At 39.7% G+C, this 144,179-nt stretch overlaps 1 protein-coding gene and 1 pseudogene across 2 annotated transcripts; one reads left to right on the top strand and one right to left on the bottom strand.

The window, feature by feature from the left end:
- Nucleotides 1-67,825: 67,825 nt before the first annotated feature.
- Nucleotides 67,826-143,923, top strand: RALBP1 (ralA binding protein 1). Of its 2 annotated transcripts, none has more exons than XM_036244348.1 (10): nucleotides 67,826-67,890; nucleotides 112,711-113,006; nucleotides 115,563-116,021; nucleotides 120,501-120,850; nucleotides 122,247-122,408; nucleotides 124,158-124,289; nucleotides 129,912-130,019; nucleotides 139,167-139,288; nucleotides 139,548-139,671; nucleotides 141,485-143,923. In XM_036244348.1, exons 2-10 carry the CDS (start codon nucleotides 112,763-112,765, stop codon nucleotides 141,749-141,751), a joined length of 1,968 nt encoding a protein of 655 aa, XP_036100241.1. In that variant the 5' UTR covers nucleotides 67,826-67,890; nucleotides 112,711-112,762; the 3' UTR covers nucleotides 141,752-143,923. The 2 variants fall into 2 exon arrangements, with proteins under 2 accessions (XP_036100241.1, XP_036100242.1); XM_036244349.1 differs by having other exon boundaries at nucleotides 67,827-67,890; nucleotides 142,090-143,920.
- LOC118618236 lies at nucleotides 80,811-80,985 on the bottom strand (annotated as a pseudogene).
- Nucleotides 143,924-144,179: the final 256 nt, after the last annotated feature.

The raw sequence follows: 144,179 nt of genomic DNA, 5'->3' as shown, positions 1-144,179 counted from the left end.
GAGTAGGACTTACTTCATTGGGGCTCTGGTGCCCTCTGTGTCCATCCTTTGAGTGTGTCACTTATGGAGGTGGTTAGGCTGGTGCTTTGATGTGGTCTGAAGCTATCCACCAGGTGCGCTGGCTCTGGGCCTCCTAAGAGGTGCAGGCCAAGGTCAACCACCTGGCATGAGCTACAAAGCAATCTTCAGATGGCTACTACTTGTGCTGAGCTTAGAGGTGCCCAGGAGAGTCCAAGCTGTAAACCAAGGCTGCCTTCAGCTAGTGCTGGACCTGGGGTCATATAGCAAGAGGTACAGCGCACACCGAGGCCAGATGCTGCTTGTCTGAGAGATTTTAGGAAAATTTGAAGCATGAGCCAAGACAGACCATTTATATGGAAAAGCCACTGGAAACAGCTTGGGTGGGACTGCATGTTTGGTGGGGCAAACGGTGATAGTTATGTTGATGAAGACTCAGATATGGCACCCACCTGCCAGCTCTGTTGGGGAGAAGGGGGAGGACTCAGCAAAGGAACAATGGCCTCTGCCAGAACTTCTATCCGGGAGAAAGCTGCCTCTCCTTCTCTCACTCTAGTGCCAGATAATTAAGTTCCCCCATATGTCCCTGGTGTCTTTCAAGCTGCTTCTCCAGAGCTGGAACTCAGAGAGAGCAACCTGAGTAAGTTCATGTGTGGACCCTTCAAGAGGAACTGCCTGAGACTCCAGAGACTCTCAACTCACTCAGCCATAATCTTTGCTGGTTTTTACAGCCAGGAGTTATGGGGACTTCTCTTCCTTGTACTATAACCCTGGGATGGGGGCACCTATTTTGTGGCTGGGACCTTACTCCTCAGGGTCAATCTCCACAGCCAAGATATCCGTCCTAATTATTATTTATTATTATTTTTTTATATTTATCTAATCAATCCCATATATATGTTAATTAATTTGTGTTACAGATGTTTCTCTTTTTCCCCACTAGACATCCTCCTCCCAATCCCCCCTCCAAATCAGCATTGTTGTCTATGTCCATTGGTTATGTATATATGCATATAAATTCTTTGGTTTATTTCTTCCCTCTCGCCCATCCCCCTCCTCTGAGGTTAGTCAATCTAAACCCTCCTCCTTTCAATGTCTCTGGGTCTATTTTGTACCACAGCTTTTTTTATCCACTCATCTATTGATGGTATATGGACTGCTTCCAGATCTTAGCAATTATAAATAGTGCTGCTATTAACATGGGGGTACATATATTCTTTCTGATTGATGTTTCAGGCTTCTTATGTTATATTCCTGGAAGAGGGATCATTGGGTCAAATGGCAGTTCAATTTTTAATTTTTTGAGAAAACACCATATTGCTTTCCATAGTAGCTGCACCAGTCTGCATTCCCACTAGCAGTGTACTAGAATCCCCTTTACCATACACCCTCACCAGCACTTGTTGTTTGATGATTTGTTGATGGTGGCCATTCTGACAGGTGTGAGGTGATACCTCATAGTCATTTTAATTTGCATCTCTCATGATTAGTGACATTGAGGATTTTTTCATATGTCTCTTAGCCATTCGTATGTCCTTTTTGGAGAGGTGTCTATTTTGGTCCTCTGCCCATTTTAAATTGGATTATTTGTCTTCCTTTTGTTGAGTTATATGAGTACTCTATATATTTTGGAGATTAATCCTTTATCTGATGTATCATTGGCAATTATGCTCTCCCATATACTGGGTTCCCTCTCCATTCTGATGCTTCTTTCTTTTTTTTCTTTTCTTTTTTTTTAATGTATCTTCATTGTTGAATACATTACAGATGTTCCCATTGACCCCTCCTCCCCAATCCTGCCCCATTCCTGCCTTCCCCACACTATTGTCTGTGTCCCTTGGTTATGCATATATGCATAGAAGTTCTTTGGTTTATTTCATCCCCCCTTCCCTTTGAGGTTCATCAGCCTAACAACCAATTTGTACTTCTTAATACCATCATCTTTTTCATCCATCCTCCAACCCCCTCCCATCAGGCATGCAACAAAAAGTTCTCTGTATCTAGGAGTCTGTTTCTGTTCTGTTTACTCATTTTTTTTTATAGATTCAGTTGTTGATAGATATGTATTAATTGCAATTTTATTGTTCATATTTTTGTTATTCTCCTTCAAGAAGACTCGTCAGTGTTTCATATAATACTGGTTTGGAGGTGATGAACTTTTTTAGCTTTTTCTTGTCTGGGAACTCTTTATGTCCATCTATTCTAAATGACAACTTTGCAGCATAGAGTAATCTTGGTTGTAGGTCATTGCTTGTCATCACCTTGAATATCTCTTTCTACTCCTTTCTGGCCTGCAAAGTTTCTTTTTCAGAAATCATCTGACAGTCTTATGGGAGCTCCCTTGTAGGTAATGAACTGCTTTTCTCTTGCTGCTTTTAAGATTCTCTCTTTATTGCCCTGGCTAGTTTGGCTCAGTGGTTGGAGTGTTGGCCTGCAGACCAGAGAGTCCTGGGTTCAGTTGCCACTAGGGGCATGTACCAAAAAAAAAATAAAAAATAAAAAAAAGATTCTCTCTTTTTCTTTAACCTTTGGCATTTTGATGATGATGTGTCTCGGTGTGGGCCTCTTTGGGTTCTTCTTACTTGGGGCTCTCTGTGCTTCTTGAACTTGTATACCTTTTTCCTTTACCAAATTAGGAAAGTTTTCTGTCACTATTTCTTCAAATACATTCTCTAACTCTTGCTCATTTTCTTTTCCTTCTGGAACTCCTGTGATGCGGAGGTTTCATGTTGTCCCACAGTTCTCTTAAGCTATCTTTCTGGGGTTTTTTTTATTGTTTTTTCTTTTTGATTCTCTGATTGAGTAATTTTTTTTTTCTTTTCTGTCTTCTAATTCACTGGTCCAATCCTTGGCTTCCTCTACTCTGCTGGTTATTTTTTCCAATGTGTTTTATTTCTGCTATGTTATTCTTCATTTCTGCTTGGTGGTGTTTTATTTCTAATTGTTTGATTTTCAGTGTTTCTATATCTTTACTCATGCTGTTGAGCTCTTTTTTCATACTCTTGAGCTTCCTCATTATCATTACTCTGATCTCTAACTCTGATAACTTGCTTAATTGCATTTCATGTGCATCTTCTCCTGAAGAATTCTCTTGTTCTTTCATTTGGAATTTGTTTATTTGTTTCACCATTTTGGCTGTCAGTGAATTTTGGAGCCTGCCAAATTTTCCCTGTGGGTGTTGGTGTTCTGCTAATAGTAGCTCCCTCTACTGGGTTTAGATGAGTATGGGAGAACTCACGTTAAACACCACTGTGAAATCTTACTTTCCTGGGTGGATTTGCTGACCAATCAAAGGTTTAGTTTTCCTCTAGCTTTTGCCTACTGGCTATGAGTCTCAGTTACTTGATGAGTCTTGGATTGTAGCTCTCAGCTGAATGAAAAAATCCCTCAGGTGTTCATGGTAAGAGGATTTCCAACAGGTGGAGCAGTTACCTGCTGCCCATCTCTAGCTGTTAATGAGCCTCCATTTGCATTTCTCCGGACTGGCCTGGTAGTGTTACATTCCTGAAGGAGGGGCTGTGGTTTCTCCACAATCTGAGTAAGATGGCTACTCTCCTATGAGGCAGCAAATCAGCATAAAACTCCTGGTGTCCTCCCAGCTCTTCAAGCTCCCGAGTCTCTGCACACAGTTCCAGTCCAGTCCATCCTTCCTCTGCCAGAGCCGAAGGTGAGTGGCTGTAGCTAATTTAATGCTCTGTCCTGGCACTCTGCCCTGTGGAGCTAGCATGGGATTTTAACCCAGAGAGAACTGTTTACAGCTAAAACAGCTCTCAGTTGCTGTCTGTGGGTTCCCAGCCTTCCCTCTTGTACCTCTGCAGTTCCTACCAGGCTCGATTTGGTGTCCTTATTCCATGCCTGGTTATACAGGTTCTCTCCAGCTGCTTTTCTGTTCGTTTTTCACAATGATTTGTCTTTATTTTAGTTGTAATTCCAGTTTGGTCCTGGGAGAATGTCTGTGTACCTTCTATTCACTCTGCCACCATTTTCAACCTCCTCCTGATTTTTAAAAAAATTTGTTTTTTAATCCTCACCAAAGGATATTTTTTCATTTATCTTCAGATAGAGTAGGAGGGGGAAACAGAGAGAAACATCAATGTGAGAGAGACACATCTATTGGACACCTCCTGCATACCCCCCACTGGGGATTTGGCCCACAACCTGGGCATGTGCCCTGACTGGGAATCAAACCAGTGACCTCTTTGGTGCATGAGTCAATGCTCAGACACAGAGCTATACTGGCCGTGCTCTCTTTTTTTATCCTTAGTTGTAGGACTTTTGTTCAGCTTGATTTCAGGCAGCTCTGAATTACAGTTTTTCTGTAGTTTAGTTGTATTTTTTATGTCTAGAGGCATCTCATCTTACATCCTTACAAGAATAAGGATGAGTATAGTAAAATAAAATCTTTTCAAAGAGCTTCATTTTTTTTTTTTTTTTTTCAGTATGGCAGCCAAATAGGTGAAACTTTCTTGCACCTCTTCCCAGAACCAAATTGGAAATAAAACTAAATTGAGCCTGGCCAGTGTGCTCAGTGGTGGAGCGTTGATCCATGCACCGAGAGGTCACAAGTTTGATTCCTGGTAAAGGAACATGCCCAGGTTGTGGGCCCAATCCCCAATGGGGGGCATGAAAGAGGTGGCCAATCGATGTTCTCTCTCATTGATGTTTCTATCTCTCTCTCTCTCCCTCTTCCTTCCTCTCTCCCTAAAATCAATAAAGAATAAAAAACTAAATTGGAAAAAAATATACCCTGAACACTAGTTGAAGAGGAGACTTTTAAACAAGGCAGGGTAGAAACCACCTACAGACTAATAGGAAGGGTGAGATTTTTAGAGAGGCTGGCCCCACTCCCACAGCAGGCCCAGGTTGCACATGGACATCTATGCTGGTGGAGGGTTCTCCCTGAGAAAATTGAGGCCTGGACCCAGGCTGGGCTCCCCAGCCAGGACCAGGAAACAGCTTCCAATGTAGCATCCAGCAGTGAAAGGCTCTGAGGCTTCTATCTGCCAGGGAGAGATGGAGCCAAATGGACACAAGGCTGTTTTTTTGTTTGTTTTTTAATTAATTTTTTTTATTTTTGTTACAGATGTTTCTCCTTTTCCCCCCACTGATTCCCCCCCTCCCCCACCCTCCCCACCCAGTCCCCAGCTTTGTTGTCCATGTTCATTGTTCATGCATACATGCATATAAGTTCTGTGGTTTATCTCTCCCCCACCACCCCCTCTTCTGGGGATTGTCAGTCTATACCCCACTTCCACGTCTCTGGGACTACTCCATTCCTCAGACTGTTATGTTCATTATATTACACAGATAAGTGAGATCATATAATACTTGTCTTTCTCTGTTTGGGTTGTTGCGCTTAGGATAATATTCTGCAGGTCCCTCCATGTTGTCTCAAACGATAAGAGATCTTTCTTTCTTATAGCTGCATAGTACTCCATTGTATATATATGTACCACCACTTTTTATCCATTCGTCTACTGATGGACATATGGGCTGTTTCCAGATCTTAGCTATTGTAAATAGTGCTGCTATGACCATGAGGGTACATATATTCTTTCTAATTGGTGTCTCAGTCTTCTTAGGGTATATTCCTAGAAGTGGGATCACTGGGTCAAATGGCAATTCAATTTTTAATTTTTTTGAGAAAACACCATATTGTTTTCCATAGTGGCTGCACCAGTCTGCATTCCCACCAGCAGTGTACTAGAGTCTTCTTTTCTCCACATCCTCGTCAACATTTGTTTGATGATTTTTTGATGGCAGCCATTCTGACAGGTGTGAGGTGATACTTCATTGTTGTTTTAATTTACATCTCTCTCATGATTAGTGATGTTGAGCATTTCTTCATATGTCTCTTGGCCATTGTATGTCCTCTTTGGAGAGGTGTCTATTCAGTTCCTCTGCCCATTTTTTAATTGGGTTCTTTGTCTTCCTTTTGTGGAGTTGTATGAGCACTCTATATATATTGGAAATTAACCCCTTATCTGATATATCATTGGCAATAATGCTCTCCCATACAGTGGGTTGCCTTTCTATTTTGATGATTGTATCTTTTGCTGTGCAGAAGCTTTTGAGTTTGATGTAGTACCATGTGTTCATTTTCTCCTTTGTTTCTGTTACCTTAGGTGATGTGTCAGTGAAAATTCTGCTGCATATGATGTCTGAAATTTTGTTGCCTACAGTTTCTTCTAGGATTTTTATGAATTCATGTGTCACATTTAAGTCTTGTATTCATTTTGAGTTTATTCTTGTGTAGGGTGTAAGTTGATGGTCTAGTTTCATTTTTTTTTTTTTTGCATGTAGCTGTCCAATTTTCCCAACACCATTTATTAAAGAGGCTGTCTTTACTCCACTGTATGCTCTTGCCACCTTTGTCAAATATTAATTGAGCATAATGTCTTGGGTCCATTTCTTAATTCTCTGTTCTGTTCCACTGGTCTATATGCCTGTTCTTGTGCCAGTACCAGGCTGTTTTGGTTACAGTGGTTTTGTAGTATAACCTGAAATCTGGTAATGTGATCCCTCCTACTTTGTTCTTCTTTCTCAAGATTGCTGTGGCTATTCAAGTTCTTTTTTGTTCTATATGAACTTTTGAAATATTTGTTCTAGTTCTGTGAAGTATGTCGTTGGTATTTTGATGAGGATTGCATTGAATCTATAGATTGCTTTGGGTAATATGGACATTTTAATGATGTCAATTCTTCCAATCCATGACCAAGGTATGTGCTTCCACTTTTTCATATCTTCCTCTATTTCTTTTTTCAATGACCTATAGTTTTCTGAGAATAGATCCTTTATTTCTTTGGTTAAGTTTATTCCTAGGTTTCTTCATTGTTTTGCCACAATGGTAAATGGGATTGTTTTATAGTTTCTCTTTCTTTGAGTTCATCATTGGTGTATAAGAATGCCATCGACTTCTTGACGTTAATTTTGTATCCTGCTACTTTGCCAAATTCATTTATTAAGTCTAGTAAATTTTTGATGGAGTCTTTGGCGTTTTCTACGTATAGTATCATGTCATCTGCGAATAATGACAGTTTCACTTCCTCCTTTCCAATTTGGATCCCTTTTATTTTTTCTTCATGTCTGATTGCTGTGGCTAAGACTTCCAGGACTATGTTAAATAAGAGTGGCGAAAGTGGGCATCCTTGTCTTTTTCCTGTTCTTAAGGGAAATGCTTTTAATTTTTGCCCATTGAGTATGATGTTGGCTGTAGGTCTTTCATATATGGCCTTTTTTTATGTGAAGATATGATCCCTCTATTCCCAGATTGCTGAGAATTTTTATCAGAAGTGGGTGCTGGATTTGTCAAATGCTTTTTCAGTGTCTATTGATATGATCATATGATTTTTTTTGTTTTTCATTTATGTGGTGTATCACATTTATTGATTTGCGAATATTGTACCAGCCTTGCATCCCTGGAATGAATCCCACTTGGTCATGGTGAATAATTTTTTTGATGTATTGCTGGATCCGATTTGCTAGTATTTTGTTCAGGAATTTGGCATCTATGTTCATCACGGATATTGGCCTGTAGTTTTCTTTCTTTGTAGTGTCTTTTTCTGGTTTTGGAATTAGAATTATGCTGGCCTCATAAAACCAGTTTGGAAGTCTTTCTTCTTGCATATTTTGAAATCGTTTGAGGAGAATGGGTGTTAGTTTTTTCTTGAATGTTCGGTAAAACTCCCCCGTGAAGCCATCTAGGCCTGTACTTTTGTTTGCTGGGAGAGTCTTGATTACCTCTTCAGTTTGTTAGTTGTTATTGGTCTGTTCAAGTTTTCTATCTCTTCATCTCTTCCGGGTCCAGTTTTGGGAGACTATGTGTTTCTAGAAATTTGTCCATTTCGCTTAGATTGTCAAATTTGTTGCCATATAGTTGTTCATAGTAGCTGTTAACGATCTTTTGTATTTCTGTGGTGTTGGTTGTTACTTCTCCTCTTTCATTTCTGATTTTGTGTATTTGGATTCTCTCTCTTTGTTTCTTGGTAAGTCTAGCTAAGGGTCCATCTATCTTGTTTATCTTTACAAAGAACCAGCTCTTTGTTTCATTGATCCTTTTAATTGTTTTTTTTTTGGTCTTCATGTCATTTATTTCTGCTCTGATCTTTACTATTTCCTTCCTTCTACTTGCTCTGAGGTTTCCTTTCTGTTTGCTTTCTAGTTCTTTAAGTTGTGAGGTTAAATAGTCTATTAAAAATTTTTCTTGTTTCTTGAGGTAGGCCTGCAGTGCTATGAACTTCCCTCTCAGAACTGCTTTTGCTGCATCCCATAGATTTTGCGTTGTTGTGTGTTCATTTTCATTGGTTTCCAAGAAATTTTTAATTTCTTCCTTGATCTCCATGATAACCCATTTATTGTTCAATAACATGCTATTTAGCCTCATGTTTTCAAATGTCTTTCCATGTTCTTATTGTAATTGATTTCTAGTTGCATGCCATTGTGATCTGAGAGGATGCTTGATATGATTTCAATCTTCTTGAACTTGTAGAGACTTAGTTGGTGCCCTAACATGTGGTCTGTCTTTGAGAATGTCCCATGTGCACTTGAGAAGAATGTGAATTCTGTGGTTTTGGGATGTAATTCTCTGTAGATATCTATTAAATCCATTTGATCTAGTGCTTCATTTAGAGTCTGTGTTTCCTTGTTAATTTTTTGTTTAGAAGATCTATCCAGTGATATCCGTGGGCTAGTGAATTCCCCTACTATGATTGTATTGCTGTTCATTTCTCCTTTGAAGTCCTCCAAAAGATTTTTAATATATGTTGGTGCTCTTAAATTGGGTGCATATATGTTTACCAAGGTTATATCTTCCTGTTGGATAGATCCTTTCAATATTATGTAGTGGCCTTCTTTGTCTCTAGTTATTGCCTTCATTTTGAAATCTACTTTATCAGATATGAGTATTGCTACCCCAGCTTTTTATTCCTTTCTGTTTGCTTGGAAGATTTTTTTCCATTTCTTCACTTTCAACCTATGTGAGTCTTTTGTGTGAGGTGGCTCTCTTGTAAACAACATATATGTGATTCATGTTTTTTTTATCCAGTCAGCTACTCTGTGTCCTTTTATCAGAGCATTCAAACCATTCACATAAGGTGATAATTGGTATGTACTTTTATTGCCATTTTTGTTTAGTGTGGTTATATTTTTCTTCCTATTTTTTCTACTAATTACAGCAGTCCTTTTAGGATAAATTGCAGTACTGGTTTGTTGTTAATGTATTCCCTTAGCCTCTTTTCATCTGGAAAGCTCTTTATTTGACCTTCTATTTTGTTTATTTTTTTATCCACACCCGAGGACATTTTTCTATATTTTGATCATATAGAGTGGGAGGGAAAGAGAGAGAGAGAGAGAGAAATATCAACGTGAAAGGGACACATCAAGTGGTTGCCACCTGGATAACCCAGCCTGGGCTGGGGACAAACTGCAACCGAGATACATGCCTTTAGTGGGAACAAAACCCGGGTCTCTCTGGACCACAGGCCGACGCTTTAACCGCTGAGCCAAACCGGCCAGAGCTGACCTATTTTGAATGATAGCCTTGCTGGATAGAGTAGTCTTGGATTAAGATTCTTGTTTTTCATGATCTTGATTAGTTCATGCTACTCCCTTCTGGCCTGTAGTGTTTCTGTTGAGAAGTCAGGTGAGAGCCTTATGGGGTTTCCTTTGTAGGTAGCCTGTTGCTTATCTCTTGCTAAGGCCTTCTTATTTAGGAGACAAAGAACAGAGTTTTGTTCCCTGCCACTAACCCTGGGCTTTAGTGTAAGGAGGGTGGTATGGACTGGAGTCACCTGAAGGGTGTCTGGGGTGCAAGGCATTGAGGAGAGACATGGGAGAACAGCTGCCAGGATCCCTGTCCTGGGTTATCTCTCAACCTCATACCACAGCAGCCTTTTTTCCTGAAATGCTCAAGTCCATCCCAGCAGCAGGATCCTAGGAAAGGCAATTACCCTGCCCTCTGTGATACAGCTCACTCCAATCTTAGGAATCCCTTTCACCCTACCCTGCATCTCACCCTCTGCTGAGAAGGCAGCAGGGCAGGCTGGCACTGCTGGTCTGGGCAGACTCAGGGGGCTTTATTGACTGGCTTTGGGGAAGGGCCATTCCTTCCACTTTCCCTGGAACCTGACTGGCATTTCTCCCTCACAAGAAAGCTGATAGAAACTCTTGGTTTCTTGCAGACCCCACTGACCTGCCTACGAGGGGCTCTACCTTGCTGAGGTCAGGGAAATATTCTGAGAAACATTCAGACAAGTGGCTCTGGGAATGGAGAACACACCCACCATCTTCCCTGAAATCTGAATGGCACCTCCCCCTCACTGGAGATCCAAAGGTCCCATCCTCCTGATTCTGCCAAAATCCCTTTCAGAAATAGCCTTTTCAGTGACTAAGTCTGACTGGCAGCCAGCAAGCAGATCTGGGCAGAGGCCAATCCTGAGGTGCTTGGGATGTTTGCTGACCCACCCCTGGGCCCTGTGCTGCTAAAAGGCTGGCTTTGGAACATATCTTGGCACCTCCTGTGTGTAGCCAAGCCCAACGAAGACAGCCACAAACTTTGGGTTGCCTGAAGCTTTGAATAGGTTGCCGAGAGCCAAAGATGGACAGCATTTGACATTGGCTAGCACAAAAGTACTTCCTAGGAGGCTCAGAAACGGCACACAAGACAGTCAGCCTCAGACAACATAAGAGCAGGATCCAAAGGAAGATCCCAGCAAGCACTAAACTCTACCAAGGCAAACTCCAGTTTTCTCTTTTTCATTATTTTCTTTTTTTATTATTTTTTCTCTTTTTTTCATCTCTCTTATTTTTTTTTATTTTATTACTCTATTTTTCCTTTTCATTTCTTTTTTTTCTGCTTTCTCTTTTCTTTTCTTTTCTTCTTCTTCTTTTTTTTTATTTTATTTTTTTTACCATTTTTGTTTTCTATTTTTTATTCTTATGTATTTATTTTCCTTCTTCCCTTCATATTATTTTTTCTTCCCCACTTTTTCATCTTGTAGTCTGTTTTTTGTTTGTTTGTTTGTTTGTTTTAATTCTGGTCCTCTTTTCTTTTTCCCAATTCTTTTTTGTTTTGTGGGTTTTTTTTTCTTATTGTTGTGTTTTCTTATATGTCTCTGTTTTGCTTTGTTCTGTCAGCAACTGTACAACAGCTTGCATGACGTGGTGGGGGTTTAGCCTCATAGTCAGCCAGCCTGAGGGGAGATCCCGTCCACAAACAGGATAACAACAATCAAGACTTAATTATAACAAGAAAGTACAAATAACCCACACAAGAGACATTCCTAGAGCATCAAGCTCAGGGGATCAAGGAGACTGCACCACTGAGTCCCATAGGACACTTACTACATAAGGCCACCCCATGAAGACTGGGAGTTATAGCAGTTCTATCTAATACATAGAAACAAGCAGAAAGAGACAGCTAATATGAGGAGACAAAGAAACAACCCCAAAATGAAAGAAAAGAAAGGATTTCCAGAAAAAAGAGCTAAATGAAATGGAGGCAAGCAATTTATGAGACATAGAGTTCAAAGTAATGATTACAAGAATGCTCAAGCAACTTAGAGATAACTACAAGGAACTTAATGGGAACTTCCTATAGCATATACCATGTTCATGGATTGGAAGAAGCAACATCATTAAAATGTCTATACTACCCAAAGCAATCTATAGATTCAATGCAATTCCTATTAAGATGCCAATAACATATTTCACAGTTCTAGAACAAATATTCCAAATATTTTTTATGGAACTAAAAAAGACCCCAAATTGCCTCAGCAATCTTGAGAAAGAAGAACAAAGTTTGAGCTATCACAATACCAGATATCAAACTATGCTACAAAGTCACTGTAATCAAAACAGCCTGGTACTGGCACAAGGAGAAGCATATAGATCAATGGAACATAGCAGAGAGTCCAGAAATCAACCCATGCCTTTACGAACAATTAATATTTGACAAGGTGGCAAGAGCATGCAATAGAGTAAAAACAGCCTCTTCAATAAATGGTATTGGGAAAATTGGACAGGTACATGCAAAAAAAAAAAAAAATGACACTAGACTACCAACTTACACCATACACAAGAATAAACTAAAAATGGATAAAAGACTTAAATGTAAGTCACAAAATCATAAAAATCCTAGAAGAAAACATCATAAAAATCCTAGAAGAAAAAATATATATTGCCCCCAAGAGATGTCTGAGATTTTTTTAATCCTCACCCGAAGATATTTTTCCTTTTATTTTCAGACAGAGTGGGAGGGTGGGAGAAAGAGAGAGAGACATCAGCATGAAAGAGACACATCCACTGGTTGCTTCCTGCACAACCCCAACCAGGGCCAGGGACCAAACCACAACTGAGGTACCTGACCTTGATAGGAATCGAATTGCGACTCTTCGGTCCATGGGCCAATGCTCTAACTGATGAGCCAAACTGGTCAGGGCTTGGAGCAATATTTTTGACAATAGGTCTCTGAGGGCAAGGAAACACTGGAAAAAATAAACAAATGGGACTACAGCAAACTAAAAAAGCTTCTGCAAAAGAAACCAACAACCAAATGAAAAGGGAACCCACTGTATGGGAGAACATATTTGCTATTCATTTATCTGATATCTGATAAGGAGTCAATCTCCAAAATATATAAAGAACTTATAAAACTCAACACCAGGAAGAAAAAAAGGGCAAAAGACCTGAATAGACACTTCTCCAAAGAAGACACACAGGTGGCCAATAGACATATGAAAAAAATGCTTAAGGTCACTAATCATCAGAGAGATGCAAATTAAAACTAAAATGTGGTATCACCTCACAGCCCTCAGAGTGGCTACTATTAATAAGTCAGCAAACGAGTTCTGGCTAGGATGTGAAGATGAGGGAATCCTAGTGCACCATTGGTGGTAACGCAGACTTGTGTAGCCACACATAAAACAGTATAGAGTTTCCTCAAGAAATCTGCCTTTTGACCCAGCGATCCCACTTCTGAGTATATATCCTAAGAATCCCAAAACACCAGTCAGAAACAATATATATACCCCAATGTTTATAGCATCATTATTTACAATAGCCAAGATTTGGAAACAGCCCAAGTGCTGATCAGTAGATGAGTAGATAAAAACCTGTGGTACTTTACACATGAAATATTCTGTGGTTGCAAAATAGAAGGAACTTTTACCCTTAGCAACAGCATGGATGGACTTGGAGGTTATTATGTTAAGCAAAATAAGCCAGTCAGAGAAAGACAAATACTGTATGATCTTACTAATATGTGGAATCTAATGAACAAAATAAACTGAGGAACACAATAGAACCACAGGTTTGGCTACATGGAATAGGCTGACAAATAACAGAGGGCATGGGAGTGAGAGGAACTTAATAAAGGAAGGTGAAAGAATTAACTAAAGAACACATGTATAGCCCAAAGACACAGACAAAATGTGGTGAGGTCCAAGGGTGAGGCAGGGCCTGGGAGGAGGTTGGCAATGGGGGAGGAGAGATGGGGGACATCTGCAATAGTGTCAACAGTACAAATTTTAAATTAAAAAATAGATATTTTGAGAGAGACCACATTCACATAACTTTTATTATAGTATATTGTTTTTCTGTTTTATTATTATTGTTGTTAATCTCTTACTGTTCCTAATTTATACATTAATTTTTTCATATGTATGTATATATTGGGAAAAACAATCTGTACAGAGTTTAGTACTATCTTCAGTTTCAGGCATTCACTGGGAGTCTTGGAACACATCCTCTGTGGATAATGGGGTACCTACTATAGTTAGAAATTGGTTGTAATCATTGCCTCAGCTGGGCTTGACTGGAGGGGAACAAGAAAGATCATGACTTATTTCCTATATTTTTTACCTTTGAATTTTGTGCTTTCTATTTATGTTAGCTATTCTTTGAAATAATCGCTTAAATATTTACTGATGAAAAGATGTAGTGTCTGGGATTTGACTTCAAATACTCTAGTGGTGGGTGGGAGATGAAATAGGATCAGCCATGTACTGATAATTGTTGAAGGTGGGTGATTGCTATGTGAGGGCTCCTTATATTGTTTTCTCTACTTTGGATATATTTGAAATGTCCCATAATGAAAATTTTAAATAATAAACATTTTAATTTGTTGAAAAGCACACACAAAATAAAATCATATATTGCAAAATTTTGCTTTATTTCACCTTTTTCTTGAAAATGTTGTTGCTATAATTAAAACAAAAAGACATTTCCCTAAGATGAAACAGTTAAATTATTTCAAGAGGAATTAGGGTGAGAAACCAGGAAGGAGGCTGGAGTCAGAGGTTGGTGCTTGCTATAGATCAGCAGTTCTCAACCTGTGGGTTGCGACCCTTTCACAGGGGTCGCCTAAGACCATCAGAACACACATATTTCCGATGACAATTCATAACATTAGCAAAATTACAGTTATGAAGTAACAACAAAAATAATTTTATGGTTGGGGGTCACCACAACATGAGGAACTGTATTAAAGGGTCGCGGCATTAAGAAGGTTGAGAATCACTGCTATAGATGGAAAGTTTGTGTTTGTGTATATGTATATGTTAAAATCCTAATGCCTGATGTGATCATGGGGCCTTTGGGAGGTAATTAGATTTAGATAAGATCATGAGGGTGGAGCCGCTATGATGGCACTAGTATTCTTATAAGAAGAGGAAGAGACCAGATCTCTCTCTCTCTCTCTCTCTCTCCCTCTCTCTTTTTGCCATGTCAGAATACAGCAAGAAGGTGACTGTCTGCAAGCCAGGAAGAAGGAACTCACCAGGCACTCACCAGACACAGAATCTACTGGCACCTTGATCTTGAACTTCCAGCCTCCAGAACTGTGAGAAATAAATACTTGTTGTTTAAGCCACCCAATCTATTACTTTGTTATAGCAACCGAGCTAAGGCAAACAGAATTCTGATGGGACAAATGTTTACATGTTACAGGCATTTATATGAAAAAGCAATTAGTAGTCCTTATTTGAAAACAATGGGTCTGATTTTCCTTTAGAAGACCATGTCTTTCAAAATTTGAGATACTTGAGGAAGTAAGAAATCTAGATTCTGGGCCTCCTCTTACCCTCCCTTCTCCTCTCCAGATGTTTCTAGATTTCTTTTGCTACTCTCTAAAGCAGCAATCCTAAACTAGGAGAGCAAGATTCTCTTTCTGGAATGAGATCTGTCAGATTCCTTTGGAAAACAAACATGTAGCCCTGGCCGGTTTGGCTCAGCGGTCAGAGCATTGGCCTGTGGCCCAGAGAGTCCCGGGTTCGGTTCCCGCTAAGGGTGCGTACCTTGGTTGCAGTTTGTCCCCAGCCCTGGTTGGTCGTGCGGGTGGCAACCACTCGATGTGTCCCTTTCACATTGATGTTTCTCTCTCTGTCTCTTCCTCTCTCTCCCTCCCACTCTATCTGAACAAAAAATGGGGACAAAAAATGTCCTCAGGTGAGGATAAAAAAAATTTAAAAAAACAAACAAACAAACATGTAAAAATGTAGACCATACTGTGACAGCATAAATCACAAATGGAGACCAGCCTTAGCCAGTGTGGACCACTTCCCATCGTGCAGGGATTCCTGGATGTATTGATTATTTGCCTGTTATTTTTTAATCCATCATGACTAGAACCAGTGGGTCATGGAGCCTAGAGAACTATGTGGCCTGATGAACCTTGTGCACCAGAGAATTGAGCAGGGGTGCGCTGTTTTTATCCAGCTGGGTGGTCAAGGCTGAATTTGCCTGTCCTGTCCACTTGGCGTTGCAACACTTGGATGTCATAGCTGTGTTTGAATTCAGTAAACTTCTGACTCTTAGCACTTTGGGAATATTTTACTCCATCAAAAAGATTCCACATATCTCCAGGCAGGACTTGTACCTTTTTGTATGCCAAATGAAAGACACCCAGAATAGTGACTCTGGTTATTATAGGTAGCCAAAGATGTGCAAGGCCTAGTACCAAATTGTGTAGGGGAGGGGACAAATTGTTATTATCCTATAGCAGTCTCAAACCATGGAAGCTTGAGAAACTATTTGGTCTAGCATCCTTTCAAGTTGCACATTTGTGGGTCAAGAAAAAAAGAAAATCACATGGATGCTGACAAATGGCAAAAAAAAAAAAAAAAAATGTCGGAAGTAGTAGTACTAAAGAGATTTTCACAAGCACCCTTGTTTAATAGCATGACCCATTTCAGAATTCATGAGGTTCTCAAAACTAGGTTTGCAAGATGAACAAAGCATCTGTGAAGCAACAAACACATTGAAATCATGTTCAAAGTAAAACCACATTTGCATGACAAAAGCTGGACATTGCTCTAAACAAAGGCCAGTTCCTGGAACTTAATGAAAACCCAGGAATGCAGAACATTTGGGTACTTAGAGCAAATGGGCCTAATGACAAGATGGTAAATAACTTCAAGAAAGCAGATCTTCCTTTTAAAATGCTTCCACTTCTAAATACACTGTGTGCATTTTGCATTCTCAGCCCAGAGAATCTGGCTGTCCCTATTATAACTGTCATGAACCACTATTAGAAACAGAAGTTCCAGCCTGGCTGGTTTGGCTCAGTGGACTGAACATCATCCCATGGATTGGAGGTCCTGGTTCAATTCCTGGTCAGGGCACATGCCTCTGTTGTGGGCTAGATCCCAGTAGGGGGCATGCAGGAGGCAGCCAATCAATGTTTCTCTCTCACATCTATGTTTCTATCTCTCTCCTTTCCCTTCTTTCTAAACAAATATCTTCTTCCATTCAGCAGATTGTCTTTTTGTTTTGTTGATAGTTTCCTTTGCTTTGTAAAAACTTTAGTCCGATGTAGTTCCATTTGTATATTTTTGTTTGTTTTTCTTGCCAGAGGAGATATAGCAGAAAAAAATTTACTAAGAGAAATGTCAAAGAGCTTACTGCCATGTTTTTTTCTAGGAGTTTTATGATTTTGGGTCTTATATTTAAGTATTTAACCCATTTTGAGTTTATTCTTGTTTATGGTGTAAGAAGGTGGCCTAGATTTACTTTTTTTTGTTTTTTGCATGTATCTGTTCAATTTTGAGTAGACTGTTTTTACCTCATTGTGTGTTCTTGACTCCTTTGTCATATATTTATTGACCATATAGGCATGGGTTTATTTCTGGGCTCTCTAGTCTTCTCTCTATTCTATATTGATTTATGTGTCTGTTTTTATTCCAGTACCATGCTGATTTGATGACTGCAGCCTTATAGTATAGTTTGATATCAGTAGCATGATACCTCTAACTTTGTTCTTCTTTCTCAAGATTGCTGTGTATTTAGGGTCTTGTGTAGTTTCATATAAATTTTGGATTATTTGTTCTAGTTCTGTAAAAAGAAAAACCAAAAAAAAAAAACCACTATTGATATTTTTATAGGGATTGCATTGAATTCATAGATTGCTTTGGGTATTACAGACATTTTAGACTGCTCTACCATCCTGACACCAGGATCAGCCCTGCTATATTATGGACATTTTAACAATGTTAATTCTTCCTATTCATGATCACAATATATGCTTCCATTTATTTGTATCTTTTCTCAATGTCTTTTTTCTTTTTTAAACATTTTTTTTCTCTATTGATTTTAGAGAGAGAGAAAGGGAGCGGGAGAGAGAAATAGAAACATCAATGAGAGAGAACATTGATTGGCAGCCTCCTGCATGCCCCCAACTGGGATCGGGCCCACAACTTGGGCATGTGCCCTGACTGTGAATTGAACTGGTGACCTCTTGGTGCATAGGTCGATGCTCAACCACTGAGCCACACCAGCTGGGCATCTCAATGTCATATAATTTGCTAAGTACAGGTCTTTTACTGCTTTGTTAAATTTATTCATAGGTATATTTCTTGATGCAATAGTATATGAAATTTTTTTACTGGTATTTCACTATTGGTGTATAAAAATGCAGCTGAATATTTATTTTGTATCCTGTCACTTTACTGAATTAATTTATCAGTTCTAGTAGTTTTGGGTAGAATCTTTAGGGTTATCTCTATACAGTATTATATCATCTGCAAATAATGACAGTTTTACTTTTTCCTCTCCAATTTGGATGCCTTTTATTTCTTCTTCTTGTCTGATTACTGTGGCTAGGACCTCCAATGCTATATGGAATAAAAGCGATGAAAGTGAACATCCTTGTCTTATTCCTGATTTAAGGAAAACACTTTAGCTTATCCCTAAATATGATGTTAGCTGTTGGTTTGTCATATATGGCCTTTATTATGTTGAGGTATGTTCCCTCTATTCCCACTTAATTGAAGTTTTTACCATAAATGGGTGCTTGATTTTTGTCAAATGGTTTTTCTGCATTTATTGATATGATCATATGATTTGTATCCTTCATTTTGTTTTATGTGGTGTATCACATTAATTGATTTATGGATATTGTACCAACCTTGCCTTCTAGGAATAAATCCCACTTGATCATGGTGTATGACTTTTTTAATGTATTGCTGAATTTGGTTTACTAATATTTTGTTTAGGAATGGCTGATCTTGGCCTGCACCTCCCAGGAGGTCCCAGTGCCAGTGCACCCAGTGGATAGCTTCACATTACATGGAAGCATCACCACGCTATCACCTCCACAAGTGACACATTCAAGGGGCTGATTCAGCAGGCACTAGAGCCTCACTGAAGTAAGTCCTGCTCTATAAGGTAGGTTCCTGCATAGCTGATCCTCTACAGTGGCTGGAGGTTGTTGTTTGGTGGTTGCAGCCTGTCCTTGAATGTGCCAACAGAAATCAAGGCTCAACTACAGCAGGAGGGTGTACACAGCCCACCTGGTGGAGGGTGCACCTGGAGTGCCCAGCTCAGGTGAATGGGGGAGGCTGTGCCACTGGATTCTAGAGGACATCTACTACATAAGGCCACTCTACCAAGCCTGGGATATGTAGTAGCTCTACCTAATACTATATAGATACAAATACAGGGAGGCTGCCAAAATGAGGAAACAAGAGACATCCAAGATGAAAGAACAGAACAAAACTCCAGAAAAAAAACCTAAAACAATGGAGACAAGCAATCTACTAGATGCAGAGTTCAAAACACTGATTATGAAGATGCTCAAGGAACATAGTGAGCACATCAACAGCATAAAAAAGAACCAGTCAGAAATGAATGATACACTACCTGAAATGAAGAATAATTTACAGGGAATGAACAGTAGAGTAGAAGAAGCCATGAATCAAATCAGCAATTTGGAATATAAGAAAGCAAAAACACCCAAATCAGACCAGCAAAAAAAATCCAAAAAAGTAAGAATAGTGTAAGGAGCCTCTGGGACAACTTCAGGTAGACCAACATTTGCACCATGGACACTCCAAAAGATGAGAGAGATAAAAAAAATTGAAAACCGCCTGGCTGGTGTGGCTCAGAGGTTGAGTGTCGACCCATGCACCAGGAGGTCACCAGTTCAATTCCTGGTCAGGGCACATGCCCAGGTTGTGGGCCCAATCCCCAGTGTGGGGCATGCAGGAGATGGCCAATTGATGTTCTCTCTCATCTATGTTTCTATCTCTCCCTCTCCCTTCCTCTCTCTCAAATCAATAAAAAAAAAATGAAAACCTACTAGAAAAATTAATGGCAGAAAAATTTCCTTACCTGGTGAAGGAAATAGACATACAAGCGCAGCAAGTGCAGAGAGTCCCAAACAAGGTGAACTCAAATAGACTCACATCAAGACACATCATAATTAAAATACAAAAGGTTAAAGACAAAGAGAGAATCTTAAAAGCAGCAAGAGAAAAGCAGTTAGTTACCTACAAGGGAGTTCCCATAAGACTGTCAGCTGATTTCTCAAAAGAAACTTTGCAGGCCAGAAGGGAGTGGCAAGAAATATTCAGTGATGCAAAGCAAGGACCTACAACCAAAATTAGTTTACCCAGCAGAACTATCATTTAGAATCAAAGGACATATAAAGAGCTTCCCAGACCAAATAAAAGCTAAAGGAGTTCATCACCACCAAACCAGTATTATATGAATTGTTAAAAGGTCTTCTTTAAGAAGAAGAAGAAAAAATAAAGATAAAAAGTGTGAACAGCCCTGCCAGTGTGGCTGTTGGTTGGGTGTCATCAAAAGGTTGCACCAAAGGTTGCTGGTTCGATTTCTGGTCAAGAGCACCTTCCTGGGTTGCAGGCTCAATACCCTATATGGGCATTCAGGAAGCAGCCAATCGATTTTACAATCTCACATCAATGTTTCTACCTCTCCTTCTCCCTTTCTCTCTCTCTCAAAATCAAAGTACTTTTTAAAAAGTTTTTAAATGTTAACAATAAAATTGTAATAAATGCATATCTATCAACAATTGAATCTGAAATACAAAATAAATGAAAAAGCAGGGCAGAAACAGACTCATAGATACAGAGAACATTTTTACAGTTGCCAGATGGGAGTGGGGTTGGAAGAATGGGTGGAAAAGGTGAGGGGATTAAGAAGTACAAATTGGCCCTGGCTGGTTTGACTCAGCGGTTAGAGCACTGGCCTGCGGTCCAGAGAGACCTGGGTTCTGTTCCCACTAAGGGCATGTACCTCGGTTGCAGTTTGCCCCCGGCCCTGGTTGGGTCATGCGGGTGGCAGCCACTCGATGTGTCCCTTTCACGTTGATGTCTCTCTCTCTCTGTCTCTTCCTCTCTCTCCCTCCCACTCTATCGGAACAAAAAATGGAAAAGTGTCCTCGGGTGATTAAAAAAAAAAAAAGAAGTACAAATTGATTGTTACAGAATAGTCATGAGGATATACAGTACAACACAGGGAATATAGTTACTAATATTTAAATAACTATGCATGATGTCAGTGGTTATGTATGTCTAATCATTGTGGTGTACACCTGAAACTAATATAATAATGTATGTCAACTATAATTGGAAAACAATAATGATTTTTAAAAATAAAAAATTTAAAAAATGCAACAATAACAAAATATATGAAGTGAAAGTGAAAGCTTCACACACACACTCATCTCATCTTATTCACCTCCCACAGAGCCTTCCAGGCTTTTCTCAGAGTATTTATAACTTAGACAGATAACCACCCACCCTAGCCCCACTTCTACACTGCTAGAAAAACTGGTCCTTCCTTCTCCTCCTCACTCACCAACAATTACAAAACCAAAAAGAATTTCATTCCTGGTGTGGAAATGGAGGTGCAAATTTTCAAAGTGAAGAGGTCCAGCAGATACCTCAGAAAGAAAAGGGGCAAACCTTAAATAAACATTGCTGTGCGGGGAGGGGGGGGGGCAGTTTAGAAAATGTGTGTGGAGGTGGTTGTCATGGGGGCTAGAAGTGGGAAACTTTTGGGCAAATGATAAGATTCTGAGGGGAGTCAGCTAAGACAAAGGTAAGGAAACCCACAGATCACACCCTGCCAGGGAACAGACCCCCTCTTAGGATCAACCTTTTTGAATTCAGGAAAAGTTGCAAGTTAGCAAAAATGAACTCTTCTATACCTTAATTTTCTTCTTTTTAAATTCTCACCCAAGTATACACTTTTCATTGATTTGAGAGAGAGAGAGAAAAAAAAAGAGAGAGAGAGAGAGAGAGAGAGAGAGAAACATCGATCAGTTGTGTACAGTATATGCCCTGACCAGAAATCAAACCTGCACCCTGGGTACGTGCCCTAACCAAAATTGAACCCACCACCTTTTGGTGTAGGAGACAACACTCGAACCAACTAAGCCACACTGGCCAGGGCACCTTAATTTCCTCTGTAACTGTGTCCATCCTATTCTATCTTGGGTGGTAGGTAGGCTTAGGGACATCCAAGATGATCCTCTCTAACTGGGTCCTCTGGCAGATTGCAGGAGACAGCCTCATGGCAACACTGGGAGCACAGGGAGAACCGTGCTAAGCTGAGATCAAGGCATGCTCAGGGGACAGTGTGGAGACCTCAGCTCCCCTTGAGGTTGAGGTTGGGAGGAATCACACACACGTGCGCGCGCACACACGTATATGATTCCATTAATTATTTATTTACTTATTTATTTTTAATCCTCACTCAAGGATATTTTTTCCATTGATTTTTCAGAGAGAGTGGAAGGGAGAGTAGGAGGGGAGAGAGAGAGAAAAAAACATCATGTGAGAGAGACACATTGATTGGTTGACTCCTGAACATGCCCAGTGGGAATCAAACCTGAGACCCTTAGGTATTCAGGCTAATGCTCTAACCACTGAACCACACTGGCCATGGCTCCATTTATTTATGTAAAGCCATGCATACACATACATTTTTTTAAAATCATGAATAAAATCATATTGAATTTATTTTCCTGTCACTTACTGTTTTCACTTATACTACAGTATTCCATGTCATTACGTGTAGACCATCTCATTCTTTTTAACACATATTGCCTATTTTTTAAAATATATTTTTATTTTTTATCCTCAACTGAGGACATCTTTGCATTTATTTTCAGATACACTGGGAGGGAGAGAGAGGGGAAGAGAGAGAGAGAAACATCAATGTGAGAGAGACATATTGAGTGACTGCCACCCACACGAACCCAACTGGGGCTGAGAACAAACTGCAACCGAGGTACCTGCCCTTAGCGGGAACCGAACCCGGGACTCTTTGGTCTGCGGGCCAATGCTCTAACTGCTGAGCCAAACCAGCCAGGGCCATATTGCCTATTTTTAAAATTAAAAGGTGGTTGTTTGTACTATTTCTATTTTTTTGTTGTTGATTTAAGATTAGGAGGCTGGTGCGCTGGCCAGTTTGGCTCAGCGGTTAGAGCATCGGCCCGTGGACCAGAGAGTCCCCAGTTCGGTTCCCGCTAAGGGCATGTACCTCAATTGTAGTTTGTCCTTGGCCTCGGTTGGGGTCGTGTGGGTGGTAGCCTGTCGATGTGTCTCTCTCACATCAATGTTTCTCTCTCTCTCTTCCCCCTCTCTCCCTCCCCACTGAAGATAAATGAAAAATGTCCTCAGGTGAGGATTAAAAAAAAGAGATTAGGATGAGAGAACGACCAGGAGAGGGCTGGAGAGAGACTGGTAAGGGCACTTGTCCAGAAGAGGCCTTGCTATTAACCAAGATTTGTCCTAAGGGGGTTGGGGGAGGCACCAAATACTGCTTGGCCTCAGGCCCTACATCTCTGCAAAGGAAGAGTGGGAAAAGTTGGAGAGAATCCCCCAATTCAAACCTTTGGAAAGTGTTTCCATTTCATCTTAGGCTTTCATAGCACAAGCCTATCATACCTTCAAAGAAACTTTAATGATATTAAATGGTTTTTTCTTCCTTTTATTTCTTTTCCTTTTTTTGAAAGAATCAAAGGCAAACTTCAAATCTTTAGAATGTCAGATTTTTTCGGTTTTAAGCTTTTATATGTGTTCCAGAGAAAGAAATTCTCAGAAGCAAATGTCAAAATGATCATTGTGAAAAGGGAAAAAATTTTAAATCTTATTTCAAATGTCAGTGGTCAGCAATATTCTTGAAATATAATTATAGTCTTTGAAAATCATGTTTCTTAAAATTAATTGTCCCAAAAATCACAGTTGGATTTTGTTTCACAGAATGTGCAAATAACCTGAAATTTAATATTAACTTGTAATTTATTTTTCATAAGAATGGCACTGAATCTCCTTAGTAGTCAGTTTGCATAAATTAATGAAATGGGGCGATACCATAACCACTGGGGCAGTACTCAGGGCAGGTGGCCAGGCAAACATGCCTTTTGTGGTCTTGCCTCCCAGCTTGGAGTGTCTCCAGGGCAGTTTTGTTTTGCTGGCCTCAGAATTTATTTGTTTTAACAACTGCCAAGGCAACAGAGGAAACCTATGAGCCTAGACTGAGTGCTGAGACTTGAATCTTTCTTGTTAGTGCAAAGGGGATTTCTTTTGGCGAAAATGCAGATTTTAAATTTTAAAACTGTATTTCCAAATTCTCCTCACCAATATGGGTGTAAGAAAGGACCTGTGTCAATGGCTCAGCCCATAGAGTCTGAGAGAGGAAATGATTTGAAGAAGTAAGAGGCCTGGAATTTAGAGCAGCATCTCCCACTCCCGATGAGGTAGCCCCTAATGAGTCCCAGATGATCTCAAAGCAGGGACTTCATAAATCAGAGGGTTAAAGGGCTTTGTTAGAAGATAGAATTTTAAAAAATAATACAGTAGTTAATTTTTTTTTAAAGTTCAGCCTTAAAACAGAAAATTTGAGACACAAAAAATACCTGTTCAATGAGCAGATCAAATGAACCAGCTCACATATCAGTTACTTAGGCAGGTCATCACTCAGTAGATACAGTAGGCTCAGTGGATGGAGGGGACCATTCGTTTATCCTTCATTTTTTCCTTCATTCTTTTATCTTTCATTCTTTTCCTTCATTCTTTTTATCCTTAGTTCTATAGTATTTAATTTAGTCTACACAGTGTGTGGAAGCAGAGTGAAAAGGAAATTCACTGAATGGGAGAAAATATTTGTAAATCATATATCTGATAAAGGCTTAATATCTAGAACATATAAAGAACTCCTAAAACTCAATAATAAAAACAACCAGATTAAAGCAGGAAAAGGTCTTGAATAAACATTTCTCCAAAGAACATATTCAAATGTTTTCCACTGGATCTGTAACATGTATTTATCTGAGCACAATTCTTACATAGCACATCAAACTATTTCTGGTTCTTCAAAAATCAATGTAAAAAAAGAAAATGTAGTAAAAATAATCCAACTTTGTTTTTCACTTATGGAGAAAAAAAAGGTCTTCTATTCACAATGTATAATTTCTGAACAAATAATGCCAAATAGCAGTTTGAAATCTTCTCGATCTCCTCATTTAAAAACCAAACAGAAAAATTATAAAAGTAACCCAACTGGTGTTTTCTAACCAAAAGCTGCATGCATTTAAGACAGCTGCTTTGGTCTATTTTTGATGCCATAGAGCAGAAACATTTCAATCTAAATTTTTTTCTCATTTAAACATTTGTTCACATAATAGATGTAAATTACTTTTTTTTTTTTTAAATCCTCACCTGAGGACATTTTTGCATTTATCTTCAGATAGAGCAGGAGGAAGAGAGGGGGGAAGAGAGAGAGCGAGAGAAACATAGATGTGAGAGAGATACATTGACTGGCTGCCACCCACACAACCCCAACCAGGGCCGAGGACAAACTGCAACCGAGGTACATGCCCCTAGTGGTAACCGAACCCGGGACTCTCCGGTCCACGGGCCGAAGCTCTAACTGCTGAGCCAAACCGACCAGGGCTGTAAATTACTTTTTAAAAAAAAATCACTGAGTACAGCAGGGTTTGTGGAGAAAATCATCACATGTCTCACAACCCAGGTCTGCTCTCATAGGCACTTTTCCATCTTTTTTTCCTCTGGTAGTTGCATTCATAATTCTTTTTTTTTCCCATTTAAAATTGATTTTAGTGAGAGAGGAAGGAAGAGAGAGAGAGAAACATCGATGAGAGAGAACATCGATTTGAACATCAATTGGCCACTTCCTACATGTTCCCCACTGGGAATTTGACCCAGAACCTGGGCATGTGCCCTGACCAGGAATCGAACCGATGACCTCTTGGTGCATGGGTTGACACTCAACCATGGAGCCACACCAGCTGGGCGGCCTTCATAATTCTAAATAATATGTTCATATCACTACTTCTAGATTAGAAAGCTATTATCTAACAACTCCTTGCTTCAAAAGATGACTTTAATCCACACTATTGCCCTTCTCTTCTCAGTTTTTTTTTTTTTTTTATATTATGATGAAAAATATTTAAATACTTCATGGAAGGTTAATTTCTTTCTTATTCAAATTTATTGGGGTAACACTAGTTAATAGGATCGTGTAGGTTACAGGTACGGATTTCTATTTTACAAGATCCTTATATTGCACTGTGTGTCCACCACCCAAGTCAAGTCATCTTTTATCACCATACATTAAGACTCTTTTACCCCCCACCCACATTCCCACCCCCTTTATTCTGGCAACCACCACACTGCTGTTTGTGTTCATAAATTTCAGTTTTATTTATTTATTTATTTTTATCTTTATTGTTGAATGTATTACAGATGTTCCTCATTTTCCCCCATTGACCCCCTCCTCCTGACTCCCGCCCCCCTCCTGCCTTTTACCACACTGTTGTCTGTGTCCATTGGTTATGCATATAAGTTCTTTGGTTTATTTCTTCCCATCTCCCAACCCTCTTCCCTTTGAGGTTTCTCTAGCAACCAATTTGTACTTCTTAATCCCTTCACCTTTTTCACCCATTCCCCCATCCCCCTCCCATCTGACAACCAACAAAATGTTCTCTATATGAGAATATTTCTGTTCTGCCTGTTCATTTTGTTTGTAGATTCCATTGCCGATAGATATGTATTCATTGCCATTTTGTTTGTTCATATATTTTATCTTTTTCTTCAAGAAGACCCTTCATCATTTCATATAATAACGGTTTGATGGTGGTGAACTCCTTTAACTTTTTCTTGTCTGGGAATCTCTTTATATGACCATCAATGCTAAATGACAGCTTTGAAGGATAGAGTAATCTTGGTTGTAGGTTATTCCTTTTCATCACTCTGAATATTTCTTCCCACTGCCTTCTGGCCTGCAAAGTTTCTTTTGAGAAATCATCTGACAATCTTATGGGAACTCCCTTGTGGTTTACTAACTGCTTTTCTCTTGCTGCTTTTAAGATTCTCTCTTTGTCTTGAAACTTTTGCATTTTGATGATGATGTGTCTTGGTGTGGGCCTCTTGAGGTTCATCTTGTTTGGGACTCTCTGTGCTTCCTGGACTTGTATGTCTGTTTCCTTCACCAAGTTAGGGAAGTTTTCTGCCATTATTGTTTCAAATAGGTTTTCAATTTCTTGTTCTCGCTCTTCTCCTCTGGCACCCCCAAGAAGCAAATGTTGGCACACTTGAAGTTGTCCCAGAGGCTCCTTACACTAGTCTCATTTTTTTGGATTCTTTTTTTCTTTTGCTGTTCTGATTGGGTGTTTTTTGCTTCCTTGGATTCCAAAGCGATAGTTTGCTTCTTGGCTTTACCTACTCTACTACTGAATCTGTGTAAATTATTCTTTATTTCAGTTAGTGCCTCCTTCATTTTTGACTGGTCTTTGTTAATGCTCTTGAGGTCCTCACTAAGTTTATTGAGCATCCTTATAAGCAGTATTTTGAACTCAGCATCTGTTAGGTTGCTTATCTCCATTTCACTTAGTTCTTTTCTTGGGGTTTTGTTCTGTTCTTTCATTTGAGACCTGTTTCTTTGTCTCCTCATTTTGGCTGCCTCCCTGTGTTTGTTTCTGTATATTACTTAAGGAGAGGTATGGGGCTAGCTAAGACCAGATGCTGCTTGTTTGAAAGAATTTAGGAAAACCTGAAGCAGGATCCAAGATAGGCCAATCCTATGGGTAAGCAACTGGCAACAGCGTGGGTGGGCTTGAAAGTTGGGTGGGGTGGGGCCTCAGGGAATCACTAGGGCGAGGCAACCAGTTTAAGCCAGGTTGCTGGAGTCCCAGATATGGCAGCTGTCTGCTGCCCCAGGGAAGGGCTCACCAAAGGAACAAAGACCTCTGATAGCACGTCCATTCCCAGAGAAAGCCCACTCTCCAGCCCTCACTTCAATGCCAAACAGCTCAGTTCTTCCCTGTATGTCTCTGGCACTTCTCGTGCTCCTTCCTCTCCAAGCTTAGAGGGAGTTTGATAAGTTCGTGTGCGGGCCCTTCAAGAGGAGCTGCCTGGGGCTCCAGCCACCTCAGCCTCCCTGAGCCTCAGTTCCCACTGGTTTTTCCAGCCAGAAGTGATGGGGACTTCTCTTCCTGGCACTGGAACACTGAGCAGGGCGCCTGGTGTGGGACAGGCACCCCTCTGTCCTCAGGGAGGACCTTCCCAGCGGAGGTGTCTTCCTAATTTTTATCCACCACATGTGGGTGTGGGACCAGCCCGTCGCACCTCCACCCGTCTTACCAGTCTCGGTGCAGCTGCTTCTTTAATTCTGTAGTTATAGATGAATTTCAGTTTTATATCCCACTTATGAGTTCTTAGTTTTTTCTGACTGACTTGTTTCACTTAGCATAATATTTTCAGTTTTGGATAGTTATTTTATTTTTAGTTATTCTTTTTTTAAACCTTTGTAACCTGATATAATATACTTAGACCTTTGTTTCTTGTCCAACTAATTTTATACAATATTCTTTTCCTCTCCAGGATGTAACATTAGATTTCTTCAACCTTCACCTCTCATCTTAGGTTTTTTAGTCTTCTGTGTATAGTCTGTAGATTTGTTTAAAATTTTTATTTTATTTTTTATTTTTATTAATTTATTTCTGTTACAGATGTTTCTCATTTTTTCCCCCCATTGATACCCTCCACCCCATCCCTACCCCTACCCCGTCCCCAGCTTTGTTGTTTATGACCATAGGTTATGCATACATGCATATAAGTTCTGTAGTTTATCCCTTCCCTCCACCCACCTCCTTCTGAGGATTGTCTGTCTGTACCCTACTTCTGTGACTCTGGGTTTTGTTCATCAGTTTGTTTAGTTCATTATATTACAGAAATAAGTGAGATCATGTGATATTTGTCTTTCTCTGCTTGGCTTGTTTCGCTGAGGATAATACTTTCTGGGTCCTTCCATGTCATCTCAAAAGATAAGACTTCGTTTTTTCTTACAGGTGCATAGTACTTCATTGTTTTATGTACCACAACTTTTTTATCTACTCGTCTACTGATGGACACTTGGCTGTTTCCAGATCTTAGCTACTGTAAATTGTGCTGCTATGAACATGGGGGTACATATATTCTTTCTGATTGGTGTTTCGGGCTTCTTAGGGTATATTCCTAGAAGTGGGATCAGTAGGTCAAATGGCAATTTAATTTTTAATTTTTTGAGGTAACACCATAGTGTTTTCCATAGTGGCTGCACCAGTCTGCATTCCCACTAGCAATGTACTAGGGACCCCTTTTCTCCACACCCTCACCAGCACTTGTTTGATGATTTGTTGATGGCAGCCATTCTGACAGGTGTGAGGTGATGCCTCATTGTTGTTTTAATTTGCATGATGATTAGTGATGTGGAGGGGATTCATTTTTTTTTAGAAAAATATATGTTTTCATTGATTTTTTAGAAAAAGAGGAAAGAAAAGAGAAATAGAAACATTCATGTGAGAGAGAAACATCAATGGGCTGACGGGCAATGGAATCAGGATGTCTCAGTCCATGGGATGACACTCAATCCACTAGGCTACACTGGCCATGCTGTAGATTCTTTTTTTTTTTTTAATTTGTTTTCCTTTATTGATTTGAGAGGGACAGGAAAGGAGAGGGAGAGAGAGAGAGAGAAAAATATCCATGAGAGAGAACATCGATTGGCCGCCTCTTGCATGCTCCCCACTCGGGACTGGGCCCACAACCTGGGCATGTGCCCCACACCAGCAACCTCTTGGTGCATGGGTCAACGCTCAACCACTGAGCCATACTGGCCAGGCTTTTTTTTAAATCCTCACCCAAGGATACTTTTCTATACATCCTCAGATAGAGTGGGAGGGAGGGAAGGAGGGAGAAAGAGAGAGAGAGAGAGAAAGAGAGACATCAATGCAAGAGAAACACTTCTATTGGTCACCTTCCAACTAGTTTGAGGGACCAAACTGCGACCAAGGCACATGCTCCTGACCTTAATTGAACCCGAGACTCTTTGGTCCATGGGCCGATGCTCCAACTGCTGAGCCAAATCAGCCAAAGCTGTAGATTCTTTTTCTTTCTTTTTAAATTTTTTTTTTATCCTCATCCGAGGACATTTTTGTATTTATCTTCAGATAGATTGGGAGGGAGAGAAGTAGGAAGAGAAAGAGAAACATCAATGTGAGAGAGACACATTGAGTGGTTTCCACCTACACGACCCCAACTGCAACCAAGGTACATGCCCTTAGCAGGAACCGAAACTGGGACTCTCTGGTCCACAGGCCAACACTCTAACCGCTGAGCCAAATCGCCCAGGGCTGTAGATTCTTTTTTTTTTTTTATCCTCACCAGAGGATATTTTTCCATTTTTTTTGTACAGATAGAGTGGGAGGGAGAGAGAGGAAGGGAGAGAGAGAGAGAAACACCTGTGAAGGGACACATCGAGTGGCTGCCACCCGCACGACCAACCAGGGCCGGGGACAAACTGCAACCGAAGTACGTGCCCTTAGTGGGAACTGAACCCGGGTCTCTCCGGACCGCAGGCTGACGCTCTAACCGCTGAGCCAAACTGGCCAGGGCTGTAGATTCATTTTTAAAGTTCAAACCATTAAACAGTATGTACATTATTATCACTATGTAGGTATTATTAACTGCATATATATTTTTTATTTTTATTTTTTTGTTACAGATGTTTCTCCTTTTTTACCCCATTGACACCCTCCTTCCCATCCCCCTGCCCCATCCCCTTTTAAATGCTCAGATTCTGTCTTTCTGTGCATGGTTAATGTCAGTACTCCAGTGTCACCTGAAAGAAGTATTCCTAGAATCTTAAGCAAAAAGAAATTATTTTTTCTAATACTCTACCAATTGCTCAAAATATGTGTCTTCTAGATTGCTTCCTGTTTGAACCACGACTATCTTTTACAACTTTCTGTTTTTCCTGAAGTTTCTGAGTGCCTTTCTTTTATCTTGTCAAGGAAAAAAAGAAAAGATAAAGAAAAGAAAAAAGAATTAGGCCTTCTTGATAATAGGCTTCTGGGTAAGTTTTCTTTCTTGTATCCAATGTCTTCCCTTTCCTTGGCTTTCTACTCATCTCTCTGAAATGTATCCCCAAGGTCTTCCTTAAAAAGAATATTGTGTGGGGTTACATATACAAATGTTTTGTATGTGTGCAAATATTTTTATTTTGCTTTCTCATTTAATTGATGACAGATTATATATAGCATTTTAAATTAAAAATCATTTAAAATTAGTAAGTCAGGATACCTTGACTTACCACTTCTTTTTTTTTTTTTTAATTTTTTTTATTGGTTTTTAGAGAGAGAGGAAAGAAGAAGGAGAGATAGAAACATTGATGCAAGAGAACATTGATTGGCCATTTCCTGTGTGCCCCCCACTGGGGATTTGGCCCACAACCTGGGCATGTGCCCTGACTGGGAATTGAACCGGCGACCTCTTGGTGCATAGGTTGATGCTCAACCACTGAACCACACTGGCTGGGTGACTTACCGCTTCTTGCTTCAAAATAAATTTGCCTGTTTATTTTGGCATTTTTCTTTTTTGCTGCTTATTTTATAGATCTGGGAATTCTTAGTTGTTCATATTCACTCTTGACAAACTACTATTCATGAAATTACCCTTCATGAATGGTTTCCATGGATTACAAGAGAGCAGCAGAGACTTTTTGTTAGTCAAGAAAATTTTTTATTAATAAGTTTCTCAGAGAGAAAAGATAATACTAAACCTATTGTACTAGAAGCTTCACTGTCAAGTGGTCACAACTTCTTACCTCTGTATGTCAAACATTATGTAGGTAGTAAAAGTGATAAGCTCATCAGTGCATCAAAATTCCCAGAAATTTTTAAGATATAAAATGAGTTTCATAAGTACATAAATTTTATTCAATAATAAGATAAATATAGTAACTAAGAAGTCTGCTATTTCAAAGCTGCTATTAGGTAAATGAATTGTTTTCATGATAGAAATTTTAAAGTGAAAGGGTAAAAATATATTAAGCAACTTTAGAAAAAAACAAATATTAAAATAGTATGAAATGATTTATATTGGCATTGTATATCCTAATTTTTGTGTCTAAATCAGCTTCTTTTTTTTTTTTTTTTTTTATCCTCACCCGAGGATATTTTTCCATTTTTTGTACAGATAGAGTGGGAGGGAGAGAGAGGAATGAGAGAGAGAGAGAGAAACATCGATACGAAGGGACACATCGAGTGGCTGCCACCCGCACGACCAATCAGGGCCGGGGACAAACTGCAACCGAAGTACGTGCCCTCAGCGGGAACCGAACCTGGGTCTCTCCGGACCGCAGGCCGACGCTCTAACCGCTGAGCCAAACTGGCCAGGGCAGCTTCTTTTTTTTTTTTTATTCCTCACCTAAGGATATTTTTTCTGTTTATTATCAGATATAGTGGGAGGAAGGGAGAGACAGAGAGAAACATCAACATGATAGAGCCACATTGACTGGTTGCCTCCTGCCGACCCGACAATCGCAACCAAGATATGTGCCCATGACTGGAATCAAACCTGCAATTCATTGGTCCTTAAGCCGAAGCTCTAACCACTGAACAAACTGGCCAAGGCTAGATCAACTTCTTGGTAAGACAACTTAATTGTTTGTATATTTGATATTAATTATAGGTTTTCAATAATTGCCCATTAAATCTTTCATGAATATCAGATATTTCAACTGTTAAATTTTCAAAAGTACATGTTTAACTCCTAATAATTCTTCAAAGTTTTTCATAATTTTACTTTTCTATGTTTGCTTACTAATGAACATAATCTTTAATTAGAAATGCTACTTAAATAGGAGATTCAAATATATATTTAATAATTAGGTGAGCATCAACGATGTAAAGACTACTTTAATTTTTTTATTGTTAATCTTGCTGGGAGGATTCCAAAATGGCGGCGGAGTGAACGGAAGCTACACAGACCGTCTCCCAGAACCAAACTGGAATTACAACTATAACACAGACAAATTGATGGGAAAAAGCAACAGAAAAGCAGCTTGCGAGGACCATATAATGAGGGACACTGACTCGATCCTGGTAGGCTTGCGAAGGCGCAAGATGGGGGCTGGGAGCCCACGGTCAGCAGCTCGGCAGCGGCCTTAGCTGGGAGCAGCGCCCTCGGGTTACTCCCAGGCAGCTCCACAGTGCAGAGCCGGGACAGAGGCTAAAACAGCCACAGCCACTCACCTTGGGCTCAGGCCGAGGGAGGGCAGACTGGAACTGTGTCAGGACACTCGGGATTTGGAGGGTGCTCAGAGCTTTTGCTGAGTGCAGCCACGCAGGACGGTGGTCATATTGCTCCTTCCCAGGGCTCTGAGGAGAGGCAGCAGCCCTCCCTCCGAGATCCAACCCAACCCTGTGGGCCATTGAAGTGCTAATTGAAGCTCATTAACAACCAGCATCTGCCCCACCCTCGTGAAAGCCCCTTGTGCTGAGCACCTGAGGATGTTTTTCAATCAACTGACAACCCAAAACCCATCAAGTAACCTCGACTGCTAGCCTCCAGGCAAAAAGCTAGAGGATAACAGTACCTTTCCTGGGCTGGCAACTTTAACCAGGAAAGTAAGACTTGACAGTGGTGTTTAACGTGGGTCCTCCCTCGCTCATCTAAACACAGGAGAGGGAGCCACAAACAGCAGAACACCAACACCCACAGAAAAAACTTGACAGGCTCCAAAGCCTACAGTGATAGCCAAAATGGTGAAACACAGAAACAGAAGCCAAATGAAAGAGCAACAGACCTCCACCGAAGATGAGATCAATGTGGAGCAATTAGGCATGTTAACAGAGCTAGATTTCAGAGCCATGATCTTGAGGAAGCTGAACAGAATGAGTAAGGACATAGAGACACTAAAAATAAGCCAACTGGAAATTAAAAACCATCAAGAAGAGATAAAAAATGACATATCAGAAATGAAAAAACACATTGGAAGGTTTAAAAAGCAGAGTAGAGGAAGCTGAGGACCGGATCAGTGAATTAGAAGACAGGGTAGAAAAAAATCAACCAATCAGAAAAACTAAAGGAAAATACTATTAAAAAACATGTAGACAGCTTAAGAGAACTGTGGGACAACTGGAAACGTAATAATATTCGCATCATAGGAGTCCCAGAAGAAGAAGAAAATGAGCAAGGGATAGAGAATATATTCAAAAAAATAGTGAGAGAAAACTTCCCTAATTTGGTGAAGGAAGAAGGCATTCAAGTTCAAGAAGCACAGAGAGTCCCAAGTAAGAAGAACGCAAACAGGCCCACACCAAGACACATAGTAATTAAAATGCCACAAATTAAAGACAAAGAGAGAATCCTAAAAGCAGCAAGAGATAAGCAACAGGTTATCTCCAAAGGAAACCCCATAAGGCTCTCAGCTGACTTCTCACAAGAAACACTACAGGCTAGGAGGGAATGGCATGAAGTAATCAAAGTCATGAAAAACAAGAATCTGAATCCAACACTACTCTACCCAGCAAGGCTATCATTCAAAATAGAAGGTCAAATAAAGACCTTCCCAGACAAAAAAAAAGGCTAAGGGAATACATTAGCACCAAACCAACACTGCAAGAAATGTTAAAAGGACTGCTATAATTAGCAATAGAAATTGGAAGAAAAATAGAACCACACTAAACAAAAATGGCAATAAATAAGTACATATCAATAATCACCTTAAATGTAAATGGATTGAATGCTCCCATAAAAAGACACAGAGTAGCTGATTGGATAAGAAAGCATGACTCATCTATATGTTGCTTACAAGAGACCCACCTCACAAAAAAAGACTCACATAGGTTGAAAGTGAAGGGATGGAAAAAAATTTTCCAAGCAAATGGAAAGCAAAAAAAGCTGGGGTAGCAATTCTCATATCTGATAAAATAGATTTCAAAATTAAGACCATAACTAGAGACAAAGACGGCCACTACATAATATTGACAGGATCTATCCAACAGGAAGATATAACCTTGATAAACATATATGCACCCAATATAGGAGCACCAAAATATATTAAAAATCTTCTGGAGGACTTCCAAGGAGAAATCAACAACAATACAATCATAGCAAGGGACTTCAACACCCCGTTGACAGCACTGGATAGATCCTCTAGGCAAAAAATTAGCAAGGAAACAGAGACTCTAAATGAAGCAGTAGACCAAATGGATTTAATAGATATCTACAGAGAATTACACCCCAAAACTATAGAATACACATTCTTCTCAAGTGCACATGGGACATTCTCAAAGACAGACCACATGATAAGACACAAACTAAATCTCTACAAGTTCAAGAAGATTGAAATCATATCAAGCATCTTCTCAGATCACAATGGCATGAAACTAGAAATCAATTGCAACAAGAATATGCATAGACATTTCAACACATGAAGGCAAAATAGCATGTTATTAAACAATGAATGGGTCACTGAGGAGATCAAGGAGGAAATTAAAAACTTCCTGGAAACCAATGAAAATGAACACACAACAACACAAAATCTATGGGATGCAGCGAAAGCAGTTCTGAAAGGGAAGTTCATAGCACTACAGGCCTACCTAAAAAAAAAAGAAAAATTTCTAATTGACTGTCTAACCTCACAACTTAAAGAATTAGAAAGCAAACAAAAAGAAAACCCCAGAGCAAGTAGAAGGAAGAAAATAGTAAAGATCAGAGCAGAAATAAATGACATAGAGAACAAAAAAACAATTCAAAAGATCAATGAAACAAAGAGCTGGCTTTTCGAAAAGATAAACAAGATTGATGGACCCTTAGCTAGACTCACGAAGAAACAAAGAGAGAGAACCCAAATACACAAAATCAGAAATGAAATACAAAAGATCGTTAACAGCTACTATGAACAACTATATGGCAACAAATTTGACAATCTAAGTGTAATGGACAAATTTCTAGAAACACACAGTCTCCCAAAACTGGACCTGGAAGAGATAGAAAACTTGAACAGACCAATAACAACTAAGGAAATTGAAGAGGTATTCAAGATTCTCCCAGCAAACAAAAGCCCAGGCCCAGATGGCTTCACGGGGGTGTTTCACCGAACATTCAAAAAAGAACTAACACCCATTCTCCTCAAACTATTTCAAAAAATTCAAGAAGAAGGAAGACTTCCAAACTGGTTTTATGAGGCCAGCATAATTCTAATTCCAAAACCAGAAAAAGACACTACGAAGAAAGAAAACTACAGGCCAATATCCCTGATGAACATAGACGCCAAAATCCTGAACAAAATATTAGCAAATCGGATCCACAAATACATCAAAAAAATTATCCACCATGACCAAGTGGGATTCATTCCAGGGATGCAAGGCTGGTACAATATTCACAAATCAATAAGTGTGATACACCACATAAACAAAATGAAGAATAAAAACCACATGATCATATCAATAGATGCTGAAAAATCATTCGACAAAATCCAGCATCCATTTCTGATAAAAACGCTCAGCAATGTGGGAATAAAGGGATCATATCTCGACATAATAAAGGCCATATACGAAAGACCTACAGCCAACATCATACTCAATGGACAGAAACTAAAAACATTTCCATTAAGAACAGGAACAAGACAGGGATGTCCACTTTCGCCACTCTTATTTAACATTGTACTGGAAGTCTTAGCCACAGCAATCAGACATGAAGAAAAAATAAAGGGGATCCAAATTGGAAAGGAGGAAGTGAAACTGTCATTATTTGCAGATGACATGATATTATACATAGAAAACCCTAAAGACTCCATCAAAAATCTACTAGACTTAATAAATGATTTGGCAAAGTAGCAGATACAAAATTAACATGAAGAAATCGACGATATTCTTGTACACCAATGATGAACTCACAGAAAGAGAAACTGAAAAAACAATCCCATTTACATCACACCAAAAAAATTAAGATGCCCAGGAATAAACTTAACCAAAGAAGTAAAGGACCTATTTGCAGAAAACTACAGGTCATTGAAAAAAGAAATAGAGGAAGATATAAAAAAGTGGAAGCACATACCCTGTTCATGGATTGGAAGAATTAACATCATTAAAATGTCCATACTACCCAAAGCAATCTAGAGATTCAATGCAATCCCCATCAAAATATCAACGACATATTTCATAGAACTAGAACAAATACTTCAAAAGTTCATATGGAACCAAAAAAGACCCCAAATAGCCACAGCAATCTTGAAAAAGAAGGACAAAGTAGGTGGGATCACAATACCAGATATCAGGTTGTACTACAAAGCGACTGTAACCAAAACAGCCTGGTACTGGCACAAAAACAGGCATATAGACCAGTGGAACAGAACTGAAAACCCAGAAATGGACCCAAGGCAATACTCTCAATTAATATTTGACAAAGGTGGCAAGAGCATACAGTGGAGTAAAGACAGCCTCTTTAATAAATGGTGTTGGGAAAATTGGACAGCTACATGCAAAAAAATGAAACTAGACCATCAACTTACACCATACACAAAAATAAACTCAAAATGGATAAAAGACTTAAATGTGACCCGTGAATCCATAAAAATTCTAGAAGAAATTGTAGGCAACAAAATTTCGGACATCATACGCAGAATTTTCACTGATACATCATCTAAGGCAACAGAAACAAAGGAAAAAATGAACACATGGGACTACATCAAACTAAAAAGCTTCTGCACAGCAAAAGAAACAATCGTCAAAATGGAAAGGCAACCCACTGTATGGGAGAACATCATTGCCAATGATGTATCAGATAAGGGGTTAATTTCCAATATATAGAGAGTGCTCATACAACTCAACAAAAAGAAGACAAAGAACCCAATTAAAAAATGGGCAGAGGAGCTGAATAGACACCTCTCCAAACAGGACATACAAGTGGCCAAGAAACATATGAAGAAATGCTCAACATCACTAATCATCAGAGAGATGCAAATTAAAACAACAATGAGGTATCACCTCACACCTGTCAGAATGGCCGCCATCAACAAACCATCAAACAACAAGTGTTGGCGAGGGTGTGGAGAAAAGGGGACTCTAATACACTGCTCGTGGGAATGCAGACTGGTGCAGCCACTATGGAAAACAATATGGTGTTACCTCAAAAAATTAAAAATTGAACTTCCATTTGACCCAGTGATCGCACTTCTAGGAATATACCCTAAGAAGCCTGAAACACCAATCAGGAAGAATATATGTACCCCCATGTTCATAGCAGCACTATTTACAATAGCTAAGATCTGGAAACAGCCCAAGTATCCATCAGTAGACGAATGGATAAAAAAGCAGTGGTACATATTCACAATGGAGTACTATGTAGCTGTAACAAAAAAAAAAAAGATCTCTTATCCTTTGAGACGACATGGAGGGACCTGGAAAGTATTATCCTAAGTGAAAAAAGCCAAGCAGAAAAAGACAAATACCATATGATCTCACTTATATACGGAATATAATGAACATAACAGTCTGAGGAATACGGTAGATCCAGAAACATGTAAGTAGGGCTCAGACTGACGTCCCTCAGAAGAGGGGGTGGGGGGGGTGGGAAAGATAAACCACAGAACTTATATGCATGTATGCATGACCAATGGACATGGACAACTAAGCCGGGGACGGGGCGAGGGTCGGGTGGGGAGGGGGGTGCCAATGGGGTAAAAAAGGTGAAATATCTGTACCAAAAAAAACAAATAAAAAATTTAAAAAAAGAAAAAAGAAAAAAGTGGGGTAAATATTTAAATCTTCAAAACCCATTAATATAATTAATCAAATGCTTAACCTAATTTATATCACTGAAATAAACATTTTAAATGCAAAAAAAAAAAAAATCTTGCTGGAGCATGGCTTTTCTAATCAGGTTGATCTAATTACACTAATCAGAATATTTCATTGTAAAGAATCAAAACATAACAAACAAACTCACACAACTCAACACCAAAGAAATAAACAATTCAATTTAAAAAAATAGGCAGAGGATCATCCCTGGCCTGGTGGCTGGGTTGGTTGGAGCGTCATCCTGCGCACCAAAAAGTTGCGGATTTGATTTCCAGTCATAATACATACCTAGGTTGTGGTTTCATTTCCCAGTCAGGGCTCATATGGAAGGCAGCCTATTGATGTTTTTCATGTCGATACTTCTCTTTTTCTCTCTCTCCCTTGTTCTCTCTCTAAAATCAATACACGGATCCTCAGGTGAGGATTCTTTTTTTAAATGGGCCCTGGCCAGTGTTGCTCAGTGGTTAGAGTGTTGGCCTTAACCTGGAAGGATCTTGGTTTGATTCTCAGTCAAGGGCAGGTACCTGGGTTGCGGGTTCAATATAACCAGGCTGAGAAATGTGTGGGAGGCAGACAGTCGATGTATCTCTCTTGCTTAGATGTCTCTCTCTCTTTTCCCTCCCCATTCCCTATCTTCCAATCAATGGAAAAAATATCTTTTGGTGAGGATTAACAAAAAATAAACAAAAACAGCCCTGGCCGGTTTGGCTCAGCAGTTAGAGCGTTGGCCTGCGGTCCAGAGAGACCCGGGTATGGTTCCCACTAAGGACATGTGCCTTGGTTGCAGTTTGTCCCGGCCCTGGTGGGGTTGTGTGGGTGGCAGCCACTCGATGTGTCCCTTTCACGTCAATGTTTCTCTCTCTCTCTCTCCCCGCCCCCACTCTATCTGAACAAAAAATGGAAAAATGTCCTCTGGTGAGGATAAAAACACACACACACACACACACACACACACACACACAACCAATGGGCAGAGGACCTGAACAGATACCTCTCCCAAGGAGACATACAAACGGCCATCAGATATATGAAACTATGTTCAACTTCATTAGCTATTAGATAAATGCAAATCAAAACTACAATGAGATATCACCTCACATCTGTTAAAACAGCTGTTAAAAACAAGACAGGTCATAACAAGTGTTGGAGAGGTTGTAGGGAAAAAAGAAACTCTCCTTCACTACTGGTAGGAATGTAAACTGGTACAAACACTATGAAAAATGGTACGTAGGTTCCTCAAAAAGCTAAAAATAGAATTATCATATGACCCAGCAATCTCTCTTCTGGGTATCTACCTGAGAAACTTGAAAATACTCATTTGCAAAGATATATGGACCCAAATGTTTTGCAGTATTACTCACAGTGGCCGAGACATGGAAACAACCAAGGTGTTTTCAATAGATGATTGGATAAAGATAATGTGGTATAGCCCAGCTAATGTGGCTCAGTGGTTGAGCATCGACCCACACACCAAGAGGTCGCCAGTTTGATTCCCCATCAGGGCACATGCCTAGGTTGTGGGCCCAATCTCCAGTGGGGAGCATGCAGGGGGCTGCCAATTGATGTTCTCTCTCATCAATGTTTCTACCTCTCTCTCCCTCTTCCGTACCCTCTCTCTAAAATCAATAGAGGAAAAACTGAAAAAAAAGTTTTAAAGAAAAAGAAAGGACCTGGCCAGTTTTGCTCAGTGGTTAGAGCGTCAGCCCGTGGACCAGAGAGGCCCAGGTTTGGTTCCCGCTAAGGGCACGTACCTTGGTTGCAGTCTGTCCCCAGCCCTGGTTGGGGTCGTGTAGGTGGCAACCATTCAATGTGTCTCTCTCACATTGATGTTTCTCTCTTCCTCCCTCTCTCCCTTCTGCTCTATCTGAAGATAAATGCAAGAATGTCCTCAGGTGAGGATTAAAAAAAAAGTTAAAAAAAAAAGAAAGAAGAAAGAAGACATGACTTCCGGTCAAGATGGCGGCATAGGTAAACGCGGTATCGCGTCCTCCCAAAACCACATCAAAGTTACAACTAAACTACAGAACAACCACCATTCAAAACTGCCTTAAATCCAGCTGAATGGAAGTCCTACAATTACAGAATAAAAGAAATAGCTGCATCGAAACTGGTAGGAGAGGCGGAGGTGGACTGGCTGGTCCCACACCCATGTGTGGCGGATACAAATCAGGAGGACACCTCGGCTGGGAAGGTCCTCCCTGAGGACTGAGGGGTCCCCATCCCACACCAGGCATCCTGCTCAGGGTTCCAGTGCCAGGAAGAGAAATCCCCAAACTTCTGGCTGGAAAAACCAGCGGGAACTGAGGCTCAGGGAGACTGAGGCAGCTGGAGCCCCAGGCAGCTCCTCTTAAAGGGCCCTCACACAGACTTACTCGGACCTGCTCCCTCTAGGCTTGGAGGTGAGGCAGCTCGAGGGGCGCCAGAGACATACAGGGAAGAACTGAGCTGTTTGGCATTGGAGCAAGGGCTGGAGAGGTGGCCTTCTCCAGGACAGATGTGCTGTCGGAGACCTTTGTTCCTTTGGTGAGCCTTTCCCTGGGGCGGCAGACAGCTGCCATATCTGGACTCCAGCAACGTGGCTCATACTGGTTGCCCCGCCCTGGTGATCCCCTGAGGTCCTGCCCTACCCAACTTTCAGGCCCACCCAAGCTGTTGCCAGTTGCTTACCCATAGGATTGGTCTGTCTTGGATCCTGCTTCAGGTTTTCCTAAATTCTTTCAAACAAACAACATCTCAGCTAGCCCCATACCTCTCCTTAAGTAATATACAGAAACAAACACAGGGAGGCAGCCAAAATGAGGAGACAAAGAAACAGGTCCCAAATGAAAGAACAGAAAAATCTCCAGGAAAAGAACTAAGCAAAACAGAGATAAGCAACCTAACAGATGCTGAGTTCAAAATACTGCTTATAAGGATGCTCAATAAACTTAGTGAGGGCCTCAAGAGCATTAACAAAGACCAGTCAGAAATGAAGGAGGCACTAACTGAAATAAAGAATAATTTACACAGATTCAGTAGTAGAGGAGGTAAAGCCAAGAAGCAAACTATCGCTTTGAAATCTAAGGAAGCAAAAAACACCCAATCAGAACAGCAAAAGGAAAAAAGAATCCAAAAAAATGAGACTAGTGTAAGGAGCCTCTGGGACAACTTCAAGTGTGCCAACATTTGCTTCTTGGGGGTGCCAGAAGGAGAAGAGCGAGAACAAGAAATCGAAAACCTATTTGAAACAATAATGGCAGAAAACTTCCCTAACTTGGTGAAGGAAACAGACATACAAGTCCAGGAAGCACAGAGAGTCCCAAACAAGATGAACCTCAAGAGGCCCACACCAAGACACATCATCATCAAAATGCAAAAGGTTCAAGACAAAGAGAGAATCTTAAAAGCAGCAAGAGAAAAGCAGTTAGTAACCTGCAAGGGAGTTCCCATAAGATTGTCAGCTGATTTCTCAAAAGAAACTGCAGGCCAGAAGGCAGTGGGAAGAAATATTCAGAGTGATGAAAAGGAAGAACCTACAACCAAGATTACCATCCTGCAAAGCTGTCATTTAGCATTGATGGCCATATAAAGATGTTCCCAGACAAGAAAAAGTTAAAGGAGTTCATCACCACCAAACCGTTATTATATGAAATGATGAAGGGTCTTTTTAAAGAAAAAGATAAAATATATGAACAAACAAAATGGCAATGAATACATATCTATCGGCAATGGAATCTACCAACAAAATTAACAGGCAGAACAGAAGGATCTCATAGATACAGAGAACATTTTGTTGGTTTCCAGATTGGAGGGGAGATGGGGGAATGGGTGAAAAAGGTGAAGGGATTAAGAAGAACAAATTGGTTGCTAGACTGACAAACCTCAAAGGGAAGGGGGTTGGGAGATGGGAAGAAATAAACCAAAGAACTTATATGTATATATGCATAACCAATGGACACAGACAACAGTGTGGGAAAAGGCAGGAGGGAGGTAGGAGTGGGGAGGAGGGGGTCAATTGGGGAAAAATGAGAAACATCTGTAATACATTCAACAATAAAGATATAAATAAATAAATAAATAAATAAATAAATAAATAAATAAGACGTGGTACCTATATACTATGGAATACTACTCAGCCATAAGAAAAGATGAACTATTGCCATTTGCAACAACATGAATGGACCTTGAGAATATTATTCTAAGTGAAATAAGTCAGCCAGAAAAAGCTAAGAACTATGTGATTTCACTCATATGTGGGATATAAAACTAAAACTCAGAAACTCAGGTAGACAACAATATGGTGGTTACCAGAGGGAAGATGATAGGGAGTGGTAGAGGGTATGATAGGGTATGATTTATCTGTTGGTAGTAGGTACACAATGTGATATACAGATCATGTATTATAGTAATGTTTACTTGAAATGTACATGACCCTATTAGCCAATGTCACTCCAATTAACAAATAAAAACATAAACACACCATGTTGTCAGGTTTTTCCTACCTAATTAATGTTAAGTAAATTACATGTCATATATCACTTGTTAAATTTAAAAAATCTGCCCAGCCGGTGTGGCTCAGTGGATTGAGTGTGGTCCCATGGACTGAGATGTCCCGGTTCCATTCCTGGTCAGGGCATGTGCCTGGGTTGCGGGCTCCATCCCCAGTGGGGCATGTGTGGGTGCAGAGGGGAACCAATCGATGTTTCTGTCTCACATCAATGTTTCTTTCTCTCTCTCTTCCTTCCTCTCTCTCTAAAAAATCAATAAAAACATTTAAAATTTAAAAAAATCTAATTTGGCTTTCTGTATAATCAATTTAGAAATTTAAAATAATTATTAAAATTAAAATACAGTTATTAAAATGTTTTTCTTATTGTGATACTTAAAATAACTTCTCTATTATATACCTTGTAAAACTAAATAGCTATCTATCTATCTATCTATCTATCTATCTATCTATCTATCATTTAATATTCCAAGGACTGATTTTAGAATTTAAATGAAAATACAAATGACCTGGATTATCCAAAGTAATCTTGAAAAAGTAGAACAAAATTTAAGAATTTTCACTGTCTGATCTAAAGATTATTATTAAGCTATAGTAATCAGTGCGGTACTGGTATAATGGCAGACAAATCAATGGAATTGACTAGAGAGCCTGGAAATAGACCCACATTCACAGTTATTTAATTTTTTTTTTATCCTCACCCGAGGACATTTTTCCATTTTTTGTTCAGATAGAGTAGGAGGGAGAAAGAGGAAGAGAGAGAGAGAGAATGAGAGAGACAGAGAGAGAGAGAGAGAGAGAGAGAGAGAGAGAGAGAAAGAATCAACATGAAGGGACACATCGAGTGGCTGCCACCCACACAACGCAACCAGGGCCGGGGACAAACTGCAACCAAGGTACGTGCCCTTTGCGGGAACCGAACCCAGGTCTATCTGGACCGCAGGTTGATGCTCTAACCGCTGAGCCAAACCGGCCAGGGCCTGAGGACATTTTTCCATTCTTTGTTCAGACAGAGTGGGAAGGAGAGAGAGGGAGAGAGAGAGAGAGAGAAACATCGACATGAAAGGGACGCATCGAGTGGCTGCCTCCCGCACGACCCAACCAGGGCCAGGGACAAACTGCAACCAAGATGCATGCCCTTAGCGGGAACCGAACCCGGGTCTCTCTGGACCGCAGGTTGATGCTCTAACTGCTGACCCAAATTGGCCAGGGCCAGTTATTTAATTTTTGACCAAAGCAGTTCAATGAAGAAAGGAAAGGTTTTTCAATAAATGGTGCTGGACCAACTGGATATTCATATAGAAAAAACAAACTTTCACATGTACCTCATCTTTACCCAATAAATAATTCAAAATGTATCATGAACCTAGTCTTAAGAGCTAAAACTATAAAGCTTCCAGAGGAAAACATTTTTAAAAATCTTCATGACTATGGCCCTGGCAGGTTTGGCTCAGTGGTTAGAGCGTCAGCCCGTGGTCTGGAGAGACTCAGGTCCGGTTCCCATTAAGGGCACGTACTCTGGTTGCAGTTTGTCCGCGGCCCCGATTGGGGTTGTGTGGATGGCAACCAGTAGATGTGTCTCTCTCACATCAATGTTTCTTATCTCTCTCTCTTCCTCCCTCTCTCCCTCTCGCTCTATGAATTCAAAAACTGTCCTCAGGTGAGGATTAAAAAAAAAATCTTCATGAATATGAAGTAGGCAAAGATTTCTTAGGACCCAGAAAGTAGGAACCATAAAATAATAAGTTGATAAATTAAACTTCAGCAAAATGAAAAAACCCTACTCCTTGATAGGCACAGTTAAGAAGATAAATAAGCAAATGAGAAGAAAATATTTGTAAAATATATATTTAATAAAGGATGTGTATCCAGAATATATAGAAAGCTCTTATAACTCAATAATAAAAAGACCAAAAAAACAAAACAAAACCCCACCTATTTTTAAAAAGACAAAGGATTTGAACAGACATCTTACAAAGGAAAATGTACTAATGGCCAATAATCAAATGAAAGTGTTCAACATCATTAATATATTAGAAAAATGCAAGTTAAACTGCAATTAAGTTACTACTACAACTAACCAGAATAGCTATAATTAAAAACACTGACAACACCAACACTGTGAGAGTTGAAAGAACAAGAACTCTCAGACATTGTTGGTAGGTGTAAAATGGTTCATCACTTTGGAAAAAATTCCGATTATTAGACAAACATCTATCTTATGACCCAGCAATTCTACTCTTAGGATTTTACCCAAGAGAAATTAAAAACATGTTCACAAAAAGACTTGTACAAGAAGGTTTTGTTAGGAAACAGTTCTGCATGGTCTCTGTTTTTTTGCATATCTTCTTGTGAGCTGTCTGTTTGTATAAAGAACAGCCTTGAAAGATCAAGATAACGTCTTCCTCCAGGGAAGTCATAAATAATTCTGGTTTCCTAAGATCAGGGTTTGTCTCCTGTGACACAACTAGTATAGCAGGTGTCAGCTGGCTCTGTTACATCACCCTGTGGAAATGGGGCTTAGGAACTGGAGAAAATACTGAAACCATGGTTATTACTATTCCTATGAGCAATAAAACCTTTTGTGTCTGATTCAGGAGTCTTGTGTCTATTGCCAGCATCCATGAAACTGTGGCAGGCTAATTTGTTATCATGCAAGTGGGATAAAACTTCAGACCCTGAATAGTTCTTGACATATTTATAGCAGTGGTTTTTCCCCCTAATTGCCTCAAAGTGGAAACAATACAAATGTCCATCAGTAGGAGAAAGGATGAAATGAACTGTGATATACTTATGATGTAATACACTCAGTAATGAAAAGGAATGATGAACTACTGAAACCACAAGAATGGCTCTTCTAAATAGGCTGATTGAAAGAAACCTTACACAAAATAGTGCTGTCTGATTGCACTTATATCAAGTTCTAGAATAGGCATAAATAATCTATGTTGTAACAAGTGAGGCAGCACTTGTTTCTTGCTGAGGGTAAAGCTGGGGACTGACTAGGATAGGGCTTGAAGGAATTTTCTTGGGTGATGAAAATTTTTCTAAGAGAACAGACTGACAGTTGTCAGAGGGGAGGGGGGTTGCAGGACTGGGTGAAAAAGGTGAAGGGATTAAGAAAACAAACAAAAAAACCCAACTCAATAGACAGACAACAGCATGATGATTACCAGAGGGAAAGAGGGTGGAGGGAGGTAGAAGAGAGTAAAGGGGGGATATTTGAAAAAATATCCTCAGGTGAGAATTAAAATATAAAAAATAAAATAAATATGTTTTTATTGATTTTGGAGAGAGAGAGAGAGAAAGGGAGATGAAGAGAGAGAGAAACATTGGTAGGCTGCCTCCCCGTAGGATCGAGCCCAAAACCCAGGTATGTGCCCTGACTGGGCATCGAACTAGCAACTTTTCTGTGCACAAGTCCACGCTTAACCAATTGAGCTGGCCAGGGTGATACACAGTACTAGTTTTTATAAGAAACAGTATTCTGTTGCAGTGGATATATCATAATTGATTTAATCAATCCATTGTTGCTAGACCCTTAGATTCCAATGTGTTCATTATTAAAAATAACAATATTTTAAATATTTTGCAAGTATCTTGTCCTAGGATAGTCTTAGCATAAATACGTTTTTGGATCACAGTTTATGTATACTTCAAATTTTGTTAGAACTCCTAAATTTCTCTCTTGTAAGGCTGTAGCAATTTCTAGTTCCACCAACGGTGTAGTAATTTTTTAGCTACTACTTCAGCTTTTAGAAACCTGCAGCTCCTATCTTGCAGAGTAAAATATTTAACAAAGGAACTCTTAAATATTTACTAGAGAAACACTTCTCATCCTTTACTTACGAGAAAGACCCCCATTTCAATCAAAGACTCTATAAAGGTTATTTCAGTTGATACTCTGTTGTAATTAGACCCACTCATAAACTTCCCAGAGAGATGGTAACCCACATTTTTTAAAGCCTATGTAGTTTTAAAAACTTTTAGGGAAACCCGTTTGATGGCAAACTTCAAAGCCTTGTTTTGGTTGAGGCTCTTTTCTTTTTTGCTTCAACTTTAGTAAAAAGATGAAATAACTGATTCCTTTTCTTGAGAAGTAGATCTTCAGACATTAAAGGTATGCATGTCTTCACAAGCATAGCTGCAACCAGAGCCAGAACCATAGATAGATCAGTGAACCAGAAATTCTAATGCTCCATTAAACAACCCTGTGCAAATTAAAGTATTTCAGATGTTGTCCAATCTAGCCAGGCCACAGAGCTTAGAGAAGTTTAGAAACTTGACCAAGGTCACCTGTGAGTAGTTAGTGACAAATCCCAGACTCAAACCAAAATCCATCTAGCTTTGGATTTTGGGGCTCATTTCAGTGCCTTGGTTCATTTTCCTCCCAGCTTAAAATAGAAGTTTTATTTTATTTTTATTGAGATATAATTGACATATAACATTATATTAGTTTTGGGTGTTAAACATGATTCCATATTTGTATGTATTGCAAAATGGTCACCATAATAAGTCTAGGTAACATCCATCACCACACACAGTTACAATTTTTTAGAGAATTTTTAAGATCCATCATATTATTTTATATGAGTGCCAAAACAACTTTATAAAGTAGATGGCATTAGAACAATTTTTGCAAATGAACTAACTGAGATAAGAAAATATATTCACAGAAGTCAGTAAAGCACCTCCACTTGTTTTTCCAAATAAAAAATGCTTGGAACATAGCCATATACATTTGTGTATCTATTGTCTTTGGCTGATTTTACATTACAACAGCAAAGTTGAGTAGTTCTAACAGAGACAATATAGCCCAAAAATCCTAACAAACTTACTATCTGGCCCTGTAAGAAAAAGTTTACTGACCCTGAAATACAGTAAGAATTGGAGCCAACATTTAAATTCCAAATAATCTGTGCTCCATTACCTTGTCTAATTACACCTGCTCGTTGTGTATAAAGATTTTTGCAGTTTTTGACAGAATTTCTCTTATTCTTGTGGACAGGTTAAAGTACTGTGGCCTAAATGACAGTACAGTTACATGTTAATTCTGTGTTTGTAGGTGAAGGTCATCCCATAGTCATCCCAATTGAGCTCGCCCAGTCAGTCACATAGGGGCTTTAGATATACAGTAGTTCTCCCTCATCAGTGAGAGAGACATTCCAAGACCCCCAGTGAATGCCTGAAACTGCAGATAGTACCAAAGAACCTTATAAACACTGTGTTTTTTCCTATGCGTACATACCTATGATAAAGTTCAATTTATAAATTGGGCACAGTAAGAGATGAAAAACAATAAATAATAATAAAATAGGACAAGTATAATAATATATTGTAATAAAAGTGATGTGAATGGCTTTGGGGCCATTACTAAGTAAAACTAAACACAAGCACTGAGATACCACAACTGTCAATCTGATAACTGAGATGACTATTAAGTGACTAAGCGGCAGGTAGTGTATACAGTGTGGATATGCTGTACAAACAGATGAATCATATCCTGAGCGGATGGAGCAGAGATTTCATCATGCTACTCAGAACAGCATGCAATTTAAAACTTATAAACTGTTTACTTCTGGGATTTTCCATTTAATATTTTCAAACAGCTGTTGACCGTAAGTAACTGAAACCACAGAAATTGAAACCATGGATAAAGGGGGACTATTGTCCATTATTTTAGTGGTTTATTGGAGTTGAGGGGATGTTGCTTAAGTGACTAGTAGAAAACCTGATGGGAATTCCTTTTATTTCTTTATTTTTCCTTTATTGATTTTAGAGAGAGAGGAAGTGAGAGAGATAGAAACATCGATTGGCCGCCTCCTGCATGCCCCCCAATGGGGATTTGATCCACGACATGGATATGTGCCCTGACCAGGAATTGAACTGGTGACCTCTTGGTGCATGGGTCAACACTCAACCACTGAGCCACACTGGCTGGGTGGAATTCTTTATTTTAATTCAAAAGCTAGCCAAGCTCAATCTTCCCATGAAAGCAGTATACCTTAGTCAAATTCTCTTGTTATAGACTGAGACAGGGAAAGCTCGAATAGGATTCTATGCTATAAGGAATTTGTTAACTTCCAATTAAAGCCTCTAATCCCTCCTAAAATCCAATAAAATGACAATGAAGTGGTTTTAGAAATAAAAACCATAAGCCCACAAAGGCAAAGAGAATAACAGGAGAGACAGTAATAATGACATTTGGAAGCTAGAAACAGATGAACTGACAGCAGATCCAAGACAGTTGAATTCTAAACTGCCAGTGGGAAAGCCAGAAAACAAAACTTTCCAAAAGCTCAGAAATTAAAGTCTCCGTAACTAAAACCAAGACAATTGGTTGAGAGTCTTTTTAAACCTTAGACCCCTCATTTTACCTCATTCCATATGTTCATTCATATGGCTGCACTCCAGACTTTCTTGTCTCCAACATTCTAGTCTTCTCTTTCCAGGTCCCAGACCAGTCAGCCAGGCAATTGGCTTTGAGAACTGAGTAAGAAACTTTTGGAGATACCTATGGTTCATCCTTGGCCCTTTTGTGAGTATAGATATTAAGCAGCATCTTGTTGGCTGTCTAATTTCTCCCTTAGGAATACCATGCTCTATTAACCATCTCTACCACTCCACTCCAAGCTGATTGAGTCTCCTGGCTGCCCCTTCGACCTTTATGGTCACAAGGTAAATATGGCTTCCTGGCTAATAGAAGTTAAGTGCTTCTACCTAGTCTTTCTTTCTTTGAGTCCCCCTCATCCTCATGGGTATTGACAAGTCCAGTTCTGTGCTCTACTACCCACATCCCTGACCTAAAGAGGAGAAGCCCAGACCACTGAACTCCTTAGTGATGCTGGTACCCTCTAATAAGCACATTTCTTTTTTTTTTTTCAATCTTTATTGTTGGATGTAAGATGTATTACAGATGTTCCACATTTTTCCCCCACTGACCCCTTCCTCCCCACTCCCGCCCCCCTCCCACCTTTTCCCACACTATTGTCTGTGTCCATTGGTTATGCATATAAGTTCTTTGGTTTATTTCTTCCCACCCCACCCCCCACCCCTTTCCCTTTGAGGTTTGTCAGTCTAGCAATGAATTTGTGCTTCTTAATCCCTTCACCTTTTTCACCCATTCCCCCAACCCCCCTCCCAACTGGCAATCAACAAAATGTTCTCTGTATCTATGAAAATGTTTCTGTTCTACCTGTTCATTTTGTTTGTAGATTCCATTGTTGATAGATATGTATTCATTGCCATTTTGTTTGTTCATATATTTTATCTTTTTCTTCAAAAAGACCCTTCATCATTTCATATAATAACGGTTTGGTGCTGATGAACTCCTTTAATTTTGTCTTGTCTGGCAAAGTTTTTATATGTCCATCGATTCTAAATGACAGCTTTGCAGGATAGAGTAATCTTGGTTGTAGGTTCTTGCTTTTCATCACTCTGAATATTTCTTGCCACTCCCTTCTGGCCTGCAAAGTTTCTTTTGAGAACTCAGCTGACAGCCTAATGGGAACTCCCTTGTAGGTAACTAGCTGCCTTTCTCTTGCTGCTTTTAAGATTCTCTCTTTGTCTTGAACCTTTTGCATTTTGATGATGATGTATCTTGGTGTAGGCCTCTTGGGGTTCATCTTGTTTGGGACTCTCTGTGCTTCCTGGACTTGCATGTCTGTTTCCTTCACCAAGTTAGGAAAGTTTTCTGCCATTATTGTTTCAAATAGGTTTTCGATTTCTTGTTCTCGCTCTTCTCCTACTGGCACCCCCAAGACGTGAATGTTGGCACGCTTTAAGTTGTCCCAGAGGCTCCTTACACTATCCTCATTTTTTTGGATTCTTTTTGCTGTTCTGATTGGGCATTTTTTGCTTCCTTATATTCCAAATGGATGGTTTGATCCTTGGATTTGCGTACTCTATTATTGAAGCTGTGTAAATTATTCTTTATTTCAGTTAATGCCTCCTTCAATTCTAACTGTGTATCCATGATTTCTAACTGGTCCTTTTTTATGCTCTTCAGGCCCTCCCTAAGTTCACTGAGGTTCTCACTAAGTCCATTGAGCATCCTTATAAGCAGTATTTTGAACTCAGTATATGTTAGGTTGCTTATCTCCATTTCACTTAGTCTTTTATTGGGGTTTTGTTCTGTTCTTTCATTTGGGACCTGTTTCTTTTCTCCTCATTTTGGCTGCCGCCCTGTGTTTGTTTCTGTGTATTACTTAATGAGAGGTATTAGGCTCGCTGAGACCAGATGCTGCTCGTTTGAAAGAATTTAGGAAAAACCTGAAGCAGGATCCAAGACAGGCCAATCCTATGGTTAAGCAAGTGCCAACAGCTTGGGTGGGCTTGAAAGTTGGGTGGGGTGGGGCGGGGCCTCAGGGAGTCACCAGGGCGGGGCTACCAGTGTGAGCCAGGTTGCTGGAGTCCCAGATATGGCGACTGTCTGCCGCCCCCGGGAAGGGCTCATTAAAGGAACAAAGGCCTCTGACAGCACATTTGTCCCAGAGAAAGCCCCTCTCCAGCCCTCGCTCCAGTGCCAAACAGCTCAGTTCTTCCCTGTATGACTCTGGTGCCCCTCAAGCTGCCTCCCCTCCAAGCTTAGAGGGAGAGAGTCCGATAAGTTCACACACGGGCCCTTTAAGGAACTACCTGGGGCTCCAGCCGCTTTAGCTTCCCTGAGCCTCAGTTCCCGCTTGTTTTTCCAGCCATAAGTTATGGGGACTTCTCTTCCTGGCACTGGAACCCTGAGCGGGGCACCTGATGTGGGACAGGGACCCCTCAGTCCTCAGGAAGGACCTTCCCCGCCGAGGTATCCTCCTGATTTTTATCCGCCACACTTGGGTTTGGGACCAGCCTGTCGCGCTGCCGCTGCCACCGCCCCTCGCGCCTCCGCCCCTCCTACCAGTCTGGATGTGGCTGCTGCTTTAATTTCGTAGTTGTAGGACTTCCATTCAGCTTGATTTCAGGCGGTTTTGAATGATGGTTGTTCTATAGTTTAGTTGTAACTTTGATGTGGTTGTGGGAGGACGCGATACCGCATTTACCTACGCCGCCATCTTGACCAGAAGTCTCCACATTTCTTTTTTTATCATATATTTTTATTAATTTTTCTAGAGAGAGAAATAGAAACATCGATGTATGACAGAAACATCAATCGGCTGCCTCCTGCACGCCTCCTATTAGAGATCAAGCCCCAAACCTTGGCATGTGCCCAGGGAATCAAACCAGGACCTCTCACTGGATGATTCTCATTCCACTGAGCCACACTGGCTAGGCTAATAAACAAATTTCTAATGGCCTCAGTGAATGGTGAATCCTGGGACCCTCCTGTTCATTATAGTCCTCTGGTGGGTCTTCTGGCCACACATAATATATTCAACTTGCCCACTTCCCTCAACCTTTTCTTTCCTTTACCATCCACCATGGAAACTCAGACATTTCTGCAGTTGGTCATTGCTTTCTTCAAAGAGCTGTCCGAGCATCAAGTTTGCTCTATTCCTTGGAGGTGTGATTTTACCAGACATTAAATCTCATGTCTTAAAAATATATCCCAAGATAATAAATTTTTGTTTACCCAGTCTTCTATTCTGACCCCCTTGAATAAGAATGGTCAAAATCTAATCTTGGGGTACTCTCTTGGCTCCAGCCAGTACATGCTCGCAAATTCAAACAACTCTCTTGGTGGAGTCTCCTTCTTCCATTATCAGGCCCAACATGACTTCATCCAACTTATTCTGGGATTGAACTCTAGCTATTGCCCTGATACTCAAAACGGGTGGTAGGAGCAGCTCCTAAGGATGCCCCTGTTGTATTGTCAAGGAGAAGCCTATGCAGTGATTTCCAGCATAGCAGAAGTACCAGATTTTCTTTCTTTCTTTTTTTTTTTTTTTATCCTCACCCGAGGATATTTTTCCATTTTTTGTACAGATAGAGTGGGAGGGAGAGAGAGGAAGGGAGAGAGAGAGAGAAACAACGACATGAAGGGACACATCGAGTGGCTGCCACCCGCACGACCGACCAGGGCCGGGGACAAACTGCAACCAAAGTACGTGCCCTTAGCGGGAACCGAACCCGGGTCTCTCCGGACCGCAGGCCGACGCTCTAACCGCTGAGCCAAACCGGCCAGGGCTACAAGAATTTATTTCTACCTTTATTGAGATATCATTAATATGTAAGTTTAAGGTGTACAATGTGTAGTTTCATACATGTATACAGTCGGCCCTCGTTTATTGCAGTTAATCAGTTCCAGACCCTACCATGATAAATGAATTTCTCAAAGCAGGATTCTTTATTTATAAATTGAATATTTTGCAATTAGAGCATAGAAAACCTGTTTACGACCTTCTAAATACATTTTTTAACATTATTAGAGCCCTCTAGACATGAAATAACACCCTTTAGTCACCATTACACTCATATTACCCAATATATTAGACAAAATAAGAGAAAATAAGACATATTAGATGTTACAAATTTATTATTATTATACATTTAATTACACACACAGTTCTTACACACAACCACTAACCTATGAAAATAGTGCAACTTGTTCCATGATGAAGTGATGAAGATGACGAGATGTACTGCACAGCAAAGAAGAGCAAGGTTACTGCTCCTTTAAAGGCACGACCTCAGTAGGAGTCTTCAGGTGGTGCAGTATCTTCAGGTGCGTCGTCGTCGTCTTCTGCTGAAGGAGCACTAGGAGTAGGCAGTGGGTGTCTGGGTGCATGGCTGAAGAACATCATGATAAGCAGTTGCTGGCGTTGTCTTTTCATATGCGTGAGGAGGCTTTTGTAGAGTTCTATTGCTCCATCAGGTGCATTCTGGAACTGCAATGCATGCATCATTTGTGGGTCCCATTCGCCAATCATGTCCTGTACTACCTTAATAGTTCTCACGACTTGCGAGAGACGCTCAAGTGTAAGGCCAACTTCTTCCTCCTGACTCCCAGGAATCTCTGGTTGCTCTTCCTCCTCCTCACTCGCAGACTTAGTCATCTCCACCTGATCCTTGTTGGTTAAGGGATCCGAATGTGTCTCCAGCAGCTCATCCACGTCATCATGGGTCATATCTGTGAAACCTTCTTCTCCCAGCATCTGGGCTAGCCTAACTGCCTTATCCACTGCTGAGTTGTTTATATCCTCTGGGGTGTTGTTCACAGAGTCCTTTGCTGCAGGCTGGTCAGCAGAGGCAGCTTCTCCATGGAGAACGACACTCTTCAGATGATACCTCTTCTGGAATTTCTAGAACCAACCCTTGCTTGCCGTGAAATCCATGAACGTTGCAGAAGAGGGTCCTGGTTGAGGTTTGTCCACTGTAAAGCACTGATAGAGCTGCTTCTCCTGGATGACCAGCTAATCCAATGGAATGTTTTTCTTGCGGCTATCGCTGATCCAAATGGCCAGGGCAGACTCCGTTTTCACTATGAACTTATTACGACTTGTCCCAATGCGCTTTGCTTCCTTGTTGAAAGAGACAGTAGCCATTGCATGGATATTCTTTGCATCTTTATGGATGGAGCAAACAGTAGACTCAGTCAAGTAGTAATGGCAGGCAACCTCCATGATTTTCTTGCCATCTTTGATCATATCCAAGAGATTCACCTTCTCCTGGATGGTAAGCATCTTCTTCTGGCACTTAGTTTCATCGTCAGAAGAATTAGAAAAAGCAGCATGTTTAGGAGCCATCGTGGAGCTTAGATAAAAGTTCTCAGAAATTGCAAACACTTACAAAAGCAAACACGCTTCCAATGCGTAGTGATGTAGAAGCGTGTATGAGAGAAACAAACTTGCATGAGGCTGAGCCAATCAGTGGCCAGGATAGGAAGAGGCTAGGATAGCCAATCAGTGAACAGCACATTCTGATTGGCTTGGTTTCACCACACTTGACTTTTTGGAAAAAATTTATTGCCCACACACAAGGAGTGGTCCAGTGGTTGCAACTGTCATTGAAGAATTTGTGGGGGTGCTCGAATACATAGGCCTACAGTCCATACATACTGTAATTGTAATTGTAATTGTAATTGTAATTGTAATTGTAATTGTAATTGTAATTCAGGGATGTATAATTGACTCAGACAGCCAAGTGCGCGCTGTAATATTTTTCACTGTCTTGATCAACTTTTTAATGAATATATTTGAAAAAACCGCAATAAAGTAAAGCTATGAAAATCAAAGTGCAAAGTGGGGAGGGACGACTATATATGGTAAATTGATTACTACAATAAGGTTAGTTAACACCTCCAGGAGAAACATCTTTGGAGGAAACAAGCAGTTTGACATACCTAATAAAATGGCCCAGCGAGACCATCTAACAGTGAATAAGGTCCACAGGTCCCAAGCCCTATCTACATGTTCCATGCTTTTAAATATAGACAGCCAGGGATCACTGAACATTTGAGGAAAATCTCTAATATGAAAATCAGAGGCCAAAGCAAACAAAACCCACAAAAACATAAAAATCACAACCTGAAAAGAATCAGAATGTGCAAGGAGAAGAAAACTCTTTTTTTTTTTTTTAAATCCTCACCGGAGGACATTTTCCCATTTTTTTGTTCAGGTAGAGTGGGAGGGAGAGAGAGGAACAGAGAGAGAGAGAGAGAGAAACATCGACGTGAAAGGAACACATCGAGTGGCCGCCACCCCCACTACCGACCAGGGCCGGGGACAAACTGCAACCCAGGTACATGCCCTTAGCGGGAACCAAACCCGGGTCTCTCCGGACCGCAGGCCGACGCTCTAACCGCTGAACCAAACCGGCCAGGGCAAGAAAACTCTTTTTTTAAAACATCCTCAGCCAAGGATATTTTTCCATTTATCTTCAGATAGAGTGGGAGGGGGAGAGAGAGTGACATTGATGTGAGAGAGACACATCAATTGGTTGCCTCCTGCATGACCCCGACCAGGGCCAAGGACTGAACCGCAACCAAGGCACATGCTCTTGACCAGAATTGAATCTACGACTCTGGTCTGTGGGCAAACGCTCTAACTGCTGAACTAAACCATCCAGGGCAGAAAACTCTTTATATATATGCTAGTCTCAGGAAGATAGGTTATGGCATCTAAGAATAGAATAGGAATTTAGAAAAAAAGCTGAGAGAAAAAAAGAGAGTCCTTGGAAATTAAAAGTATGAAACCAGAAATGAAAAATTCAATAAATAGGCTAAAAACATGGTGAAGAAATTTTCCAGAAATTTAAGTAAAAAGGCAAAGAGATATAAAATAGGAGATAAAAGACAGTAAAAGTAAAGGAACAGTATAAAGATTCAACAGCAAAAGATAGGAATTATGGAAATAGAGAATAGAGAATTAGGGGGATTATTAATAAAATACTTCATGCCAGTATCCCCAGAACTAAAGTTCATGAACCCCCAGACTAAAAGGACATAACCCACACAAAAAATGAAACCAATCTGAGCTCAATACATATCATTATGAAATTTCATAAGACCAGGGACAAAATAAAGAGTTTAAAAGGTTTTTTTGTTTTTTTTTTTTTGACACTTCTGGTCAAGATGGCAGCGTAGGTAAACGCGGTATTCACCTCCTCCCACAACTACATCAAAATTACAACTAAATTACAGAACAAACAGCATTCAGAACTACCTGAAATCGAGCTGAATGGAAGTCCTATATCTACAAAATTAAAGAAGAAGCCACATCAAGACTGGTAGGAGGGGCATAGATGCAAACAGGCTAGTCACATACTCACCATGTATGGCAGATAAAAATCAGGAGGGATACCCTGACTGTAAAGGTCCTCCCTGAGTAGTAAAGGGTCCTTGTCCCACACTAGGCCCCCCAGTTCAGGGTTCCAGAGCTAGGAAGAGAAGTCCCCATAACTTCTGGCTGTAAAAACCAATGAGATTTGAGGCTGAGGGAGGCTGAGGCTGCTGGAGCCCCTGGCAATCCCTCTTAAAGGGCCCAAACACACTTACATGGACTCATACCCTGCAGGTTCCAGTGTGGGGGAGGCAGCTTGAAAGGCACCAGAGAAATATGGGGAAGAACTGAGTTGCTTAGCATTGGGGTGAGAGCTAGAAAGGTAGCTTTCTCCCAGACAGAAGTACTGGTGGAGCCCTTCACCTACTTGGATACCATAAACTTGGCCTACAGTGTTTGTCCTTCCCTGGTGATTCCCTGAGGCCCTTCCCACCTTTGGTGAGCCCTTCACCTACTTGGATACCATAAACTTGGCCTACAGTGTTTGTCCTTCCCTGGTGATTCCCTGAGGCCCTTCCCACCCAACTTTTGGGCCCACCCAAGCTGTTCCAGTGGCTTTACTATAGGATTGGCCTGTCTTGGCTCCTGCTCCAGATTTTCCTAAATTCTCTCAAATAAGCAGTATCTGGCTTCAGCAAGCCCCATACCTCTCGCTAAGTGGCCACAGGCCTGGCGCTAGAAGCAGCCAGCCTTGGTTCACAGCTCGGCTTTACTTGGGCACCTCCAAGCCCAGCAAAGAAGCAGCCATCTGCAGATTGCTTTGTAGCTTATACTTCATGGCCCCAGGTAGAACACTAGCAGTGACTGACTTTGCCTCAGAGCCAACACACCCAGTTGACAGCTTCAGACCATGTCAGAGCATTATCATCCAACTACCTCCACAAGCGACACACTCAAGGAGTGGACTCAGCAGGTACCAGAGCCCTGCTGAAGTGAGTCTTGCTCTGAGTGGTGGGCCCCTACACAGCTGATCATCCAACGTAGTCAGAGGTCAGTGATCAGTGGGCACAGCCCATCCTTGAAGAGACAAAGAAACAGTCCCAAATGAAAGAAAAGAATAAAACTCTAGGAAAATAACTAAATGAAATGGAGATAAGCAATCTAACAGATGCTGATTTCAAAACACTGGTTATAAGGATGCTCGAGAAACTTAGTGAGCATAAAAAAGGACTAGTCAGAAATAAAGGATGCACTGCCCCGCTGGTGTGATTCAGTGGTTGAGTGTCGACCCCTGCAGCAGGATGATGCTGGTTCAATTCCTGGTCAGGGCACATGCCGAAGTTGTGGGCCTAATCCCTAGTGGGGTCATGCAGGAGGTGGCCAATCAATGTTTTCTCTCATTAATGTTTCTATCTCTCTCTCTCTCCCTCTCACTTCCTCTCTCTCTAAAATCAATAAAGAAAAAACAATTTTTTAAAAGAAGAGAAATAAAGGATACACTAACTAAAATAAAGAATAATTTACAGCCCTGGCCAGTTTGGCTCAGCGGTTAGAGCGTTGGCCTGCGGTCCGGAGAGACCCGGGTTCGGTTCCCGCTAAGGGCACGTACCTCGGTTGCAGTTTGTCCCCGGCCCTGGTTGGTCGTGTGGGTGGCAGCCACTCGATGTGTCCCTTTCACATCGATGTTTTTCTCTCTCTCTCTCTTCCTCTCTCTCCCTCCCACTCTATCTGTACAAAGAATGGAAAAAATGTCCTCGGGTGAGGATAAAAAAAAAAAAAAAAAGAATAATTTATAGGGAAGCAATAGTAGAGCAGGTGAAATCAAGAAGCAAACCATCAATTTGGATTATAAGGAGGCAAAAAATACCCAATCAGAACAGCAAAAAGAAAAAAAGAATCCAAAAACATGAGGATACTGTAAGGAGCCTCTGGGACAACTTCAAGTGTACCAACATTTGCATCATAGGGGTGCAAGAAAGAGAAGAGAAAGGGCAAGAAATTGAAAACCTATTTGAAAAACTAATGATAGAGCCCTGACCAGTTTGGCTCAGTGGTTAGAGCGTTGGCCTGCGGTCCGGAGAGACCCGGGTTCGGTTCCCGCTAAGGGCATGTACCTCGGTTGCAGTTTGTCCCCGGCCCTGGTTGGGTCGTGTGGGTGGCAACCACTCAACGTGTCCCTTTCACGTCGATGTTTCTCTCTCTCTCTCTCCCTCCCACACTCTATCTGAACAAAAAAAAAAAAAATAGGAAAAAAAAAAAAAAAGAAAAACTAATGATAGAAAACTTCCCTAACTTGGTGAAGGGAACAGATATACAAGTCCAGGAAACACAGAGAGACCCAAACAAAATGACCCCAAAGAGGCTCACAGTAAGACATATAATAAAAATGCAAAAGGTTAAAGACAAAGAGAGAATTTTATTTATTTGTTTTTTAACTTATCTTTATTGTTTAATGTATTACAAATGTCCCTCTTTTTCCCCTCCTTGACCCCTTCATCCTCAATCCCACCTTCCTTCTGCTTTCCCCACACTATTGTCTGTGTCTATTGGTTATGCATATATGCATATAAGTTCTTTGGTTTCTCTCTTTCTGCTCCACCTCCCCCTTCCCTTTGAGGTTCATCAGTCTAACAACCAATTTGTACTTCCTAATCCCTTCATCTTCTTCACCCAACTCCTCTCCCACCTGGCACCCAATAAAAAGTTCTCTGTATCTCTGAGTCTGTTTCTGTTCTGTTTGCTCATTTTGTTTGTATATTCAAGTGTTGATAGATATGTACTTGTTGCTATTTTATTATCTTCTTCTTCAATAAGACCCATCAACATTTCATATAATACTGATTTGGTGGTGATGAACTCCTTTAGTTTTTTCTTGTCTGGGAAACTCTTGATATGTCCATCAATTCTAAATGATAGCTTTGCAGGGTAGAGTAATCTTGGTTGTAGGTCCTTCCCTTTCATCACCTTGAATATTTCTTGCCACTCCCTCCTGGCCTGCAAAGTTTCTTTTGAGAAATCAGTCCAGCCGGTGTGGCTCAGTGGTTGAGCATCGACCCATGCACCAAGAGGTCGTCGGTTTGATTCCTGGTCAGGGCACATGCCAAGGTTGTGGGCCAAATCCCCAGTGGGAGGCATGCAGGATGCAGCCAATCGATGTTCTCTTTCATTGGTGTTTCTATCTCTCTCTCCCTCTTCTGTCCTCTCTCTCCAAAACTCAATAAAGAGAAATCAGCTGACAACCTTATGGGCCTCAAATGCATCACCAGTATTCTTCCTTATCATCTTTTGATTCATCTTTCTTTTTCTTTTTTCTTTTTCATTTCTCTTCAGCTAGAGCGGGAGGGAGAGGGAGGAAGAAAGATAGAGAAACATCAACATGAGAGACACATCAAGTGGTTGCCACCCACATGACCTCAACCAGGCCCGGGGACAAACTGCAGCCAAGGTAGTTGCCCTTAGCTATATAGATAGACATGAAAAAATAGCTCAAAAACAAACAAAAAACTGTCAGTGTCTCTGCTTGTGAGATATTCAGTAACACAAAACACTCATGGGAAATTGTCTCCCAACATTAAGAAATAGTAAGGACACTGTATAGAAATATAGAGATAGGACTTCCGGTCAAGATGGTGGCGTAGGTAAACGCGGTATCGCGTCCTCCCACAACCACATCAAAGTTACAACTAAACTAAAGAACAACCATCATTCAAAACCGCCTGAAATCAAGCTGAATGGAAGTCGTACAACTACGGAACTAAGGGGGAAAAAAAAGCAGCTACATCCAGACCGGTAGGACGGGCGGCGGCGCGAGGGGGGGCGGCGGCGCAGCGGAGGCGGAGCGCGCAGCAGCTAGACGGGCTGGTCCCACACCCAAGCGTGGTGGATAAAAATCAGGAGGATCCCGCGGCTGGGAAGGTCCTTCCTGAGGACTGAGGGGTCCCCGTCCCACACCAGGTGCCCCGTTCAGGGTTCCAGTGCCAGGAAGAGAAGTCCCCATAACTTCTGGCTGGAAAAACCAGCAGGAACTGAGGCTCAGGGAAGCTGAAGCGGCTGGAGCCCCAGGCAGCTCCTTAAAGGGCCCGCGCACGGACTTATCGGACTCTCTCCGTCTAAGCTCGGAGGGGAGGCAGCTCGAGGGGCACCAGAGACATACAGGGAAGAACTGAGCTGTTTGGCACTGGAGCGAGGGCTGGAGAGGGGGCTTCCTCGGGGACAAACGTGCTGTCAGAGGCCTTTGTTCCTTTGGTGAGCCCTTCCCGGGGGCGGCAGACAGAAGCCATATCTGGGACTCCAGCAACCTGGCTCACACTGGTAGCCCCGCCCTGCTAACTCCCTGAGGCCCCGCCCCGCCCCCGCCCCACACAACTTTCAAGCTGGTGCCACTTGCTTAACCATAGGATTGGCCTGTCTTGGATCCTGCTTCAGGTTTTTCCTAAATTCTTTCAAACAAGCAGCACCGGGTCTCAGCGAGCCCCATACCTCTCATTAAGTAATACACAGAAACAAACACAGGGAGGCAGCCAAAATGAGGATACAAAGAAACAGGTCCCAAATGAAAGAACAGAACAAAACCCCAATAAAAGAACTAAGCGAAAGGGAGATAAGCAACCTAACAGATACTGAGTTCAAAATACTGCTTATAAGGATGCTCAATGAACTTAGTGAGAACCTCAGTGAACTTAGGGAGGGCATCAAGAGCATAAAAAAGTACCAGTTAGAAATCATGGATACACAGTTAGAATTAAAGGAGGCATTAACTGAAATAAAGAATAATTTACACAGCTTCAATAATAGAGTATGTAGATCCAAGGAGCAAACCATCGATTTGGAATATAAGGAAGCAAAAAATCCCCAATCAGAAGAGCAAAAAGAAAAAAGAATCCAAAAAAATGAGGATAGAGTAAGGAGCCTCTGGGATAACTTCAAGCGTGCCAACATTCGCATCTTGGGGGTGCCCGAAGGAGAAGAGAGAGAACAAGAAATCGAAAACCTGTTTGAAACAATAATGGCAGAAAACTTTCCTAACTTGGTGAAGGAAACAGACATACAAGTCCAGGAAGCACAGAGAGTCCCAAACAAGATGAACCCCAAGAGGCACACACCAAGACACATCATCATCAAAATGCAAAAGGTTCAAGACAAAGAGAGAATCTTAAAAGCAGCAAGAGAAAGGCAGCTAGTTACCTACAAGGGAGTACCCATTAGGCTGTCAGCTGATTTCTCAAAAGAAACTTTGCAGGCCAGAAGGGAGTGGCAAGAAATATTTAGAGTGATGAAAACCAAGAACCTACAACCAAAATTGCTCTATCCTGCAAAGCTGTCATTTAGAATCGATGGACATACAAAAACTTTCCCAGACAAGAAAAAGTTAAAGGAGTTCATCACCACCAAACCGTTATTATATGAAATGATGAAGGGTCTTTTTGAAGAAAAAGATAAAATGTATGAACAAACAAAATGGCAATGAATGCATATCTATCAACAATGGAATCTACAAACAAAATGAACAGGAAGAACAGAAACATTCTCATAGATACAGAGAACATTTTGTTGGGTGCCAGTTGGGAAGGGGATTGGGGGAATGGGTGAAAAAGGTGAAGGGATTAAGAAGCACAAATTCATTGCTAGACTGACAAACCTCAAAGGGAAAGGGGTTGGGAGGGTGGGAAGAAATAAACCAAAGAACTTAAATGCATAACCAATGGACACAGACAATAATGTGGGAAAAGGTGGGAGGGGGGCGGGAGTGGGGAGGAGGGGGGTCAATGGGGGAAAAATGTGGAACATCTGTAATACATTTTACATCCAACAATAAAGATTTGGGAAAAAAAAAAAAAAAAAAAAAAAAAAAAAAAAAAAAAAAAAAAAAAAAAAAAAAAAGAAATATAGAGATAAATATCAAAAGAATCAGTTAAAAGCATCCAAGTTAGCAATCCCTGGGGTGTGAACATTGGCATTGGGAAGGGGAGTGAAACAGATGATTACTGTTCTCATCACACGACTTGAAAAACTATATGACTATAAACTATGTGCATAGATAACAGATAAAAGTGAAGATGAAAAAAATTTATATGTCAAAGACGACAATCACATACTTTTAGATCTTGAGATTTATCTAAGATTGAAACTATGAGCCATAAACTCAAGTTACAAATTATTAATATTCTAAATAACTTCATTGTTATCACTAACTTTTAAAAAGCAAATGTTATCATTTAAATTTATGACATAAATTTTACCATTTCCATGCCCCCAAAATGATTAAACAAAACATTGTCTTTACAACATATGATGGAAATGGAATTAACTTGGCTACACCAAGTTATGGATGCTTGTACAGTAAATTTTTAAATCTGAATCAGCTCTGTAGTTTATTTACTTCTGGAAAATCTTTAGGATTAGAGTGGACTAGAGGGAGGACAGTATTCACTTACTTTTAACAAATTAGTCAACGTGCTAATCCATTCTATTTTTTTCTACATTTAGTTAATAGTGGTGCTAGGAAAAAAAAAGTCTACAAGTTGAGTGAGCTCAATTACCACAAAGGTTTACCATGTTTTCTTTTGAGGAGGGGTTTGACAAGCTATATCAAAAACTCAGAAGGAAAGGGGAAGTTTTAGAGTTAATGCTATTTCAACTTCAGCAAGAAAGAGAAAGAGGAAATAATCTGGCAGAACTATACAGGTAGACACACAAAATAAGTCACTTTCCAGCACCTCCTTGCCCCACCAACCTTTGAGTCACATCATTTAGAAGCTGTACTAAATGATACAGTTGCAGGGTACACCATCATCCAAAAATATAAACTTGGCAGTGTGTTTGTTACCACATGGAGAAATACTACCAGAAAATAAACCCAACATTAAGACAGAAGAGCTCAGCTGGTGTGGCTCATGCACTAAGAGGTTGCTTGTTTGATTCCCAGCCAGGGCACGTTCCTTGGCTGTGGGCTCCATCCCCATTACCGGGCATGCAGGAGGCAGCCGATCGATCTTTGTACCTCTCCCTCACGGTGTCACTCTAAAAAGTCAATGAAAACATATTTAAAAAATAAATAAATAGCCCTGGCCAGTTTGGCTCAGCGGTTAGAGCGTTGGCCTGCGGTCCGGAGAGACCCGGGTTCGGTTCCCGCTAAGGGCATGTACTTCGGTTGCGGTTTGTCCCCGGCCCTGGTTGGTCGTGTGGGTGGCAGCCACTCGATGTGTCCCTTTCACGTCGATGTGTCTCTCTCTCTCTCTCTTCCTCTCTCTCCCTCCCACTCTATCTGTACAAAAAATGGAAAAATGTCCTCGGGTGAGGATGAAAAAATAAATAAATAAATAAATAAATAAATAAATAAATAAATAAATAAATAAAGCCCTGGCCAGTTTGGCTCAGCGGTTGGAGCGTCGATCTGTGGACCAGAGAACCCCAGGTTCAGTTCCCAATAACGGCATGTACCTTGGTTGCAGTTTGTCCCAGGCCCTGGTTGGAGTCATGCGGGTGGCAACCACTTGATATGTCTCTCTCACGTGGATGTTTCTCTGTTTCTCTTCCTCCCACTCTAGCTGAAGATAAATTGAAAAAAAACAAAAACAAAACACGAAGCAAAAGATGATAAGGAAGAATACTGATGATGCATTTGAAGCCCAAGAACCGGCCGTGCCCGGAGTCAGTATCTTGGACTTCTTGGTTATGTGTGCCAATAAATTCTTCTTTTTAAAAATTATTATTATTATTGTTACTACTATTTTTTTATCCTCATCCGAGGACATTTTTTGTTCAGATAGAGTGGGAGGGAGGGAGGGAGAGAGAGAGAGAGAGAAACCTTGCCGTGAAAGGGACATGAGTGGCCACCTCCTGCGTGACCCAACCAGGGATGGGGACAAACGCAACTGAGGTACATGCCCTTAGCAGGAACTGAACTCGGGTCTCCCTGGACCGCAGGCCGATGCTCTAACTGCTGAGCCAAATGGGCCAGGGCTAAAAATTATTTTTAATCCTCACCCAAAGGTATGCTTAGAAAGAGAGAAACATCAATGTGAGAGAGAAACATTGATGTGAGAGAGAATCATCAATAGGCTGCTTTCTGTTTGCTCCCCAACTGGGGATCAAACCTTCAACCCAGGTATGTGGAATCAAACCAGCAACCTTCCAGGATGGTGCACAGGATGACACTCAACCAACTGCCACTCCAACTGGGCAAATTCTCCTTTTTGTTTAAGCTAAATTGAATCGAATTTCCGTCATTTGCTACTGAAAGAATTTTAACGACCTTACTGCAAAAAAATGTATTAAGCATCTATAATGTGCCAGGCACTCTATCAGTAATCAGAGTTAGAATGGTGAGCATGCTTATGATTTTTGTTCTTGGATTTACTTTCACAGTGCTAGCCAACCACCTGAAACAGCTCGTTCAGCAAAAGGTGTCATTTCACCTTTGGAGGTTAAAAAGTCAGTCCTTTAGAAGCCAAGGAGATTCAAGAGTTTTTGTCATGGATTGCAAATAAGTGACTACAATTTCTTTGTGGAGTCTATTTCTACATCCTGAGGCTTGGCATGTGACATAATTTGGCTAATGTGACATCAGTAAATGACATTGAAACAGTTGAAATTTTCTGTGTAGCGCAGTGATTTTCAACCTATTCATTTCATGGCGCACATAAACTGATTACTAAAATTCTGTGCCATACCAAGAAGTATATTTTTTGCCAACCTGACAAAAAAATAGGTACAATACTAATTTGTTCACACTGATGGCTATTGTTTTGTTGGCTGTTGTCATTTTTGTATTTGATAGTCTAAGGGAAAAGAGATCAGTGTCCCTGATTAAATAGTCAAGTGTTGCATGTTTTAAAAATTCTTGTGGCAAACCAGTTGAAAATTGCTGGTGTAGAGGAATTGTTGACCATGTCACATAGTTATAGCTGAAAGACTCTTCCGCTGTTTATTTTTAAGTATGGATTTGTACTAGTCAGGACCTTTCAATGTCATGTAAAAGACATCCGACTGAATTAGTTAGGACTTTGAGTTTTGAGGCACAAACCCCACCAGTACAAACAGGCTTAAATAACACAGGTTATTTATGACTCACAATTCTAAACAGTATAGACATGAGTCTACAAACAGGTGAGGTCTGATAATGTAGCTCTAATGATGCCACCAAACATAAGGTTCTTCTTTCAGCATTCATTGACAATATTGACTTTATTTTCAGGCTCTCTACTCGTCCCTTTCCCTCAAACCCATTCCCTTCAGGCTTTCCTCTTGTAGGAGCAAAATGGCTGCCACATTTTTAGAATTCATGTACTTACACCATACCAGAAAATCAAGGATGCTGCAGTTTACTACAAGTCTAAAGTCAAGTCTCTGTGGGGCTCATTGGTTCTGATTGGGTTGTATAACCATCTCTGAAACTTCCAGCCACTAGTGGGTATTGTTATGCTGCATGGTTTCAATGGGAGGCGTGAATACTCAGGAGGCAACAAATATGTTCTATAACCACAAAAATCGGTCCTAAATAATAATAAATAAATAAACGTATCAGTTCACCCAGCTAGGCTCCCCTGCTCCAAGCACTTAAAGAGTTCTAAAAACCATGGCCTCTGAAACGAAAACCAGTTTTCATGCTGCCAGTTCTGAGATTCTTCTCTCTCTCTCTCTCTCTCTCTCTCTCTCTCTCTCTCTCACGCGCGCACGCGCCCCTTTGGCCTCATTCATCCTACTGTGGACAGGCCTCTTTATATTGTGAAGAAAATGGCCAGCAGTAGTTACCTCAGTAAAAAGCTTTTTCCTTTTCCAGGTCTATGTCCATATAGCAGTTTCAAGCAAGGGCTCGAAAATGCCCCGACTTGAGTCAGTGTCTACCTTTTGGCCCAGTCAGCGTTGCCAGAGGCAGAGTATGGGAGTTGTCATGGCAACATGCCCATTTTTAGTAGTCGGGACACTTTTGTTGCCAGAGGGAAAATAAAAAAGCTTTTCAAGCAGTCAGAAAACAGTGGCTACCACAGACTATCTAATCGTGGGAGGCTCTTGAATGTCAGGCTGAGAGGGCTGAACTTGACTGGGTAGAAAATGCAGAGTACAAGGGAGAGACCTATTGTCAGATTGGAGGGAAGCTGATTGGAGAGGTACAGTGCAAGACAGATTAGAAGTCAATCTAAATATGTAATGAGGTTCTAAAGAGTATGGAATGTGGGGATGGAAGAGGTTAGGGACTGAGTATCTATCCCAAATGGTATTCCCCCTAATAGGCTGCCAAATTTTATAAAACAAGAATACTTCAAAAGAACCCCGATTTCCAGCCATGTATTAACAGAGCAATTCGTAAGACTTTGTGAAGGATTTCTGGAGGAACTCGATATTCCCAGTCGTCCCCGTGATTAAGTTCTTTCTATTTGCAAGCTAAATATGCACTGCGCAATTCTTCGTTCTAATTCAGGTGTTTGTAAACGTTGAACCAAAGAAGGCGGTGGAAGACGGCAGTCCCTCAGTCCCGCAAGTACCAAGGGCTGGCCCTTGTCAACACCGATTTTATTTTATTTTTTAGGAATTCTGAGGATGGTCTAGAGCTTCATTTATCTTTCCTCAGAGGCCCACGGCGCCTCTGAGCCATAGCCCTCAGAGAAGTCCTCGGCCCAAGCTAAAGGTGCCTCACGCAGCCTAAGGGTGGGATGTCCCACCCAGTCACAGGCTGGGCCGACCTCCTAAGCTGGTTTAACTGGTTAGGACTGAAGCCCGCTGGCACAAAAAGTCTGAACTTCGGTAGCTGAGGAACAGACTGGCTAGAGCGTGAAGAGGAAAGGTATTGCCTTTATCAAAACCACCGCAGACGCTACCCTTAAACCAACTTCGCTGATATTCGCTCCGGGTAGGTGTACGTCCCACCCAGTCCCCCAAGACCAGGAACTGCGCAGGCGCTCGCAGAAGCGCGGCGCATTCTCTCGCGCGCTCCTTCAGTTTCCTCAACTAGCTTCTGGGCCGCAGGAGGCGCGATGCCTCTTGGGTGTTGCAGTGTGCTTCCTTGATGAAGGGCCGCCCTGTAGACAGGGCGCTGGGTTTCCGAGAACTACGTCTCCCAGCATACCCTGCGCAAGGCCGAGGGCGTTTGCTCTTGTCGGATTTAGCCGTCAGCGCGAAGCCGGGAAGCCGGCTGCAGCGGGAGGAGGGAACGCGCTTGCGCGCTGGGGCGGCTTGTCCTGTTCGTCCCAATCATTGTAAACAGGCGGAGGCTGGGGCGGGGTGAGAATGGGGCGCCCGAGGCCGGCCAGGGGTTCAGCTCAGGAGGATACGGTGGCTGCAGCGGCAGCGTGAGCGCGAGGAGGCGGTGGCTGCGGCGGGGGTGGGCGGTCGCGCAGCGGCAGGCACAGGTTAGTGAGGGGCAGCGGTGGCGTGCGGGGGTCGTAGTTTACCCTCCTGGCGTGCCCGGGGAGCCCTTTTAGCACCCGCCTCGCAGCTGCGTCTGTCAGGCAGCCTGTGGGGCTGGGCGCTAGCTGCGCGCTGGGCTGGAGTTGGGGGTGGGGGGCGTGGCTGCCCCTTAGTGCGGGTTCTTCTCAGGCAAGCTTTTCCGTAGTTCTCGCCTTCTTTGCTGTGCGTTCCTCCCACTTCCCCGCCGGGCCTCCCTCTTGGCAGCCGCATTTGTAATTTGGTTCTCTCCGGGTCTGGGGGAGGAGAGTTAGGAACCGAGCCCCTCCCCCCTTGAGGCTCCAGGCCTCTGGGCAGCTCTTGGGTACATCGGAACGGAAGAGAGGGACTCAGTCTTTTATATAACCATACTGTTTTCTAATCGCACCCGGAGTATTGACCCCTCCTCCAGTGCTTGCCCGGTGGACTAGGCACAGGCTCTTGATGTTTCCCACCGCTGGCATGTAAGCAGTGGGATCCTTTGGATGCTGCCGTCCTTACTTCAGGTTTTAGTGGGAATGGATGGGCAGATCTGGGGTTGAGAATTACTTTCACAGCTCATTTTCAACTGTGTTTGTGCCAAAATGCTATTGTTGAGGTCAGCTTTTTTTTTTTTTTTTTTTTTTAATTGTTATGAGAGTGAAACAGGTTTTACAAAATATTCCATACCCTAGTCTTTCCTGAAGTAATTATGCTATTTCAAGTTTGGGAATTTATTGCTACAGAGCCTCCCTCTTGAGCAAGCATCATTATTCCCCTAGGGCCAAATAGAATTCTTGAAGAGAATTAAGCTTGAATGTGCTACGAAAGAAGTACAGTCGTTTGGGCATTGAGTTAACACACCGCGTAGCCTCATTAGAAAAGCTTTTCTTTTCTTTTTTGTTTAGTGGAGTGGGTATGTCCAATGCTGGAGCACTTTGAGTAGCATTCTGTTATTCACAAAATATTTAAGTGGTGATAAGGAATAGGCCCACTTTTGGTTTGGTGATCATGGAGGCAGCACTTATAAATGGGACGGTGAATGAGAAAGGTAACCTCACTTTCTGCCTTTTAAGTTATCTTAGTGATTGGATAATTCCTTTGTGAGTATTTTCCTGAAGATGAATAAGTGCTGTAAGCTATATTGGCAGTTGAAAGGAAGTTAGTGGAGTGGTTCCCACTTTTCAAAGTGACCTGTAGACTTAAGGCGGGTCGGCTAGTTTAACAGTAACCATTGAGAATTCTTTAAGCAAAGTATCTTAAAGCAGTGTGACATAACTTAAATGCTTTCTCTTCAAAATAGTATTTTTCACTTTAGATCTTTCAGGGACCATTTCCTTCCTAATTTAGAAAAAGAAGCGGTATCAGAAAATACATATTAACTTTAACTTGTGTAGTTGTATTTGCAGTTGTTCGCTTGTCTGGGAGAGATTGGACCCTGAATGTAATCCAAAAGTATGTTCTTTCTTTTTGAAAGAAAAATCCCAATAGAAAGGTATGTTAGTATATGTGGAGAGAATAAGGAAAAATGTGGATCATTTAGTATAGAGGAAATACTATGTAGCAGGTACTCTGCTAGGGAAAGAGGACTTTCAGATGGAAAAGGCAGTGCTCCTGCCTTCAGGGTGGTTAAGACTTATCTTTTACTTGAATTGTCAACAAGTACAATATGTTTTTAAGATTGCTTTGATTGGAGAAAGTATGTATGGGGTACAGTGGAGTACAATATGTTTTTAAGATTGCTTTGATTGGAGAAAATATGTATGGGATACAGTGGGTGTGGAAAGGAGGAGGTAGTGGTCAGTTTCTTAAGGAGAGAAAAAGAGATTGAGGAAGGGGGCAGTAGTAAGGAAAAAGTATATATAGGAGGGGATGAAAATGTTTAAGTATATAGGCATAGAAAGTATACAGGCATAGATGGGCATTTAGATACAGTGTGAGAAAAATCACAGGAGGATATGCAAGTAAAGCTAGTGAGAGTATAGGCTGGTGGTAAGACATGAAATTGGGGAGCTAGGCAGAGAACAAATTGTGGATAGTCTTGTATACAATTGAGGTGATTTCACCTTTACCTGTAAGCAAATAGGAGTCATTGAGACAGGATAAACGAGAGGCCTAAGCCAGCCCCACCCATTTTAACTACCTGCTTTGTGTTAAGCATTATATCAGGTTCTTTATGCCCTATGTCTTTAAATTTAAAGAAGGCTTAGGGATGACTGAGGGAAAAATGAGAAGAAAGGAACTTAAGGCAGAGGGAAAGTTGGACATAAGAGAGAGCATGGAACATTTTTTTAAATGGAAAGTTGTTCTCTACAGCTATAGCATTGAGTTTATTATAAGTATTGGGTTTATGGTATGTAGCAGAAGATGAAGCTGCACAGATGGATAATAATAGATTTTATGGATTTTAACCAGAAAAGAGCCATGATAAGGGTTTTATTTTAGAAAGATCATTCTGGTAGAGTATAAATTTCAGAAGGGATAGATGGAAGATAAGGCAGGACACAGAATGGTTGGAGTTTTAGTAATAATTGAGATGACAGATAAGGGCCTAAACAAAGGTAGTGTCAGTGGAGACACAGAGGAGTAGGTTAATACCATATACATTTAGAAAGTAGAATTTATAGGATTCAGTAACAATTGGATTTGGGAAATAAGAAATAATAGGATAAGATAACTTGGATTTTAATTTGGGTGATTGAGTCAACAATGGTAAAGTATATTGAGATGGAATTCTGGAAGACATCCAAATTTGTGGAGGAACAGTATTTTGCTTTTGGATATATGGAGTGGAAGTTATCTATGAAATATCTGCTGCAGAGTTGGATATATGGGTTTGGAGTGTGAGAGAGGTCTTGAGAAGAGAGTCATCAGGCTATGTATATTGTAGGTGGTAGCTGAAGCCTTTGATTTAGGTAACACTACATAGGAAGAATTTATTGATGGAGAATAGTTCTGAAAATAGAACATGGAGAACAACAACATTTAAAGCCAGAAAGAGGAAGAACTGGAAAAGGGAGTTCCTAAGTGTTTTGAGTTGTGGGGAAATCATGAGCAAATGTCATAGATACCCAAATAGGATCATTTCAAAAGGAAGCTATACTTCATAACCAACTCCAGAAAAAAAAAAAAAAAATTAAAAAAGGAAGCTGTACTTCAACTGCTTTGAGAACTTCAGTAAAACAAGGATTATTAAGAGTCTATTGAATTTGATAATAGCAGTTTTGTAGCATTCTACTTAATGCTAACAATTGGGAGAGAAGCTAGGTTTCATTGAATTGAGTAATTGGGAGGTCAGAGAGTGGAGAAAGCAAATATAGATTACTTCAAGAATAAACAAATCTTAGCTGTGAAGGGAAGACTAGAAGGCGGTATTAGGGGGTAATAAAGGGTTAAAGGAGGGATTTTTTTTTTTTTTAAACATGGCAAAAACTTGATTTTTTTCTTATAACAGCTTTGTTGAGATATAATTAGTATAACATAAACTTCGTCCATTTAAAATTTACAATTCAGTGGTTTTTGTATAGTCAGTTGTGCAACCATCTCCACAGTAAATTTTAGAACATTTTCATTACTCCAAAAGAGAAACTTCTTACTCATTATCAGTCATTGACCATTTCCCCTGTTACCACCCACTAGCAACCACTAATATACTTTCTGTCTCTGTTGAGTAGCCTATTCTGGACATTTCATATAAGTGGAATCATATATGTGATCATTTGTAACTGACTTCATTAGTATAATATTTCCAAGTTTCCTCCATATTGTAGCATATAACAGGACTTCATTCCTGTTTATTAAAATCCTCACCCAAGGATATGTTTCCATTGATTTTTATTTTTTTATCTTTATTTTGACAGTATTACCAATGTCCCTTATTTTCTCCACCTTAGCCCCCCTCCACCCAGCCCCCACCTGACAACCCCAGGCCTTCCTCACACTATTGTCTGTGTCCTTATGCATGTAAGTTCTTTAGTTTATCTCTTCTCAATATCACCACTCCCTTCCTTCTGAGGTTTGTCAGTTTGTTCCCTACTTCCATATCTTGCCCTGGCCAGTTTGGCTCAGCTGTTAGAGCGTCGCCCAGTGGACCAGAGTCCTGGGTTCAGTTCCCGCTAAGGGCACGTACCTCGGTTGCAGTTTGTCCCCAGCCCTGGTTGGGGTTGTGCGGGTGGCAACCAGTCAATGTGTCTCTCTCACATGGATGTTTCTCTCTCTCTCTCCCTCCTGCTCTATCTGGAAATAAATGCAAAAGTGTCCTTCAGTAAGGATTTAAAAAAAAAAGTCTTACCTACTTCCATGTCTCTGGATCTATTTTGAATGTCAGCTGATTTTGTTCATTATGTTCCATGAATAAGTGAGAACATGTGATACTTGTCTTTCTCTGACTGGCGTATTTCGCTCAGCATAATATTCTCCAGGCCCTTCCATGTTATCTCAAAGGGTAAGAGATCTTTCTTACAGCTGCATGGTAGTCCATTGTGTAAATGTACTACAGCTTTTTTATCCACTCATCTACTGATGGACACTTGGGTTGTTTCCAGATCTTAACTATTGTAAATAGTGCTGTTATAAACATAGGGGTGCATATATACTTCTTCCTTTCCAATATAAATACCTTTTGTTTATTTATTTTCTTGCCTAATTGCTCTGGCTAGAACTTTTAGTACAACGTTGAATGGAAGTGGCAGGAGCAGACCTTGTCTTGTTTTCTCATAGGGGGAAAGCTTCTAATCTACCATTAGATATGATGTTAACTGGATTTTTCATTGAAGCCCTTTATTAGTTTGAAGAAGTACCTTTCTTTTCCAAGTTTGTCAGATGTTCTGTTGAATGGCTGTTGAGTGTGTTTCTTAATTTCTACATAGTTTTGAATTTTTCAAAAAAAATTTTCTATTACTGATTTCCAGTTTTACTTCATTGTGGTCAGAGTTACAGGGCATCCCCCCCAAAAATGTATACAGAGTGTCTGTAGATTCTATTACATTTTGAAAATGAAATGTATTTTAGTAAACATTGACTTTATAATTATACTTTTTAAAAAATAAATGTTTTTATTGATTTTTTTAGAGAAGAAGGGATAAAGAGAAACATCGATGTGAGAGAAACATTGATCAGCTGCCTCCTGCATGTGCCCTACTGGGGATCAAGTCTGAAACCTGGGCATATGCTCTGACTGGGAATCGACCAAGGACCTCTTAGTCCATGGAGTGATGCTCAATCCACTGGGCCACACCAGCCAGGCTATAATTACATTTTTTGTCTGTATATTTTTTGGGGACACCATATACTTAGTATGCTCTCAAGTTTTTAAATTTTATTGAGGTTTGTTTTGTGGCCTAACATGGTTTGTCTTGGAGAATGTTTCTTCTTCTTTTTTTAAAAATATATTTTATTGACTTTTTAGAGAGGAAGGGAGAGAGAGAGAGAAACATTGATGTGAGAGAGACACATCGATTGGTTGCCTCCTGCACAAACCTGATAAGGGCCGGGGACCCAATTGCAACCAAGGTATTTGCCCTTGACTGGAATCCAACCCACGACTCTTTGGTCTGAGGGTTGATGCTCTAACTGCTGAGCCAGACTGGCCAGGGCAAGAATGTTTCAAGTGTACATGAGGTGAATATCTATTCTGCGATTGTTGGGTGGAGTATTCTGTAGGTGTCTGTTAGGTCTAGTAGGTTTAAAGTGTTGTTCAAGTCTTCTGTTTCCTTATTGATCTTCTGTTGAGTTGCTCTATCTCCTGTCGAAAGGGGGATATTGAACTCTCCTACTATTGTCGAACTGTCTGTTTCTCCTTTCAGTTTAGTTAATTTTTGTTCCATGTTTATTGAGGTTCTTTTATTAGGTGCTTATATGTTTATAATTGTTATATTTTGTTGACAGACTTACTCTTTTTTTTTTTATCATTATATACTATTCTTTTTCTTTTTTTTTGTCTCAAAGTTTATTTTGTTTGGTTTTAGGATAGCCATCCAACTCTCTTTTGGTTTATGTTTGCATGGAATATATTTTTTATCTTTTTGCTTTTAACTTGTATATTTGAACCTAAAGTGAGTCTCTTATAGGTAGTATACTGTTGGATCTTATTTTGTTGTTCCATTCATTCTGCCAGTGTCTTTTAGTTTTGGGAATTTAACACATTTATATTTAAAGTAATTACTGATTAGGAAGAATTTACCTCTGCCCTATTGCTATTTGTTTTCTATATATCTTTACTGTTTTGTGTCTTTCAGCTCCTCTGTTATTGCATTATTTCTTAATCTGAGAATGTTTTAACTTTCTTTTTTGAAGAATAATTTTGCCAGATAATTCTTTTTTTTAATCCTCATCCGAGGACATTTTTTCGATATTTTGTTCAGATAGAGTGGGAGGGAGGGAGAGAGAGAGAGAGAAATATCAACGTGAAAGGGACACATCGAGTGGTTGCCACCCACATGACCCAACCAGGGCGGGGGACAAACTGCAACCGAGGTACGTGCCCTTAGTGGGAACCGAGCTCGGGTCTCTCCGGACCACAGGCTGACGCTCTAACTGCTGAGCCAAACTGGCCAGGGCGCCAGATAATTCTTGGTTGACAGTTTTTTCTTTCAGTACTTTGACTATGTGGTCCCATTGCCTCTGGCTTCTGTGGTTTCTGATGAGAAGTCAGCTATTACTGATATTGAAGATCCCTTGTATGTGATGAGCCACTTCTCTCATGCTTCTTTCAAGATTCTCTCTTTGTCTTTATACTTTTTGGTTAAGATGTGTCTTGGTGTGGATCTCATTTAGTTTATCTGCTTGGATTTTGTTGAGTTTCTAGGATATATAATCTTTCATTAAATTTGAGAAGTTTTTGACCACTATTTCTTCATATATATTTTTTTCTGCTTCTTTCTCTCTTTCATCTCTTATGTCGGCATTCCTTAGAGTTTCTAGTGATTGCTTTTTTCCCCTATGTGTGGACCATTCCTTTCTATTTCTTTGCATGTGTGTAATATTTTTGTTGAAATTGGACATTTTAATATTATAATATGACAGCTCTGAAAATCAGATTATCCCCTATCCCCTGCTTGTTGTAGCTGTTGTTAGTTTGTTAAGTGACTTTTTAAAACTAATTTTGTAAAGTAGGTATTTTTGGTCATGTATGCCCATTGAAGTCTGTGCCATTAGCATACTGGACAGAGATTTCCTTAAACTTTTGGTACCAAAAACATCTCCAAATATTTTAAGGGGGTGCTATGTACCTTTTGGGGTGTACCTTCATTGTTCATCCACTTCACAGTTCTGTCTTAGCCTTCATTTCCTGTTTGTGTAGAGATCTTGATCATCTAGAGGTGAGAGTATAGGGCCTTCTCAAGTAGGATAAGAGAAGTGGCTCATTGCATACAAGGGATCCTCCATGGCATCGACAACTGACTTCCCATCAGAAACCATAGAGGCCAGAAGGCAGTAGGATGACATAGCCAAAGTATTGAAAGAAAAAAACCTGTCAATCAGGAATTCTTTATCTGGCAAAATTCCTGAGCATGTGCATAGCTCTGGGCATGCATGTTGCCCCTTAGATTCCTAGGAATTTGTTGAAGCTATTTAAGGTCCTTACTCCCCAAAACATCTCATTGCTCAGCCATTCCTCTCAAGGATTTTGGTCAGTATGTTTGCCCCAACTGTTATCCATTGCTTTAGGCAGTAGCAGTGAAAACATCTGTCTGTATATGTTTTCTACATGCCCCTTAATGGCATTAGCTCTGGGGGAGTTCTTGGTTATCAGCGTTAGCTCTGGAGAAGTTTTTAGCAGCAAGGGCTGATAAAGCAAGCCTTTCAGCAGGTCTTCCAGGAAGCCAGTACAGAGGTCAAGACAAGTAATTTCAATTTATTTGCAAATGAGGCTTGTTCTGCTATATCAGTACTGGGAATGTGAGCTGTTAATTTCAAGACTGACTGCTGATCTGGGAACCCAGCATAGGACTAGAGTAAGTTTAATGCCACAAAGCTCTATAATTCAGCTGATTTTCTTGAATAAGCACTCCCTTAAAGCTTTGGTTAGTTTCCAGTGTTCTGATAAAGTTGATTGTGACAGTTTTTAGTTGTTTTTATGGGAAGTGGACTTTTGAGGTTCCTTAAGCCAGCATATTTTGCATGGTATTTTAAAGATGTATTTAAGATTTTCTGAAGGTCTTTTCAAATGGAGAATCAAGGAACTGAAAGAACATTAAAATTCTTCCTTTATCTGATTCTTACATGGGGGAGGGGATATTACTTCATCTACTTATTTACTATTCCATTTATTTTTAAGCTACCTCTATCACTATAATTCAAGTGAATTTCCTGTAGACAGCGTGTAGCTGGGCCAGTATTTTCTCTTTCTCCATGCTTTGCTTTATTTTTAAAGGATTCTAGGTACTTATATAGGTGCAGTAGAATTAAGGTTTTTTGACTGTTATAAACAGTACTGGAATAAACATCCTTTTACTTACATCTTTGTTTACTTTTGTATATTTGGGGTATAAGGTTTTAATAGTGGAATTGCTAGGTCAGAATATTAATTTTTGATAGGTGTTGTAAAATTGCCCTTTTAGATGTATCAGTTTACACTTTTACCAGTAGTGTATGAGGGTCTTTTTCTTCACACCCTCCTCAATATTGGGTATCAAACTTGTTTATCTTTAGAAAATTGGTGGATGAAAAAGAACATGTCTTTAATTTTCTATTCTTTCATTTTTAAAATAGCTTTTATTGTGTGCTTTGTATTCATATTCTGTACCATTTTTGTGGTTTTCTTTTTCTAAATGAATTTTGTAAATATTTGTCATGTTTAGTGCTAGTGTTATTTTTTTTTAAGTTTTTTCTTGGCTTTTAAAATTTGTTCATAGTGTTTTTAATATGTACTTAAGATTTCTTGAAGATCTTTTCAAATGGAGAATCAATGAACAAAAGAGCAGTAGAATTCTTCCTTTATCTGATTCTTACATGGGGTAGGGGGTGTCCTTTAGAAAATCTGAAGTTTTTGCTCTGGTGGGTTTGGCTCAGCAGAGCTTTGGCCCTCAGATCAAAGAGTTGTGGGTTCGATTCTGGTCAAGGGCCCATACGTACTTTCATTGCGGTTCCGTCCCTGGCCCTGGTCGGGGTTGTGTGCGAGGCAGCCAATCAATGTGTCTCTCTCACATCAGTGTTTCTCTCTCTCTCCCTCCCTCCCTTCCTCTGAAGATAAATGGAAAGGTGTCCTGGGGTGAAGATTTAAAAAAAAAAGAAAAGAAAATCTGAAGTTTTATCTAGATTTTTTTTTTTAATCCTCACCCCAGGACATTATTGCAGTCATCTTCAGATAGAGTGGGAAGGAGAGAGGGAGGAAGAGAGAGAGAAAAACATTGATGTGAGAGACCCATATCGAGTGCCCACCACCCACACGACCCCAACCAGGGCTGAACCGCAACCGAGGCACATGCCCCTAGCAGGAACTGAACTGGGACTCTCTGGTCTGCAGGCCAACGCTCAAACCACGGAGCCAAAAAACTCTTGCTTTTGTATAGTTAATAGTGCAATTAAATATTGACTAATAATTATTATTACTACTTAGTACCTGATGTACCAAGAATACCATTTTGTTTAATCTTGGCAATGCCTTGTCAGATAGATGTCAATATTCTATTTTATAGGTAAAGAAATCTAGTCTACAAAATGTGATGGCACTTAGTTAAAACGCACAACTGTTACAGACAAAGCTAAGATTTGAACCCAGATCATCTGTCAGACTCTAGAGCCCATAAATCTCCTGTTTACCAAATTATCTCTCTCATCAGGATATTTTCCATAGGGATTGTACCTAGGTGAGACAGAAATAATGAGATTGTGTGTTGCTTAACCATTAAAGATAGTGCTGAAGGTTTAACAACTTTATATTTTTTTTGTATATTCTTCCAGAGATGTTTTATACACATATGTACAAAAATGTATGTAAACATGTATACATTCTGTTCTAAACAGTCATAATGTAATATGTGGAGTAATGGAATCAGTATTTGTTGAGCACTAACTATATACCAGGCACTAGGCCTGTTTCTTTATATTTGAGTGAAGTCCTTCAGACTGATCACCTTGAAAGGTTGTACAAATATTTAAATATGCATAAAAAGTTATTAAAAACAAAAATATGCCTGGCTGGTGTGGCTCAGTGGTTGAGCATCGACCCATGCACTAAGAGATCACCAGTTTAATTTCCAGTCAGGGCCCATGCCCAGGTTGTGGGCCCTATGTGGGGGAGCATACAGGAAGTGGCCAATTGATGTTTCTATCTCTCTCTCCCTCTCCCTTCTAGTCTCTCTAAAATCAGTAAAGAAAAATTTTAAAATAAAAACAAACAAAAATCTAGTAGAACTTATTTGGAATTGCTTTCATAGCTGATACTATGAAGCATGGCAGTTCATTTTCAGTAGAAAGTTAAATGAATTCAAAAGCAATAAAAATTGAGAGCTAGATACTGTAACAGGTTGAGAATAAAACTACATACCATTGCCACTGTTTAAAAAATGAGGTGTGTTTATCAGTTATGAAAGCAATGTTTTTGTGTGACTGGGATTTTCTAAATCGAAATCGTTCACCAACTTGCCAGTGATAAGTGCCATTAGGTAAATATACAGAGTGTCCCAAAATAATGTATATACAATTTGAATGATTATAAAGTCAGTGTTTATTAACATACAACTCATTTTAAAAATTTAAAAGAATCTACAGAAATGAATAATGTTTTTGTCAACGCCTGTTTTCAAACTGATGTCTGTTCTGGTCCAGGCACTGCTGATCATGTGAAACAATGGAATAGCGAACATCAAGAATCATTTCATTCAGTATTTGTGCGCATTCTCTTTCAATAGCTGCCGTTAATTCATTGACTGTTGTCAGTTTTGTACTGTAAACTTTATATTTTATGTATCCCCATAAAAAAAGTCTAGTGGTAGTCTGGCTTCACCTATTATTTCAAATCAATTAAACCTGAAAAAGAATGAAAAGTAAATGAGTTATCAGCTGTTGACGTGTATATACATTTTTTTGGGACACCCTATATTTGGATAGCAACTACTATCTGGAGGAAAAAGGGAGTGGGAGACAAGGTAAGAAAGCTCCCCTCTTCTTTACTAGGAAGAAAGCTTTTTAAGGGTGAATCATAAATTGAAACTGTTATTTTAAGGCATTAGCAATTCCATAGTTTATTCCAAAGAATCAAGAACTTTGACTTTCTGCTTAGGAAGATAATGGGAAAAGAAAGTACGAAAATAAAACAGAAGTTAAAGCTCACTGAAGTTCATTTTATTATCTCACTATTTTATTAACAAACTTGAAAAGCAGCGATACCATTCTGAATATTTCAGCTCAGTTTAGTATTTTAAGAAAATGAGCATATTATGATATTAGATTTTGTTTTCTCAAGTTTTTCTCAGATTACTTTGTTTTCAATTACGACTTAATTTTTTTAGAGCATTTTTACGGTCACAGCAAAATCGAGCAAAAGGTACAGAGATTTCCCATCTATTCTGAGCCCTCAGCCCCATGCAGAGCCTCTCCCCCATTAAAACTTTCCCCATCTGAGTGGTACATTTGTTTCAGTTGAACCTACATGGACACATCATAATCACCCAAAGTTCATAGTTTACATTACAGTTCACTTTTGGTCTTGTACATTCTATGGGTTTGGTCAAATGTATAATGACATACATCCATCATTATGGTATCATACAGAGTGTTTTCACTGCCTGTTCATTCCTCACTCCTCCCCCTTCCCCAACCCGAACAACCATTGATCTTTTAACTGTTTCCATAGTTTTGTCTTTTCCAAAATGCAGTATGGCTGGACCCATGCAGTATGTGTCCTTTTTAGATTGGCTTCTTTTACTTAGTAATATGCACTTAAGGTTTTGTTGATAAAAGAATTGTCCAAACATGTAGAGAATTTTTTTTCAAGACAAAAGTTTTAAACTTTTATCCAGTAATTCAGTGTAAACCAACCCCTATTCTTTTTATATCTTAAAAGCAGATTTTTTTTTTTTTACTTTAATAAATGATTACACCTGAACTGCCTTAATAGCCTTCATCTTCTTTACATGGGGTTGATTTTCTCTTACAGAAAGTAACCATTCATTTCTTTTCCCTTGCCCAAGATTTTAAAAAAATAGTCCAGCATTACATATAAATACAGAAAGGCCTACTTCAAGTAACAAATGAAGAAATGTAACTCCAGATGATGTATGTATACTGACAGTAAGTGTACTGGTATACTCCATACAAAATGATGTTGGAGACTTAAAAACAGTTGATAATATAAAATAGTGGTTTCTAAGGAATGAACTTAATCAGACCTATAGAGAGCCCTAGAAAACTTTATTTTTAACAAGGGCCCCAATAAATTGTAGGTTTTGATTAAGAGTGTAATTTGGGCCTTGGCTGGTCTGGTTGTTGGTTGGGCATTGTTCCATGCACCAGAAGGTCACCAGTTCATTTCACAGGGCACATGCCTGAGTTGTGGACTGATCCCCAGTAGGGGGTGTGTAGGAGGCAGCCAATTGATATTTCTCTCCCCCACCCTCTCCTTTCTTCTCTAAATTCTTGTTTCTCTTTCACATAGATATTTCTCTCCCTCTCCCTTCCTCTCTCTCTAAAAATCAATAAAAACCTTAAAAATAAAAATAAAAATGTGGTTTGGGGAAATACTTTTAACCATCATGTCAGATGACATATACAATAAAATTAAATGACAAATCATGTAATTGAACAAAAAATTTCTTTATATAAATGATTAATAGATACCTAAATAGAATACAGTTTTTAAAATGAAATTGTATATAGTTGTATTCATAAAGATAAGTACACTAATCAAAAGCTATATAACATTAACAGCAAATCCAAATGAGAAGATACTCTTATGAATTCTGTTTCATTGAGCATCAAAAACCACCAATCCTGTAGTCCTTTTCTTGTACAGTATTCTCTATCCACATTCTCTGTATCTGATTGGATCCCTGGATTTTATTTCATTTTCTGTGTGATACTCTCCACAGATATGTTATTGGCTGCAGCTTTGAGGGTTGGACGTCCTCCTGGGTGTCCATTGTTAGACTGTAGAACCGGCAAACTCTTCGCTCTGCGATTCCAACTGAGCACGGCTGGACTTTGTGCAGCAGCCAACTTCTGGTGCCAACATGCAATGCAGTGGCATCCATGTAGAGAATTTTTTTATCCTCACCCGAGAACATTTTTGCATTTATCTTCAGATAGAGCAGGAGGGAGAGAAGGAGGAAGAGAGAAAGAGAAACATCGACATGAGAGACACATTGAGTGGCCGCCACCCATACCACCCCTACTGGGGCTGGGGACAAACCACAACTGAGGTGCATGCCCCTAGCGGGAACTGAACCTGGGACTCTCCAGTCTGCAGGCCAACCTCCAACCGCTGAGCCAAACCGGCCAGGGTCATATAGAGAATTTTTATGAGTTTATTTGAGCCAAACTGATGACATAAGCCTGGTTGCAAGAACTTAAATGCTCCAGAGAATAACAGTTTTGCAGCTTCTTTTATGCATTTGAAATTAAGGAGGGAACATAAGGAAGATGATGCGGAGGTGGGAGGAAAGCAGGGTGGGGATTGGATTATAGGATAGTTATCAAGATTATGTGCTTGTGTGTGGTTATTTCACAAGTATGTTAACCTAGATACACAGAAATAATGGACAGGACTTATGTAAGGCAAAGATAATCCTTTTCGTAAAGAAGTTATATATGCCTGGGGTGTGACTACCCACCATGATCTGCCCAGTCAGGAATTTATGATCAGATCATCATGTGAGGTTACTTTTCATAGAACCTCCCCTCACTTATTCTCCCCACAATTCCTCTGTGTCATTCAGTGGTTTGATCATTTCTTTTTAGTGTTGAATATATTCTGTTGTCTGGAAGTACCACAGTTTATTTATTCATTCATTTATTGAAGGACATCTTGGTTGCTTCTAAGTTTTGGCAGTTATGAATACACATAATGCTATAAAATAGCTGCTATAAACATCCATGTGCAGGTTTTTGTATATACATAAGTTCTCAATTCATTGGGTAAATGCCAAAACCCCAAAGAGTGTTATTTCTGGAGCGTTTGTTGAGTTCTGCAAGAAACTGCCAAACTCTTCCAAAGTGGCTGACCATTTTGCATCTGCAGTAATGAATGAGAGTTCCTATTGCTCCACAATCTCACCAGCATTTGGTATTGTCAGTGTTTTGGATTTTGGCCATTCTGATAGATGTGTAGTAGTATCTCTGTTTTTTATTTATTTTTTTAATTGAGCTGCGCCTTGGCCGGTTTGGCTTAGTGGTTAAAGGGTCGTGGGTTGGATTCCCAGCCTACGGCATATACCTGGGTTGCAGGTTCGATCCTGGACCAGGTCATGCAGGAGGCAACCAATCGTCGTATCTCTCTCACACTGATATTTTTCCTTTTCTCACTCTTCCTCCCACTCTGTCTGAAAATCAATGGAAAAATGTTCTTGGGTGAGGATAAACAAACAAAAAAAATTGAGCTATAATTGACATATAATGTTAGTTTCAGGTGTACAGCATAATGATTTGATACTTGTATGTATTAAGAAATGATCACCAATAGCCACGGCAATCTGGAAAAAGAAGGACAAAGTAGGTGGGATCATAGTACCGGATATCAGGTTATACTACAAAGCCACTGTAATCAAAACAGCCTGGTACTGGCACAAGAACAGGCATATAGACCAGTGGAACAGATCAGAGAACCCAGAAATGGACCCAAGACATTATGCTCAATTAATATTTGACAAAGAAGGCAAGAGCATACAATGGAGTAAAGACAGCCTCTTTAATAAATGGTGTTGGGAAAATTGGACAGACACATGCAAAAAAATGAAACTGGACCATCAACTTACACCATGCACTTGAATAAACTCAAAATGGATAAAAGACTTAATGTGACTCATGAATCCATAAAAATCCTAAAAGAAAATGTAGGCAACAAAATTTCGACATCATACACAGAATTTTCACTGATACATCACCTAAGGCAACAGAAACACAGGAAAAAAATGAACACATGGGACTACATCAAACTAAAAAGCTTCTGCACAGCAAAAGATACAATTGTCAAAATGGAAAGGCAACCCACTCTATGGGAGAGCATCTTTGCCAATGATATATCAGATAAGGGGTTAATTTTCAAAATATATAGAGTATTCATACAACTCAACAAAAGGAAGACAAAGAACCCAATTAAAAAATGGGCAGAGGAGCTAAATAGACACCTCTCCAAACAGCACATGCAAATGTCCAAGAGACATATGAAGAAATGTTCAACATCACTGATCATCAGAGAGATGCAAATTAAAACAACAATGAAGTATCACCTCACACCTGTCAGAATGGCCGCCATCAACAAATCATCAAACAAGTGTTGGTGAGGGTTTAGAAAAGGGGACTCTAGTACACTGCTGGTGGGAATGCAGACTGGTGCAGCCACTATGGAAAACACTATAGTGTTACCTCAAAAAATTAAAAATTGCATTGCCATTTGATCCAGTGATCCCACTTCTAGGAATATACCCTAAGAAGCCTGAAACACCAATCAGAAAGAATATATATACCTCCATGTTCATAGCAGCACTATTTACAATAGCTCAGATCTGGAAACAGCCCAAGCGTCTATCAGTAGATGAATGGATAAAAAAGCGGTGGTACATATTCACAATGGAGTACTATGCAGCTGTAAGAAAAAAAAGATCTCTTATCCTTTGAGACAACATGGAGGGACCAGGAAAGTATTATCCTCAGTGAAACAAGCCAAGCAGAGAAAGACAAATATCACATGATCTCACTTATTTGTGGAATATAATGAACGTAACAGTCTGAGGAATGGGGTAGACCCAGAGACGTGGAAGCAGGGTACAGACTGACAACCCTCAGAAGAGGGGTAGTGGGGGGAGGGAAGAGATAAACACAGAACTTATATGCATATATGCATAACTGATGGACACGGACAACAAAGTCGGGTATGGGGTGGGAGGTATGGGGAGGAGGGTGTCAAAGGGGAAAAAGAGAAACATCTGTAACCAAAATAAACTACTAAAACATTAAAAAATAAAAATCACCACCCTGGCCGGTTTGGTTCAGTGGTTAAAGTGTCTGCCTGCGGACCAGAGAGTCGTGGGTTCAATTATGGCTAAGGGCACGTACTTCGGTTGCGGTTCTTCCTTGGCCCTGGTTGGGGTCGTGCAGGAGGCAACCAGTCGATGTGTCTCTCTCACATTGATATTTCTCTCTCTTCCCCCACCTCCCTTCCACTCTATCTAAAGATAAAAGGAAAAAATATCCTTGGGTGAGGATTAAAAAAAAATGGTCACCACAATAAGTCTAGTTAACATTAGTCACCATACATTGTAACTTAAAAAATTTTAAGAAAAACAATATTTTAAAACTGTAGATTAAAAAAAATTTTTTTTTCTTTATTGATTTTAGAGAAGGAGGGAGAGGGAGAGACAGAAACATCAGAGAGAGAATATTGATTGGCCACCTCCTGTATGCCCCCACTGGGGATTGGGCCCACTACCTGGGCATGTGCCCTGACTGGGAATTGAACCAGCAACTTCTTGGTGCATGGGTCGATGCTCAACTACCGAGCCAAACTGGTTGGGCCAAAACTGTGGATTTGTTTTATCAGGTAATCGTTGTTTTAATTTGCAATTCCCTGTGGAGCGTCTTTTCTTATGCCATTTTGTCTTTAGTGTATTTTTTTTTTTTGGTGAGGTGTCTGTTCTGGTCATTTGCCCATTTTTAATTTTTTTTTCCTCACCCAAGGACATTTTTCCATTTATCTTCATATAGAGTGGGAGGGAGAGAAAGGGGAAGAGAGAGAGAGAGAAACATCGATGGGAGAGAGACACATAGTCTGGTTGCCACCCACATGACCCCAACTAGGGCGGGGACAAACTGCTACCCAGATACGTGTCCCTAGCGGAAACCGAACCTGGGACTGTCTGGTCCTCAGGCCAAACCTCTAACCACTGAGCCAAACTGGCCAGGGCCGTTTGCCCATTTTTAAATTTGTTTGTTTGTTTTCTTATTTTTGCGTTTTAAAAATTCTTTGTACATTTTGGATAAAAATAGTCTTTTATCAGTTATGTCTTTTACAGGTACTTTTTCCCAGTCTGTGGTTTGTCATTGCATTTCTGGTCTTAAGTCTTAATTTTTATGTTCACTCTCTCAGTTTTCCTCCTTCCCCTCTCTTTTTCTTACAATGTATTAACTAAAGAAACTAAATTGTACGTCCAATAGATTTTTGAGGCATGATCAGATTAAGGTTTTGTTTGTTATTTTTACAAGGCTGTTGCTTGTGCATCTATCAGAAAGTATATAAGGTGTGGTTTTCTCTGTTTTTTGTATGTGATATTAACAGCTTTTTTTTTTTTTTTTTGGTATGTGCCCCTAGCGGGAACCAAACCTGGGACTCTCTGGTCTGCAGGCCAGTGCTCTAACCGCTGAACCAAACTGGCCAGGGTGAAGCTTTTGATGATAATTAATGCCAGTATCTATTTTTAAATTTCTTAAGTGGTGATAGCCTTTTATTTATTTATTTATTTTTTTTTTTTCAAAGTATAAGAAAATTTATTTAGAAAATTTATTTAGAGGGAGAAGTGAGTGGTAGAAGAAATGGGCCCAGGAAACAAGTTAAAGAGGCAAAAGAAGGGCCTTTGGAGTTCAGGAGAGAGAAGGATAAAGGTAAGGTACCCAGAGGGAAGAGGGAGGGGGTCGGGAACGGCGAGGGTATGCTTCCTAGAGGGAGAGTGCCTTCTTTCGTTTCTACTTGTTAGGTGGAAGATTTTAATAAGAAGGAACTTGGCCCCTGGCTGGTGTGGCTCAGTTGGTTGAGTGTCATTCCACTGAGTGGTCAGTGGTTCGATTCCCGGTTAGATCACATGCCCTGGTTGCAGGCTAAGTCTTCAGTAGGAGGCAGCCAATCAATGTTTCTCTCTCTCTCTCTCTCTCTCTCTCTCTTTCTCTCTCTCTCCCCCCTTCTGCTTTCCCCTCTCTAAAATCAATTAAGAAAAACCATAAAAAATAAGGAACTTGGAAGTATCAACATGTCATATAGGAAATTTAGGATAAATGCTTTTTCTCCCCTTTATTTAACAGCTAGTCCAAATAATGATATGGTCCTTTGTTAATGTCCAAAGTGACCAATTTTATGTTTTAGTATTGCTATGAACTCATAGATTTAAATATGCTTGATACATAGTAGTTCATTGCACTTTTTTCTTTTTTGTTCCATCACCATTTATACCCCCATGCCCTCTTCCACCTCCACCCCCCCCCAGCAGTTATTAATATTATTGATGTTCATTACTGTCTCATCTTTGGTTAGTGAGAGCTTCTTCTATTTGACTCCTGAGTCCGTTTGACTTAATTCCAAGCATCTTTCATAACATTTTACTTTCATTTATGACATTGTATTTCAGTCTCATCTTGTATATATATCCTGGTCTTAGATCTGGAGTCAGCCTAATGGAAATATCTAATAGTTCCATATATTATGTTATTAGGTTTGTCAACCCATGCTTGTTGGCACCAATATAAATCTAACAGGAATCACCAGTTTTGGGTGTAGTGAGGAAGGAAACTTTTCAGTGCAAAACAGCATGATACAACACAGCTATGAAAACAGCATGGTTGTTAAAAGGCCCTGGGGCCAGCCTCCTGTCTGGCTAGACAACTCAGCCTTGCTCCTTGATGGTCTGCTCTGCTCTGCTCTGTGCCAGTCAGTCTGCTCTGGCCTGTGTTAATCTGCTCCACTCTGCTGTGTTCCCATGAGACATCTTTGGTATTTTAGCTCAGCTAGAGAAACACAGCCTTAAGCGGAAAGGGAAAGTGTACTTCCAGAGCCAGTGGGGAGCTGACTTATACAGACAGAAGTCACCTCCCCTGGTCCCCGATTGGTCGTTCTTATGCAGATGAGGACTCCATGTCCTCACAGTTTGGTCCAAAAGGCATTGTCCTGATTGATCAGGATAGAGCTTTCTGATTGTCAGTGAAGAAGCTGATGAGGGGATATAGCTGCACAGCTCCGATTGGATGAGGAAAGTCACAGTCCTATTGGTTGAAATAGGATTCCAGGAACTCCTTTATAAGGGCTGGCCCAAATGGCAGAAATACAGTGCAGGCAGGTAATTCAGTGAAGACACAGGTAGTTCACTGTAGGCTTCTCCCTGAAGTGCAGTTTGTGTGAGAGGCCCCTGTGTAGAAATGGCTGCTAGGCTTTTTTTTCTTTCTTAATTTCATCCTAGTTAGCCACTAGCTTTTCTTAGTGTAGATAATCTTCCTTCTCAGGGTCCACAGGTTCACACAACTTAATATGTATTTATGCCTTGATAATTCAGTAGCCATTTGAAAAAATACATGTAAGTTGAAAGACATAATGTATTTATTATGCTAATAATGTATTATACTAATATATATTCTGTAATGTATTATACAGTTGAATAATGTGAAGATTAGGTGTGCCAACATTCCATGCATTTGAATATCTGCATCTAACTTAAAAAAATTTTTTTTTTCTTTATTGATTTTAGAGATAGAGAAAGGGAGAAAGAGATATATTGATGAGAGAGAACATCAATTGGCTGCCTACTGCATGTCCCCCACTGGGGCTTGGCCCACAACCTGGGCATGTGCCCTGTCTGGGAATTGAATCAGTGACCTCTTGGGGCATGGGTCGAAACTCAACCACTGAGCCACACTGGCCAGGCTGCATATAACTTTTGACTCCCCCAAATTTAAGTTCTTTGGTATTCACAAAGATTGGTTCCAGGACCCCCATGGATATCAAAGTCCATGGATGCTCAAATTCTCTACATAAAAAGGTGCCAATCGTTGCAGTTGGCTCTGCATCTGCAGACTCCCAACCAGAGATTGAGAGAATATAGATCTGTCCAGCCAGAATGGCTCAGTTGGTTGAGTGTCATCTTGTGCACTGAAAGGTTGTTGCTTTGATTCCCAGTCAGGGCACATACCTGGGTTGCAGGTTTGATCCCTGGTCCGGAGCACATATGGAAGGCAACTAATTAATGTTTTTCTCTCTCTCTCTCTCTCTCTGTCTCTCTCTCTCTCTCTCTCTCTCTCTCTCTGTCTCTCTGTCTCTGTCTCTGTCTCTCTCTCTCTCTCTCTCTGTCTCTTCCTTTCTCTCTCTAAGGGAGTCTGTGAGTGAGGATTAAAAAAAAAAGAAGAAGAAAATAAATAGTATAGATCCTATTGCTCCACATTCTCACCAGCATTTGGTGTTTTGGATTTTGAAAAAAATTTGCATGTAAGTTGACCCATAGAGTTCAAAACTGTGTTGTTCAAGAGCTAGCTGTACTTAAAGAATAATATTATACTCTTAGTACATTATTAAATTAATAATATTATACATAATAATGTTTTTATTTTACTCTCTTTTTTTTTAATCCTCACCCAGGGATACCTTTCCATTTATCTTCAGACAGAGTGGGAGAGAGGGAGAGAGAAGAAGAGAGAGAGAAACATCAACGTGAGAGGGACACATTGACTGGTTGTCTCCTGCATGACCCCGACCAGGGCCGGGTATGAACCACATCCAAGGTACTTGCCCCTGACCGGAATTGAACCTGCAACTCTGGTCCGTAGGCCGACGCTCTAACCGCTTAGCCAATCTGGTCAGGGCTTTTAGTTTACTGTTAAATAATTAAAATTAATGGTTTGTGTGTGCCTGCTGGACACTTGCACAGCTTTAAGTGCCTTGCAGTCAGGTTGGACATCACTGCCCTCATTTCTCATTCCATGTTGATTTTTTACATGGTACTTGTTTTTTTGTTTTATCATAACTACCACAGAAAACCCAGTTTCACAAAGATATATCATTGAAAGTAATGTAGCCCCGGCCAGTTTGGCTCCGCGGTTAAAGCACTGGCCCTTGGGCGGAAGGGTTTTGGGTTTGAGTCCCAGTCAAGGGCAAGTACCTGGGTTGCAGGTTCGATCCCCAATCCCAGTCTGGGCAAGTTCCGGAGGCAACCAGTTGATATGTCTCTCTAACTCAGATCTATGTTTCTCATTTTCTCTCTTTCCCTCCTTCCCTTCCATTCTATCTAAAAATTAATGGAAAAGTATCCTCAGGGGAGGATTAACAACAAAACAAGAAAATGATGTAGTGCATCAGATGTTGAAATTGAGCTTTTAGCTAGTAGTCTGTACAGTGTCTGACAGATGAGTATAGTTGTCCCTCCTTATTTGCAGGAGATATGTTTTAAGACCCCCAGCCTGAAACTGGGTATGGTACCGAACCCTATATATACTATGTTTTTTCCCATACATAAATTCCTGTGATGAAGTTTAATTTATAAATTAGTAAGAAATTAATAAGAATAATAAAATAGAACAGTTATAACAATGCACTATAATGAAAGTTATGTATAATGTGGTCACTTGTTTCAGGGGATACCATGCTGAAGTCTATATAGGCTTTCTGGCACAACATGTTGTTGTCAACCATGCTGTTAATGTTTTTCACCCACAAATTTAATGCCTTTCCTATCTTAACTAAGCATTTATCACTCACTGTGGCCATAACTTGCAGTTTGAGGTACAACAGCAAAACTAGTGTTACCAAACAAAAAAAAACGGAAGTTAATTGCATACTGCAAGGAAAGCCAAACTCAGGAGGCAGGTGCTAATGTAGAAGGAAGAGGTTTCAAGAGCTACATGACTTGAGAGAGTGGCAGACTCCTGTCTCAAAGACCAATCTCATCTCCCTCCATTTCAAAGATCATCTCTTTTTCCTGTTCAATCCGAGGTTCTTTTTTTTTTTTGGTACGTGCCCCTAGTGGGAACAGAACCCAGGACTCTCTGGTCTGCAGGCCCATGCTTCAACCGCTGAGCCAAACCAGACAGGGCTCAAATCCGAGGTTCTTATAGGGATAGGGAGCGGATGACATTTTTTGTTGTTAACCCTCACCTGTTTTTTCCATTGGTTTTTAGAGTGAATGGAAGAGGGAGGAAGGTAGTGGGGGAAAGAGAAAAACAGAAACATCAATGTGAGAGAGACATAATGATTAATGATTGGTTGAGGCAGGAGCATGTGCCTCAACTGAGCCCGGGGCCAGGGATGAATCTGCAACCCCAGGTACCTTCCGTTAACCAGGATGCATTCACTCTTCGATACGTGGGCCAATGCTCTAGCCACCGAGCCACACCAGCTAGGGCAGGGAGGGCTTTTCATTTTTTTCTATCCAATTATCTTGCTAACTTTTGGCTTGATTGGGTTGATATCCATTCATCTTTCTAGCTTTTGGCATTCTCGGTGTAAGAACCGCCCCTGCCACCGTCTTGGCCAATGCGGGAAACTCCCAGTACTCTCGGACTAACACCAGCACAAATTTCTTTATCCTTTACAATTTCACGTATAGAAGATTTCTTCTTACTATAGATCTTAGCAACCTCAGCATATGATTTTTCTTTCCTTAGGTCAAGAATTTTCACTTAAGGAAGTACTTTATGGCTTGGCTTCTCTTTGGCATATCTGAATTGCCAACATCACTACTCTTGTCCTTTGGGTCATTATTAAGTAAAATATGGGTCACTTGAACACAAGTACTGTGATATTGATCTGAATAACTGAGATGGCTACTAAGTGGCTAATGAGTGTGAAGTGTGTATAGCATGGAGACCCTGGACAATGGGATGCATCACATTGGGATGAATCATCTCCTGGGCAGGACATAGCCAGATGGTGTGAGAGAGATTTTATCACACTACTCAGAACGATGCACAACTTAAAACTTATGAATTATTTCTGGAATTTTCCATTTAATATTTTCAGACCACAGTTTACTGTGGGCAACTGAAACCACAGAAAGCAAAACTGAGAATAATGGGGAGATTATCATACTGTTCCATTTCCCTAAAATTGCTTGTGTATGAGTTTGCTTACAGTGCTTATGGTGCTCCAGGTTCCTCAGTGCATTGTTTTGGAATGAACTGGATACTTGAAGCCAGTTTCTATTATAACCAGGGGTGTGCTGTTTAAAAAGTTATTAAATAAAGTTTGTTGCACTGGTTAGGTTCTAATTTAAGATTTACTTGAGGATAGATCATGTGATTATGAAATTTGGCAGGAAAGAGGCCATTTTTACCATCTTTATAAAAATGTTTCACTGTTAGGTACTGAATGGTATTTATAAGAAAACTTTTTTTTGTCCTCTGTATTAGAATGACTGCTAGTAATAACACTTTCGATTTTGTTTAAAGGCAACAGTCCAATGTGGGTTTCCCCTGATACTTAATATGTACATATGTATATTCTTTTATTTGGGCAGCTGTTTGTAGAACTGAATTTTGTCCTTTCCAGCCTTTCTTACCTTGTAGGCTGACGGTGAAATTATTTCTATCTGCTGGGTTCTATATGTTTTGGCTGCTCATTTTCCAGCACTGGACATTCTAATCCTCAGAGTTTAAACTTTCAGCTTAACTAATAGACATAAGCTGTGCTCTTTAGATTTCATTCTCATCTGGAGGTTGATTTTATGTGTTGTATTATGTCAGTTTCCTAAAATAATTTGTTAAATGTTTTTGTTTTCTTGTTATATTAATCATGTAATACTTGTTGTCAGCATTAAAAAGTCATTTGTATTCATTATGAAGAACTGTAGAATTTCACATTTTTTAAACTGATTTAACCATGTCTTAGGCATGTTTTAATCAATAGCACTGAGAATGTTGGGAAACTGAGTGGAAAACATTAATTCACTGTGTCATTCACTGAATTTCTGTGAGTGGCATATGGGATTCTAATTATAAGATTGGCTAAACACCTGGGGGTAGGAGAGAAACTAAAATAAAGATGAAAGCTGGTTATATATAAGAATACAAAAAAGAAACAACCCACATTAAGGGTAAAATCTCTATTCAAGTACAACCTTAAACAAATGTTAGTGGATTTGAAGGGGCTAATTATATAACAACTAAATTGGTTGACATTTGGTCTGTGCATGAGAAACTATTGTCAAGCCTGTAAATCTGAATACTAGTTTGCCTTTACTGGGTATAGGCCATAAACCTGAAACACAATATCACGGGAAAGATTTTACTGTTGATGACATGAAACCCTTTAAACCTAATCTGCTTTGTTTGAAGGGTTATTTCTCTCCCATTTCAGCTGGCTAGGGCATGCAGTGATTTTTTGTGTGTGTGAAGCATGATTTTACTTTTTTGTATTTCAAAATTTTATCAGAGTAATTCATAAGGATAGTTTAAGAAAATTCATAAAGATAGTTTAAGAAATAAAATAGTACTTGAGCAGAGATACTATAGCAGGCCTGAGACTGTTGTCTTTAAAAAGGCCTCTTTATAGCCTGGCAGGTGTGGTTCAGTGGATTGAGCATTGTCCCATGGACTAAGAGGTCCTGGTTCGATTCCCAGTCAGGGTACCTGCCTGGGGTTGTGGGTTCGATCCCCACTGGGGGGCGTGCAGGAGGCAGCCAATCGATGTATCTCTCACATTGATGTTTCTCTCGCTCTCTCTCCCTTCCGCTCTTTCTAAAAAATCAATAAAACATATTAAAAAAAGAAAGAGAGAAAAGCTTGTTTGTAAGGTTGGCTGTTGGCTGGTATCTGAGAACTTGACTGCTAAAGTTCCTTGCAGTATATAAAACCTTTTCTAAATTCATGAGTGTGGCTCACTGTGCCTAAACCATTTATAAAAACAGTGTGGTTTATGCTGAATACCTGCTTTCTTTCTGGGAGTCTGGAGTTTTGGTACATGCTAGACACAGCATACCTACCTAATCAGGCTCCACGAAGACGTTGACCTCTGTAAGGAGCTGCTCAGCGGACAAAACTTCACACATGTCTCACTGTTGTTGGAAGAATTCCTTTTATCACTTTCTTTTCCTTTGCTGTTTTTGCATTGTATCTTTTTATTGTAATAAATAATAGGCATGAGTATGAGTATATACTGAGATACGTGAGTCCTTCTAGCAAATTATCCTGGGGGTGGCTTTTTTATTAATTTTTTTTTATCTTCACCCGAGGACATTTTTTCATATTTTGTTCAGATAGAGTGGGAGGGGGAGAGAGAGAGAGAAACATCAATGTGAAACGGACACATTGAGTGGCTGCCACCCGCACAACCCAACCAGGGCCGGGGACAGACTGCAACTGAGGTACGTGCTCTTAGCGGGAACCGAACCCTGGTCTCTCTGGACTGCAGGCTGATCCTCTAACTGCTGAACCAAACCGGCCAGGGCTGGGGGTGGTCTTGAAGACCCCCGACACAGCACTAAAAAACTTAAAATGGACAATGCTATACCTTGCCACATTCTTAAATTTTTCTTTCTTTATTGATTTTTAGAGAGAGAAGAAGATGGAGAGAGAGACACAAATATTAATGAGAGAGAACATTGATTGACTACCTCCTGCATGCCTTCTACTGGGGATCAGGCCCATAACCTGGGCATGTGCCCTGACCGGGAATCGAAACGGCAACGACCTCGTGCATGGGTCAACACTCAACCACTGAGCCACACTGGCTGGACTCCTGCCTCATTCTTGTACCTCTCTTAGTCTTAGTTTTATTTTCTTCCATCTATTTCTTTTGTTACTTATTTTCTTATTTCTAAGCAATATATTTAAACTGCTAATTTTTTTTCTTTTCTTATCCTTACTCGAGGACTTTTTTTTTTTTGCATTTATCTTTAGATAGAGTGGGAGGGAGAGAGGGGGGAAGAGAGAGAGAAACATTGATGTGAGAGAGACACATCATGACCCCACCCACATGACCCCAGCCAGGGCTGGGGACAAACTGCAACCGAGGTACGTGCCCTTAGCGGAAACCGAACCCAGGACTTTCTGGTCTAAAGACCGATGCTCTAACCACTGAGCAAAACTTGCCAGGTCTAAACTACTAATTTTTAAGATACTGTTTTATACGTTATCTATTAACTAAGTATTATGGTAGATAAGGATTTAGGTCTCATACACTTTAGTTCCCTGCCACAATTCTCTGATATAATCATGTGGGGTACATTGTTTGATTAAATCAGTATTCATTGTTTTCATTATGATGATTGGACAAATACTGTGTAATGTTGAGCCAGACAGACTACAATTTCATTTTCTCCTCTGCCTTTTTCTTTTTCTTAATAGTTAGTGGTTATCTCATTTGTATGTGCTATTTCGGTCTGTTCTTATGACAGATTTATTTCAAAAGCCCCGATGGCTTTTTACCACATCTTACTGTTCTTTTCCACATGGTCAGATGTGTCTATAAATCCCATTGTCCTCTGGAGCTCTTCTTTCTTCAGTGTCAGTGTGAAATATGTCACATATTGGTGACAGGCCTGCCTTTTCTGGGACTTCCTTTGCTGCTCTCTAGGGTTACATCTTGAGAAAATGTATGAGAACTACATTCCCTGCCACTATGTGTCTGGAAATGTCTTTATTCTACCTATATACTTGAATGGTTATCGAAACTAATTTTTTTTTTTTTATCCTCACCCGAGGACATTTTTCCATTTTTTGTTCAGATAGAGTGGGAGGGAGGGGAAGAGAGAGAGAAACATCAGTGTGAAAGGGACACATCGAGTGGTTGCCACCCACACAACCCAACCAGGGCCGGGGGAAAAACTGCAACCGAGGTGCGTGCCATTAGCGGGAACCTAACCCGGGTCTCTCTGGACTGCAGGCCGACCTCTAACCGCTGAGGTAAACCGTCCAGGGCTCAGCCTGGTAGTTATTAATAAAGAACATTTATAAAATATATAATTTGTTTAACTTATAAACAAATAAGTTTGTTTTCTGGAATAGGCCTTCTTCTCTGTTAGATATTATCAAGTTTAATAAACCATTAAAGTGATTTTCAAAAGCTCATTATAGGAAAAGTTTAATTTAGTTATATTTGTTCTTTTGCATAGACAAGTGATTCTAATTATGTGTGCTAATTAATACTGGTACACAAGGAGAAAACACTTTTAAGAACAATGTATATTTCTAATTCTTTTGAGAAGTAAATGTTTTTAAACGATTGTTTAATTAAGTTTGAGTCTAGCCTGGCCAGTGTTGTTCAGTGATTGAGCATTGTTGATCCATGCACCAAGAGGTTGCTGGTTTGATTCCTGGTCAGGGCACATGCCTGGGTTGTGGGCCCAATCCCCAGTACGGGATATGCAGGCGGCAGCCAATTGATGTTCTCTCTCATCGATTTCTCTCTCTCTCTCTCAAATCAATAAAGAAAAAATATTAAAAAAAATAAATTTGAGTCTAGTTTTATGAATCTTTTTTGTTTTGTTTGATCTCAGTTGTAACGGTCATACTTGTTATTTTGAATTGAAATATTATTTGATTTTAAAGGTATAATTTGTTTTTAGTCCTAAAGTAAAATTCTGGATATGTGTGGTTTTGCTTTAAAAATTTAACTTAATATGTTTTGTTAGATATTGCAGAATTAACATTTTGTTTTGTTTTAATCCTCACTCGAGGATATTTTTACATTTATCTTCAGACACAGTGGGAGGAAGAGAGAGAGAAATATCGATGTGAGAGAGACACATTGATTGGTTGCCACCCACACAACTCCAACCGGGGCTGAGGACGAACTGAAACCGAGGTACATGCCCTTGGCCAGAATCAAACTCCCTGGTCCAAAGGTCGACACTTTAACAGCTGAGCCAAACTGGCCCCAGGGCAACATTTTTTTTTTTAACCTTCAATTCTCTCTGGAGAGAAATTACTGTTATACACAGGAAACAGCCACAGGCTTTCATTTGAGAAAGATTAGAAATAGACATGCCTGTTGTAGTGATTGTGGGTATGGGGGATTGGTGGGATGTTGATGTTAAAAAGTGAAATTAACAACATTTGAAAAGGAAAGTTTGTATTTTTTTTTTTTTTTACAATAAAATCCAGACTTTCACAAAGACTAGCATTCAATAAAAAAAAATTACTAACGGTCACAAGAAACATGAAAATATGACAAAACCAGCATGAACATCAGTCAACACATTCAAGTTCATTTCAGTAGGACTATTGATGGTTTTTTATTTATTTATTTATTTTAGTGTTTATCAATTAATTTACTTTTGTTACAGATGTTTCTCCTTTCTTCCCCAGCCACTCTCCTCCCTCCCCCCACTCCCCCAAGCATTGTTGTCTATGTCCATTGGTTACACATACATGCATATTAGTTCTTTGGTTTATTTCATTCCTTCCCCCCACCCCCCTCCTCTAAAGTTTGTTAGTCTGAACTGTATTCCTTTCTATGTCTCTGGGTCTATTTTGTTCATCAGCTTTTTCTGTTCATTATATTCTACTTATTTGTAGAATAAGTGAGATCATGTGGTATTCGTCCTTCTCTGATTGACTTATTTCACTTAGCATAATACTCTCCAGGTCTCTCTATGTTGTCTCAAAGGTTAAGAGATCTTTCTTTCTTATAGCTGCATAGTGTTCCATTGTGTATATGTACCACAGCTTTTTTATTCACTCATCTGTTGATGGACACTTGGGCTGTTTCTAGATCTGAACTATTGTAAATAGTGCTGCTATGAACATGGGGGTACATATATTCTTCTGATTGGTGTTTCAGGCTCCTTAGGATATATTCCTAGAAGTGGGAACACTGGGTCAAATGGGAGTTGAGTTCTTAATTTTTTTGAGGAAACACCATATTGATTTCCATAGTGGCTGCACCAGTCTGCATTCCCATCAACAGTGTACTGGAGTCCCCTTTTCTCCACACCCTTGCCAGCACTTGTTGTTTGATGATTTGTTGATGGCAGCCATTCTGACAGGTGGAAAGTTTGTATTTTTTAATGGCTCATGATCAGTCATGTGTATATAGCATCCATGGTATTTTCCCTATCTGGGAGATTTTATTGAGGTGTAATTTATATTCAGTGAAATGCACAGTTTAAAATGTCTTAACACATAGGCAGTAAAATGTCGAGCATTTCTCATAGCAATGTTTTTTCTGATATATTGCCTTGGGCAAAGGAAACAAAAGAAAAATAAACAAATGAGACTACATCAAACTTAAAAAATTTTTGCACAGTAAAGGAAACAATCAAAATGAAAAAAGCGACCCATTGAATGGGAAAACATTCGGTGATACATCTGATAAGGGCTTAATATCCAACATTGATAATGAACTTATAAAACTCAACACCAAAAAAACACCAAACAATTCAATTAAAAAATGGACAAAGGACCCGAATAGACACTTTTCTAAAGAGGACATACAGATGGCCAGTAGACATGAAAGGATGCTTAACATCACTCATCATCAGAGAAATGCAAATTAAAACCACAATGACAAAAAAATAAAAAATTAAAATAAAAAAGATATCACCTCACATCTATCAGAATGGCTTTTTAATAAATCAACAAACAAGTGTTGGTGAGGATGTGGAGAAAAGGGAACCTTCCTGCACTGGTGGTGGGAATGCAGATTGGTATAGCCACTATGGAAAGCAGTATGGAGTTACCTCAAAAAAGTAAAAATGGAACTGCCTTATGACCCAGTGATTTTACTTCTGGGAATTTATCTGAAGAAACCAGAAACACTAATTTGAAAGAATGTATGCGTGCCCGTTGCAGCATTATTTATAGTAACCAAGATTTGAAAGCAGCTCAAGTGCCCATCAGTAGATGAGTGGATAGATAAAAGAGTTGTGGTACATTTACACAATGGAATACTACATAACTGTAAAAAAGAAGGCAGTCTTACCTTTTGTGACAGCATGGATGGACCTGGAGAGTATTATGCTAAGTGAAATAAGCAGAGAAAGCCAATTACCTTATGCTTTCACTTCTATATGGAATCTGGTGAGCAAAATCAATTAACAAAGTGGAGACAGACTCATGGATACAGAGGACAAACTGACATCTATTAGAGGGGAGGGCATTGGAGGCTGGGTGAGAAGGGTGAAGGGATTAAGCAAAGAAAATAGGTGATTGCCAGAGGGAAAGAGGACTGGGAGGAAGTAGAAGAGGGTAAAGTGGGGGATAAATGGTGATGGAAGGAGACTTGACTTGGTGTGGTAAACATATAATACAATATACAGATGATGTATTTTAGAATTGTATATCTGAAACCTATATAATTTTATTAACCAATTTCATCCTAATAAATTCAATAAAAAAATAAATTTAAAAAGTTTTAACAAATGTATACATACATATAGCCACATAACCTGTCAAGATACAGAACACAGCTATGAGCCAGAAAGTTCTCTCTCGCTACTTTGTATTCAATCCCTGACTCTTCCACATACCCCTACAACCACAGTTTTAAATTGTTTTGACAGAGATAAGTGTGTTCCAGAACTTCATGTAACTAGAATCATATATTGTGCAATCTATTGTGTCTGGGTATACTGTCTTTTGAAATTCATCTGGTTATTTTTTGTTGTTGTTGTTAAATCTCACCTGAGGATATTTTTCTATTGATTTTTAGACAGAGTGGAAGGGAGGGAGAAAAAGGGGTGGGGGAAGAGAAGCATTGATGTGAGAGAGACACATTGATCAATTGCCTCCAGCATGATCCTGACAGAGGTGGGGGATCCAGCCTGCAACCCAGGTAATGTGCTCTTGACCGGGAGTCGAACCTGTGACCCCTAGGTCCAAGGGCCAATGCTCTTAACTGTTGAGCCAAACCAGCCAGGGCCATCTGTTATGATGTGTGCATGAGTAGTTTGTTCTTTTTTTAAAAATGCTAATATTCCATTGAATGAATATATTGTAGTTTGTTTATACAGACTCTTGATGGAAATGAGATTCTTTTTTTTTTTTTTTATCTTCACCTGAGGACATTTTTTTTTTTTTTTTTTTTGCGTTTGTCTTCAGACAGAGTGGGAGGCAGAGAGAGAGAAAGAGAGAGAGAGAAATATCTATGTGAGAGAGACACATCAACTGGTTGCCACCCACATGACCCCAACCGGGGCCGGGGACAAACTGCAGCTGAGGTACATGCCCTTAGCGGAAACCGAACCCGGGTCTCTCTGGTCTGCAGGCCCATGCTCTAACCGTTGAGCCAAACCGGCCAGGGCGGAAATGAGATTCTTATTTTTAGCTGTTATGAATAAAGGTTCTCTGATTATGTCTTTTTGTAAATAATTAAGGAGTGGAATTGATAGAATATATGTGTAAGGATTTATTTTAAAAGAAAATGCCTAACACTTTTCCAAAGTGGTTAAGCATTACATTCCCACCAGTAATGTCTTAAACTTTCTTGTATCCCACATCCTCACCAACCTGAGGAATTTTCTTTCTGTTTAAATTTTAACCATTCTAGGTAGTGTCTATTCATAGTTCATTATGGTTTTAATTTGCATCTATTTGGTGTTCAGTGATGTGGAACTTTTTTAATGGGCTTATTGACCAGTTGTATATTTTCGTTTGTGAATTGTTTGCTCAACTCTTTTGCCCATTTTTGTTTTGGATTATTTGTCTTTTTATTATTGAATTATAGGAGTTCTTAATATATTCTGGATATAAGTCTTTGGTCAGCTATATATGTGTGTATGTGTGCATATATATATATATAATAATACTAATCTCAAATGTGTTCTCTAGGCCTTTGGCTTGACTATTTTTCTTTTCTTTTTAATCCTTACCCGAGAACATTTTTCCATTGATTTTTAGAGAGAGTAGAAGGAAGGGAGAGAAACATCAATGTGAGAGAGACACATCTATTGGTTGCCTCCCCCACAACCTTAACCAGGGCTAGGGACCAAACCTGCAACTATTTTTTTTTTTTTTTTATCCTCACCTGAGGACATTTTTTGTTCAGATAGAGTAAGAGGGAGAGAGAGAAAGAGAAACATCGATGTGAACGGGACACATCGAGTGGCTGCCACCCGCACCACCAGCCAGGGTCGGGGACAAACTGCAACCAAGGTACATGCCCTTAGCGGGAACCGAACCCGGGTCTCTCGGGACCGCAAGCTGATGCTCTAACCGCTGTGCCAAACCGGCCAGGGCTAAACCTGCAACTCTTGACTGGAATTGAACCTGTGACCCTTCAGTCCATTGGCTGACACTCTAACCATTGAGCCAAATCAGCCAAATTGACTGTTTTCTTAATAGCATCTTTTGATGAGCAGAAGTTTTTACTTTTGATCAAGTCCAGTTTGTCAAGTTTTATTTTGTAGTTAATGCTTTCTGCTCCTGTCTGGAAAATTCTTAACACAAGTCTCAGAAATATTTTTTATTTTAGAAATTTTATGGTTTTTAGCTTTTAAGTTTTAGGTCTGTGATTTATCATTAATTACATTTTGAGTATGATGTGATGGAGAGAGCTGAGCTTCTCTTTTCTTCCACATGCTTATTCAGCACCATTTGTTGAAGACTTTCCTTTCCTGCATCAATTCCTTTGGAATCATTGTTGGAAATCAGTTGATGCTCTGGCTAGGTAGCTCATTTGGTTAGTGTTGTCCCAATATGCCAAGGTTTCATGTTTGATCCTTGGTCAGGGCACATACAAGAATCAACCAATGAATGCATAAATAAGTGGAACAACAAATCTATGTTTTTCTCTCCCCCAACCTAAAATTAATAAATTAAAAAAAATTTTTTAAAGAAAATCAGTTGACTATATTTCTCTTTCTGAATTTTGTTTTGTTGCATTAATTTGTCAATCCTTACTTCATTACCAAACTGTTTTTAGTACTTTATCTTTAGTGACTTTGTTCCTTTTCAAGATGGTTGTGGCTGTCCTAAGTTCTTTCCATTTCTAAAAAATTTAGAATCAGCTTGTCAGTTTCTTTGAAAAAGCTTTTTTAAAAAAACCTATTGATGGCCCTGGCAGGTTTGACTCAGCTGTTAGACTGTCAGCCTATAGATCAAAGAGTCTCGGGTTTGATTCCAGTCAAGGGCATGTACTTTGGTTGCAGTTTTGTCCCCGGCCCGGTTGGGGTTGTGAGGGAGGCAACCAATTGATGTCCCTTTCACATTAATATTAATGTTTCTCTCACATCAATGTTTCGCTCACTCTCTCCCTTTCACTCTGAAAATAAATTGAAAAATATTCTTGAGTGAGGATTTAAAAAACAAACAAACACCTTTTTGATGTATAATTTATATACTATAAAATCATCCAGTGGTAAGTGTAATTCTTTGTCTTTTGACAGTTGTGTATACATATGAAACCACCACTACAATCATGATGCAGGCATTTTATCATGCCAGAGATTCTGTCATGCCCCTTTGCATTCACTTTCCTAGCTGGCCACATCTGGCCCAAACAGTACCACTGATAAGTTTTTTTTTTTTTTTTTTTTAATCTTTATTGTTGAATGTAGAATGTATTACAGATGTTCCACATTTTTCCCCCATTGACTCCCTCCCCCCTCTCGCCCCCCCCTCACCTTTTCCCACACTGTTGTCTGTGTCCATTGGTTATGCATATAAGTTCTTTGGTTTATTTCTTCCCACACCCCCAACCCCTTTCCCTTTGAGGTTTGTCAGTCTAGCAATGACTTTGTACTTCTTAATCCCTTCACCTTTTTCACCCATTCCCCAAACCCCCCCCCCCCCATCTGGCAACCAACAAAATGTTCTCTGTATCTATGAGAATGTTTCTGTTCTATCTGTTCATTTTGTTTGTAGATTCCATTGTTGATAGATATGTATTCATTGCCATTTTGTTTATTCATATATTTTATCTTTTTCTTCAAAAAGACCCTTCATCATTTCATATAATAACGGTTTGGTGGTGATGAACTCCTTTAACTTTTTCTTGTCTGGGAAAGTTTTTATATGTCCATCGATTCTAAATGACAGCTTTGCAGGATAGAGTAATCTTGGTTGTAGTCTTGCTTTTCATCACTCTGAATATTTCTTGCCACTCCCTTCTGGCCTGCAAAGTTTCTTTTGAGAAATCAGCTGACAGCCTAATGGGAACTCCCTTGTAGGTAACTAGCTGCCTTTCTCTTGCTGCTTTTAAGATTCTCTCTTTGCCTTGAACCTTTTGCATTTTGATGATGATGTGTCTTGGTGTGGGCCTCTTGGGGTTCATCTTTTTTGGGACTCTGTGCTTCCTGGACTTGTATGTCTGTTTCCTTCACCAAGTTAGGGAAGTTTTCTGCCATTATTGTTTCAAATAGGTTTTCGATTTCTTGTTCTCTCTTCTCTTCTCCTTCTGGCACCCCCAAGACGCGAATGTTGGCATGCTTGAAGTTGTCCCAGAGGCTCCTTACACTAGTCTCATTTTTTTTTTATTCCTTTTTCTTTTTGCTGTTCTGATTTGGCATTTTTTGCTTCCTTATATTCCAAATCAATGGTTTGCTTCTTGGATTTACGTACCCTACTATTGAATCTTTGTAAATTATTCTTTATTTCAGTTAAAGCCTCCTTCATTTCTAACTGTGCATCGATCATTTCTGACTGGTCCTTTTTTATGCTCTTGAGGCCCTCACTGAGTTCATTGAGCATCCTTATAAGCAGTGTTTTGAACTCAGCATCTGTTAGGTTGCTTATCTCCATTTCGCTTAGTTCTTGGGGTTTTGTTCTGTTCTTTCATTTGGGACCTGTTTCTTTGTCTCCTCATTTTGGCTGCCTCCCTGTGTTTGTTTCTGTGTATTATTTAACGAGAGGTATGGGGCTAGCTGAGACCAGATGCTGCTCGTTTGAAAAAAATTTAGGAAAAACCTGAAGCAGGATCCAAGACAGGCCAATCCTATGGTTAAGCAAGTGCCAACAGCTTGGGTGGGCCTGAAAGTTGGGTGGGGCGGGGCCTCAGGGAGTCAGCAGGGCGGGGCTACCAGTGTGAGCCAGGTTGCTGGAGTCCCAGATATGGCGACTGTCTGCCGCCCCAGGGAAGGGCTCACCAAAGGAACAAAGGCCTCTGACAGCACGTTTGTCCCAGAGAAAGCCCCCTCTCCAGCCCTCGCTCCAGTGCCAAACAGCTCAATTCTTCCCTGTATGTCTCTGGTGCCCCTCGAGCTGCCTCCCCTCCAAGCTTAGAGGGAGTGAGTCTGATAAGTCCGTGCGCGGGCCCTTTAAGGAGCTGCCTGGGGCTCCAGCCGCGTCAGCCTCCCTGAGCCTCAGTTCCCGCTGGTGTTTCCAGCCAGAAGTTATGGGGATTCTCTTTCTGGCACTGGAACCCTGAGCGGGGCACCTGGTGTGGGACGGGGACCCCTCAGTCCTCAGGAAGGACCTTCCCAGCTGAGGTATCCTCCTGATTTTTATCCGCCACACATGGGTGTGGGACCAGCCTGTCTCACTGCAGTCTCGCCACTGCCCCTCGCGCCTCCGCCCCTCCTACCAGTCTCGATGCAGCTTCTTTAATTCCGTAGTTGTAGGACTTCCATTCAGCTTGATTTCAGGCGGTTTTGAATGATGGTTGTTCTTTAGTTTAGTTGTAACTTGGATGTGGTTGTGGGAGGACGCGATACTGTGTTTACCTATGCCGCCATCTTGACCAGAAGTCCCTGATTGGCTTTCTATAGATTCGTTTTTTTTGTTATGGAATTCTATATACATGGACTCATACAGTGTGAATTCTTTTGTGTCTGGATTGTTTTGCTCATTATTGTTTTTGAGACTCATCTATGTTGTTATATCTATCAGTAATTTGTTCCACATTATTGCTGAGTAATATTCCACTATAAGGAAATATTATAATTTAATGTTAGCTATTTACTCATTGAAAAATATTTGGATTATTTTAAGTTTTGAATAAAGGTACTATGAACTTGCATTGACAGGTCTTTGTGTAGACTTAGATTTTTATTTCTCTTGAGTAAATACCTGGGAGTGAAATTGTTAGGTGAATAAATGTAGATTAATTTTATAAGAAACTTAAGCACTTTTTAAAAGTGGTTGTGCAATTTTATATTCCCAGCAACAACTGTTGTTCCACATCCATGCCAACAATTGGCATTGTCAGTGCTTTTAATTCTGGTAATTCTAGTAGGTGTATAGTGGTATTTTGTTCTTTTAATTTGCTTTCCTCTAATGAGTAATTATATTGAGGGTTGTTTTCATGTGCTTTTTGACTATTTGTATGTTTTCTTGGGTGAAGTGTCCATATCTTTTGCTCATTGTTTCTTGAATTGTCTTTGTCTTACTGGTTTATAAGATATATATCTTACATATATCTTATGGACGTATATATCTTATAAATCAATGGTATATACACATATACATTTTTTCCTGAAGAAGTGAGTTGTCAGCTATATGTATTACAGGTATTTTCATCAGATATGTGGCTTGCCATTTAATTTTCCTAATTTAATTTTCTTTCAAAGAGTAGAAGTTTTAAATTATGATGTAAAGCAATTTATCAGTTTGTTCTTTTATGGTTTGTTCTTTTAGTGCCCTAGCTGAAGTATATTTGCTTATATTTTAAATATGTTTTTATTGATTTTTTTTTTTTTTTTTTTTTTTTACAGAGAGAGAGGCAGGAGAGAGAGATAGAAACATTGATTGGCTGCCTCCTGCACGCCCCCTACTGGGGATCATGGCTGAAACCTGAGCATGTGCCCTGACCAGAAATTGAACTGGGACCTCTCAGTCCAATGGAGGACGCTCAATCCACTGAGCCATACGGACCGGGCTTTTGGGCCTATATTTATCTGCTTGTTCTGTTGTTTACTGAGAGAGGAGTTCTATAATAATGATAATTGGGTATTTGTCTTTCTTTATTTCTGTCAATTTTTACTTCATGTAGTTGAAGCTGTTATTAGGCAGGTACATATGTGGAATTATGTCTGTTATGATTGTGGGAATATCCTTTATTTCTGACAATACTTCTTAGAGTCTGTTTTGTCTGAAATTATAGTCACTCGCCTTTCTTATGGTACGTGTTTATATGGTATATCTTTTCCCTTCATTTGCTTTTAACCTTTCTGTGTAGTATTTATATTTAAAGCACATCGCTTGTAAATAGCATATAGTTGAATCTTGCTTTTTCATTCAGTATGATTATCTCTGCCTTTTAATTGGAATGCTTAGTCTATTACATTTAATATAATTATTGTTTTTGTTTGTTAATTCTCATCCAAGGATTTTTTTCCATTGATTTTTAGAGAGAGTGGAAGGGGGAGGAGAGAGAGAGAAAGAGAGACATATCAATTGGTTCCTCCTGCACACACCTCGAAGTAATTATTGGTTTTAATTTTACTCTATAGCTATTTGTTTTCTATGGAATTGATTTTTTCTTTGGAATTCTTTTTCCTCTTTTATTTCTGGCTTCCTATGTGTTCTCCACTGACCCTAAGATGGGGGTGGCCTCATTACTGTCAGGTGATGGTGAAACTCCTGAATCTTCACAAGGCCTCCTCAGACCACCCAGCAGGAAAGGAAAGAGGTGCCTTGTTACTTCTGGACTCGGGGGGTGGAAGTCCACATTCTCCATGTAGTCTCCACTGAGATTCATTACTATGTGGCAGGTTTGAAAGGCCCAGCTTCCTTCTTGGCCTTTTCAGACACCTCCTTACCCCCTGCCCCACCCCCACACACCCCAAGGTGGGAATTTTGGGGCACCTCATGAGGGTGTAAATTGAGGCTCCATCTTACTGGTGCAAATTGGGGGTGAGGCCATAGAATTTTTGGCCGGAGAACACCATTATCTAAAAGTTTTGTCTGGGTGGGAGCAGGCTTTTGTTGTTGCTCTATCCGTACCCATCTGTGTTTCTGGGTTTTTGGCTTCTTGAGCTCCAAGTTTGCAGTGTAGAGGCAAAAAGAAAACTCAGGGAAATCACAGTGGTGTTCCTTGGATTTTGAGTTCCCTAACCTGTCAGCCTTTTTTCTCTCTACCTGTCAGTCTGGTTTTTGTTGTTTTGTTTTTTTAAATCTGATATCCAAGATTTTTAGTTGTGCTTACCAAGAGGAATAGGGATAAATATTCTTTCTTCAAAATGTAGACGCATTTACAACAGTTCTCTTGTCTGAGACGTAGGAATTTCTAATTTTTGTTGTTTATTTTCTTATTTTTGGCTGTTTATACTCAAATTTACCACGGACCATATGAGGCCTCTTTCTTCTGTACTTTTATTCAGTGAAATTTAGGCTTGCTGTAGCTCCCCAGTGCTCAAAACAGCATGTCCTAATGCAAACACATTGCTGTTTCTCATTAAATCATCCTACATTCAGGCTTACCCTTCTTCATACCTGATTTTATTTTATTTTAATTATTTTATTATTTTATTTTATTTTATTTATTGTTGTTACAGATGTTTCTCCTTTTTACCCCCAGACACCCTCCTCCCTATCCTGCCCCCCCACCCCAGCATTGTTGTCTATGTCCATTGGTTACACATACATGCATATAAGTTCTTTGGTTTATCTCATCCCTTCCCTTCTGCCCCCCTTCTCTGAAGATTGTCAGTCTGAACTATACTCCTTTCTGTGTCTCTGGGTTTATTTTATTCATCAGCTTTTTCTTTCATTATATACCACAAGTAAGTGAGATCATGTGGTATTTGTCTTTCTCTGATCGGCTTATTTCACTTAGCATAATACTCTCCAGGTCTCTCCATGTCATCTCAAAGGATAAGAGATCTATCTTTCTTACAGCTGCATAGAGTTCCATTGTGTATATGTACTACACCTTTTTTGTCCACTCATCTACTGATGGATACTTGGGCTGTTTCCAGATCTTAGCAATTGTAAATAGTGCTACTGTGAACATAGGGGTACATATATTCTTTCTGATTGGTGTTTCAGGCTTCTTAGGATATATTCCCAGAAGTAGGATCACTGGGTCAAATGGCAGTTCAATTATTAATTTTTTGAGGAAGTACCATATTGATTTCCATAGTGGCTGCACTAGTCTGCATTCCCACCAGCAGTGTACTAGAGTCCCCTTTTCTCCACACCCTTGTCAACACTTGTTTGATGATTTGTTGATGGCAGCCTTCTGGCAGGTGTGAGGCAATAGCTCATTGTTGTTTTAATTTGCATCTCTCTGATGAATAGTGACATTGAGCATTTTTTCATATATATCTCTTGGCCATTTGTATGTCCTGTTTGGAGAGGTGTCTATTTAGCTCCTCTGCCCATTTTTTAATTGGGTTCTTTGTCTTCCTTTTGTTGAGTTGTATGAATACTCTATATATTTTGGAAATTAACCCTTTATCTGATGTATCATTGGCAGTTATGCTCTCCCATGGTTCCCTTTCCATTTTGATGTTGTTTCTTTTGTTGTGCAGAACTTTTTAGTTTGATATAGTCCCATGTAGTAATGTTTTCCTTTGTTTCTCTTGCCTTAGGTGTAATATGAGTGAAAATTCTGCTGCGTGTGATGTCTGAAATTTTGTTGCCTACATTTTCTTCTAGGATTTTTATGGATTAACAAGTCACATTTAAGTCGTCTTTTATCCATTTTGAGTTTATTCTTGTGTATGGTGTAAGTTGATGGTCTAGTTTCATTTTTTTGCATGTAGCTGTCTAATTTTCCCAACACCATTTATTTATTTGTTTATTTTTATCCTCACCCGAGCACATTTTTCCATATTTTGTTCAGATAGAGTGAGAGGGAGAGAGAGAGAGAGAGAGAGAAATATCGACGCGAAAGGGACAGAGTGGTTGCCACCCGCACGACCCAACCAGGGCCGGGGACAAACTGCAATCGAAATACGTGCCCTTAGCGGGAACCAAACCCGGGACTCTCTGGACTGCAGGCCGACACTCTAATCGCTGAGCAAAACCGGCCAGGGCCCAACACCGTTTGTTAAAGAGGCTGTCTTTACTCCATGTATGCTCTTGCCACTTTTGTCAAATATTAACTGAGCTTATTGTCTTGGGTCAATTTCTGGGTTCTCTGTTTTGTTCCATTGATCTGTATGCCTGTTCTTGTACCAGTACCAGGCTGTTCCGATTACAGTGGCTTTGCAGTATAACCTGATATCCTGTATTTTGATCACTGCTACTTTGTTCTTCTTTTTCAATATTGCTATGTCATTCTTCATACCTGCTTTTAGCTGCTCACTCTTCTTCCACCATTCCCATCTATGGATGAATCAAGTGAACAATAGTTTTTGCAAGATAATTTATCAAGTGCTTTATATACAAAGCTTTATTTGTCTAGTATGGAAACTAAATAATGGTATTAGTGAACTACAAGAACATGTGCATATAATTTACAAATACTATAGGAACACATAGGAGGGAATGATCAAAATCTCTCTGGCATTTTGTTGTTCATATTCCTGCCCTTACCCCGTTTAGCCCCAGTTTTGTCACTGCTTGGCTTTAGTATTGGTAATAACTCCCACATCAAATCCAAACTGCTTAGCTTGGATTTAAATTGGCATTCAGTTCAGAGCCCACCTTGCTTTCAATATCTTTTCCATGCTCCTTTGCAGAAACTTTTAATTAGACCATTCTTCTTGCCATTCTTATAAGAAGCCCCCATTATTTCTGCTTGTGTCTTTAACTATGATGTTCTTCCTGGCGTGAATATACTCATTCCCTCTTGTGTATGTATACGTGAAGAGCAGTTTAGTGGAAAGAATGTGTTTCCAGTCAAACACATCCCAGTTTTGCCTTTTACTTGATATGTGACTCAAGGTAAGTTACTTCAGTTCTCTGAGCCTTAGTCCCAATGTTTATAAACATGGAAAAATACTACCTTTCTCATAGGATTTGCTAAGATTACTTAATGTAAGATGCCTGTAAGATATTTTATTTCTGTAGTGTAAAGCTATGCTCCTTCCATGCATGTTTTTGTTTCCTTAGTCTTTGAAGCCCTGTTTTCTCATCTGTAATGTATAACTGTTAATGTTGGTTGGACTGATGCTCCCTCTAAACTCTCAAATCCTATGATTGTCAAAACTTAGGATGCCTTCAATTAAAGAAAGAATAGAATGTACTTTTTTATTTTATTTTAATGATAGCCAAAAGTCAGGGTCTATCAAGAAATACAGGAGAAATACAGTGATGCTTGTGGATCCTTTAATAGAACTTTCTCCTATTTTTAATGCTTTCCTTGATTATATGAGCTAAATAATGCATACTGGGTAGAAAATTTATAAAATGCAGAAAAGATCAATTATAATCTTATAATTCAGAGATAATCATTATTAATCTTTTATTCTTACAATTTTTTGCATATATATTTATATATTTAAAAATCGATAATATGCTGTAAATAAAATTGCTTTCTCCCACATTATTAAATATTGTCAAAAACATGATTTTTAATGCTGCATGTTTTCTATAAGATTAAAAAAACATGGCCTGTTCAGTTTTAAAAATGATAATAAAAGTAATACATGGACATGGTAAGGTTAAAACTTGAAGGGATAAAGTGTAAATTTTAAAAAAAAGCTTTCTCTCCCTCTTCTTTTACCACTTCCAAAAGTTAACAGTGGTTAACTGTTTCTCATGTACTTTCAGAAACTGTGTGTGTGATGTTATATTCTTTATTTAGATAGACCGTAATTTAATTGATCAATTGATCATGTCAACTGATGATCATTGGTGCCAGTTCAATACTAACAGGAATCACCTGTCTGGGGTGCAGTGAAGAAAGAAACTTAATTCAGTGCAAACATCCCAATAGTGTTACAGCTCAATTATGAAGCAGCATGGCTGTGAAGTGGCCCAGGGGCCAGGCCCCTCTCCAGTTAGACAGCTCTGCTCAGGAGCCGATCTGTTCAATGCCCTGCTGTGCCTGCTCTTCTATGCTCTGGGGATGTGTCACTGGGAAAACACAGTGTTTAGTCTTGGGTGGAAAGGGAGAGTGTGGTCCCCTTGTTAGAGGGGAGGTGGCTTATAATATAGACAGAAATCCACACCCCTGGTCCCTGATGGATCAGTCCTCATGCAAATGAGGACTCCAAAAAGCACTGTCCTGGTGGGTCAGAATAGAGCCTTTCTGATTGGTTGGTGGTGATGCTGATGAAGGATATAGGTGCATAGCTCTGATTAGATGGGGGAAAGCCTCAGTCCTGTTGATTGAAATATTCCAAGAGCTCCTTTAATAGGTCTGGCTCAGATGGCAGGAACATAGTGCAGGCAGGCAGTTCAGTGTGGGAGGGTGGTAGTTTAGTACAGGCTCCTCCCTGAAGTGCTGTGTGTGAAAGGACCCTGTGTAGAAGTGGCTGCTATGTCCTGTTTTTTTTTGTTTTTTTTTTTAACACTTAAGCCCAGTTAGTACTGGCTGGGGAGCTCAGTTGGCTAGAGCATTGTCCCAGTACACCACGGTTGTGGGTTTGATCCATACAAGAATCAACCAATGAATGCATAAATAAGTGGGACAAGAAATCCATGTTTCTCTCTTTCTGTCTTCCTCTCTCTCTAAAATCAATAAATTAAAAAAAAAAAAAAAATTAAGCCTAATTAGCCATTGGAAGCCTTTCTTAGTAGGTATCTTTTTTCTCAGGGTCCACAATCGCCATTTAGGTTATTACTATTTTGTTTTTGGTTTTACAATGGTGAAATGAATATTTTCATGTGTGTATTTTTTAACTCTTGTAAAGTATATCTAACAGATAAGTTTCTAGCCCTGGCTGGTTTGGCTCAGCAGTTAGAGCATTGACCTGCAGATCAGAGAGGCCTGAGTTCATCCCTGCTAAGGGTGCGTACCTCAGTTACAGTTTGTCCCCGGCCCTGGTTGGGGTCCTGCAGTAGGCAGCCACTCGATGTGTCTCTCTCACATCAATGTTTCTCTCTTTCTCTCTTTCTCTCTTCCTCCCTCTCTCCCTCCTGTTCTATATGAAGTAAATGCAAAAAAAAAAAAAAAAAAGAATGTTTCTAAAAGAATTCCTGGGTCAAAGAGAGTACATTTAAAATTTTGTTAGATATTACCAAATTGCTTTTATTTTATTTATTTATTTATTTTTACTTTTTTTTATCCTCACTGAGGACATTTTTTTTTTTTTTTTCTCATTTATTTTGAGGGAGAGAGAGAGAGAGAGAGAGAAATATCAACATGAGAGAGACAGATTGAGTGATCGAGTGGCTGCCACTCATATGACCCGGACCAGGGCCAGGGACAAACTGCAACTGAGGTATGTGCCCTCAGGGGGAACTGAACCAGGGCCCCTCTGGTCTACTGGCCGACGCTGTAACTGCTGAACCAAACAGGCGAGGGCTACCAAATTGCTTTTAAAGAAAGATTGTGTTAATTTATATTTCTCCCATTAGTAGATATTCCCATGTGTCCCTGTTTGCTTATATCCTTACCAATACTGGATATTTATTATATACCTATTTTGTTCTTTGCCAGTCTGATACTAGAAAAATGGTAACTTATGTTGTTTTAAGAATTATAGTTGAACATTGCTTTTGTACAGTTATTAGTCATTTTTCAATGAGCTGTTTGTTCATGTGCTTTGTGTAGTTCTCTGAATTTGTTTATATTTTAATTGATTTGGAAGTGTATTTTAAAGAAATTAGCTGTTACAATCTGCAAAATTTGTTTCATATTTGCTTGTCTTTTGACTTTATGGTTAGATTTATCAGCCTTGTTATTTACAGCATGTGGATTTTTAAAATTGCAAAAAAAACCTTAAAACTGAGTGCAGAGCCCTGGCCTGTTTGGCTCAGCAGTTAGAACGTTGGCCCGCAGTCCAGAGAGACTTGGGTTTGGTTCCCGCTAAGGGCATGTACCTTGGTTGCAGTTTGTCTCCGGCCCCTGTTGGGGTTGTGCGGGAGGCAGCCACTCGATGTGTCTCTCTCACATCGATGTTTCTCCCTCTCTCTTTCTTCCTCTCTCTCCTTCCTACTCTATCTGAACAAAAATGGAAAAATGTCCTCAGGTGGGGATAATAATAATAATAATAAAAATAATTTAAAAAGTGAGTGCAAAGAGAAACAAGTGATTCCAATAGTATTTCAATTGAATATCATGAGAACTAATGCATATAACCTAGGAACACAGTACTTGACTATGTATGTACCCTTGGTCTAAAGAGGGAAAAAAGCAAACAGACCTTGACTTCTTACTACCATTTGTCCTTTGTAGTGTCCATTCTAGTAAAACTATTTGTGTGTATTTACCAATTGAGCAAATGAGGTAATTGCAATGCAAAATAAAAGTTATTAACACATGGACTAATTGCTTGTAACATAGAAGTGCAGTTAATGATCTATAATTGTGTTAATCATTAAATATATCATTTTAGCTGTATTGTAAATTTGAGTTTTGATACTGAACTATTCATGTGTACTTATATAAATAGTCTTTGTAATTTATTATTTATAGTTTGGTCATAGCTTAAAGAAAAACTAATATTTTAAATTGGGTAGCAATAAAAATGAAGCCCTTTACAGTTCTTTTTATTTTTTTATTTATTTTTTATTTTTATTTATTATTTTAAAAATTTATTTATTTTTGTTAACAGATGATTCTCCTTTTTTCCCCACTGATTCCCCCTTCCCCCTCCCTCCCCACCCTGTCCCCACCTTTGTTGTACATGTTTATTGTTCATACATACCTGCATATAAGTTCTATGGTTTATCTCTCCCCCACACCCCCTCTTCTGGGGATTGTCAGCCTGTACCCCACTTCCACGTTACAGTAGTTCTTTTTAAAAGGAACTCTGTATTCTACTTTGAGTACTCTTAACTCTGATTTTCATTTGGTTTATTTTTCTGATACTTGAAGATCCCAGGGCTTCTAACTCTTTGAGAACTAAAATATATGATACATGGAATGTAACTTGAGATGATAAAAGGAAAGCATCTTTTTAAAAAGGAGGTTAATGAAAAAATGCTTTTGATTTGTAAATGCAAGATTAATTGCCGAGTTGTGTGTGTATGTGGTGCTTTGTGTTTTGGTTGGTGTTTGATGACTCTGATGATCTTTTTTTCCCTCTGTGCAGGTGTAATGGATAGGTAACAGAGAAGCTCTCTGCACTGTCTCAGGGAGGCAGAATGACTGAGTGCTTCCTGCCTCCTACCAGCAGCCCCAGTGAACATCGCAGGGTGGAGCATGGCAGTGGTCTTACCAGAACCCCCAGCTCTGAGGAAATCAGCCCTACTAAATTTCCTGGATTGTACCGCACTGGCGAGCCCTCGCCTCCCCATGACAGCCTCCATGAACCTCCTGATATAGTGTCTGATGATGAAAAAGACTATGGGAAGAAAAAAGGAAAATTTAAGAAAAAGGAAAAAAGAAGTGAGTGCCATTCTGTATGTATATTAGATAAACGTCTACTCTAGTCACATGTACCTGCTATCTTCTGGAAATATGTCCAAAGACTCCTGTTTGATATTCTTTTTCTTTATTTTTCAAGGTCTCAATTTTTGTACACTAGACTTATATTTTAGGGTCTTACTCTCACACACACAAAAGAAAGCTGAATTTCTAGAAATGGTAAGGTTTTCTGGTGGAAATATCTTAAAGTAGTAATTTTAAATAATGTATTAAAAGTAGATATTGGAATTTTGCTGTTATAGAATTTTACTTTTTGGCTATGTTGTGTAGGCAACTGGGGTACAAATTATTGGAACTGTGACAAAGTAGTTATTCATTTGTTTTAAGCAAAGGCCATGATGCGTTTATTTATAGGGAGGATTTAAGCATAGATCTTTAGTACATTAAAAGCAAATCAAGTGAGTTATATTATTAAGTATTGCTTTATTTTGAGTTTTATGGTATTTTTAAGTTAATTTATTTTTGTTTTGTTTTTTTAATTCCTCACCCTAGGATACTTTTCTACTTATTATCAGATAGAGTCGGAGGGTGAGAGAGAGAGAGAGAGAGAGAGAGAGAGAGAGAGAGAGAGATACAGAGAGAAATCATCGATGTGATAGAGCCACATCGACTGGTTGCCTTCTGCACGAACCCGCCAGGACTAGGGACAAACCGCAACCAAGGTACGTGCCCTTGATTGGAATCGAACCCGCAATTCATTGTTCTGTGGGCTGACAGTCCAACCACTGAGCCAAACCGGCCAGGGCTAAGATAATTTATTTTTGAGGTATGACATTCAGATAGAATGTGCATAGATTGTGAACAACTTGATGAGTTATCACAAAATGGATGCTTCTGTGTGACTACTACAAGGATCTGGAAATGGAACATTATGAGCACCCTAGAAATTCCCTTTAATGCCCCTGCACAGGGAATCTCCTACCCCTCCCAAAGGTACACTTCATTCATCATAACTTGTTCCTGCCTGATTTTGTGCTTATGTAAATGGAAGCAGATTTCCTTTTGTGTCTAGTTTCTTTTGCCCAATGTTATGTTTGTTAGATTCACCCATGTTATTTCATATGGCAGTAATTTGTTCATTTTTTATAGATGGATTTTGTTTCATTGTGTTAATGTACTACAAATAGTAGAATTTGTTTATCCATTCTACTATTACTAGTCATTTGAGTTGTTTTCAGTTTGTGGCTGTTATGAATAGTACTTCTATAAACATCATTGTACATGGTTATGCATTTCTGTTGTATATATGCCTGAGAGTGGAATTGCTTGTTCACAGGACATGCTTACTTCAGCATTAGCAGATCCTGCAAAACCATTTCCCAGAGTGGTTATACCAGTTTAACTCCCACCAGCAATGTTTGAGAACTCAAGTTGCTGTGCATCATAGTAGTAGCCCTTAAGATATCTGCCATCCTGGTGGTTGTGGGGTTTATGGTATTTTAATTAGAGAGTTATTTATGAAAAACTTTAATTTTTTAAAATAAAGTAGCTAGCTAGAAAAAAAAAAAAAGACTAGGGGAATTATACGTATTAAAAAACCAAACCAAACCAGGATAACTCTGATATGATGAAAAGCAATTGTCAGTGTGAGAAAACCAGGTCTTCTAATGCAGGGAAGTAGGCTGATGGATTCATTCGACCACCTTCTGTAGATTAGAGAATTTCCTGATTTTGTATGTCGCCCAAATGAGGCTTCACTCCCTGATGCAGTCTTCAGAAAGAACTTAACAGCTATTGAAAGGAGAGCAAATTGTGACAGGGGAATGACTGGAGCATCTAAACAGCAGTACGTTCCTGTCGTGGTTTGAAATTGACTCAAATTACAGGAACCAAATGTGAAAAAAATCTAAGCTAAATAAAGTAAGTTCCGATGATAAAAGAATGCTTTACTGTATAGGATTCTTTTCATTAGCCCTCTGTGTAGAACCTCTTGTGTATTTGTAATACTTGATTAGCCAAAATTGCACTTAAATACATATAATATAAAAAGTTTTCACCACCTGCTATTGCAAGAATTACTAGCTCTCTCTGTGTTGCCCTCTTGTGGTCAGGAGATATCACTGCAACATCTCATTTTAGCTGAGAGGAAACCCATTTTTTGCTAGGAGTAAGTAACCAGGAGGGATTGTCCATAGTGTGAACAGGAAGATAGCTAGTGCAGGGTGGCATTTTTTTTTTTTTTTTTTTTTTTTTATCCTCACCTGAGGATATTTTTCCATTTTTTGTACAGATAGAGTGGGAGGGAGAGAGAGAGAGAAACATCGATGTGAAGGGACACATCGAGTGGCTGCCACCTGCACGACCAACCAGGGCCGGGGACAAACTGCAACCGAAGTACGTACGTGCCCTTAGCGGGAACCGAACCCGGGTCTCTCCGGACCGCAGGCCGACGCTCTAACCGCTGAGCCAAACCGGCCAGGGCAGGGTGGCATTTTTTTTGTTCCGTATTTAAAAAGCATATGAACAGTTTGACATTAAACAAACATATAACTTACACTTCCTGCATTTCTTTGGCAGCTGAAGGCTATGCTGCCTTTCAGGAGGATAGCTCTGGAGATGAAGCTGAAAGTCCTTCCAAAATGAAGAGATCCAAGGGAATCCATGTTTTCAAGAAGCCCAGCTTTTCTAAAAAGAAAGAGAAGGATTTTAAAATAAAAGAGAAACCCAAAGAGGAAAAACATAAAGAAGAAAAGCACAAAGAAGAAAAACATAAAGAGAAGAAGTCAAAAGACTTGACAGCAGCTGATGTTGTTAAACAGTGGAAAGAAAAGAAAAAAAAGAAGAAGCCAATTCAGGAGCCAGAGGTGCCTCAGATTGATGTTCCGAATCTCAGACCCATTTTTGGAATTCCTTTGGCTGATGCAGCAGAGAGGACCATGATGTATGATGGCATTCGACTACCGGCAGTTTTCCGTGAATGTGTAGATTATGTAGAGAAGTATGGCATGAAGTGTGAAGGCATCTACAGAGTTTCAGGTATTGGGGACACACACTTGGTGCTTTTTAAAAATTAACTTCACTTCCATTTTTCTTTTTGTTTGTATCTTTTTTAAATTAAATTTATTGGGGTGATATTGATTAATAAAATTACAGGTTTCCGGTATACAGTTCTGTGATACATCATCTGTATATTGCATCTATTTTTCAAAGGAAGAACAAATATTAACTTGTGAGGAAAGTTATGACATGAGTCCAAAATTTATTTCTGCGATTATTCATTTCAACAAAAATCCCCAGTGTGTGTGTGTGTGTGTGTGTGTGTGTGTGTGTGTTTTGGCAATTTGATTTTTTTTTTTTTAATTAATTAATTAATTTATTTTTGTTACAGATGTTTCTCCTTTTCACCCCACTGGTTCCCCCCCTCCCCCTCCCTCCCTGCCCTGTCCCCAGCTTTGTTGTCCATGTCCATTGTTCATGCATACATGCACATAAGTTCTGTGGTTTATCTCTCCCCCTTCACCCCCTCTTCTGGGGATTGTCGATCTGTACCCCACTTCCACGTCTCTGGGACTACCCCATTCCTCAGACTGTTATGTTCATTATATTCCTCAAATAAGTGAGATCATATGATACTAGTCTTTCTCTGTTTGGCTTGTTTCGCTTAGGATAATACTTTCCAGATCCCTCCATGTAGTCTCAAAGGATAACAGGTCTTTCTTTCTTACAGCTGCATAGTACTCCATTGTGTATATGTACCACTGCTTTTTTATCCATTCGTCTACTGATGGACACTTGGGCTGTTTCCAGATCTTAGCTATTATAAATAGTGCTGCTACAAACATGGGGGTACATATATTCTTTCTGATTGGTGTCTCAGGCTTCTTAGAGTATAGTCCTAGAAGGGGATCACTGGGTCAAATGGAGGTTCAATTTTTAATTTTTTGAGGTGACACCATACAGTTTGATTTTTTAAAAATACTCCTTATAATTAGGATTTACACATAAGTTGATCACAGATTACAGCAGCCTAGAATGGAAAGAAACTTAAATTAGGTTTACTGAGACCCTGCTTTATTCTCACCTTCTTCCCTCTCTGAGCAGGGGCTCAGTGTTGAGCAGGGGCTCAGTGTTGAGCAGGAGAAGGCAGGAAATCTGGGCTAAGGATGTTGCTTGGCCAAGAGACACATTTATTGACATAATTATATAATGTATTTCCTGAGTTAGCTAAGGGACATGAAATAGGCCCCAAATGTGAATACTTCTGTCAGCTCTGTGCAGCTATTAGTGAAATTGATTGTTCATTTTTCTCTGCTGCATTTGAATGAAATTAAAATTTTTTTTAATATATATATATTTTTTATTGATTTTAGAGTGGGGAGAGGAGAGGGAGAGAGAAATAGAAACATCAATGACAAAAAACATCAGTTGACTGCCTCCTGCATGCCCTCCACTGGGGATTTGGCCCACAACGTGGGCATGTGTCCTGATTGGGAATTGAACCTGTGACCTTGGTGCATGGGTTGATGTTCAACCACTGAGCCACACCGGCTTGGCTGAAATTTTAAATTTCATAGTTGGCAATTATGTAATGCATATTGGGTGTCTGAAATCAAACAAAATGTATACTATTTAAAGTAAAATAATTTTATTTCTTTTTTTTTTTAAGTCTAATCATGACTTTTATTTATTTATTTATTTATTTAATCCTCACCCGAGGACATTCTTTCATTTTTTCTTCAGATAGAGTGGGAGGGAGGGAGAGAGAGAAACATCGACGTGAAAGGTACACATCGAGTGGCTGCCACCCACATGACCCAACCAGGGCCGGGGACAAACTGCAACCGAGGTACATGCCCTTAGCGGGAACTGAACCCGGGTCTCTCTGGACCGCAGGCCAATGCTCTAACTGCTGAGCCAAACTGGCCAGGGCATAATTTTATTTCTTACAAAGCAGTATGACTTTTGTGTTGGTATAGGATGAAAGTCCTGACCTGTGGAGACCTGTTCCAAGTCATTACATTCTCATAATTCAGCTTCTTGGTACTAGTGATTTATTTTCTTAAAATTTACTGTTGGTCACACATATTTTCATGAGTTAGTAATACACATTTAGAATATATAAAGAAATTAGACTTAGTTTTCCATTTAATTGGTTCATACACATTTCTAGAAGATAGATTTGATATTTAAGTTTTGTTGAGAAATGGCAGGCATTTTTGCCCTGGGCAGTTTGGCTCAGTGGTAGAGCGTTGGCCTGTGGACCAAAGAGAGTCACGGGTTCGATTCTGGTCAAGGGCACCTACCTCCATTGTGATTCGTCCCTGGCCTCGGTCAGGGTCGTGTGGGAGGCAGCCAGTTCATGTTTCTCTCTTCCTTTCTCTCCTTCCTACTCTATCTGAAGATAAATAGAAAAATATCATCAGGTGAGGATTAAAAAGAAAAAAAGAAAGAAAGGGCAGGCATTTTTGATAATTGGGGAAACCCTTTACATAATCTCATAGGTAACATCATTTAAGAGAATTTTGGTTCAAAAGTTACTATTTTATAGAAAATAAACATTAGAAATTGAATTTGATTTATTTATAACTCCTTAGTAACATAAAAATAAACATTTATATGAATTTGAAATTTTGACTTTTAAGAATAATTTATGATGAATTGATTTTTTAAAGAATTAAACACTACTAATGTAAGGTGCTTCTTTCACATGGTTTTAGTAGGTGTGAAGAAAATTTTGTTTTGGTGAAAGTTTCTCTGAAGAGTTTCTACAGTTTTGTACAAAAAAAATTTTTTTTTTGTCTTTGACCTATTTTTGATGTTTGTGTTCTTTTGGAGAGTCAAAGTTGCAGAACTCCTCTTCATTTGTGTATCAAAGCATTCAAACTGAGCTGTCCCCTTTAACTCCTGGAAATTGAGCTCCTGCTTTGATCAGTTTTGTTAATTATCTTTTTAAGCTCTCACGGTATGCTGCATTCGGTCCACTGTGGACTACAGAGTTCACAGCTGTGACTTTTTAAAAAGAAAAAACTAATAATAATACTGCTGGAGATTTTTGATTCTCACCTATTCACATGTAAGTTCAAGTTTAAAATTTTTCAATACATTAATATTATTCTGCATATGTTCTTTCTCTACCTGGGATGCTTTATTTGAAGTGTCCAATTTTTAAAAGAAAAACATTTTGGTAATTTCAGAATAACAGCAAACCAAACACATTCTGATTGTTCACTTGCACAATTTTCTGAGTAGGCACTGTTGGGAGAAAAATTAGATATGTGTAAAATATATGTGAGAAAGAGGTCTTTGCCAAGAATTTCAGTTAAAGTTATCATTTACTGTTTCACTCAGATTATCATAATAATAAAATAGGATTATTTTCTAACTTTTCTGCCTCAAAATAAAGATTATACAAAAATGAGATTCATCTTGTTATTTTATCTTGGGCGTTACTGATTTTATTTTGTCAGTGCTAGTTAAGTTACATATTTATTATAATGCCATTAAAGGTTTTCACATAAAATAAGGAATGCCAAAGCCCAGATGTCAGCACTATAAATTAAGTTGTTGTTTAGATTAGATGACACTTTAATATTCACATTTGCCGTTACAGTTTCTCAGCCTTAAATTATTGCTTGTTTCTAATAATTGGTCTAAAGTTTTAAGTATTACGAACAACAGAAAGCTACTTTGTACTCTTATGTGCAGTCACTGTCACTGAATTATGCTACTTAAATGCAGATTGGACTAAAGACTTACAGAATTTATGTAATGTTTGAAAAACTTGAGTTTTGTGTCAGTGTTTCTTCCAGTCCAGTAAGAAAAGCAAAACAATTTGATTTTAGAAACCCAAATTTTACTTTTTTTTTTGTTCCAGCTCTGTTCCAGATTAAGAAATATGTAAAGAATTCAAACTTAAAAATATAAATTAGATGGGGATTATTTAATGGAGAATAATTTTCAAAAAGTTTGTTTAGATAGTGAACTCACTGTTTGCATTTATGATACAGTTTTTACTTATAAAAACATAATTACCCACGATTTAGTGAAACATGCTTATATGTACTGAGTTGCATTTTATATTGTCTGTCTTTTGACTAATTAGAAAAAGCAGTTGACAGTTCATGTAGAGCAAAACTTTATGCTTAGTTTGTAGTTTAGTTTTTGCCTGAATTTTTATCTACCTATCTTTAAATTAAAAAAATTTTTTTTTCGGAGTTGATTAGCATATTTGCTAAATATGTCTGTGGTTGCTAAGACCTTTGTTCTGAATATTGAGTTTCTGTTAGCATTTGGCTTTTGGTCAAGTTCACCCTCAGTTACAGTCTTTCATATTATCTTGTATACAGAGGAATTGTGTGAACCCTGTACAGATAAATACTTCATAACTAGAGATTTGTTATCATCAGATTGGCTTTTCTCAGATCTTCCCCCAGGGGCGGGTGAAAGGGTAAAAAAAGCTGTTTGATTTTTTTTTTTCTCGATATTCTCTTTGTCTCTGAATTTGAATATTTTAAGGAATTAAATCAAAGGTGGATGAGCTGAAAGCAGCCTATGACAGAGAGGAGTCTCCAAATTTGGAAGAGTATGAGCCTAACACTGTAGCCAGTTTGCTGAAGCAGTATTTGCGAGACCTTCCGGAAAATCTGCTTACCAAAGAGCTTATGCCTCGCTTTGAAGAGGCTTGTGGGAGGAGCACAGAGAATGAGAAAGTGCAGGAGTTCCAACGCTTACTGAAAGAACTGCCAGAATGTAACTATCTTCTGATTTCCTGGCTGATCGTGCACATGGACCATGTTATCGCGAAAGAACTGGAAACAAAAATGAATATACAGAACATTTCTATAGTGCTCAGCCCAACTGTTCAGGTATATGTGCCCTGGGGAGTCTGGGGAACCTTTTCATTGTGCAGTTAACCAGCAAAAAGAGATAATGGTTTAGCTTGAATATTGTTTTTTTCTTTCATAGTATGGACATTGTCAACATAGAGGATGATGAACTATTTTCCCATTATCTTATAGCTATGTAATATGAATCTAGTACAGTCTTTGGTGTGGAGTTATAAACCAATTCCTGATAACAGTGGTCTGTCATTAGTAGAAGAGGAGCCCATGGTACCTGGAGTTATAGAGTTCATCTATAGAATTTTAAAGATTTCAACTATTTTTTAATGTTATTGCCTAATTATATCACACACACATATCAGATTCAGGCACAAAGGGACCTAGAATTTGTTTGGTTAGTGATTTAAGCTGAGGATTATATTCATAAAGATAGATCCTAGAGAAACATTCTGTAGAATCTCAATCTGAGAAGGCATTTCAGGGAATTGGCTATTATGTTCATTGGTATCTCTTTATAACAAAAACACTTGGCCTTCATTTATTGCTGCTCACTTGGTGCTGGTATAGAGCATGTATTTTCCTTTCATTAGAGTTATTGATATTTTACTTAGGCCAAATACAAATGGAAAAAAAATGAGATGATGTTTATATTTTTTATTTTAAGCCTTTTGGGCCAGTAATACTAAATTATTATCAGTCATTGTCTAAATACAGTGTGTAAGAGTTTATTTTCTTTTACTAAAGCTTCTTTTATTGCTTATTGATTATACTTTGGAAGCAAAATGTTTCTCAGATTTCATTGTGATCATTCATATTAGGATTTCAGAATTTGGTAAATATTACATTTTTATTTAATATTACTGTAATAAAGATGACAGTATCATAGAAGATTCAGGTGTGTTGTAAGAGTAAGTTTTAGGTAGAAAGCAATTCCTTATTAGCTTTTCAGCCAACCTAATGTCCTGATCTATCATATGAACATCATATTTAAACACTGTTTCTGGAGTAACATCTCAAACTTGGCTTTACAACTGCAAGTGCTCTTACTTTCATCATATTCTTCAACAGATTCAGTTGTGTGTGTGTTAAAAGGTCTTAAAATAACTTATGAAAAAAAGACCATGAAATGTTAAAAAATCAGTTAATATTATAGTGCTAAGAAGGAATAAATTGATGGTTATCATCTTCTGCATTCTTTTCTTTCCAGTTCCTTATGGTTTTTATGGTGCGTAACTCATATTTTCTATTCTCTTCTTTAAATTATCCACTAATTAGCAAAGTATGTGTAGTCACTATTGAGGAAAACTTTCATTCGTGTGCCCAGAATTAAAGGATGTACTATGCAATCGACACAGATTAAGTGAAACAAAATAATGTTAGTAGTTTCCTTGCAAATATTTTTCTCTTTTTTCTCTCTAAGATTAGCAATCGTGTCCTGTATGTGTTTTTTACACATGTACAAGAGCTCTTTGGAAATGTGATGCTAAAGCAAGTGACAAAACCTCTTCGCTGGTCTAACATGGCCACTATGCCCACACTGCCAGAGACCCAGGAGAGCATCAAGGAGGAGATCAGAAGACAGGTGTGTGAGCTCAGCCTGTGCTTTGGCCCTGAAAGAGCCTACCTTTGCTCTGACCCTTTTAAAGACTGATGATGATGAAGAAGACGAACTCTTGTTCATTGAGTATTTTTAAAAGTATGTCTGGAGCCCTGGCCTGTTTGGCTCAGCGGTTAGAGCGTCGGCCTGCGAACCAGAGAGTCCTGGGTTCGGTTCCTGTTAAGGGTATGTACTTTGGTTGCTGTTGGTCCCCAGGCCCTGGTTGGGGTCGTGTGGATGGCAACCAGTCGATATGTCTCTCTTGCATCAATGTTTCTCTATCTTCACCCCCCCAGCTCTATCTGAAGATAAAAGCAAAAATGTCCTTAGGTGAGGATAAAAAAAATCAATCAATAAATGAAGTATGTCTGGAGCTATGTTAGGCACATGTTACATGCCAAATTAAGTCAGAATATCATGGAGAGAGCACATGTTTTAAAATTAAAAACCTGGCTTTAAATTCTTGCTCTGCTTCTAATTAATAACTCATTTTCAGCAAATCCCTTAACCTCCTTAAACCTCAGCGATACCATTTTAAAATGGGGCCTCTCATAGGTTTGATGTGAATTTACAGTAAGTGAGATAATGCATTAAAAATGCTCAGCATGGTGCCGGGCACGTTGTAAACAGTCCAAAAATGTTAGCTTATCCAAATAAGGTTGCTATTATCATCCATATTTTATAGATAGGAATATGACATTTTATTTTATTTATTTTCTATCTTCACCCGAGGATATTTTTGCATTTATCTTCAGACAGAGCAGGAGGGAGAGAGGAGGGAAGAGAAAAAGAGAAACATCGATGTGAGAGAGACACTGACTGGCTGACACCCACATGACCCCAACCGGGGCTGGGGACAAATTGCAACCGAGGTACCTGCCCTTAGCGGGAACCGAACCCGGGACTCTCTGGTCTGCAGGCTGACGCTCTAACCGCTGAGTCAAATGGGCCAGGGCAAGAATATTGACATTTTAAATAACTTACTTTATGTCACATGGTTACTAAGCTTTAGAACCAGGATTTGACCCCAAATCCTTTGCTTTCCACTTGCTACTCTGATAGAAGAAAACAGTGCCATTTGGTTGTCTGTGTGTGTTTGGCACACTGAGGAAGAAATGTAGGACTAAATAAGAAACTTCCTTACATTTGGTTATTATTACAGCTTTTATTTGCATACACATGATCAAATCTCTGCTTCCTTTTCTTTTCATCTGCTCTGAGCTCCCATTTCTTAGAGTTGATGTGTTGGGGGAAGGGATGTAAATTAACTACTACTAAACTAGTGTATATTAATGAGAACCTAGTGCCAGGTGAAACAAATAAGAATGATTTTTCAGTCATATCCGTAAAAGATAATTTGTGCTGTTATTTCTTTCCTTTAATGATAATTGAAAAATAGCTGAGTCCTGGCTGGGTGGCTCAGTTGATTGGAGCATTGTCCTGTACACCATAGTGGTTGTGGGTTCAATTCTCAGTCAGGGCACATACCTAGGTTGAAGGTTTGATCCCCAATTGGGGCGTGTATGGAAGACAACCTATGGGTGTTTTTCACTCACATTTATGTTTCTCTATCTCCCTTCCTCTCTCTCTCAAATCAATAAATGTATTCTTTGGTGAGGATTAAAAAAAAGAGAAAAAACCAAAAATGCTTGATTCTGCAACTTTAGAAATTGCATGATTTTATTTTAAGATAAGATGTGAATGGTCAGAAGTGTGTGGTTTATTGTTTTCTAGGAGTTTCTTTTGAATTGTTTACATCGAGATCTGCAGGGTGGGATAAAGGATTTATCTAAAGAGGAAAGATTATGGGAAGTACAAAGAATTTTGACAGCCCTCAAAAGAAAATTGAGAGAAGCTAAAAGACAAGTGAGTAAATTTATTATTTTGGTACATTATGTTTATAATAAAATAGAAAAAGAATGTGCTGGAATCTTTTATATACTCTTTTAAGTTATTTCTTTTAAAAATACCATATATACACATTTCTCGAAGTGAAGGTCCCTGATGAGAAATCTGTTCATTCAGATGTTCTCGGTTCTGGATTACTGATTCTTCGGCCTGGTATCAGAGAAATGTTTCATTTAAACACATTATTTTACTAAAAGATGTTTTGTTTTCTGGTTGGTTGTACCTGTAAACAGAGCTTTCTAAGGATGAGAAGCAGTTGAAGAGTGATAATTTTCAGAGACTGCTGGGGAATTTGAGTCAGATCTTTGGAAACACATGGAGGTATTAAAGATCAGGAGGGCCCTGGCTGGTTTGGCTCAGCGGTTGGAGCATCGGCCTGCGGTGCAGAGAGACCCGGGTTCGGTTTCCGCTAGGGGCACGTACCTTGGTTGCAGTTTGTCCCCGGCCCTGGATGGTCATGCGGGTGGCAGCCACTCGATGTGTCCTTTCACATCGATGTTTCTCTCTCTCTCTCTCTCTTCCTCTCTCTCCCTCCCGCTCTATCTGAACAAAAAATGGAAAAATGTCCTCGGGTGAGGATAAAAGAAAAATAAAAATAAAAAAAAATAAAGATCAGGAGGGATTTTCTTTTCTTCTTCTTCTTCTTTTTTTTATCTTTATTGTTGAATGTATTACAGATGTTCCTCATTGTACCCCCATTGACCCCACTCCCACCCCCTCCTGCCTTTTTCCACACTGTTGTCTGTGTCCATTGGTTATGCATATAAGTTCTTTGGTTTATTTCTTCCCATCTCCCAACCCCCTTCCCTTTGACGTTTGTCAGTCTATCAACCAATTTGTACTTCTTAATCCCTTCACCTTTTTCAACCATTCCCCCAACCCCCCTCCCATCTGGCAACCAAAAAAATGTTCTCTGTATCTATGAGAATGTTTCTGTTCTGCCTGTTCATTTTGTTTGTAGATTCAGTTGTCGATAGATATGTATTAACTGCCATTTTGTTTGTTCGTATATTTTATCTTTTTCTTCAAAAAGACCCTTTAACATTTCATATAATAATGGTTTGGTGGTGATGAACTCCTTTAACCTTTTCTTGTCTGGGAAACTCTTTATATGGCCATCGATTCTAAATGACAGCTTTGCAGGATAGAGTAATCTTGGTTGTAGGTTCTACATATTTCTTAGATGAAGGAATCATGACATAAACCAGAGCTAGTAACAGAAAGGGATGGGTTACCATTATCAGTTTTTCTTGATGCTATCTTTCCATGTCTGATCATTAATTCATATAATACTCAAAGTTTCTATAAAGTGTTTTTCAACTTTGGGAAATAAATGACTTTTAAAAATAGAAGTAAATAATTCATTATAGTAACAGATTAAAAATAAGAAAAACTGCAAGATCACATCAAAAGATACAGAAAAGCACTTGGCAGAATTCAACACTTATTTCATGATAAAAACCCTCAACAAACAGCCCTGGCTGGTTTGGCTCAGGTGTTAGAGTGTCAGCCCATGGACCAGAGAGTCACGGGTTCGAGTCCAGTCAAGGGCACGTGCCTTGGTTGTGGTTTGGTCACTGGCCCTGGTCAGGGTCGTGCAGGAGGCAGCCAATTGATGTGTCTCTCTCACATCAATGTCTCTCTGTCTGTCTCCCTTCCTCCCTCCCTCCCTCCTACTCTGACTAAAGATAAATGGAAAAAGTATCCTTGGGTGAGGATTTTTAAAAAAACAAACTTTCAGCAAACAACTTTCTCAGCATGATAAAGGGTGCATGTGTGAAAAATTCTACGACTAATGTACCTAAATGTAAAAGTCTAAATGCTTTACCCTAAGATTGAGTGTACAAGTCAAGGATTTCTGCTCTTACCACTTGTACTCAACATTTTACTGGCGGTTTGTGTTTAGGTCAGTGTAATAAAGCAAGAGGGAGAAAAAAGGATACAGATTGGAGAGAAATAAGGCTATATATAAAATCCTAAGGAATCTAAAAAACTAATAAGTGAGGCCCTAGCCTGGTAGTTCAGTGAGTTAGAGTGTCATCCCAATATACCAAGGTTGTGGGTTTGATGCCCAGTCAGAGCACATACAAGAATCAACCAAAGAATGCATAAATAAGTGGAACAACAAATCAGTGTTTTCTCTCTCTCTCCCTTCCCCCCTTCCTCTCTAAAAATAATAAAACAAACAAACAAAAAACTAATAAGTGAATTTAGCAAGGTTGTAGGATACAAGATCAGACATACAAAAGCCTGTTGTATATTAGCAGTGGACGATTAGATATTGAACCTAACTAAAAGAGGAAAAAACAGATCTAAGGAACATGGAGCAATATATCTCAACAGTGTTAAGATACTAGGCTTTCTCAAATTGATCTTTGGATTCAGTCCTAATCAAAATCTAAACAGGTTGCCTTTGTAAAAATGAAAAAGTTCTAAAATTTATGTAGAAATACAAAGGACCTAGAATAGCCTAAACAATTTTGAAAAGAACATTGGAGGATTCACATTGCCTAATTTTAAGACTTACCATGAGCCCTGGCTGGTTTGGCCAGTGGTTAGAGTGTCAGCCTGCAGACCAGAGAGTCCTGGGTTCGGTTTCCACTAAGGGCATGTACCTCGGTTGCAGTTTGTCCCCTCCCCAGTTGGGGTCATGTGGGTGGCAACCACTCGATGTCTGTCTCACATTGATGTTTCTCTCTCTCTCTCTCTCTTCCCTCCTCTCTCCCTCCTGCTCTATCTGAAGATAAATGCAAAAATGTCCTTGGGTGAGGATAAAAAAAAAAGACTTACCATGAAACTACAGTAATTAAGGATAGACATGTAGAATACAATGTCATAAATAGACCCACACATATAAGGGCAGTTAATTTGCAACAAAGATGTTATGATAATTCAATGGGAGAAAGATTTCCTCTTAAACAAATGGTGCTGAAACAAACTGGGTATCTATATGCAAATAAAGAACCTTGACTCTTTCCATATAATATATACTAAAATTAACTCAAAATGAATCACATACTACGATCTAAAGAAAACTTCTAGGAGAGCCTGGCCGGTGTGGGTTAGTGAATTGAGTGTCATCCCATGGACTGAGAGGTCCCGGTTCTATTCCCAAACAGGGCACATGCCCAGGTTGCAGGCTCGATCCCCAGTTGGAGGCATGCAGGAGGCAGCTGATTGATGTATCTCTAACATTGATGTTTCTATCTCCCCCTTCCCCGCTCTCTAAAAATAAATAGAAACATATAAAAAAATAAAAGAAAACTTCTAAGAGAAAACAGACCTTACTGACTTTTGCTTAGGCAGTGATTTCTTAAATAGGAGTATAAAAGAAAAATTTGATAAATTACATTTCATCAAAGTTGTAAAACATGCTCTTCAGAAGACACTGTTAAGAAGATGAATATACAAGCCAGAAGCCGTGTCAAAATATTGCAAAAACCACATATCTGAAGAGGACTTGAACTACATACACACACACACACACACACACACACGCATTGTGTGTGCGTGTATTTTTTTAAATCCTAACCTGAGGATTTTTGTTTTTTTACATTTATCTTCAGACAGAGTGGGAGGGTGGGAGGAAGGGAGAGAGAGGAAAAAACATTGATGTGAGAGATACACCTTGATTGGTTGCCACCCACACGTCCCCAACCAGGGCCGGGGATGAACTGTAGCTGAGGTTTATGCCCTTGGCCGGAATCGAACTCAGGACTCCCTGGTCTGCAGCCCAGTCCTCTGACCACTGAGCCAAACTGGCCAGGGCTAGAATATATTTTTTTAAAACCTCTTACAACTTAATAGGAAGATGAAACAGTTCTATATATATATATATATATATATATATATATACATATATATATACACACACTTTATTTTTCTAGAGCAATTTTAGGTTCACAGCACAATTGAAAGAAGGTACAGAGAGTGTGCCTGTATTCCCCTCCCTGACACACATGCATAGCCTCTGCCATTATCAGTATCCCTCACCAAAGTGGTACATTTATTACAATAATGATTCAATTTTAAAAAGGCAAAAATTTGATAAAGCAATGTACCAAAGATGATATACAGATGGCAAATAAGCATGTGTAAAGATGCCCAACATCATTAGTCATTAAGGAAATAGAAAATCAGATCAAAATGAGATACCACTGCATGTCAGCCAGAATGGCTAAAATTAAAAATACCAACTGTAACCCTGGTTAGTGTGGCTCAGTGGGTTGGGCATCATCCCATGCACTGAGAGGTTGCCTGTTCAGTTCCAATCAGGGCATATGCCTGGGTTTTGGGCTTGATCCCCTCAGTAGGGGGCAGCTGATCGATGTCTCATTCTCATATCGATGTCCCTCTCCCCTCTCCCCTCTCCCCTCTCTAAAAATCAGTAAAAATAGCCCTGGCCGGTTTGGCTCAGCGGTTGGAGCGTTGGCCTGCGGTCCAGAGAGACCCGGGTTCGGTTCCCGCTAAGGGCACGTACCTCGGTTGCGGTTTGTCCCCGGCCCTGGTTGGTCGTGAGGGTGGCAGCCACTTGATGTGTCCCTTCACATCAATGTTTCTCTCTCTCTCTCTTCCTCTCTCTCCTTCCCGCTCTATCTGAACAAAAAATGGAAAAATGTCCTCGGGTGAGGATAAAAATAAATAAATAAATAAAAAATAAAAATCAGTAAAAATATAAAAAAAATAAAAATACCAAGTGTTAACAAGAATTAGAGCAATTTATACAAAGATTGTTCTTGGTAATGCAAAATAGTACAGAATTTTGGAAAATAGTTTGGCAGTTTCTTATAGTTAAATATATAGTTGTCATATAACCCAGTAATCCCACTCCTAGGTATTTAAGAAAGCATATACCCACACAGAGCATATACAAAATGTTCATAACAGCTGTACTTATAATAGCTCAAAACTAGGAAGGACCTAAATGTTCATCAGCTGGTGAATGGATAAACAAATTGGGGTACATTCACATCATGGCATATTACTCAGCAAACTACTGATACAAACAATAAAAGATGAATCATAAAAGCGTTAATGCTAAGTGAAAGAAGTCATAAAAAAAGACTACTTATTGATTCAATTTATATGAAACTGAATAAAAGGTAAAACTATAGCAATGGAAATCAGATCAGTGGTTGCCAGGGGCCAGCAGAGAGTGGAAGAGCCCAGTGGTATTTTGTGTGATGATAAAAGTGATCTGTGTCATGATTGTGGTAGTGGTTACTTGACTGTACACATTTGTTAAAACTAATTGAATCATATGCTTAAAATCTACCCTTTCCCCCCAACCAAAAAAGTATTGCAGAAGGTAATTCGTGTGGAAGGGTTCTGGAAATGGTGAGCATATTAACCAGAATTGCACATGTTTCACACTGTAGCCATAGGTTAAGATCCAATTATTTTCCAAGCCCAGTTAACAAATCCCCATCATCCAGATAGTTCCTCTGACTGTTAATGTTATTTTTTTCAATTCTAGGAAATGAAAAGGAAACTTCTAGAATGGCAAAGGTGTGAATTTGTTGAATATGTGTTACATATAGACTGACCAGTGTTTTTTTTTCCATTTGTCTTACTTGACAGGAGTGTGAAACCAAGATTGCACAAGAGATAGCCAGTCTTTCAAAAGAGGATGTTTCTAAGGAAGAAATGAATGAAAATGAAGAAGTTATAAATATTCTCCTTGCCCAAGTAAGCTAAACTCTTTTTCTCTATTTTGCAAGCTTCTTTTTTGGGGGAAAATAATTCTGTGTTTAAGGTGTACACAACATCATGATTTGGTATACATAGGGAGATGATTTTTAGAGTCAAGTTAATTAATGTTATCTCTTCCCATAGTTAACTTTTTCCTTTGTGATGAGAGCTTGTGAAATCTACTCTTAGGGTGTGTGTGTGTGTGTGTGTGTGTGTGTGTGTTGTGTGTATATTTAGAAAAAAATTTTTTTTTAATCCTCACCCGAGGATATTTTTTCATTGATTTTTAGAGAGAGGGGAAGAGAGAGAGAGAGAAAGAAAGAGAGAAACATCTATGTGAGAGAGACACATAGATTGGATGCGTACCTCACAACCCCGATGGGTCCGGGTATCGAACCTGCAACCCAGATATGTGCCCTTGAACAGAATCGAACCCATGACCCTTCAGTGCATGGGCTGACACTCTTAATTGCTGAGCCAAACCAGCCAGGGCTACTCTTAGTATATTTTTAATATCCAATATAGTATTATTATTAACTATAGTTATTATACCTGTACATTAAATTTCTAGACTTACTCATCCTATATAACTGCAACTTTGTATCCTTTGACCAACATTTTCTTATTTCCCCCACCCCTCAGTCCCTGGTAACTACCTTTCTATTCTGTATTTCTTTAAATTTGACTTTTTTTTAGATTCCACATATAGGTGACATCATACAATATTTTTCTTTTGCCCTGGCCAGTTTGGCTTAGCAGTTAGAGCGTTGGCCTGCCAGGTTCTAGTCTCAGTCAAGGGCACATACCTGGGTTGCAGGTTCGCTTCCTGGCCTGGTCGGGATCCTGTGGGAGGCAACCAATTGATGTGTCTCTCACATTGATGTTTCTCTCTCCCTCTCCCTCTTCCTCCCTCTTCCTCTCTCTCTCTCTTCCTTCTTCTCTCTCCCTCCCTCCTTCTCTTCCACTCTATCAAAAATAAATGGAAAAAATATACTTGGGTGAGGATTAACAAACAAAAATAAAAATATTTGTCTTTCCCTGTCTGGCTTATTTTACTTGGCATAATGTCCTTCAGGTTCATTCATGTTGTCATTAGTGACAGAATTTCCTTCTTTCTCATGGCTGAATAATATTCCTCTGTGTGTGTGTGTGTGTGTGTGTGTGTACACACCGTACATACATACACGTGTTAATATTCCTCTGTGTGTCTGTGTGTGTGTGTACACACCGTACATACATACACATGTGGGTATGCATATCTTTATCCATTCATGTGTTGATGATTGGCGTTTTTTTCATTATTTTGACTCTGGTGAATAATACTGCAGTGAACATGGGAATGCATATATATATATATATATATATATATCTTCAATATCCTGTTTTCATTTTCTGTGGATATGTATTCAGAAATGGGATTACTGGAGTATGACTGTTCTATTTTTATTTTTTGAGGAATCTCTTTACTGTTTTTCATAGTGGCTGTACCAATTTATATTCCCACCAACTGTACAAGCATTCTTTTTTCTGCATCCTGATGGGTGTGAAGTTATATCTCATTGTAGTTTTGATTTGCATTTCCCTAATAATACGTGACATTGAATATCTTTTCATAAATCTGTTGGCCAGTTGTATGTCTTTTGAGATGTGTTAGGTCCTTTGCCCACTTTTTCATTGGGTTGTTTTCTTGCTATTGAGTTGTTTGAGTTCCTTATGTATTTTGGATATTAAATCCTTATCATATGTATGGTTTTAAAAATATTCTATTCCATAGGTTGTCTTTTCACTCTCTTGAAAAAAAACCACTTTGCTATGAAGAAGCTTTTTGCTTTGATGCAATTCCATTTGTCTATTTTTGCTTTTATTGCCTGTGTTTTGGGGGTCATATCTAAAAAAATTAGTTGTGCCAGTCAAGATGGCAGTATAGGTCAACATGGTACTCACCTCCTCCCACAACCACATCAGAATTACAACTAAACTACAGAACAACCATCATTCAGAACCTCCTGAAATTGAGCTGAATGGAAGTCCTACAACTACAAAATTAAAGAAGCCACATCAAGACTGGTAGGAGGAATGGAGGTGCAGAAGGTCTAGTCCTACATCCACATGTGGTGGATAAAAATCAGGAGGGATACTTGGCCATAAAGATCCTCCCCAAGGAGCAAGAGGTCCCAGTCCCACATCAGGCCCCCAGCTCAGGGTTCCAAAGCCAGGAAGAGAAGTCCCCATAATTTCTGGCTGTAAAAACCAGTGGGAATTGAGACCAAGGGAGGCTGAGGCTTCTGGAGTCCCAGGCAGTTCCTCTTAAAGGACCAGCACACAGACTTACTCAGACTTGCTTCATCTGGGCTCCAGCTAGCACTGGGGAGGCAGCTTAAAAGGCACCAGAGACATGAGGAAGAACTGAGTTGTTTGGTATTGGAATGAGAGCTGGAGAGGCAGCTTTCTCCCAGACAGACATGCTGGTGGAGGCGTTGTTCCTTTGGTGAGCCCTTCCCTCACTCAGGCGCCATATCTGGGACCCAAGCAATCTGACTCACACTGTTTGCCTTGCCGTGGTGATTCCCTGAGGCCCTGCCACACGCAACTTTTGGCCCACCCAAGCTGTTTCCAGTGGCTTTACATAGGAATGGCCTGTCTGGGCTCATGCTTCAGATTTTCCTAAAATCACTCAAACAAGCAGCATCTGACCTCAGTGAGTCCCATACTTTTTGCTAAGTGGCCCCAGGCCTGGCACTAGAAGCACCCAGCCTTGGTTCACAGCTTGGCTTTGCCTGGGCATCTCCAAGCAGAGCACAAGCAGCAGCCATCTGCAGATCGCTTTGTAGCTTATGCCTGGTGGCCCCAGGTAGAACACAGGCAGTGGCTGATATTGCCCCAGAGCCAGCACACCCAGTTGACAGCTTCAGACCACATTGAAGCACCACCACCCAACCGCCTCCACAAGTGACACACTCAATGAGTGGACTCAGTGAGTACCAGAGCCCTGATGAAGTAGGTCTTGCTCTGTGTGGTGGGTTCCTGCTGATCCTTCAAGGTAGTCAGAGGTCAGTGGGCACAGCCAGTCTTGGCAGCTGATCAGCCTCATTAAATCCCTTCCGTTGACCTGTCAACAGCAATAAAGACTCAATTACAACAAAAGGGTATACAGTCCACATAGGGGGTGCACCTCAAGTGCCCAGCTGGAGTGCTCAGGGAGGCTGTGCCACTGGACCCTTCAGGACACCTACTATAATAGGCCACCCTACCAAGCCTAGGAGACACAGCAATTCTATCCAGTATATAGAAACAAACACAAGGAAGCAGCCAAAATGAGGAGACAAAGAAATATGTCCCAAATGAAAGAACAGAACAAAATTACAGGAAAAGAACTAAATGAAATGGAGATAAACAGTCTAACATGCAGAGTTCAAAGCACTGACTATAAGGATACTCAAGGAACTTAGTGAGGATCTCAAAAGTATAAAAAAAGCAGTCAGAAATGAAGGATGCAGTAACTGAAAGAAAGAATTATTTACAGGGAATCAATAGTAGAGTAGGTGAAGCTAAGAAGCAAACCATCCATTTGGAATATAAGGAAGCAAAAATGACCCAATCAGAACAGCAAGAAGAAAAAAGAATCCAAAAAAAAATAAGGGTAGTGTAAAGAGCCTCTGGGACAACCTCAAGCATACCAAGAATCGCATAATATGGGTGCCGGAAGGAGAAGAGAGAGAGCAAGAAATTGAAAACCTATTTGTAAAAGTAATGACTGAGAACTTCCTTAACTTGGTGAAAGAAACAGACATACAAGTCCAGGAAGCACAGAGAGTCCCAAACAAGATGAACTTAAGGAGGCCCACACCAAGACATCATAATCAAAATGCAAAAGGTTAAAGACAGAATCTTTTTAAAAAATATATACTTTTATTGATTTTTTAGAGAGTCAGAAACATCGATATGAGAGAGAGACATTGTTCTTCTGCCTCCTGTAAGCCCCCCACTGGGGATCAAGCCTGCAACCTGGGCTCTGACTGCGAATTAAACCAGGACCTCTCAGTTCATGGGACAACTCTCAGTCCACTGAGCCACACCAGCCTGGCAAGAGAGAATCTTAAAAGCAACAAGAGAAAAGCAGTTAGTTACCTACAAGGGAGCTTCCATGAGACTGTCAGCTGATTTCTCAAAAGAAACTGTATAAGCTAGAAGGGAGTGGCAAGAAATATTCAAAATGATGACAAGCAAGGCCCTACAACCAAGATTACTCTGCAAAGCTGTCATTTAGAATCGATGGACATATCAAGAGTTTTCCTGACAAGAAAAAGCTAAAGTAGTTCATCACCACCGAACCAGCATTATATGAAATGTTGAAAGGTCTTCTTGAAAAAGAAGATAAAAAATATGAACAATAAAATGGCAAGAAATACATATCTATCAACAATTGAATCCACAAACAAAATGAACAAGCAGAAACAGACTCATAGGTACAGAGAACTTTTTGTTGGTTGCCAAATGGGAGGCAGGTTGTGGGGTTAGGTGAAAAAGGTGAAGGGATTAAGAAGTACAAATTAGTTGTTAGACTGATGAACCTCAGAGGGAAGTGGAGAGGAGGAGTGAGAAGAGGTAAACCAAAGAATTTATATGTATATATGCATAAGCAGTGGACACAGACAATAGTATGGGGAAGTTAGGAGGGGGGTGGGAGTAGAGATGAGGGGGTCAGTGGGGGAACATCTATAGTACTTTCGACAATCAAGATAAATAAAAAAATTAATTGCACACACCAGTGTCAAGAAATTCTTTCCTGTCTTTTCTTTTAATAGTTTTATGGTTTTGGGTCTTTTCATTTAAATCTTTAATCCAGTCCGCCTTGTGTGGCTCAGTGGCTGAGTGTTGACCCATGAACCAAGAGGTGGCTGGTTCAATTCCCAGTCAGGGACTATGCCCCGGTTGTGGGTCCAATCCCCAGAACAGGGCATGCAGGAGGCCGCCAGTCGATGTTCTCTCTCATTGATGTTTCTATCTCTCTCATTCTCTCTTTCTCTCTAGAATCAATAAAGAAAAATCAATTAAAATAATAAAGAAATCTTTAATCCATTTTGAGTTTGTTTATAAAAATGTGTGTGTATTTTAATGTATATATGTATAGAGTGAGATAAGGGTCCAGTTTCATTCTTTTGCATGTGGAAAACCAGTTTACCAACATCACGTCTTGAAAAGACTGTTCTTTCCTCTTTGGATATTCCTGGCACCTTAGTCAAAGATCAGTTTATTCCTGGGCTCTCTGTTCTACTCCATTAGTCTGTATGTCTGGTTATATGTCAGTATCATATTGTTTTGATTATTATAGCTACGTAGTATATTTTGAAATCAGGTAGTGTGATGCCTCCAACTTTGCTCATTTTGTTTAAGATTGCTTTGGCTATTTATCGGTCTTTTGTGGTTCTGTATGGATTTTAGGATTGTTTTTCTATTTCTGTGGAAAACACCATTGAAACTTTAATAGAGATTCCCTTGAATCTATAGATTGCTTTGAGTGGTATGGACAATTCAACAATATTACTACTTCTGATCCATGAACATGGAACATCTTTCCATTTATTTATATCTTTAAATTGTTTCATCAGTGTTTTAATAGTTTTCAGTATATAGATCTTTCACCTTGTTAGATAAATTTATTCCAAATATTTTTGATGCTATTGTAAATATAATTTTCTTAATTTCTTTTTCAGATAGTTTGTTGTTAGTGTATAGAAATGCAACTGATTTTGAATGTTGATTTTGTATCCTGCAGCTTGGCTGAATTTGTTTATTAGTTCTAACAGTTACTTGGTGGAGATTTTAGGGTTTTCTTTTTTTTTACTTTCATTAAAAAAAGTGTTTTTTTTATTGATTTCAGAAAAAGGAAGAGAGAGAGAGAGAAACATCAGTGAGAAAGAAATATCAATCATGTGCCTCCTACATACCCGCTACTGGTGATCGAGCCTGTGACGCTGGCTTTGTGCCCTGTGAATCAGACCGGTTCATGGGACAATGCTCAACCAACTGAGCCACACTGACTGGCTTTAGGGTTTTCTGTGTATAAGCTCATGATCATCTGCAGAGACAATTTTACTTTATTCCAATTTGGTTACCTTTTATTTCTTTTTCTTGTCTAATCAGTTTGGCTAGGACTTCCAGTTGAATTTTGTCAGTTGTTTTATTGCATAAATTGAAATGTTCATATGATTTTTATCCTTTATTCTGTAATGTGGAGTGTCACATTTATGTTGAGCCATCCTTGTATCCCAGAGATAAATTCTACTTGATCATAGCATCTGATCTTTTTAATGTGTTGTTGAATTTGGTTTGCTAGTATGTTGTTGAGGATTGTTGCATCTGTGTTAATCAGGGATATTGGACTAATTTTCTTATAGTGTCTTCGTCTGGTTCTTGGTATGAAGGTAATGCTGGCCTTGTAAAATGAGTTTGGGAATGTTACCTCCCCTTCAGTTTTCTGGAAGAGTTTGAGAATGATTGACATTACTTCTTTAAATGTTTGGTAGAATTTACCTGTGAAACCATCTGGTCTGGGTCTCATTGGTTGGGAGATTTTTTATTACTGATTTAATCTCCTAACTTATTATTGGTCTGTTCAGATTTTCTTTTTCTTCATGATTCAGTTTTGGTAGGTTGTATGTTTCCAAGAACTTAATCCTTTTCTTCTAGGTTATCCAATTTATTGGTGTATAAATGTTCATAGTTGTCTCTTTTAACACTTTTCTATTTCTGTGGTATCAGTTGTAATGTTCCCTTCGTTTATAATTTTATTCATCTGATGTTTTAGTATGTTGTGTCTCCATTTTAATTTGTCTAAGATACTATTTTGATTTCTTCTGTGACCCATTGGTTATTCAGGAGTGTGTTGCAAGACTCTTAATGGTCATCTTATAATTTGAGAAGCTCATTTACAAAGATATGAGTCTTTTAACCAAACTTGCAAGATGATTTTGAGGTTTTAGAGAGACTCTACCTGATGTTTGCCCTACCTTTATATAGGGTGGGGCAAAAATAGGTTTATAGTTGTGAGTACATGAAACAGTTTATTCTTGTATTACTATTGTTAGTTAATCATTGTATTTTCCATATGAACAACTGTAAACCTACTTTTGCCCCACCCTGTATGGTGTTTGTTTAAATGTTCAACTGGAGTCCTGGCCACTGTGACTCAGTTGGTTGAGCGTTGTCCTATGTACTAAAAGTCACTTGTTCGAGGAAAAACATCTGTAACAAAAATAAATTAAATTAAAAAAAGTACACACAAAGGTTAAAAAAAAAGTCACTTGTTAGATTCCTTGGTCAGGGCACATGCCCAGGTTCAATGGGAGGCAACTGATCAATATATCTCACATTGATGTTTCTCTCTCTCTTCCTCTCCCTTCCCCTCTCTAAAATCAATAAAAACATTATTAAAATTTTTTTGATGTTCAACTGGAGAAACTATCTTTTACTGAATGATTATTGAACACTGTTCTAGATGCTTTTCCTAATCTCATTTTGTCCACATAGGTCTGAATTTTAAGTTTCCCCCTTAATTTAAAGATTAATGGTACTTGTTTCATATTAGGGACATTAGATTTTAATAAATATTTAAAACATGTTCTTCCTGACATCACAAAGTTTGGGATCCTTGAAATGTACCAATACAGACAGTTGTTGCCAGTAGCACTTTTTAGATACTTTGATTTTATTCTTTGCAGGTGAAAATCAGCTTTGTTGATGAATTGTAGTTTTCATTCATTGATTTGACAGATAGCTCTTGAATATCTATTCCAGGAATATTGCTGAAAATGAGCTCCTTTTGTCCTTTCTGACTTTCTCAAGTCAGCCTTAATCTCTTCTGGAAATTCCCAGAGTTTAACCAGTAAAGAATGAAGGTCTAGGCTCTGACAAAATAGCTTGTGCTTCCAAAACCCATGTATGTAGGATACTAAAGTCTATAAAGTATTAGTCCTTTTCTCTCACTTCTTAAAAATACTTTTTTGCCTAGCAGGAGCACATGACTCTTCTCCCCTGAAGAGAGAATGAAATCCCAAATTATGCCTTTATTTCAGAATTTTTCAATCTGATAATTCTTGGAACATAAACATGTCTGTTTAGAAACACATGAGGAATACTGCATATTACATCTCCGAGAGATTCCTCACCTTAGAACGTGACCATAGTGTCTTTCAGTTTGAGTACAGGGCCTTATCCTCTTGGTACCTATTAGTTTGTAAAGAAAGGCTGTGGACCTTATCTGCGTTTAGCTCTCATTTCTGTAGCCTTACATTTCTGTTACATCCTAAGTTTTGTCTATATTTGTTCTTTATGTTGGTGGGGCTAGATCTTGGATAGATAGGGATCTTTCCCCTTTGGTGATTCGGTCAGGGTTAGAAATTCATATTCTCTTAAAACAGAAGGTTTACTGTTTAAATATTTTATCTGAGGGTGTGCTTTGAAGAGGATGGTGTCTTATGGTGAGAAGAGATTTCTTCTGTAAACATCTTCCCTTCACAGGATCTGCTATGTATGTATGTATGTATGTATGTATGTATGTATGTATGTATTTATTGGTACGTGCCCCTAGCGAGAACCAAACCCAGGACTCTCTGGTCCGCAGGCCAACGCTCCAACCGCTGAGCCAAATCAGCCAGGGCTCACAGGGTCTGCTTTTTAAGGTGATGCTGACATCAGCTGTACATCTCCTGGGTTCTTCTTTTCTCAATGACACTGTTGGAGGCCACCTTGGCCCTAAAATAGACTCTCCCGCTATTGAGAAGTGGGATGGCATTCAGAAAGACCTGGGAAGCAAAAACTTGAACTTTGGGTTTGTGCTCAGTGTACAGGCCCCAGAGGAGCATTTGAAAAACAAGAACATGGATAAGTGACATTTTATATTTTGAGAAAAATATAATCATTCCTCCCAAGTAACTTAGTCTGCCTTTTCTCAAAGGAGCCTTTTCTTGACAATAAGGAAACGGGATGTTTTTTGGTTATGCAGTACAACAAGCTTCACCATAACTTGTGTGTTACGTGTATGGGGCTAAAGAATTCAAGGCAACATAGGAGACCCCCCCCCCCCCAAAGTGTTATGCCCTAAGCTCGTACTCTCAGAGGTGTTCACCATAATCATTACTTTAGGAGAATGAGATCCTGACTGAACAGGAGGAGCTTCTAGCCATGGAGCAGTTTCTGCGCCGACAGATTGCCTCAGAAAAAGAAGAGATCGAACGCCTCAGAGCTGAGATTGCTGAAATTCAGAGGTAAAGGAAAGGCAAAGTGTTTTGAAATTTCCAAGAATGTTTACTTAAATATAAGCATAATTGTTTCAGCTCTCAGACTTTAATATAAAAGAATTAGGCATACAAAATTAGTCATCCTAAGTTTATTTATTAAATGTTAAAAGTGGTATTATATTAAGTAGACTTGTGAAAACCTGGTGAATCTAAAAGAAGGAAGGTAACAGACAAGCACATTTTTCTGTAGTTACCTGTAAAGTTTCCTCACCCCCTCACCTTGCAGTCGTCAGCAGCACGGCCGGAGTGAGACCGAGGAATACTCCTCCGAGAGTGAAAGTGAGAGTGAAGATGAAGAGGAGCTTCAGATCATCTTGGAAGATTTACAGAAGCAGAATGAAGAGCTAGAAGTGAGTTTTGGGGAGAAATAACCAAAAATCACATTAACTTCTAGAAAGTTGTAGCAACTATGTATTTCCCCTTAGAATTTTTCTTTTCCTTGGTAACCAACTGGGAAGGCTGAGTAGAGAGGAGTTTCGGTGGATGTTTTACTAAAGAGCATGCAGGGCGAAGCTGACTGCTGGCCCCAAGCACATGGCACGTGTGTGGCCTTGTCAGGCTGTCCCTGAGGTGTGGTGACTTTTCCCGACTATAGTGTACCACATAGACCTCCTCTCCCACTTAGGGGTGAAGCCTCACCTGACTGTGCCAGTTTGAGCAGCTTTGAGTGATCTGGTCTGTGTTCCCAAATCCCAAAGAAGGTGAACAGAAAAAGAAATGCTAGTGCAAGAAGGAAAAACTTCCTGAATCTCCCTTTGTGAGAAATGAGGGACAAAGTTTTCTCTTGGTCCTTAATCTGCAGAGCAGCAGGTGAGAGTAAACTTGGCACTAGGAAACGGAGACAACTGTGCTGTTAAAAAACAACAACAAAATTAAATGATCTTCATCAGAATTTCCCTTTTTACCCCAAATATTATATTGTCTCCAGATGTTTAAAGGTTCAGGAGAGAGGCTATTCTCTTAGAAAGGAATCTAAGATTGTGAAACAGCTTTGTATCCTTCATTCAGGTACGTTCAGCTCCTGGGGCAAACCAGAGCTACCCACCTCATAGAAATTAGATGAATTCCATACAAAACCACCACCCACAAAGTCCTCTCCACAGAGGACTCCTCCTTCGCAGAGGCTGCCCACCAAGGCTCAAGGTTGACACTTGCTATAGCCAGGGGTGTGGGGGAGGAGCAGACTGGTAGTCGAGACCTAGGCCACCAGGTGGCTTCCATTCTTCAGAGGGGTTTTATGTTGGCACCTTATTTTGTTTTCTTAACATTTTCTAGATCACATGAACATCCTAAGTAGGAAAACATATTCCAGAACCATAGTACTTGGGATACAAAGACAATACTCTCATGGTTTGAACAAGATAGTTATGTTTTATCTAGCAGACACCCAGGTTTTTCCCGCTCAGTGCAGTCTCAAGTGGCTGCTGTAAGTCTTGTGCACTCTTAGTGAGCAGGACGGGGAAGGAATCAAGGAACACCAGTTGTCAGGGGCAAGATGCACAGGTGGAACCCAAGCTTCCACTCGTACCCAGTTACCAGCAGCTGCCTGGGAGGCTGAGAAATGGCGCGTGCGGAGGAGGGAGAGGCCGTGCAGCCAGCAGCAGGCCTCGGAGGGAAGGGGTCGCCTCCTGTGCTCTTCCCTCAGCTTCACTGAGCAAGTGTAGATCATTGAGAACTGATAGTGGCACAGTTCAGATGTGAAGAATGCTTTTCACAAAAGACAAAGGACATGCTTTTGAGACAAGGCTAGGCTTTTGTCCTGTCTCAAATTTCCCCCCAATTGTTACTAAAGTTGCTTTTATCTTCCCCTTATTTCAGGGCTGTGTCAGGGACCAGTTCAAAACATAAATCTGTTTTAAACTCTAGAAACCTTAATTTATTAAGGTTTGAAGGATCCCACAGTCCCTTAATTTATTAAAATAATTGTTTTCTATTGGTACATTTGTGTTCTCCAGATGATCTTTGTATTTAGGAATAATTTCTGTCTTGAATTTTTATGTGCCTCAGTTGCATATTCATGTTCATTTCTTTCACTTCACAACCCAGTGGACTAAAACAAAAATAGATTCTTATGTAGGGTAGATGACCTTGCTAACTGTTCTTTGCTTGGGAATCATTTTGACCTTCTTGAGAGACAGTGGTTCTTTTCTGTCATTCCTCAAGATAAAGAACAATCATTTGAATCAAGCAATCCATGAGGAGCGAGAGGCCATCATCGAGTTGCGGGTGCAGCTCCGCCTGCTACAGCTGCACCGAGCCAAGTCCGAGCCACAGGGACAGGATGATGAGGAGCCCGAGAGGCGTGGGGGTGCCATCCAGCCTCCTAGAGACAGCGCCCCGGAGACAAAAGCAACTAAAGAGCAGCCAAAGGCAGGCAAGGAGCAAGCCAAGCCGTCCCCAAGCAGAGACAGGAAGGAGACACCCATCTGAGCATCCTGTGGGCTGTGGGATCCTTCAGACCCAACAAGACCTGTGCATCTTACTGTAATCCCGAGAGTCAGAGTGCACAACTCTCTGCTGTACATTCTGTAAAGATGTCTTTTCTTCTCAGACTCTTCCTTCTTTCACACATACAACTTCTCCGCGTCAGGCTCAGGTTACAGGGGAGGAGAAAGCAGTGGATGCATTGCGGGCTTGTAGGAGAAAGATGAGTTTTCCAGATAGCTTATTTGAAGATTAATTTTCTTTGTTAACTTAAAATAACTGTTTTAACCCTTGAGTGGCTTCTTTTTAAACCAAAAATCATCTTTGCTTTTTTATTACGGCAGAATCAGGATCTCTTTCTCTTGTTCAAGGGAAGGAACCAAACAAGGTAAATACTGTTCCTGCCTTGTGGCTCACCCCAGTCTCCCCTCCAGGGTCACTGCTTACCTAGTCACTCTTGCTTGTGCCTTTTATACCTTTTTGGTGCAGATTATATCATGGGGAGCTGCCTCGTGTTTCCTGACTGGCCAGAATGGCTCTTACTGGGGTTACCTTTACTCACTCTTGTCATCCTCTCCTTTGACAGTCCTAAAACAGTCATTGCACCTGAGTCACCAGGATGGCCTACTTGGTCGCAGACAGAGCTGCCTGTGCAGCTGGCCTGCCAGCCCTGGAGCAGCCTGGCCCAGCTTGGGGGGGGGGGGGGGTCACCTCAATCCTTCTGGTTCTCATTGCTGTTGATGAGCAAATGCTTTTCCCTGGGTTGGTCCAAGGTAGTATCTTGACCTAAGGGGTCCACACAAAGGATCTGTTTCTCAAACCAGAAATCTTCTATGTGACTTACCTTCCATTAACAACAGAATGACTTCGATTGCTTGCTTGGGCTAGAATGTAAATGTCTCTTTGCCTGAATAAGCCATATATATGCTTTTAAACAAAATTTCTCAATTATCTGTATCATCTCAGTGAACCTGCCAGTGGACTCCCAATTGATGAGATTGAGCAATAGAAAAAACAACCTTTTCTCTTAATGATAGCTGTGATTCCCCATCCTGTTTTCTTGCTTTTGCCACTTCCCTGGTGACTTGCGGGGTCTGGGAGGCCAACTCTCAGGCAGCTTTGTTCAGTCATGCTTTGCTCTGCCCAAATCAGTGGCACCCATGAGGTAGGTCAGCTCTCATGGCTGTGGGGACAAAGTCAAGGTGATAGAACAAACTCCCCTGAGGGCTCTCCTCTCCTCCTAGTTAGTATTTATTTTCAGCACCTGTTTGATGCGGTTTTTTATCTTCTACCTATTGCACTGTTGTGACTTGTTGGCCATTATTTGATTTTTGTACGAAAAAAAAAAAAAGCTTTGTTATAGAAATCAGCATACTATTTTTTTAAACCTGGAGAGAAGATACTATGGTGACTGAAAATATGATCAGGTGTCAAATATAAATGTATTAAAAGCCTTCTTGCTGTCCTGTTGGTCATATTACATTCATTTTTATATTTGCTGGCAATATTGGAGTTTTTTTTGTTTGTGTAAACTCTAATTTCTATCAGGGTGTCATGGATTTTTAAAATTTAGTATTTCATTACAGTTCTTTCAGTGTTGGTTAACTAATTTTTTCCAGGACCATTATTGATCAAGCAAATAAATTCAACAGTCATTTGAGAAAAAAATGCCTCTCATTTTTTTGTATACATTTTTTCTTTGAGATAATTGAGTGCCCTGTGGCTGTCAAGGAGTTGGTTTGATATTTCTTTAAGCTCCTAAAGTGAAAAAAAAATTGTAACTTACTTTGTGTTCCTCACATAGTGAGAGTCAGTGCCCACGTGCCAGTTACTACTTTACAGCAGACAGCACCCACCTCCGTCCCCACGGACACGGTGCTCACCACTGAAGGAGCACGTTGCTCAACCGGCTTCCTACGGGGGTCTGCAGCTTCTGAGAGCAGTGCCCTGTTTCCCATGGAGAGTGAGTTTTGCTCTTCTAGCAAGATGCACGTCAGCTGGCCCAACGTAACAAAAAAGCAGGTTGGTTATTGCAGTGTGGCTTTCCCGATGGGCCTGTCAGGTAGATCACCTAACTAATGCTGATCAGGTAATTCCTGGGTGACCGGTTTAAGATTCCATTTCTGGGAGAACTAGGACTGTACATCTTGGCTTGGTGATGTGGGGGGTTGGCATAAGCAACTCCATTTTGGGCCTATTGTCTTGTTTTTCACAATAAACAGGAAACTGAGGCTCAAAGCAGTGGTGTGATCACAGTTGATTGTTGTTGTCTACACTGTCACCACACATCCTTGAGAACTAACACAATATCCATGCAGGCCCTAGAACCAGAAGTTCCGATTGGTTGAAAACAGATGGATGAGGGTAGGTGAACAAGTGTGATTCATGAACCAGAGGGCCGCAGCTCCAATGAGAAGCTGGACAATTCCAGCTA

The sequence above is a fragment of the Molossus molossus genome, unplaced genomic scaffold, assembly GCF_014108415.1.
Source record: "Molossus molossus isolate mMolMol1 unplaced genomic scaffold, mMolMol1.p scaffold_m16_p_6, whole genome shotgun sequence".
NCBI lineage: Eukaryota > Metazoa > Chordata > Mammalia > Chiroptera > Molossidae > Molossus > Molossus molossus.
Note: the sequence above shows the minus strand (reverse complement) of the source record. Positions and strands in the feature narration are given on the sequence as shown.

Bases quoted from the DNA above. Each gene is read 5' to 3' on its own strand.
- RALBP1 (XM_036244348.1), top strand. From the start codon at position 112,763: ATGACTGAGTGCTTCCTGCCTCCTACCAGCAGCCCCAGTGAACATCGC. The intron at 122,409-124,157 runs GTGTGTGAGCTC...ATTGTTTTCTAG, and splicing joins AGGAGGAGATCAGAAGACAG to GAGTTTCTTTTGAATTGTTT. The intron at 139,289-139,547 runs GTAAAGGAAAGG...CTCACCTTGCAG, and splicing joins GAGATTGCTGAAATTCAGAG to TCGTCAGCAGCACGGCCGGA.